This window comes from Physella acuta, unplaced genomic scaffold (genome assembly GCF_028476545.2).
Source record: "Physella acuta isolate Inbredline_101_S28 unplaced genomic scaffold, ASM2847654v3 ptg000357l, whole genome shotgun sequence".
Lineage (NCBI taxonomy): Eukaryota > Metazoa > Mollusca > Gastropoda > Physidae > Physella > Physella acuta.
Genome location: NW_026731876.1, coordinates 1053483 through 1197661, shown reverse-complemented (window position 1 = coordinate 1197661; position 144179 = coordinate 1053483). Strand labels below are relative to the sequence as shown.

Genomic DNA, 144179 nt, shown 5'->3' with positions numbered 1-144179 from the left:
ACTAACTCCCTCTGAATAAATTCAATACCAGAAGAGTTTGGTGCCTCCTCACAGTTTTTTTTCCCATCTGAGTTGCTAAGCTTGGAAGTTTTTTCTTCATTAGGTTGTATGTTTTTTTCTGCACACTGAAAAGAACATCAGTGAGTGTAAAGTAATCACAACTGATTATAGTCCATAGTTTTAGGAAAAATGAAATGTTTATAATTTTACTGCAGTTATTTGTGCATTAGGCCATCTACAGGTCTCACCAGGTAAACCAACCTTTTTCTCACCAGGTAAACCAACCTTTTTCTCACCAGGTAAACCAACCTTTTTCTCACCAGGTAAACCAACCTTTTTCTCACCAGGTAAACCAACCTTTTTCTCACCAGGTAAACCAACCTTTTTCTCACCAGGTAAACCAACCAGGTAAACCAACCTTTTTCTCACCAGGTAAACCAACCTTTTTCTCACCAGGTAAACCAACCAGGTAAACCAACCTTTTTCTCACCAGGTAAACCAACCAGGTAAACCAACCTTTTTCTCACCAGGTAAACCAACCAGGTAAACCAACCTTTTTCTCACCAGGTAAACCAACCTTTGTCTCACCATGTGAAACCAACCTCTTTCTCACCAGGTAAACCAACCTTTTTCTCACCAGGTAAACCAACCTTTTTCTCACCAGGTAAACCAACCAGGTAAACCAACCTTTTTCTCACCAGGTAAACCAACCTTTTTCTCAAAGTACTGCTGTGTGTAACTTTTGAATAGCTTAATAATTTCCATCCCCGCAGGTTTATTCCACCTGAGCTTAGAGAGACTGATCAGGAAGCCTTTGTCCCCAGGACTTAGAACCAGCTTCCCATGATCCAGAGGAATCAACTTGTATGGCATCATGGTCAGCAGTTTCTGAAATTTCAAACAGTCGAGTCATGAAAAAAACCCCGAGAAAATAGTGATAGGGAAATGTTTGACACTGACATTAAAACAATTTTTAAAATATTAAAACATGACACATTACATTGGTAACACTTGTATAGGGGTATACAGTCTTTTACTTGTGAAACTTACTGGATCCAGACTTTTGGACTAGTTGTAGAGATTATAATTTTAAGTATTGCATTTGCATTATAAAGTTATATGATAGATGTATAACCAATCAGTTGAGTTATACCAACCATTTAATTGTGCTCAGGTAAGTCGAGTTTTCTTTTTAGACCTAATGATTGATAGAGCTGATGAAGTCAAGTTCATGTTTCTAGACCCCGGCATATGTATAACTTGGGTGGGCAGGTTACAAGCAGGGCTGCAGGGAAGTTCTATAGTCTCCAGTTCAGGATGATATCCAAACTTGAGACCTTTGGGTTAGCACCCAACCACGACATCCCATAATTGTGCCATTTAATTGGATGAAAGTATGCACTAAATTTAATTGTACTAAGGTGGGCACTGTGTACTTAGGTTCTCACCATTTGTGGGTCAGCATGGTGGGTGGAAGAGCTAATGATTGCTAACCTGAAATTTGAAAACTTCTCAGTTTGGACCCCAGGCAGATGAAGAGCTAATGATTGCTAACCTGAAATTTGAAAACTTCTCAGTTTGGACCCCAGGCAGATGAAGAGCTAATGATTGCTAACCTGAAATTTGAAAACTTCTCAGTTTGGACCCCAAGCAGATCAGCCTAGGGACAACAGCTAATCCAGAAGAGAAAAATCAAACAGGAGTGGAGCCCCTAAGGCAGTAGGATGACCAAGTCTGGTTTCCTTACAGCATCTCCTGTGACACAACTGACGCCAAGCTGTGTAGGTAAAGCTGAATATATTGGCAACATCTCACTTGCTACCTAGGCACAATCATCCTATTGTTTATCAGACCATGGAGACATTTATAGATTTTATATGTGCTATTGGTATGAGGTATTTCACTGTACTGAGGTATGCACTATTGTTACACTCTACTGAGGAATGCACTATTGTTACACTCTACTGAGGAATGCACTATTGTACTGAGGTATGCACTATTGTTACACTCTACTGAGGTATGCACTATTGTACTGAGGTATGCACTATTGTTACACTCTACTGAGGTATGCACTATTGTTACACTCTACTGAGGTATGCACTTTTGTTACACACTACTGAGGTATGCTCTATTTTACTGAGGTATGCACTATTGTACTGAGGTATGCACTATTGTTACACTCTACTGGGGTATGCACTATTGTTACACTCTACTGAGGTATGCACTATTGTTACAACTCTACTGAGGTTTGCACTATTGTACTGAGGTATGCACTGTTGTTACATTGCACTGAGGTCAGCGCTATATCATTGAGGTATGTAGGCCATCTATTGAATTGTAATTGTGCTGAGGTAAGCACTAGTAATATACATAGGTTTGCACCTTTGCAATGTAGTGACATGTGGACTACTCAACTGATGTACCCACTTCTCAATTCCTTACCCTCTTGTCAAGTTTTGTTTTCCCTGTCAATAAACGAACTTGAGCAGTGAGTTTATTGTAGTAAGATTTATTTTCTCTTGTTGGTTCCCTTTCTGCTTTTTTCCTTGCCTCCCTACGCCTTTGAACAGTTTCCTCTAGCTCAGGACTCCAGAAAGGACTTACATGCCTTCCACCTGAACTTGACATAGCCGTGTTTTGCTTATTAAATTTAAAAACAAATGATAAAATAAAACAAATTAACTGTCCCTTTTTAATCAGTAAACCAAAACAACAGGTTTCTATGGAAACATTCAATCAAGTTCTAGTAAACAGTGCTGGATTGCTAAGCATAAGTCTGGAGTAGGACTCCCGTATTTAAGTCCTTATGACACCAAGGAATCCACCCAGCTCCGATGAACTGATGAAGTTCATGGAGTAATGGCTACTGGACATAGAACTGACCACACCATCACTTTATGTGCTCTGGTCATTGATACACTTAAACTCTACTTAATCAGCCTTCAGAAAATGTAACTTCACTTTTTGCCATTAGTGCCTTCCTTATAGACCATTCCTACTCCTTCCACAATGATTTTACTGCAACCAATTATTCCAAAGCAAAATCTATTGATAACAACATAATTAAACATCAAATTTAAGGCGCTAACTGATTTAGGTAATGAAATAATTTTGGTGTAGGTCTATCATATTGCTGTGATTGTAGAACCAGGTGATAGGTATATATAATTTAAATTTATAAATAAATATTCATAGCCGATAGGTAAATGCACTAGATGATATTCTTAAAATTATTTTCCTTATTTTAATTCAAGGCTTTTATTTAGCTTGCTCAGTATGTGTGTGAGCATGTGGCTCTCCAAATCTTGGAATCTTAATAATTTAACTTTCAGTTACTTTAACCCACTTCCCATGTCAAATTTAAGCTGAAATTTTGCACAGCGGTAGATCTTGGATGACAATACATGATTACATGCCTACCCCTGTCAGCCAAAAGTAGGAACAGACATGCCTACCCCTGTCAGCCAAAAGTAGGAACAGACATGCCTACCCCTGTCAGCCAAAAGTAGGAACAGACATGCCTACCCCTGTCAGCCAAAAGTAGGAACAGACATGCCTACCCCTGTCAGCCAAAAGTAGGAACAGACATGCCTACCCCTGTCAGCCAAAAGTAGGAACAGTCATGACTAAAAAGAGGAATTGAAGCCAAAAGAGGAACATACTAGATTTCTAGATCTAGTTATCTATACATATAATTCTCTTCTTGGAGACGCTAGAAAACACCAAGCTGTAAGCGCGCTCCCTACCACCCCACCCTTAAATGGTCTAGTGAGCTGTGGTTCACGCTAAATGTTTACAAACGTAGAGACGGCTATTAGGGGCAGATAATTTAGTTTGAAACGATTTTAAACTTAGGGGAGGTAACTAAAAGGAGGCTGCTTTCACGGGGGGGGGGAGGGGGGTGTAGGGTAGGGGTTGAGGGAAAGGATGGTGGGGGTAGTTGGTAGTAGTAGTATTGTCCTTAACGAGTAACGACCTACTGATTAGTTAGTAGATTACTTAGGTAAAACTCCATTTTAGCGTATTTTATTCCCCGCTTGACGTTCACCTACAGTTCAGCGTATTTTATTATAAACACAACCGAAACACACAAAAACGTTAGGAAAACACCGATCTACTTATTTTTTTTTTATGAATGCGATTTTTTATTAGAAAAGGTAAAAAAACATTAAAAAGCATTAGAACTGTTCCAATTAAATATCGTGTGACGTGTGATCTAAAACAAAGTCAGTCTCTTTGTTTTTTATTCATTTTTATTTATTTGTTAAAACAAAAATACAATACAAATAAATGAATAGTGTTTTCCTAATGTTTTGGTGTGTTTCGGTTATTATAATAAAATACGCTCAGCTGGAGGTAAACAAGCAGCGGAGAAATAAATTCCGCTAAAATGGAGTTTTACCGATTACTTACTACTAAGTTACTACTTACTACTGATGATTACTGATACTGACTGATAGTTGATACTGAATACTGATACTACTGATAGTGATAGTCACAATGATAGTGTTTTAAAGCTACACTACATTAGTACATACATAACATACTACATCAAGAATCTAGATCTATGCATTTCCAGCTTTATTTGACTGGAGAAATATAATAGATCTAGATTCTAGTTCTAGATCTAGATCCTAGATCTAGATCTAGTCTTAATAATTAATATTAGACTCTGCTGCACTGTACCTTTAACTTCTGCAAGATCTGTTGAGTAGTTTAATAACCGCAACGTATCAAAACATACAGCAAAAATACACTTGAAAATAAAAAAAAAAAAAAAACCTTTATACTTTATAAGTTTAAAGCATCAAGCTTTTAAATGCACTGAAAATAAGAAAATAAAACTAAGAAAGCAAATAAGTTTTATTTTCCGGTAATCCCTTAGTTTAGCGTCGGTTATTATTCCGGAATCGTATAGCAGTAAAAAACAGTGAAACAATAACAAAGTCTGTCACACACTTCCGGAATTCACCGGAAGTACCGTAAACCATACTTTATTTGGCGTCTTCTTTTATTTTTAAACAGAATGTTTAAAATTTGGATAGATTTATTTTTGTAATCATTTTTACATTTTGTAATCATTTTTACTATTTTCGTAATCTAGATTTTTTTACTTGGCCTAGCAGCTAGATATCTAGCTAGATCTAGATTTAATTAATTAATGGTCGCAAATCCGCTGCAAGCCAAAAACATTAAATTATTACATTTGATACATTATTTATATTTATATATGTTTTTATTTTTAGATCTACTAATTTAAATCTACTATTATATTTATTCTTGTTTCCTTTTGTCGATTAAACTTAAAAAATTAAAACATTAATTTACTACAATCGACTTTCAATTTATTTATATTTCAATGGTCAAATAAACCATGGTTTACCGTAACTCTAATTACCGAAACTCAACAAACATTACCCGATAATTTCCGACGCTAAACTAAGGGATTACCTTATTTTCCTATTTTCAGTAAATTAATAAGCGTGTTGCTATAAAGTTTATTTTTATATTTGTTTAATTTTCTACTTTTTAGTGATTCCTTATTGATGAAGTCGACACAACTAAAAATATTAGCTTTAAAACACCATCAGTACCTGCCCTATGAAAGTAGCCGTCCGTGATCACAATTTACAGACAACAGCAAGCTGATCTACGGATAGTTCTTATTCTTGTTACCTCCACTTAGTTTCAAATCGTTTAAAAACTTTATTATCTGCCCCCAAATTTCCTTCACTAGATCGACCGGCTTTACGATTGTAAACATTCTAGAGAACCAGAGCTCACCACTCTGCTAGGGTGATCGCGTCTAGCTAGCAATGTTATCTACCTATCGTCTATCTATCTACATATATTCTCTACGTCGACCAACCACGTGGAACACCACCACCACGCACGCACATCGACTCTCTAACAGAGATTCTTCCAGGCATCTCTTCGGGGGGCTTAGCCCCCCCCCCCCCCCCCACGAATTTTTTTACCGCCGCCCCCCCCCCCCCCGAACGAAATGAAATTTATATAATTTATATAGAAAATATATACATTTAACAGTGTCCGCCGCTCCCCACCCCCGAAGAAAGTCTACCGCCACCCCCCCCCCCCGAAAATTTCAAGTGCCCCCCCCCCGGAGAAAAAAGTCTGGAAGAAACACTGGTCTCTAACCCTCCTCCCGCTCTCCTGGCATGCGCAACAAACAATATCGCTATCACCCCCCCCCCCCCCCCCCCCAAGGGAGGGTGAGGATAATCGTTCTCCACGAGCTACTGATAGTGTTTTAAAGCAGAATATTTTCAGTCGCAGCATTGCTAGAGTCAAATTCACGAATTATTAATTACTCGGCTCGTAATAATACATCGAGCTATTTAATTATTATCTCCCCTTAGTTTAGAAACCATTTAATTAAATTTAAATTTTTTTTAAAAGATAGACATGTATTGTCATCCAAGTGTAACATATCTAGAAAGTTTGAACGAAATCGCTGCATTAGAAGTGGGTCAAAAGTGAGTTAAAAGATTTGCCACCAAACCACAAACAAATAAACAGACGTTGCGAACTAAATACAAGCTTGTAAAAAGGTAAATGATAGCGTAACATTATTTTTAAAAAAAATAAATAGATTGATTGACGACCTTAGTGTGCGGCAATCAAGAAGCTCATAGGAACTTATACGAACATTCGACACCGATATTTACAAAACTGCTAATTTAAAAAAGCTGTCAATTGTGTTCAATGAGAGGTAAATTGGATACAAACATCTAACCTTCTTCTTCTTCTCTTCTTCTTCGATCTTAATTTTAGTGTTGAAATTGATCGCCTCCAACACAATTAAGTATACCTGTCAACTTGTTATGCGCCATTGAGGCCATTAACTCCGATTTCAGCCTGCTTTTCTTTTTTTAATTTGTTTCCATAGCCTTTGTCCAACCAAGAACAAACTACAAGGCAGCAGTTGTTTGATTTTGGAGTTGTCTCTCCTAGAAGAGTGGTTATACCCAGCTAACGAGCCTCATCTGCCCGAGGGTTTGAACTCGAGACATTTCGGTTAAGCATCCACGAGCTTTACCGACTCGACCAAGCCGATCCCTTAACATCGAACCAATATGTACTCATTTTAGCATGATTATTTGTTGCCCCCGCCCACTACCACGACTCACACACTAACAAAGCACAAAGAGGCGAGACCCATCCGCTAGGCCTACGTCAGCAGTATTAAATATATGACTGTTTACTTTAGGCCTGTAGAAGTTTCTGACCATCGACCTAGCCGGGTACCAGACGGTGGGAGAAAGTTCGCGTCTGGTGGTGGGGGAAGTAAAGCCTGATGGTGAATAAGCGACAAACATGTAGTGTTTCAAACCAACATCTTCGTGAGACTGATTCAGTCCACAATTTGCCATTTAGTTGGAGTTCTCTACGTGGAGACCTCCCTGGCTAATGGGAGTCCAACTCCTGAGCCGGTATATCCGTGTCACGATAGTTATTCAAGAGTGTTGGCACTTGTTTGGTCAAACTAGGCCCAACTAAAACAGTAAGCACGGTATAAGCGTAAAAAAACACACCTCCATCCTCTTAGATGTCATTCATTTATGAGGCCCACAAAAAATGGATTTCCATAGGCGTCCATTTAAAGAACGCCATCCCTGGCCTGTACACCCGATATTAACGTTCACTAAAAGTAAAAGCCTATAAGTGTTTTTAAAAGTTTAAATCATACAGTGTTCACACCAGATTAATGTAATTTATGTTTCAGACTTTGACCGCTGTTTGTGTTTTTAAAATCAACCCAATCTATTGTTATAAGCAAAAGCTGTCCGGGCTGGTATTTATACTAAAGTGTATGCTCGAGTTTGATATTTTGATAAAAAAAATTGAAATAAACTTGTGATTCCAATATTAAAACATTGGCTGTTATAGTAAAAAAAACACAACAAAAAACCCAAAAATTTCAATTCAAAGGGAAATTTACTATGATTGAAAAAGGAAATTTGGGGGCCCCCTAAAAATCGGGGGTCCCTGGCTGCAGCCCCCTCAGCACCCCCCTTAATCCGCCACTGCCCATAGGCCTAACTTAGATGGGTCTAAGTCAGTCTCTAGGGATCAACTGAGGTGGAACTATTTAAAAAGCAACAAGGAAATGAAAACAAGATTTGACACGATGAAATAATTTTCCAATTCAGGGGAGAGAAAACTAAATTGGTAAACCGCTGATCCTATCAGCCAGAACAAAACTCAAAACGTGCGAGACTCATAAAATTTTTGTGGCTGAAATGTCGTATAAACTATAAAAATACAGAATTTGGCCTAATACGAATCTGTAGGTTTCACACGAAGTGGATAGAAGTTTGTGAATGATCTGTCTGTGTCTAACTAAAACCTAACAACACCCGTTTCAATTTTCGTACTTACCTCCCGTGTGTCGCGAGCAAGTAGGCGTGACGTCTGTGTTGTTGTGTGTAAACACATGACCTTCCATCAAGGAAGTATTTCACTCAGTCGCCGACTAACAAACGCTCAACCTCCTTACCAATGTACACATTGTGTTTTATCTACTAACATTCTGATTTGTGTGTTTGGGACCGTGTTTCTACCGCTAACAAAAATTACAAGCAGGCTGAGGTTTGAAACGAGGCAGTAGTCTAGTGAGAGTTGTGCGTCCTGTAGCCTAGTGTAGCCTAGTGTAGCCTAGTGTAGGTACCTGTTGACACTAATGGCAGACTCGAGCGGTTCGAGAAATTCCTGTCGGGAGTCGACGATGTACGCTCACCCCGAAATGGAAGGGTTCCTGGAGAAAAAAGGCACAGGGGTAAGTCAAGGTTTGGTTTGATGGACGATTGTCTCATACAGACACTAAAAGCCCTGGTTTAACGTCACTTTGTCTAATTTATTTATAGTTATATAACTTTTAGGTATACGGCTAATCAAGATTGTTAATTACATTACTATAACTGTTAATTAAAAAGTTTGAATGATTAGCATAACCTCGTGTTCTAGCTAGTCCATTGAATAATGGATCACTATCGAAGTATTTTGAAGTGGGTTCAGTGTGTCGGTATAGTGTCGCTAGACGCATGGCATACAAACGTAAGTAGGTCAACGTGCGTGTTTACACCTTGTCAGGTAAGATAAGTGTCACCCCGGAGCACGTCCAATACCCCCCCCCCCTACAGGAGTACGTCCACTGCCCCCCCCACTCCCCACGGAGCACGTCCACTGCCCCCCCCTACAGGAGCACGTCCACTGCCCCCCCCCCCTACAGGAGCACGTCCACTGCCCCCCCCCTACAGGAGCACGTCCACTGCCCCCCCCCACGGAGCACGTCCACTGCCCCCCCTACAGGAGCACGTCCACTGCCCCCCCCCACGGAGCACGTCCACTGCCCCCCCCTACAGGAGCACGTCCACTGCCCCCCCTACAGGAGCACGTCCACTGCCCCCCCTACAGGAGCACGTCCACTGCCCCCCCCCCCACGGAGCACGTCCACTGCCCCCCCCTACAGGAGCACGTCCACTGCCCCCCCCTACAGGAGCACGTCCACTGCCCCCCCCCCCCCCCCCCTACAGGAGCACGTCCACTGCCCCCCCCTACAGGAGCACGTCCACTGCCCCCCCCCCCCACGGAGCACGTCCACTGCCCCCCCCCCCCTACAGGAGCACGTCCACTGCCCCCCCTACAGGAGCACGTCCACTGCCCCCCCCCCCCCACGGAGCACGTCCACTGCCCCCCCCCTACAGGAGCACGTCCACTGCCCCCCCCTACAGGAGCACGTCCACTGCCCCCCCTACAGGAGCACGTCCACTGCCCCCCCCCACGGAGCACGTCCACTGCCCCCCCCCTACAGGAGCACGTCCACTGCCCCCCCCCCTACAGGAGCACGTCCACTGCCCCCCCCCTACAGGAGCACGTCCACTGCCACCCCCCATACAGGAGCACGTCCACTGCCACCCCCCCCTACAGGAGCACGTCCACTGCCCCCCCCCTACAGGAGCACGTCCACTGCCCCCCCCCCCCCACGGAGCACGTCCACTGCCCCCCCCCCCCTACAGGAGCACGTCCACTGCCCCCCCCTACAGGAGCACGTCCACTGCCCCCCCCCCCCCCCCACGGAGCACGTCCACTGCCCCCCCCCCTACAGGAGCACGTCCACTGCCCCCCCCCCTACAGGAGCACGTCCACTGCCCCCCCCTACAGGAGCACGTCCACTGCCCCCCCCCTACAGGAGTACGTCCACTGCCCCCCCCTACAGGAGCACGTCCACTGCCCCCCCCCCCCCCCCCGCACTGGAGCACGTCCACTGCCCCCTTCTATTATTTCTCTAACCAATTAGTTCACTGACCAATTTGTCAACTGACCTATTTTTTAGCTGACCAGCACCCAAACTTACCTAGCCAGTAGCCAAACTTACCCAGCCAATAACCTTACCTAGCCAGTAGCCAAACTTACCTAGCCAGTAGCCAAACTTACCTAGTCAGTAGCCAAACTTACCTATCCAGTAGCCAAACTTACCTAGTCAGTAGCCAAACTTACCTATCCAGTAGCCAAACTTACCTAGCCAGTAGCCAAACTTACCTAGCCAGTAGCCAAACTTACCTAGCCAGTACCCAAACTTACCTAGCCAGTAGCCAAACTTACCTAGCCAGTAGCCAAACTTACCTAGCCAGTAGCCAAACTTACCTAGCCAGTAGCCAAACTTACCTAACCAGTAGCCAAACTTACCTAGCCAGTAGCCAAACTTACCTAGCCAGTAGCCAAACTTACCTAGCCAGTAGCCAAACTTACCTAGCCAGTAGCCAAACTTACCTAGCCAGTAGCCAAACTTACCTAGCCAGTAGCCAAACTTACCTAGCCAGTAGCCAAACTTACATAGCCGACCCATACTTTGGCGGTAGGTAGGTACAGGTGTATAAATCACAGCTTATATCTCTGTATGTATAGGGGGGGGGATGACTTAAAACTGCGGAAATGTTTTATGACTCTCAAACTACTCGGTATGAATATGTAAAACGTGCAAGTACCTGATAAAAACTAGCTTTGATTTAAAATACAGTTTCTACGACATATCCAAGACATTGCTCGTGTCGTTTTGTTTTTAGTTTAGTTTTTGTTTAACCACAGTGTGAGTTCATGTATTAGCTCAATTTCTTGGTCACTATAGCCCTACTATAGCCCTGTTGGTTGTTGTAGTCCTTCTATAGCCCTGTTGGTCACTGTAGCCCTTCTAAAGCCCTGTTGGTCACTGTAGCCCTTCTATAGCCCTGTTGGTTGTTGTAGTCCTTCTATAGCCCTGTTGGTCACTGTAGCCCTTCTAAAGCCCTGTTGGCCACTGTAGCCCTACTATAGCCATGTTGGTTGTTGTAGCCCTTCTATAGCCCTGTTGGTTGTTGTAGCCCTTCTATAGCCCTGTTGGTTGTTGTAGCTCTTCTAAAGCCCTGTTGGCCACTGTAGCCCTACTATAGCCCTGTTGGTTGTTGTAGCCCTTCTATAGCCCTGTTGGTTGTTGTAGCCCTTCTATAGCCCTGTTGGTCACTGTAGCCCTTCTATAGCCCTGTTGATTGTTGTAGCCCTTCTAAAGCCCTGTTGGTCACTGTAGCCCTTCTAAAGCCCTGTTGGTCACTGTAGCCCTTCTAAAGCCCTGTTGGTCACTGTAGCCCTTCTAAAGCCCTGTTGGTCACTGTAGCCCTTCTAAAGCATTGTTGGTCAATGTAGCCCTTCTAAAGCCCTGTTGGTCACTGTAGCCCTTCTATACCCCTGTTGGTCAATGTAGCCCTACTATAGTATAGCCCTGTTGGTTGTTGTAGCCCTACTATAGCCCTGTTGGTTGTTGTAGCCCTTCTATACCCCTGTTGGTTGTTGTAGCCTTTCTATAGCCCTATTGATTGTTGTAGCCCTTCTATAGCCCTGTTGGTTGTTGTAACCCTTCTAAAGCCCTGTTGGCCACTGTAGCCCTACTATAGCCCTGTTGGTTGTTGTAGTCCTTCTATAGCCCTGTTGGCCACTGTAGCCCTTCTATAGCCCTGTTGATTGTTGTAGCTCTTCTAAAGCCCTGTTGGTCAATGTAGCCCTTCTAAAGCCCTGTTGGCCACTGTAGCCCTACTATAGCCCTGTTGATTGTTGTAGCCCTTCTATAGCCCTGTTGATTGTTGTAGCTCTTCTAAAGCCCTGTTGGTCAATGTAGCCCTTCTAAAGCCCTGTTGGTCAATGTAGCCCTTCTAAAGCCCTGTTGGCCACTGTAGCCCTACTATAGCCCTGTTGATTGTTGTAGCCCTACTATAGCCCCGTTGGCCACTGTAGCCCTTCTATAGCCCTGTTGATTGTTGTAGCCCTTCTATAGCCCTGTTGGTTGTTGTAGCCCTTCTAAAGCCCTGTTGGTCACTGTAGCCCTTCTATAGCCCTGTTGGTTGTTGTAGCCCTTCTATAGCCCTGTTGGCCACTGTAGCCCTTCTATAGACCTGTTGATAACTTTTCTGTTCCCTTTACACATGTTTGTAGGATCAGGTTTCTCCAGCTGAAATTATGCATGACGTCATGTTTTGTCAAATGGGACTATGGGATTCCCGCAGGCCCACGAGGTCAATCTTTGGAAGTTCCTTGCTTCTAAATATAGAGTTGTAAACAATAGTGTTTCGTCACTCTGTCGTGTTTGTGCCAAAAACAATTGGAGGAAATCCCTTGTTTCTAAATATGGAGACTGTCTTTAAGACCCTCACTGTCCTGCATTCATGGTGGGGGGGGGGGGGGGAGATTGCCGGTGGTAATGGATGTAACATATGGCGACGCCCTCGCCCCACCCCCAGGTGTGACCTCGCCCCACCCCTAGTTGTCCCATTGTGACTTTTTTTCTGGGGTGGGGGGGTTTACAAGAGGCAAATCCACCATGAACACAATACAATAGACCGCAGCAGGCGGAAGATTTTAGGAGTTGTTACAGCAGACGGCAGTCAGTGGGGTTCTACCAGGTTTTTACCTCCTGCATCGGTTCATCGCAGAACCTGATTAGGCTAAAGGTAATCAGGTCATTTTTGGCTGGTTCGATTTGGCTAAAGGTAATCAGGTCATTTTTGGCTGGTTAGTAGTCTGGCGCTCTTCATTAAACCATTTCGTTACACTACCTAGCTGTGTTCCCACACTACCTAGCTGTGTACCCACACTACCTAGCTGTGTACCCACACTACCTAGCTGTGTACCCACACTACTTAGCTGTGTTCCCACACTACCTAGCTGTGTACCCACACTACTTAGCTGTGTACCCACACTACCTAGCTGTGTACCCACACTACCTAGCTGTGTACCCAAACTACTTAGCTGTGTACCCACACTACCTAGCTGTGTACCCACACTACCCAGCTGTGTACCCACACTACCCAGCTGTGTACCCACACTACCTAGCTGTGTACCCACACTACTTAGCTGTGTACCCACACTACTTAGCTGTGTACCCACACTACTTAGCTGTGTACCCACACTACTTAGCTGTGTACCCACACTACCTAGCTGTGTACCCACACTACTTAGCTGTGTTCCCACACTACTTAGCTTGTGTTCCCACACTACTTAGCTGTGTACCCACACTACCTAGCTGTGTACCCACACTACTTAGCTGTGTACCCACACTACTTAGCTGTGTTCCCACACTACCTAGCTGTGTTCCCACACTACCTAGCTGTGTTCCCACACTACCTAGCCGTGTACCCGCCATCCTAATATAGAAAAGCGCATGCGCTTCTGTCTCTCTGTACACGTGACATAATTTTTTTTTTCGTTCTTGTCACAACTATTAAGACTTTTCCGCTTGCATAATTAAAAATGTAGTTCTACACACAACACATTTCCTCCATCAGTTACATGTTATTGTGACACATTTCCTCCATCTGTTACAGGTTATTGTGACACATTTCCTCCATCTGTTACTGGTTATTGTGACACATTTCCTAAATCTGTTACAGGTTATTGTGACACATTTCCTCCATCTGTTACATGTTATTGTGACACATTTCCTCCATCTGTTACATGTTATTGTGACACATTTCCTCCATCTGTTACAGGTTATTATACGTAAGACAAAGACCTTTTGTTCCCTGCAAGGCAGCACCCTCTACCTAAAGAAGGTTGGTTCACTATTTTTTCTCTATTTGATGTTGGTTCAAAAAAAAATACTTTTTCCCAGAGGATGTTGGTTCAAAAACATTACTTTTTCTCTATTGGATGTTGATTCAAAAACATTACTTTTTTCTATTGGATGTTGGTTCAAAAACATTACTTTTTTCTATAGAAGTTTGGTTCAATTACACTATTACATTTTGCTTAAATAAATTGATTTAAAAGCATTATTACGTTTGCCTGAAGAGGTTTTGTTTAAAAGCATATTATTTTCCCCTAAATAAATTCAATTTAAAATTATTATTACTATCTGCCCGAAGCAGTGTTTCTTGCAGACTTTTTTCTCCAGGGGAGGTGTGGCCCTTGATATTTTGGGGAGGGGTGGACTTAATTACCCATGCGGATACTGTTAAAAGTATATATTTTCTATAAAAATTTCCATTTAGTTTGGGGGGGGGGGGGCAAAGAGATTCCTGGAAGAAACACTGGCCTAAAAAACTTCAATAGCATTATTACTCTCTGCCTAAAGATTGTAGGAAAAAAAGTCACAGGAAAAAAAAACACAGGAAAAAAAAACACAGAAAAAAAGTCACAGGAAAAAAAGTCACAGGAAAAAAAGTCACAAATATATATTTGCATGATATTTGTTAATACTTTTATGTATTAAATATTTAGAGAGTGCAAATTAACTTAGGATTAATTAAATGTAATGTAATGTGTGTAGGCTGTATACGCATATGAATTTTTATAATTCATCTAAAAATATTTATTATGAAGTATGTAGATTGTAATTATTTTAAACTTAAGATTAGTAGCATTTAATAGAATTCTCCAAAGTCCACGTTTTTCATCGTGTTTTTTTTTAAATACCAATATTAAATTACCGTGAAATGGTAAGTTCATCTGACTTGCTGCCCTCAACTCATCGCAACAATAGTTATGATTAGTTCAACCACCTTTACTGCCCACATTTATCACGCTCATTACATAACAAAACTTAGGATCAAAACAGAAAGCCGACAAGGTTCAAAGGCTGTCCTTGACGCATAACGTCAACAACACAAAATATGTTCGGACAAAGCCTACTGATGAGAGGCCGACCAATGAATAGCCTACGGCAAAATGTGCCTAAATTTCTTTTATAATTAACTTTTCTACCGCGTATTTAACTAAATACGTAACAAATTTGAGATTGTTGTGTTAATTATCTTAGAGTATTTTTACTTACTATTGTTATAAATCATAAGTCTTTTAACGTCTATAAATAATTTATACTATAAAAAATACAACCCACAACAATAAACATACACAATTTTACAACTCTTAACAAATTAATAAAAAGATTTCTAAAAAGATTTTTGTGACTTTTTTTCTGTGACTTTATTTCTGTGACTTTTTTCCGATAAAATTTTTCCTTTGTGACTTTTTTTCTGTGACTTTTTTTCCTAGCAAAAACTGTGACTTTTTTTCTGTGTTTTTTTTTCCTGTGACTTTTTTTCCGTTTACCTGCCTAAAAGGTTAGTTGAGTGATTCCATGGCTTTACATTTTTCAACACATTTCATCTTCAGTTAGTTCTAGTCAGGTGAGCTTTCATTCAAAATAGTCAGGATTTTAAAGTCAGGATTTTATAGTCAGGATTTTATAGTCAGGATTTTATAGTCAGGATTTTATAGTCAGGATTTTATAGTCAGGATTTTATAGTCAGGATTTTATAGTCAGGATTTTATAGTCAGGATTTTAAAGTCAGGATTTTATAGTCAGGATTCTTGTTGTTGGTCACAGTTTTCAGATTTTCTCAGCTATACTCAGCTGTCTTATTTTACCATGTGTGTCTAGACTCAGCTGTCTTATTTTACCATGTGTGTCTAGACTCAGCTGTCTTATTTTACCATTTGTGTGTGTGTGTGTGTCTAGACTCAGCTGTCTTATTTTACCATGTGTGTCTAGACTCAGTTGTCTTATTTTACCATGTGTGTCTAGATTCAGCTGTCTTATTTTACCATTTGTGTGTGTGTGTGTCTAGACTCAGCTGTCTTATTTTACCATGTGTGTCTAGACTCAGCTGTCTTATTTTACCATGTTGTCTTATTTTACCATGTGTATGTCTAGAGTCTAGACTCAGCTGTCTTATTTTACCATTTGTGTGTGTGTGTGTCTAGACTCAGCTGTCTTATTTTACCATTTGTGTGTGTGTGTGTGTGTGTGTCTAGACTCAAGGCGTCATGGACACACTTGATGTCAGCGACGCCCATCAGGTCAAGAAAATCAACTCTGACTCCACTGGTACCAGCTTTGAGATCATCATCAAAAAAAAGTCTCATATTTTTGTAAGTAGACAATCTCTTAAAAAAAACCCTGCTTATTTTACTTTCAATTAAGATTTGTTTGTTTAGATTTGTTACTCAAGATTTGTTTGTTTAGATTTGTCACTCAAATTTTGTTTGTTTAGATTTGTCACTCAAATTTTGTTTGTTTAGATTTGTCACTCAAAGTTTGTTTGTTTAGATTTGTTCATCCAGTGAAGAGTGCAGTTCGTGGGTCAAAGCGTTACACACAGCCATGGCTTTCAAGGATTCTGGGTAAGTCTAAACAACAAATGATTTCAATGGTGTTCATTATGTAAGTTACGTTTTTTTCTAACTCCATTAGTTTTAATTAGTTTTACCTAGCCTGTATAAGTATTCTAATCAGTTGTAGATAGCATGTATCAGATATTCCTAAGCTGGATCTGCACCTTCTCTTCATCCTTCCCCCTTCACAAACCAGTCAATGAATCTACAAACATTTTCAGTTTGTACTTTTGCTTTTGTTAAAATAGAAGTTGACATACAAGACATGATCAACCTATTTGTTTCTTTTCATAGCGTTCGCAGTTCAACTTTTTATACAACTGACCTGAGCGAGGATGAAAATGGCAACGAGGGTCGAGACTGCGTCTACACAACAATCTCAGACGAACAGTCCAAGGCTACAGAAGATCAGACTGAGGCTCCATACAAGGTGTCAGACTACGCAGATCCAATTGATGCTCAACCCTCAACTCCACGCACAGATCCAGTATACTATGACATCCAGGATAGCATCAAGGTCACCAGCTCTGACAAGGTCGCCTGTCCTGAAGAGCAGCCAGCCCTGCCTGACCAAGTGTATGAAGATGTGGTCACCTACCGCTCCTCTAGGGTCAGTGACTTTAGGGTCAATGAACTTGAGTCTTCTAGCAATGGCTACTCAGTGGTCACCAAGCAGAAAGATGAGAGCAAGGCTCACACTGAAGGCTCCTCAGTGGCGCCACCTGCCAGCACAATACAAGTGGCAGACGACAGCATCTACTCTGATGCATCCACAGAAGCACCTGTTTGTTCTGTGTCAGCACCTGCTTCTAGCTTGGCACATGCTTCTGCCACATCACCACCTGCCTCTACCAGGTCAGCACCTGCTTCTGCTTGCTCACCACCTGGTTCTGCCAAGTCACCACCTGCCTCTGCTCTGCCACCACCTGCATCTCCCAGAGCACCACAAACTTCTGCGAGGTCACCACCAGGGCCTGCCATGCCAGCACCTGCCACAGCCAGGTCACCACCTTCAATCAGGTCACCACCTGCTGTCACTCTCACTGGCCCTTCAGAGTCACTCCAATCCCAGCCACCAAATGGGCTGGACCACAACGAGGGGGATCCATTTTCTATTTTAGTAGCCGCCCTTAACGAGACTGAGTACCAAATACCAGAGTTGATCCATCCCTTGTGTGATCAGGACAGAAAGCCACTGGATGATTTAAAAACATTTTTGGCCACCAACAAGAGCGTGTGTCGCGTCTCCTGCTCTACACCATCCACCACAGAGGACCCCATCAGCCAACTCAAAGCTGTGCTTGCTGCAGTCAGTGCTAGAAGCTGAACACTAGACCAACTGACTTTTGTAGGCTTGCACCAACTGACTTTTGTAGGCTTGCACCAACTGACTTTTGGAGGCTTACACTGACTTTTGTAGGCTTACACCAACTGACTTTTGTAGGCTTGCACCAACTGACTTTTGTAGGCTTGCACCAACTGACTTTTGTAGGCTTGCAACGACTGACTTTTGGAGGCTTGCACTGACTTTTGGAGGCTTGCAACAACTGACTTTTGTAGGCTTGCACCAACTGACTTTTGTAGGCTTGCACCAACTGACTTTTGTAGGCTTGCACTGACTTTTGGAGGCTTGCAACAACTGACTTTTGTAGGCTTGCACCAACTGACTTTTGTAGGCTTGCACCAACTGACTTTTGGAGGCTTGCACCAACTGACTTTTGTAGGCTTGCAACAACTGACTTTTGTAGGCTTGCACCAACTGACTTTTGTAGGCTTGCACCAACTGACCTTTGTAGGCTTGTACCAACTGACTTTTGTAGGCTTGCAACGACTGACTTTTGGAGGCTTGCACTGACTTTTGGAGGCTTGCAACAACTGACTTTTGTAGGCTTGCACCAACTGACTTTTGTAGGCTTGCACCAACTGACTTTTGTAGGCTTGCACCAACTGACTTTTGTAGGCTTGCACCAACTGACTTTTGTAGGCTTGCACTGACTTTTGGAGGCTTGCAACAACTGACTTTTGTAGGCTTGCACCAACTGACTTTTGTAGGCTTGCACCAACTGACTTTTGGAGGCTTGCACCAACTGACTTTTGTAGGCTTGCAACAACTGACTTTTGTAGGCTTGCACCAACTGACTTTTGTAGGCTTGCACCAACTGACTTTTGGAGGCTTGCACTGACTTTTGTAGGCTTGCACCAACTGACTTTTGTAGGCTTGCACCAACTGACTTTTGGAGGCTTGCACCAACTGACTTTTGTAGGCTTGCAACGACTGACTTTTGGAGGCTTGCACCAACTGACTTTTGTAGGCTTGCACCAACTGACTTTTGTAGGCTTGCACCAACTGACTTTTGGAGGCTTGCACCAACTGACTTTTGTAGGCTTACACCAACCGACTTTTGGAGGCTTGCACCAACTGACTTTAGTAGGCTTACACCAACTGACTTTTGTAGGCTTGCACTGACTTTTGTAGGCTTGCAACAACTGACTTTTGTAGGCTTGCACCGACTTTTGTAGGCTTGCACCGACTTTTGTAGGCTTACACCAACTGACTTTTGTAGGCTTGCACCAACTGACTTTTGTAGGCTTGCACCAACTGACTTTTGTAGGCTTGCAACAACTGACTTTGTAGGCTTGCAACAACTGACTTTTGTAGGCTTGCACCATCTGACTTTTGTAGGCTTGCACCAACTGACTTTTGGAGGCTTGCACCAACTGACTTTTGTAGGCTTGCACCAACTGACTTTTGTAAGCTTGCAACAACTGACTTTTGTAGGCTTGCACTGACTTTTGGAGGCTTGCACCAACTGACTTTTGTAGGCTTGCACCAACTGACTTTTGTAGGCTTGCACCAACTGACTTTTGTAGGCTTGCACCAACTGACTTTTGTAGGCTTGCACCAACTGACTTTTGTAGGCTTGCACCAACTGACTTTTGGAGGCTTACAACAACTGACTTTTGTAGGCTTACACCAACTGACTTTTGTAGGCTTGCACTGACTTTTGTAGGCTTGCACCAACTGACTTTTGTAGGCTTGCATCAACTGACTTTTGGAGGCTTGCACCAACTGACTTTTGGAGGCTTGCACCAACTGACTTTTGGAGGCTTGCACCAACTGACTTTTGGAGGCTTGCACCAACTGACTTTTGTAGGCTTGCAATGACTTTTGTAGGCTTGCACCAACTGACTTTTGGAGGCTTGCACCAACTGACTTTTGTAGGCTTGCAATGACTTTTGTAGGCTTACACCAACTGACTTTTGTAGGCTTGCACCAACTGACTTTTGTAGGCTTGCACTGACTTTTGTAGGCTTGCACCAACTGACTTTTGGAGGCTTACAACAACTGACTTTTGTAGGCTTACACCAACTGACTTTTGTAGGCTTGCATCAACTGACTTTTGTAGGTTTGCACCAACTGACTTTTGTAGGCTTGCACCAACTGACTTTTGTAGGCTTACACCAACTGACTTTTGTAGGCTTACACCAACTGACTTTTGTAGGCTTACACCAACTGACTTTTGTAGGCTTACACCAACTGACTTTTGTAGGCTTACACTAACTGACTTTTGGAGGCTTGCACCAACTGACTTGGAGACCTGCCCCAAATGCTGGTTACTGCCTCTTTTAAAATCATGTGGTCAATCATGTGGTCAATCGTGTGGTCAATCATGTGGTCAATCATGTGGTCAATCATGTGGTCAATCATGTGGTCAATCATGTGGTCAATCATGTGGTCATTACTTCTGATAATTTAATTTTACACCTCTTTTTAAATTGATGAAACAAATTATATCAACTAAATTAGTTCTCAATGTTGAAATCTATATTTACTTAATAAATAATTTCAACTTCAACTTGTTTTTTTTAAAATCGGTACATGAGAGTCTGTTGTGGTGAGTTGTCTAGACATACCGTAAATTAAACCAAATACAACTAGACATACACTAAATTACACCAAATACAACTAGACATACCCTAAATTAAACCAAATACAACTAGACATACACTAAATTACACCAAATACAACTAGACATACACTTAATTAAACCAAATACAACTAGACATACACTAAATTACACCAAATACAACTAGACATACACTAAATTACACCAAATACAACTAGACATACACTAAATTACACCAAATACAACTAGACATACACTAAATTAAACCAAATACAACTAGACATACACTAAATTACACCAAATACAACTAGACATACACTTAATTAAACCAAATACAACTAGACATACACTAAATTACACCAAATACAACTAAATTACACCAGTAACAACTAGACATACACTAAATTACACCAGTAACAACTAGACATACACTAAATCAGAGGCGTAGCGACCCTTCCCGGCGCCCGGGGACAAACTTACAATTTGGCGCCCCCCTCGGGAGTAAATTTTCAATTTGCACCCCCCCTCAACTTTTCGATTTGCATACCCTCCCCCTCAAACTTTCAATTTGCACCTCCCCCCCTCAAACTGCAAAAATGCAGCTAAATTGACATTTTAATTTGTTTTTACAACCCATTTTGGCGCCCCCTAAGGTCGGCGCCCGGGGACATGTGTCCCCCCCCCCTGCCCCCCCCCATCGCTATGCCTCTGCACTAAATTACACCAATTACAACTAGCCACACACTAATACACCAAATACAACTAGACATACACTTAATTACACCAAATACAACTAGACATACACTAAATTACACCAAATACAACTAGACATACACTAAATTACACCAAATACAACTAGACATACACTAAATTACACCAAATACAACTAGCCATACACTGTTACACCAAATACAACTAGACATACACTTAATTACACCAAATACAACTAGACATACACTAAATTACACCAAATACAACTAGACATACACTAAATTACACCAAATACAACTAGCCATACACTGTTACACCAAATACAACTAGACATACACTAAATTACACCAAATACAACTAGACATACACTAAATTACACCAAATACAACTAGACATACACTAAATTACACCAAATACAACTAGACAAACAGTAACTTTAATTCTCCTGCAAAGAATGGCCTGCATGTCAACCTTAAGGTTTCTTGTAGGCCTTGATTTTCTCCAATATCCAGGGCAGGAAGTAGGTGACCTTACTGTAGACACCAGGCTCACCCTTTAAGGCACAGCCACGACCCCAGGACGACAGGCCAATCAACATGACAATACCTGGACAAGAAGTGGTCAACATGACAATAGCTGGACAAGAAGTGGTCAACATGACAATATCTGGACACGGTCAACATGACAATAGCTGGACAAGAAGTGGTCAACATGACAATATCTGGACAAGAAGTGGTCAATATGACAATACCTGGACAAGACGTGGTCAACATGACAATACCTTGACAAGAAGTGGTCAACATGACAATATCTGGACAAGAAGTGGTCAATATGACAATAGCTGGACAAGACGTGGTCAACATGACAATAGCTGGACAAGAAGTGGTCAACATGACAATAGCTGGACAAGAAGTGGTCAACATGACAATACATGGACAAGACGTGGTCAACATGACAATACCTGGACAAGAAGTGGTCAACATGACAATAGCTGGACAAGAAGTGGTCAACATGACAATTTCTGGACAAGAAGTGGTCAACATGACAATATCTGGACAAGAAGTGGTCAACATGACAATATTTGGACAAGAAGTGGTCAACATGACAATACCTGGACAAGAAGTGGTCAACATGACAATAGCTGGACAAGAAGTGGTCAACATTACAATAGCTGGACAAGAAGTGGTCAACATGACAATATCTGCACAAGAAGTGGTCAACATGACAATATCTGGAGAAGAAGTGGTCAACATGACAATAGCTGTATAAGGTCAACATGACAATAGCTGGACAAGAAGTGGTCAACATGACAATAGCTGGACAAGGTCAACATGACAATACCTGGACAAGAAGTAGTCAACATGATAATATCTGGACAAGTAGTGGTCAACATGATAATAGCTGGACAAGAAGTGGTCAACATGACAATACCTGGACAAGAAGTGGTCAACATGACAATAGCTGGACAAGAAGTGGTCAACATGATAATAGCTGGACAAGAAGTGGTCAACATGACAATATCTGGACAAGAAGTGGTCAACATGACAATAGCTGGACAAGGTCAACATGACAATACCTGGACAAGACGTGGTCAACATGACAATACCTTGACAAGAAGTGGTCAACATGACAATATCTGGAAAAGAAGTGGTCAATATGACAATAGCTGAACAAGAAGTGGTCAACATGACAATACCTGGACAAGATGTGGTCAACATGAGAATAGTTGAACAAGAAGTTGTCAACATGACAATACTTGGACAAGGTCAACATGACAATAGCTGGACAAAAAGAGGTCAACAGAACAATACCTGGACAAGAAGTGGTCAACATGACAATACCTGGACAAAAAGTGGTCAACATGACAATAGCTGGACAAAAAGGGGTCAACATGACAATATCTGGACAAGAAGTGGTCAACATGACAATAGCTGGATAAGAAGTGGTCAACATGACAAAAGCTGGACAAGAAGTGGTCAACATGACAACATCTGGACAAGAAGTGGTCAACATGACAATAGCTGGACAAGAAGTGGTCAACATGACAATATCTGGACAAGAAGTGGTCAACATGACAATATCTGTACAAGAAGTGGTCAACATGACAATAGCTGTACAAGGTCAACATGACAATAGCTGGACAAGAAGTGGTCAACATGACAATATCTGGACAAGGTCAACATGACAAAACTGGACACGAAGTGGTCAACATGACAATAGCTGGACAAGAAGTGGTCAACATGACAATATCTGGACAAGAAGTGGTCAACATGACAATAGCTGGACAAGGTCAACATGACAATACCTGGACAAGAAGTGGTCAACATGATAATATCTGGACAAGTAGTGGTTAACATGATAAAAGCTGGACAAGAAGTGGTCAACATGACTATACCTGGACAAGAAGTGGTCAACATGACAATAGCTGGACAATAAGTGGTCAAAATGATAATAGCTGGACAAGAAGTGGTCAACATGACAATATCTGGACAAGATGTGGTCAACATGAGAATAGTTGAACAAGAAGTTGTCAACATGACAATACTTGGACAAGACGTGGTAAACATGACAATACCTTGACAAGAAGTGGTCAACATGACAATATCTGGACAAGAAGTGGTCAATATGACAATAGCTGGACAAGAAGTGGTCAACATGACAATAGCTGGACAAAAAGTGGTCAACATGACAATATCTGGACAAGAAGTGGTCAACATGATAATAGCTGGACAAGAAGTGGTCAACATGACAATAGCTGGACAAGAAGTGGTCAACATGACAATATCTGGAAAAGAAGTGGTCAACATGACAATAGCTGGACAAGAAGTGGTCAACATGACAATATCTGGACAAGAAGTGGTCAACATGACAATATCTGGACAAGAAGTGGTCAACATGACAATAGCTGTACAAGGTCAACATGACAATAGCTGGACAAGAAGTGGTCAACATGACAATAGCTGGACAAGGTCAGCATGACAATAGCTGGACAAGAAGTGGTCAATATGACAAAACTGGACAAGAAGTGGTCAACATGATAATAGCTGGACAAGAAGTGGTCAACATGACAATAGCTGGACAAGGTCAGCATGACAATAGCTGGACAAGAAGTGGTCAACATGACAAAACTGGACAAGAAGTGGTCAACATGATAATAGCTGGACAAGAAGTGGTCAACGTGCAATAGCTGGACAAGAAGTGGTCAACATGACAATAGCTGGACAAGGTCAACATGACAATAGCTGAACAAGAAGTGGTCAACATGACAATATATGGACAAGAAGTGGTCAACAGGATAATAGCTGAACAAGGTCAACATGACAATAGCTGGACAAGAAGTGGTCAACATGACAATAGCTGGACAAGAAGTGGTCAACATGACAATAGGTGGACAAGAAGTGGTCTACATGACAATAGCTGGTCAAGGTCAACATGACAATATCTGGACAAGAAGTGGTCAACATGACAATAGCTGGACAAGGTCAGCATGACAATAGCTGGACAAGAAGTGGTCAACATGACATTATCTGGACAAGAAGTGATCATTATGACAATACCTGGACAAGAAGTGGTAAACATGACAATATCTGGACAAGAAGTGGTCAACATGACAACAGCTGGATAAGTAGTGGTCAATTTGACAATAGCTGGACAAGGTCAACATGACAATAGCTGGACAAGGTCAACATGACAATAGCTGGACAAGAAGTGGTCAACATGACAATAGCTGGACAAGGTCAACATGACAATACCTAGACAAGAAGTGGTCAACATGACAATAGCTGGACAAGGTCAGCATGACAAAACCTGGACAAGAAGTGGTCAACATGACAAAACTGGACAAGAAGTGGTCAACATGATAATAGCTGGACAAGAAGTGGTCAACATGACAATAGCTGGACAAGGTCAGCATGACAATAGCTGGACAAGAAGTGGTCAACATGACAAAACTGGACAAGAAGTGGTCAACATGATAATAGCTGGACAAGAAGTGGTCAACGTGACAATAGCTGGACAAGAAGTGGTCAACATGATAATAGCTGGACAAGAAGTGGTCAACATGACAATACCTGGACAAGAAGTGGTCAACATGACAATAGCTGGACAAGAAGTGGTCAACATGATAATAGCTGAACAAGAAGTGGTCAACATGATAATAGCTGGACAAGGTCAACATGACAATAGCTGAACAAGAAGTGGTCAACATGACAATATATGGACAAGAAGTGGTCAACAGGATAATAGCTGGACAAGGTCAACATGACAATAGCTGGACAAGAAGTGGTCAACATGACAATAGCTGGACAAGAAGTGGTCAACATGACAATAGCTGGACAAGAAGTGGTCAACATGACAATAGCTGGTCAAGGTCAACATGACAATATCTGGACAAGAAGTGGTCAACATGACAATAGCTGGACAAGGTCAGCATGACAATAGCTGGACAAGAAGTGGTCAACATGACATTATCTGGACAAGAAGTGGTCATTATGACAATACCTGGACAAGAAGTGGTAAACATGACAATATCTGGACAAGAAGTGGTCAACATGACAACAGCTGGATAAGTAGTGGTCAATTTGACAATAGCTGGACAAGGTCAACATGACAATAGCTGGACAAGGTCAACATGACAATAGCTGGACAAGAAGTGGTCAACATGACATTATCTGGACAAGAAGTGGTCATCATGACAATACCTGAACAAGAAGTGGTCAACATGACAATAGCTGGACAAGGTCAACATGACAATAGCTGGACAAGAAGTCGTCAACATGACAATAGCTGTACAAGGTCAACATGACAATACCTGGACAAGAAGTGGTCAACATGACAATAGCTGGACAAGCCGTGGTCAACATGACAATACCTGGACAAGAAGTGGTCAACATGACAATAGATGGACAAGTTTAGCATGACAATACCTGGACAAGAAGTGGTCAACATGACATTATCTGGACAAGAAGTGGTCATCTTGACAATACCTAGACAAGAAGTGGTCAACATGACAATAGCTGGACTAGGTCAGCATGACTATAGCTGGACAAGAAGTGGTCAACATGACAATAGCTGGACAAGAAGTGGTCAACATGACAATAGCTGGACTAGGTCAGCATGACTATAGCTGGACAAGAAGTGGTCAACATGACAATAGTTGGACAAGAAGTGGTCAACATGACAATATCTGGACAAGAAGTGGTCAACATGACAATAGCTGGACAAGAAGTGGTCAACATGACAATAGCTGGACTAGGTCAGCATGACTATAGCTGGACAAGAAGTGGTCAACATGACAATAGTTGACAAGAAGTGGTCAACATGACAATATCTGGACAGAAGTGGTCAACATGACAATAGCTGGACAAGGTCAGCATGACAATACCTGGACAAGAAGTGGTCAACATGACAATAGCTGGACAAGACGTGGTCAACATGACAATACCTGGACAAGAAGTGGTCAACATGACAATAGCTGGACAAGAAGTGGTCAACATGACAATACCTGGACAAGACGTGGTCAACATGACAATACCTGGACAAGAAGTGGTCAACATGACAATAGCTAGACAAGAAGTGGTCAACATGACAATTTCTGGACAAGAAGTGGTCAACATGACAATATCTGGACAAGAAGTGGTCAACATGACAATATCTGGACAAGAAGTGGTCAACATGACAATACCTGGACAAGAAGTGGTCAACATGACAATAGCTGGACAAGAAGTGGTCAACATTACAATAGCTGGACAAGAAGTGGTCAACATGACAATAGCTGGACAAGAAGTGGTCAACATGACAATTTCTGGACAAGAAGTGGTCAACATGACAATATCTGGACAAAAAGTGGTCAAAATGACAATAGCTGGACAATGTCAACATGACAATAGCTGGACAAGAAGTGGTCAACATGACAATAGCTGGACAAGTAGTGGTCAACATGACAATACCTGGACAAGGTCAACATGACAATAGCTGGACAAGAAGTGGTCAACATGACAATAACTTGACAAGAAGTGGTCAACATGACAATACCTGGACAAGAAGTGGTCAACATGACAATACCTGGACAAGAAGTGGTCAACATGACAATATCTGGACAAGAAGTGGTCAACATGACAATACCTGGACAAGAAGTGGTCAACATGACAATATCTGGACAAGAAGTGGTCAACATGACATTAACTGGACAAGAAGTGGTCAACATTCAATCGACACAAAATATACCCTTAAACATTGCAGGCATTGCCATGGCCTAGACATATAATTCTTTTCTGCATGAGCTGAAGTTGACAGGTCAAATGAATCAAAGACCTATCATTTCAAGATGACAACCACAAGACCTACCTTTGTTTTCACAAACTAAAGGTCCACCACTATCGCCACCACAAGCGTCGATGCCACCGCGCAAGTCACCTGCGCATGTCATCCTTGAAGTTAGCTTCATTGGGTACTTCCCTTGTTTCAGAATCTTTTGGCAACTCGCGTCGTCCATAAGAGGAACCACTGCCTCCTGTTGATGCTTTGGATACGTTACTTTCGTATTTTTGCCATCATCTAGTGTAATATTAGCACTCATTAAATATAAACATACAATTGAATGGAGGAATAAAAGAATGAATCGATACTAAATTTTACCGAAATATGTATTGGCCCCCATCCCTGAGATGTAGCACCTCTGTCCGGGCGTGTATTTCTGATTGACGTTTGGTAGACACACAGGTGACACGTAGGTGTTGAACTGGAATCCACGTCCGTCTACTGGCTTCACGCGGACAAGTGCAAAGTCGTAGTCGAAAGCTGTAGATACAGTTTTAGATGTAAGCTACAATTACAATGTCAAAAGCAGAGTTGTAGCGACGCATTCCGGTGCCCGCGGCAAATTATCAAACTTCCGCGCCCCCCTTTCCTGGTATAAAATATATTTATTCTCGTTGGCAAAAAGCGAATAGGTTGGGGAAGTTGGCGCTTCAGTAATTTCTTTTAAACCCTTTCCCTTGTCACGTCTTTTTAAAGTTCTTTTTAAACAGAAGCGTAGCGATCTATTCCGGCAGACTATCAATTTTTCGCCCACTCCTCCCATTTCTATTTATAATTTTATGCTATCTCTGTTAAAGCGCCTCCGCCCCGCGTTGGAAAGGGTTGTGAGTTGTGACACTTCTTACCAATTACTATCCCGTAACATTTTCTATTTCGGTACCATAAAATTGATATAGAAAACAGTTAACTCAGTGTGTAAAACCTTGTAGTCGTTTATTTTCGTAATTTTGACTCTTTATAATTTTAAAATTTTAAATGAATTTTCTACGCTTTTTGGCAGCGCTCTCTCCTAGCTACGCCACTGCCTTTAAACCCTTTCCTTTAAAAGCGGGGGTCTCGTCCTAAATATTAGTAGGCCTATAGGTATCCAATGGATAACTAAGTGACCCACGCTTTTCTTTATAGTTATTTAAATAGTAGTGTATTATTATATATTTTAAGAAAATAATTTGTTTTCTACCTTTTAGTGCTTTATTACATACAATTTTATTATTAAAACGTTTTTTTAAATTAATTTTCTTTCAATTTCTTTTAAACCATTTTCCTTAAATTTCATGTCCTTTTACTTTCTCGTATACGGAGTATAGAGGAAGTATTGTAATCGTGCAAAAAAACCGAATTCGAGATTTTCAGACGTTTTACACCTCCCTGAGTCGGAAAAAGTTGGGCACATTTGTCTGTATGTGTGTATGCCTGTGAACACGATAACTTGAGTACCATTACAGCTAGGTTGATGAAATTTCATATATATGTATAATATCAAATTTGTAATTCTGTATCAACTTTTCAGCAATTTCCGGTAATCGGAAATTGAGCTTATTCTACTTTTAATTATTTAAAAAGCCTATAACTTGAGTACTGTTTCTGACAGATGGATGAAATTTAACTTATAAGTAAAAGGTCCGATTCTGTCTTCTGTCAAATTTTGAGTAATTTCCGTGTAATAATATATAGTATATTTCTACTTTCTCGTATACAGATTATAGAGGAAGTATTGTATTTGTGCACACAAATCACATACAATTTTGACAGTTTTCACCGTTTTACATCTAACTACTTAATATTTTACGGAGTATAGGGGACTTATTTTATTCTGGCAAAAATTCTTAATCCAGAATTATCAAATTTTCAACGTTTTACGCGCAATTGACTCGGAAAAACTGGGCCTTGCAATTCCGTCCGTGTGTGTATAAGTATGTATGTCTGTGAAAACGATAACTTGAGTACCGTTACAGATAGGTTGATGGAATTTCATATATAAGTATAATATGAAATTTGTAGTTCTGTATTAACTTTTCAGCAAGTTCCGGTAACTGGAAATTGAGCATATTATACTTACCGATTTCTCAAAAAAAAAAAAAAAAAAAAAAAAAAACCATATGAATTTATAAAGTACTAATAATATGCACTATTATACACACTTGATTTGCAGTTCTTTGTTCTACCATATTCTATTCTATTTTAAAAAGTATAAGTAATTAAAAATTGATTAAAACATGTCTATATTCTGAGTTGCCATCGCCGTAGTCTTATGTTCGTGGATCCCATGTGTCTGGTAATACTTGTAGCATCAACATTTGGCCAACTTCACCTTCCTGTCTGAACTTCTATCTCCAAGGTCACTTACCTGTCATTACCAAATCTATACAGCCAGTTACTAATGCTGTAGACAGCCAGTTACTAATGCTGTAGACAGCCAGTTACTAATGCTGTAGACAGCCAGTTACTAATGCTGTAGACAGCCAGTTACTAATGCTGTAGACAGCCAGTTACTAATGCTGTAGACAGCCAGTTACTAATGCTGTAGACAGCCAGTTACTAATGCTGTAGACAGCCAGTTACTAATGCTGTAGACAGCCAGTTACTAATGCTGTAGACAGCCAGTTACTAATGCTGTAGACAGCCAGTTAATAATGCTGTAGACAGCCAGTTACTAATGCTGTAGACAGCCAGTTAATAATGCTGTAGACAGCCAGTTACTAATGCTGTAGACAGCCAGTTACTAATGCTGTAGACAGCCAGTTACTAATGCTGTAGACAGTTACTAATGCTGTAGACAGCCAGTTACTAATGCTGTAGACAGCCAGTTAATAATGCTGTAGACAGCCAGTTACTAATGCTGTAGACAGCCAGTTACTAATGCTGTAGACAGTTACTAATGCTGTAGACAGCTAGTTACTAATGCTGTAGACAGCCAGTTACTAATGCTGTAGACAGTTACTAATGCTGTAGACAGCCAGTTACTAATGCTGTAGACAGCCAGTTACTAATGCTGTAGACAGCCAGTTACTAATGCTGTAGACAGCCAGTTACTAATGCTGTAGACAGTTACTAATGCTGTAGACAGCCAGTTACTAATGCTGTAGACAGCCAGTTACTAATGCTGTAGACAGCCAGTTACTAATGCTGTAGACAGCCAGTTACTAATGCTGTAGACAGCCAGTTACTAATGCTGTAGACAGCCAGTTACTAATGCTGTAGACAGCCAGTTAATAATGCTGTAGACAGCCAGTTACTAATGCTGTAGACAGCCAGTTAATAATGCTGTAGACAGCCAGTTACTAATGCTGTAGACAGCCAGTTACTAATGCTGTAGACAGCCAGTTACTAATGCTGTAGACAGTTACTAATGCTGTAGACAGCCAGTTACTAATGCTGTAGACAGCCAGTTAATAATGCTGTAGACAGCCAGTTACTAATGCTGTAGACAGCCAGTTACTAATGCTGTAGACAGTTACTAATGCTGTAGACAGCTAGTTACTAATGCTGTAGACAGCCAGTTACTAATGCTGTAGACAGTTACTAATGCTGTAGACAGCCAGTTACTAATGCTGTAGACAGCCAGTTACTAATGCTGTAGACAGCCAGTTACTAATGCTGTAGACAGCCAGTTACTAATGCTGTAGACAGTTACTAATGCTGTAGACAGCCAGTTACTAATGCTGTAGACAGCCAGTTACTAATGCTGTAGACAGCCAGTTACTAATGCTGTAGACAGCCAGTTACTAATGCTGTAGACAGCCAGTTACTAATGCTGTAGACAGCCAGTTACTAATGCTGTAGACAGCCAGTTACTAATGCTGTAGACAGCCAGTTACTAATGCTGTAGCCAGTTACTAATGCTGTAGACAGCCAGTTACTTATGCTGTAGACAGCCAGTTATTAGTGCTGTACTTACTGCTGTAAGTCTCGTGGACAAAAGTTTTTTCAACGAGGAAATTTTTTTCACCCTCGTCTGTCTTCTCAAAATCATGGTCGCCGACTACAACCTTGTATGTTGCTTTTTCACTGAAAGTAATGGATCATTTAAATCGATGATTGACATGAAAGTATTTGACCATTTAAAACTTTGCTTGACATGAAAGTATTTGATCATTTAAAACTTTGATTGACATAAAAGTAATGGATCATTTAAAACTTTGCTTGACATGAAAGTATTTGATCATTTAAAACTTTGATTGACATAAAGGTAATGGATCATTTAAAACTTTGCTTGACATGAAAGTATTTGATCATTTAAAACTTTGATTGACATAAAAGTAATGGATCATTTAAAACTTTGCTTGACATGAAAGTATTTGATCATTTAAAACTTTGATTGACATAAAAGTAATGGATCATTTAAAACTTTGCTTGACATGAAAGTATTTGATCATTTAAAACTGTGATTGACATAAAAGTAATGGATCATTTAAAACTTTGATTGACCCGTAAGGATGTTGTCAACAGTGGCGTGTGTGTGTGTCGGGGGGGGGGGGGGTAAATCACCATCCACAATTTAGGTAAGACACCTGCTGCCCTCTACTCCACGGGGAGTGACAAGGATTAAGAAAAGAGTAAGACACCATTTGAGGTAGAGAGTTGACATTGGACAGTACAATCATTTTACTGCGTGCTGATAATCTTTTATTCGTCTAGCCAATCATTTGATTTCGAATTGATTGTATCAGGGACTAACCCATGCATTGCGATCTGTAAATGCAGTTCATACAGTACACCGTTTCGTATTTTATTTTCAATATTAGAATTCTCCCGTTTCGTGTTACCCCCACCCCTATTATGACCTAACCCACCCCCAGGTGTTACCTACTCCACCCCTGTTTTTACCTACCCCACCCCTGTTTTTACCTACCCCACCCCTGTTGTTACCTACCCCACCCCTGGTGCTACCTACACCACCCCTGGTGCTACCTACCCCACCCCTGGTGCTACCTACCCCACCCCCTGGTGCTACCTACCCCACCCCTGGTGCTACCTACCCCACCCCTGGTGCTACCTACCCCACCCCCTGGTGCTACCTACCCCACCCAGGTGTTACCTACCCCACCCCTGGTGCTACCTACACCACCCCTGGTGCTACCTACACCACCCCTGGTGCTACCTACCCCACCCCTGGTGCTACCTACCCCACCCCTGGTGCTACCTACCCCACCCCTGTTGTTACCTACTCCACCCCTGTTGTTACCTACTCCACCCCTGTTGTTACCTACCCCACCCCTGGTGCTACCTACTCCACCCCTGTTGTTACCTACTCCACCCCTGTTGTTACCTACCCCACCCCTGGTGCTACCTACTCCACCCCTGTTGTTACCTACTCCACCCCTGTTGTTACCTACTCCACCCCTGGTGTTACCTACTCCACCCCTGGTGTTACCTACTCCACCCCTGTTGTTACCTACTCCACCCCTGTTGTTACCTACTCCACCCCTGTTGTTACCTACTCCACCCCTGGTGTTACCTACTCCACCCCTGTTGTTACCTACTCCACCCCTGTTGTTACCTACTCCACCCCTGTTTTTACCTACTCCACCCCTGTTGTTACCTACCCCACCCCTGGTGCTACCTACTCCACCCCTGTTGTTACCTACTCCACCCCTGTTGTTACCTACTCCACCCCTGGTGTTACCTACTCCACCCCTGTTGTTACCTACTCCACCCCTGGTGTTACCTACTCCACCCCTGTTGTTACCTACTCCACCCCTGTTGTTACCTACTCCACCCCTGTTGTTACCTACTCCACCCCTGTTGTTACCTACTCCACCCCTGTTGTTACCTACTCCACCCCTGTTGTTACCTACTCCACCCCTGTTTTTACCTACCCCACCCCTGGTGTTACCTACCCCACCCCTGTTTTTACCTACCCCACCCCTGTTTTTACCTACCCCACCCCAGGTGTTACCTACCCCACCCCTGGTGTTACCTACTCCACCCCTGGTGCTACCTACCCCACCCCTGTTGTTACCTACCCCACCCCTGGTGCTACCTACCCCACCCCTGGTGTTACCTACCCCACCCCTGGTGCTACCTACTCCACCCCTGTTGTTACCTACTCCACCCCTTGTTGTTACCTACTCCACCCCTGTTGTTACCTACCCCACCCCTGGTGCTACCTACCCCACCCCTGGGGTTACCTACCCCACCCCTGGTGCTACCTACCCCACCCCTGGGGTTACCTACCCCACCCCTGGTGCTACCTACCCCACCCCTGGTGCTACCTACACCACCCCTGGTGCTACCTACCCCACCCAGGTGTTACCTACCCCACCCCTGGGGTTACCTACTCCACCCCTGGTGCTACCTACCCCACCCCTGGGGTTACCTACTCCACCCCTGGTGCTACCTACCCCACCCCTGGTGCTACCTACCCCACCCCTGGGGTTACCTACTCCACCCCTGGTGCTACCTACCCCACCCCTGGTGCTACCTACCCCACCCCCGTTGTTACCTACCCCACCCCTGGTGCTACCTACCCCACCCCTGTTTTTACCTACCCCACCCCTGGTGCTACCTACCCCACCCCTGGTGTTACCTACCCCACCCCCTGTTTTTACCTACCCCACCCCAGGTGCTACCTACCCCACCCCTGTTGTTACCTACCCCACCCCTGGTGTTACCTACCCCACCCCCTGTTTTTACCTACCCCACCCCTGTTTTTACCTACCCCACCCCTGTTGTTACCTACCCCACCCCTGGTGCTACCTACCCCACCCCTGGTGCTACCTACCCCACCCCTGTTTTTACCTACACCACCCCTGGTGCTACCTACCCCACCCAGGTGTTACCTACACCACCCCTGGTGCTACCTACCCCACCCCTGGTGTTACCTACCCCACCCCTGTTGTTACCTACCCCACCCCTGTTTTTACCTACCCCACCCCTGGTGCTACCTACCCCACCCCTTGTTGTTACCTACCCCACCCCTGGTGCTACCTACCCCACCCCTGGTGCTACCTACACCACCCCTGGTGCTACCTACCCCACCCAGGTGTTACCTACCCCACCCCTGGTGCTACCTACCCCACCCCTGGTGCTACCTACCCCACCCCTGGTGCTACCTACCCCACCCCTGGTGCTACCTACCCCACCCCTGGTGCTACCTACCCCACCCCTGGTGCTACCTACCCCACCCCTGGTGCTACCTACACCACCCCTGTTTTTACCTACACCACCCCTGGTGCTACCTACCCCACCCCTGGGGTTACCTACTCCACCCCCTGTTGTTACCTACCCCACCCCTGGTGCTACCTACCCCACCCCTGGGGTTACCTACTCCACCCCCTGTTGTTACCTACCCCACCCCTGGTGCTACATACCCCACCCCTGTTTTTACCTACCCCACCCAGGTGTTACCTACCCCACCCCTGTTGTTACCTACACCACCCCGATGTTAACCCACCCCTGCTATTACCCCACCTTCTGGCTCCCCCCACCCCCGCATCCTTCTCGCTAGAGATGACATACTTCGCTAGCTGATGTATGTTACTATATCCATGTACATCGACATTGTGTTCTAGATCATATTTCTAAATTGGCTGATGTATAGTACTATATCCATGTACATCGACATTGTGTTCTAGATCATATCTCTAAATTGGCTGATGTATGTTACTATATCCATGTACATCGACATTGTGTTCTAGATCATATCTCTAAATTGGCTGATGTATCGTACTATATCCATGTACATCGACATTGTGTTCTAGATCATATCTCTAAATTGGCTGATGTATAGTACTATATCCATGTACATCGACATTGTGTTCTAGATCATATCTCTAAATTGGCTTATGTATAGTACTATATCCATGTACATCGACATTATGTTCTAGATCATATCTCTAAATTGGCTGATGTATAGTACTATATCCATGTACATCGACATTGTGTTCTAGATCATATCTCTAAATTGGCTGATGTATGGTACTATATACATGTACATCGACATTGTGTTCTAGATCATATCTCTAAATTGGCTGATGTATAGTACTATATCCATGTACATCGACATTGTGTTCTAGATCATATCTCTAAATTGGCTGATGTATGGTACTATATACATGTACATCGACATTGTGTTCTAGATCATATCTCTAAATTGGCAGATGTATGGTACTATATCCATGTACATCGACATTTTGTTCTAGATCATCTCTAAATTGGCTGATGTATGGTACTATATCCATGTACATCGACATTGTGTTCTAGATCATATCTCTAAATTGGCTGATGTATGGTACTATATCCATGTACATCGACATTGTGTTCTAGATCATATCTCTAAATTGGCTGATGTATGGTACTATATCCATGTACATCGACATTGTGTTCTAGATCATATCTCTAAATTGGCTGATGTATAGTACTATATCCATGTACATCGACATTGTGTTCTAGATCATATCTCTAAATTGGCTGATGTATGGTACTATATCCATGTACATCGACATTGTGTACTAGATCATATCTCTAAATTGGCTGATGTATGGTACTATATACATGTACATCGACATTGTGTTCTAGATCATATCTCTAAATTGGCTGATGTATGGTACTATATCCATGCACATCAACATTGTGTTCTAGATCATATTTCTAAATTGGCTGATGTATGGTACTATATCCATGTACATCGACATTGTGTTCTAGATCATATTTCTAAATTGGCTGATGTATGGTACTATATCCATGTACATCGACATTGTGTTCTAGATCTTATATCTAAATTGGCTGATGTATGGTACTATATCCATGTACATCGACATTGTGTTCTAGATCATATCTCTAAATTGCCCAGGTCGTGATAATGCTTAACTGGGAGGACATAGGTGGGAGCGGGGGGGGGGGGGGGGGGGGGGGTGGGGTGAGGCGGATAGAATAAGTGGTTAACACGGAAGTAAAAATCAGTGGACAAAAAGAGGGTCATGTATGCACTTTGAGAAATTTGAAATGAAATATGCTCTAACTCTAGGCAAAAATTTAAATGCGCTAATAAAATGTACCAACTCTATACAATGATGAAATGTACCAACTCTAGACAATGATGAAATGTACCAACTCTATACAGTGATGAAATGTACCAACTCTATACAATGATGAAATGCACCAACTCTATACAATTATGAAATGTACTCACTCTATACAATGATGAAATGTACCAACTCTATACAATGATGAAATGTACCAACTCTAGACAATGATGAAATGTACTCACTCTATACAATGATGAAATGTACCAACTCTATACAATGATGAAATGTACCAACTCTAGACAATGATGAAATGTACCAACTCTATACAATGATGAAATGTACCAACTCTATACAATGATGAAATGTACTCACTCTATACAATGATGAAATGTACTCACTCTATACAATGATGAAATGTACTCACTCTATACAATGATGAAATGTACTCACTCTATACAATGATGAAATGTACCAACTCTAGACAATGATGAAATGTACTCACTCTATACAATGATGAAATGTACCAACTCTATACAATGATGAAATGTACCAACTCTAGACAATGATGAAATGTACTCACTCTATACAATGATGAAATGTACCAACTCTATACAATGATGAAATGTACTCACTCTATACAATGATGAAATGTACCAACTCTAGACAATGATGAAATGTACCAACTCTATACAATGATGAAATGTACCAACTCTATACAATGATGAAATGTACTCACTCTATACAATGATGAAATGTACCAACTCTAGACAATGATGAAATGTACCAACTCTATACAATGATGAAATGTACTCACTCTATACAATGATGAAATGTACCAACTCTATACAATGATGAAATGTACCAACTCTAGACAATGATGAAATGTACTCACTCTATACAATGATGAAATGTACCAACTCTAGACAATGATGAAATGTACCAACTCTATACAATGATGAAATGTACCAACTCTAGACAATGATGAAATGTACTCACTCTATACAATGATGAAATGTACTCACTCTATACAATTGTGAGCGGCTGGAGTGTATTTTTATTATTTGTAACTTAGAAGGCGAATGTATCGTTTCGTTTCATGTCGTAAATTGTTCGTATTTTTTTGTCGTGTAGTCCCGTATTATGGCGCCGCTGTCTCACTGTTTATGTCCCTGGTTATAGCTAGTTTATATATATTTCGTTTATATTGTTGTCATTGTTTATATTAAGTGTCCCACTCTGACTATCTACCTAGAAGGTGTACCGGTGACTGCTGTTATAGACAGTGGCTCCCAGGTTAGCACAGTCACAGAAACATTTTTCAACTGCAGCCTAAAAAACATTGTGCTAGAAACAGGCACCCACCTATCCCTGAGAGCAGCAAATGGGTTGGCCATCCCATACAATGGCTATTTTATTACTGACATTGAAGTCAACAAAGAAAAACTTTGTGACAAGGGGTTCCTGGTCATCAGAGACCCAGTAGGCGGCCCAGCTCCACCTTGCCTGCTGGGCATGAACATTCTCCAAGACCTGACCACATTGGCCCATCTGGTCAAGCCACCTGCTGCGACACCGAAGGTATGGCGAGAGGGCAAAGCCCTCAGCCCCCGCGAGAGAACTCTGGTGCCTGCCAAGAGCATATCAACCATTCGAGCGACGGGAGGAGACCCCAGAATGGTGGATGACATGCTGGTACAGCCATTGGAACAGCCATTTCACCCGGACCTGCTCGTGGTGCCAGGCCTAACTTCCTGCCATGAGGGATTCTTCTCGGTACAGGTGGCTAACCTGTCTGAGGAGCCCGTCTACATCTCCAGTAGGACCTGTCTAGCAACAATCCACCCGTTCGAGCTGGTCCCCCCAAACCTGCAGTTCAGGGTCAACTCTCTGGCTGCTGAGGTGGTCATAGACTCATCCCTGTCCAGCGAGACCCACGATTCCATGCCAGAGCCCTCGTTTTCCAGCATGATGGCAGAAACCCTAGACCCACCACAGCGGGCGGCTCTGGAGAAATTACTCCAGGAATTCACAGACGTTTTTGCTTGGACAGACGACCAGTTGGGTTTCACGGACAAAATTAAACACAGCATCCCACTAACCAGTGACATACCAGTAGCGCTACCCTACCGCCGGCTTCCGCCTACAGAGTTCGCTGCGGTTAAAGAACACATTGAAAGGTTGACTACCAGGGGCATTATCCAACCCAGCACCAGCCCTTATGCAGCTCCAATGGTCATCGTGAAGAAAAAGAATGGCGAGATCCGGTTATGCTGCGATTACAGGAGGCTGAATGGCATAACCCGGAAGGATGCGTTCCCGCTGCCCCGAATCGATGAAACGTTGGATGCCCTGGCGGGGTCAACCTTCTTCTCCACGCTGGACTTAGCCAGTGGCTACCACCAGGTTGCCATGGCTGAAGAAGACCAAGAAAAGACTGCCTTCGTTACTCCCTTTGGTCTGTACCAGTGGACCAGAATGCCATTTGGCCTATGTGGCGCCGTCCAGACTTTTTCCAGATTAATGCAGGGGGTAATGAGTGAGCACATCATGAGAATCATGCTGGCCTATCTGGATGACATCCTAATATATGCCCCAGACTTCACCTCACACCTGGCCAACCTGCGCACAATACTCGCACGACTGAGAGATATCGGTCTCAAACTTAACCCTGAGAAATGTGTGTTTGGGGCGGAGAGCGTGCACTACCTGGGACATGTGGTGTCCAAGGATGGTGTGAAGACTGACCCAGGGAAAATTACAGCCATCAGCGAGTGGCAGCCCCCAAGGACCCTAAAAGAACTCCGTTCTTTCTTGGGCCTTGCCAGCTACTACCGAAGATTTGTTAAAGGTTTTGCCAACATAGCACAGCCCCTTCACCAAGTGGTCACCAATACTCATGAACAATTCGGCAAGCGAAACAAACGGCAGGACATAACCAACCTGTGGGGCCCAGAACAACAGTCAGCCTTTAACCGGCTTAAGACGGCCTTGACCACCACGCCTGTTCTGGGTTACCCTGACTTTACCCTACCCTTTATTCTAGAGACAGATGCCAGCAGCTACGGTTTGGGTGCAGTCCTAAGCCAGAAACAAGCGGATGGGGTGAAGGTAATAGCCTTCGCCAGCCGGTCACTCCGAGTAAATGAAAAAAACATGAAAAACTATAGTGCCCTCAAGTTAGAACTTTTGGCTTTGAAGTGGGCCATGGCCGAAAAATTCAGAGGGTATTTGCTGGGCAGCAAGACATTGGTACTGACAGACAACAATCCGCTTAGCTACATTAAATCATCTAAGACTGGTGCAACTGAGCACCGCTGGATTGCTGACCTAGATGTCTTCGACTTCGAAGTAAAATACAGGTCCGGCAAATCCAATGCCAATGCGGATGCCCTGTCCAGGTTTCCTGTGGACAAGCCTGCAGCCAGAGATCCAGAAGTCCAGTACTCCGGAGTGTACCAGGTCACCACACGGGTCCCACCAGAGGTGGCAATATCAACACCTCAACCTGTCCCTCTGGAGGCCCACTGCAATTTCCTGTCTTCGGCCTTACCGGCCGATGTGAAGAATGCCCAACAGGTAGACTCAACCATCCAGGAGATCCTACCCTTCCTGACGCCCGGCCACAGATTACATTCCTCGACTTTATCACTCCCAGCCCAGATTCTCCTGAGACAAAAGTCGAGACTCAGGTTGAAGGACGGTATCCTACAGCGCACAGTGAAACTGCCAGGTCAAGGGGAAATCGCACAATGCGTTATCCCCAATCAACTACGACCAGAGGTACTCCGTCTAAGTCACAACGACAACGGCCACCAAGGACCAGACCGCTGCCTTCAGCTGTTACGGCAACGATGCTACTGGCCGGGGATGGAGGCAGATATACGCCAGTACTGCCAGGCATGTGACCGCTGCCAGCACGCGAAAATGACCAGTCTGAAGGTGCACCAGCCTAAAGGTCATCTTTTGGCCACCATGCCCCTAGAGGTTGTGGCAGTCGACTTCACCCTGATGGACAAAGCGGCAGACGGTACGGAGGATGTATTGATTCTCACCGATGTTTTCACCAAGTGGACAGTTGCTGTTCCGACGAAGGACCAGACTGCCAAAACCGTGGCGAAGGCCCTGGTGCAGAACTGGATAGTTCACTACGGTGTCCCCAGGCGACTACACTCGGACCAGGGCAAATGCTTTGGGGCAGCCGTAATACACGAACTGTGCGACCATTATGGGATACAGAGGTCCCGAACAACAGCATACCACCCCCAAGGAAACGGCCAAGCAGAGAGGTTCAACCGGACCCTACACGATCTGCTTCGGACCCTACCTGTTGACAAGAAGAAGGACTGGCCTCGGTACCTGACCGAGCTGGTCTTCCTGTACAATACAACCCCGCACTCGTCAACAGGTTTCTCCCCGTTCCAGCTGTTGTTTGGGCGGGAGGCAGCCATCCCCTTGGACCTATTTTTAAATCAAGCCCCTCCGGCAAACAGTGGTGGTGCTGGAGATTACCTCCAGGGCCACCTAACACGACTGGCCAGCCTGCACAAACTAGCCCAGGAGAGGCTGCAAATAGAGGCCACCAAGAGGGACAGACAGGCCAATAACAGGCCAGCCGCTGAACTGGCCATAGGCGACCTGGTCCTGTTAAGGCAGCACCCCCTGGGCAGGCACAAAATGGCGGATCTGTACGGCCCGACAGTTTACGTCGTGGTCGAAGTACCTCCGATCACCGGCGGGTGTTACGCCATTAAAAAGAAAGATGGCCCTTCTGGCACCCGCCGGGTGGCCAGCACCCAGATCAGGAGATATGTGCCTCCCCGGGCTCAACCACCCTCCCCAAGGCCGGTCAAAGTGATACCGCCGGCTACTCCAGGCTACAGCCACATAATTTATAAGGTCCAATTGCCGGGGACCAGAGCAGCCGGTAACCCCACAGTACCTGACATACCTCTGCGTAGGTCGGTCAGGGAGCGCAGAGTCCCTAGTAGGCTAGACTTGTGATTGTGCCCTGTGGGCTGATTTTTTTGACAATGTTTTTTTGTAAAATTTATGATCGTGCCCTGTGGGCTGATTTTTTTGCAAGTTCTTTTGCAAAGTTTTGTTTTTTGTAACATGTATGATTATGCCCTGTGGGCTGATTTTTTTGCAAGTTCTTCCTGCAAAGTTTTTTGTAACAATTATGATTATGCCCTGTGGGCTGTTTTTTTCAAGTTTGTTAGCTTGCGGTGACCGCAAGCTTTAGGGGGCGTGTATGTGAGCGGCTGGAGTGTATTTTTATTATTTGTAACTTAGAAGGCGAATGTATCGTTTCGTTTCATGTCGTAAATTGTTCGTATTTTTTTGTCGTGTAGTCCCGTATTATGGCGCCGCTGTCTCACTGTTTATGTCCCTGGTTATAGCTAGTTTATATATATTTCGTTTATATTGTTGTCATTGTTTATATTAAGTGTCTTTTTATAATATTCTGTTGCATGTTTCGTCGTGTTTGGTTTGTTATCCGTGAATTAGGGACTATTTGTTTACGTGTAGTTTGTGAGGTGTGTGGAAGCCGGTTTCCGGCTTGTTCAACTCTGTCTTTGTTGTGGAAGCTATGGTGAAGAGGGCAGGCAGTCTCTCTGGTCATCGGGTGAAAAGAATAGCATATTCGCACCATCCAGCCTTATTTATTTTGTGTTTGTGTTCGTCGTAGTCCTGGTAAGAGAGATCTAAGTTTATTTCTTCGCTATGTCTATTTATTTTGCTATGCTGTTTATTTTAGTTACTGGCCATAAGTTTTTTTGTGGTTGTCTTCTGACCGCCATTGTGGTCAGGCCAGGTGGACTCAGTTTCTGAGTTTTTATTATGTTATAGTTATTTTATTACTTTGTTGTATCTCTTGGGCTTGTGTGGAGCCAAGGATACTGCTTATTTATACTTGGCCCACAGTTATGGTTTACTCCTGGCTGTTGGGTTAAGTGGTATACGTATTCTATTGATTGTATCCCTTGGGCTGGTGTTAAGCCAGGGATAGAGGTAATTTTAGACTTGACCCGCAGCTATGGTTTACTCCTGGCTGTCGGGTTAAGTAATACGCACATTTTATTGATTGTATCCCTTGGGCTGGTGTTAAGCCAGGGATATAGGTATTTTTAGACTTGACCCGCAGCTACGGTTTACTCCTGGCTGTTGGGTTAAGTAGTAGAGTTGTTACCTGACCCACAGTCACGGTTCATTCCGGACTGTCGGGTTTGGTTATAATATTGTTATCTTTATAGGGACCTTTCGCTTCCTGTGGTGATCATGTTGATCCCCAGGAGAGTGTTCGGTTCGTTCTAGTCACTGTGAAGGTACACTTGTTTTTAATAGATTTTATTTTACTTAGCCTTTTGTTAGGCTGGTAACTGTGTTGAGCTAGTAGTTTGAGCTCAGTGTCCTGGCAGTGTTCCGGTTAATTGTTAAAGTATATTCTGTGTGAACTACCTGCAGGCGGTGGAGATGTCATCCAGCCAGCCTGTGGTTAATGCTTTGTATATAACTTTTTTTGTAAAGTAATTAATTTATTTGTTTTCCTTTTTCTAGGACGTAGTCCGAAATTGGGTGTTGTGGTTGATGTAAAAAGTTTGTTTCGTTTGGTTCTGTTTTGTGTCAGTTTATATCTATTCTTTTTTTATAACTTTTGGTTCCATGCAATAAATTTTATTAACTGTAAAAGTTTTTGTTTTATTTTAGTAGCTTATTATTTAGACTAAGGTTAGGGTTAAACCACTGTGGGTTCTACCACGGTTGCACTGACCGGACAGATTAGTTAGTTAAGCCTAGAAGGGTAGATTTTAAGGTATCCCCCCCTAGCAGGGCTTACACAATGATGAAATGTACCAACTCTATACAATGATGAAATGTACCAACTCTAGACAATGATGAAATGTACCAACTCTATACAATGATGAAATGTACCAACTCTATACAATGATGAAATGTACCAACTCTATACAATGATGAAATGTACTCACTCTATACAATGATGAAATGTACCAACTCTAGACAATGACAAAATGTACCAACTCTATACAATGATGAAATGTACCAACTCTATACAATGATGAAATGTACCAACTCTATACAATGATGAAATGTACCAACTCTATACAATGATGAAATGTACCAACTCTAGACAATGATGAAATGTACTCACTCTATACAATGTGCACCCGTGACGAACCAGTACTCGTCTATAATGGCGCCCCCGCAGTGTCGGACGTAGCGGTCCCCTGTCGTCTTTTTCCACATGCCGACCTGCCAGGGGTGGGAGCCGTAGACAGCGGTGTGACCCCCAATGACCCGGTCACCTTCTCTAGGGTCAGGGGCAGGGAACAGGTCGGACGTATTGGCCACACATGCCAGCTTCTGGTCTGGTGTACACAGCAATGGTGAGACACAACCACACGGACATAGACACAACCACACGGCCAGACACAACCACACAGCCATAGACACAACCACTCGGACATAGACACAACCACACAAAAATAGACACAACCACACAGCCATAGACACAACCACACAGCCATAGACACAACCACACGGACATAGACACAACCACACAGCCATAGACACAACCACTCGGACATAGACACAACCACACAAAAATAGACACAACCACACAGCCATAGATATAGCCACCAAGCCATAGACACAACCACACAGCCATAGATATAACCACCAAGCCATAGACACAACCACACCGCCAGACACAACCACACAGCCATAGAGACAAACCCTTCAGTAAATCCTCTATTAATAAAGGTTTTTCTGACTTCAGTTTTTTCTTTTTTTCACTGACGTCACTTTGTCTCGTAGAAAACATATGGGCCCTAAATATATATATATATATATATATATATATATATATATATATATATATATATATATATATATATATATATATATATATATATATATATACATATACATATACATATAGTAAAATTAAGCCAAAATTCTTATCGACTAATTAACTTAAATACATCTTCGGCGCTAACTGGTCGGCCAGATATGCAAGTGGCAAGTACTCTTAGCCAATGTCCCAAGCTTAAAATCGACAGTGTGTTTCTTACAATAACTGAGTGAAGTGGGATTTGATGTGATGGCGTTTAATTATTCTGGCAGTCTTTTGATTGTGAGTAATGGTGTATGCTTTCAAACATTTCTCTGTGGCTTAAATCTTAGACCGTTGCTACTAAAGTCCTCGTTATTCTAAGATATAAAGGTTATATTTAGCTCAGATTATAGTTAATTTACAAATATATCTTGTTTGGCCATTTTTTGCAGCTATAGGCCTACTCATTTTATAGCCTACTTAAAAGTGCTTTATCTATGTATTAATTATTTGTGTGTGTGCTTAAAATAAGCAATATATGGCAGGTGGCGATGACAGCTACTGTTAACACCAACCAAACTCGCATCACCTGCTCTCTCACGGCCCTCGAGAGTTTCAAATATTAAACAAGCTTGAATTGTAAACACAGTGTTTTTGGTTCAAGAAGTTTCAACAAAAGGGGAATTACTTTCGTTTCTTAGGGTCAAACTTTGGGGCCTCCATTTTCCGAACTTAAATAAAAATCGACCATGTACCTTTTGATCAGGTTGCCATGTGTCCGGCCGGTGAGGCTGTTGTCATCGTTTGATGGCTGTTAGGATTTTAAAAGTGTGCACTTTTTGACATTACTGATGTCCTTATTAAGGCTATTGATGTCAAGGTCACAGACCTGTCAATGTTTGTCTTAAATAACTTATGTCACAGATTGCATCCGTATAACTTATGTCACAAATGGCATCCGTATAACTTATGTCACAAATGGCATCCGTATGTTATTGCTCTGGTCTTGTCATAGTCGTAAATTAAATTCATATGATAAGAAAGATGACACGCATATAATAAACTTTACACGCGCATATAATAAACTTTACACACGCATACAATAAACTTTACACACGCATACAATAAACTCTATTCACGCATACAATAAACACGCATAACAAGACATTTACAGGCAAATGACAAGAAACTTGTAACTTAACAGGTCCATGAGACATACGAGACGTGTCTAGTAAAGAAGATGACTGTTGTAGATTTGAAGTCAATACAGATATTGAAGTCAGATGACTGTCGTAGATTTGAAGTCATATAGATAGTGGAGTCGTTGAAGCGAAACGTTGGGGCTAAATGGAGCAAACTATTTTTACCTGTTGTACGTCTGCCAGGGAGCTGGTCACGACACAGCTGCCGAACAGGAAAAGAACTGCTCCCGAAATTCCCATTCTGTCTGAGTGCTATGGGCTGCTCGGATCTTACTTATATGTTGGGGCTAGAGAGGGTCCGCCTTCTGGGCGGGGCTTGATGCAGCCACACCCCTACACCATACAAAACAACATATGGATTTTGTTTTGTTAAGTCAGTAAATTCCCAGTTAATTATCTAGCATTAATAGATTGAAATCGATTTACAAAACACCAGGTCGATGCACCACCAGTCGATGGAGGACAATGCCCTAAACGTTTCGTGCATGTTTTGTCCTAAAGTTTTTCTCACAGCTGCAATCCTTATCTTTATAATTGAATCAACAGCGAAGATGTCACATCTTGTGATAGATCAAGGTGTTGACCCCGTCAAACAAATGATTGAAAGTCTGGGTCATCTCATTGTTAAAACAGTAGTCAAACACCAATATACAAAGTCGTCACCCCTCCCCTGATCAATATAAGTTATGGTATCACCCCTCCCTAACCAACGTTATGTATGGTATCACCCCCCCCCTTAGGCAACGTTATGTATGGTATCATCCCCCCCCTCTATTTAATGTTAGGCATGGTATCACCCCCCCCACCCCCTCTAGTCAATGTATGGTATCACCCGCCTCCCTCTAGTCAATGTATGGTATCACCCCCCCCCCCCCCACCCCCTCTAGTCAATGTATGGTATCACCCGCCTCCCTCTAGTCAATGTATGGTATCACCCCCCCCCACCCCCTCTAGTCAATGTATGGTATCACCCCCCCCCCACCCCCTCTAGTCAATGTATGGTATCACCCCCCCACCCCCTCTAGTCAATGTATGGTATCACCCGCCTCCCTCTAGTCAATGTATGGTATCACCCCCCCCCCCACCCCCTCTAGTCAATGTATGGTATCACCCCCCCCCCCCCCCACCCCCTCTAGTCAATGTATGGTATCACCCCCCCCCACCCCCTCTAGTCAATGTATGGTATCACCCCCCCCCCCACCCCCTCTAGTCAATGTATGGTATCACCCCCCCCACCCCCTCTAGTCAATGTATGGTATCACCCCCCCCCCCACCCCCTCTAGTCAATGTATGGTATCACCCCCCTCTAGTCAATGTATGGTATCACCCCCCCCCACCCCCTCTAGTCAATGTATGGTATCATCCCCCCCCCCTCCTCTAGTCAATGCAGGGAATTTTTCGGTGCGAAAGTTCTGAGTTGGCATACTCCCAACAATACTTTCGCTATTTTTAGATATCGCGAGATTCGTCCTTTTTACTTTCTCGTAGACAGAGTATATAGAAGTATTGTATTCACGCTCCCCCTCTGGCCATTTTTAGCAAAGTGGCGCCTTTTTGGAAACTTTTTAAACTCAAAGTTTTAAACATTGATATTTGTTAAAAAATTATCTTTGGTCGGCACATTCGAAACGTAAATCTCTGTGAATATTGTTTTTGCAATTACCAGTAAAAAGGTGTGTGAGCAATACAGTGATCTAGCCCACACCTTATCATTATGTTAAAAAAATTATCTTTTAAAGAACACAAAAAGTCAGTAGCTAATTAAATAAACCGGGGGTGATCTCCCCTAAACTTTCTCGAATATTTTTATATAAAATAACAGGGGATGGGAACTCGGGCTATAGACATGATTTTTAATCCGGTTTTTTTCCGGTTATCGGAAATCGCTCAAAAGTTGATACGGATCTACGATTTTGATAAAATGCTTATATATGAAATTTCATCAACCTAGCTGTAACGGTACTCAAGTTATCGTGTTTACACACACACAGACAGACAGACACACAGACAGACACACAGACATACGGACAAGATTGCAAAATGATGTTTTTCCGTATCAGTGTTTTTTTTGCACGATTACAAGACTTTCTCCATACTTCGTATATACGAGAAAGTAAAAAGTTCAAGATCTGAAATGTAAGACCGATAATTTAGTTATAAGTAGGCTATTATTCCGAATGTTTTACTACTACATTGAAAAGCTGGCTTTTATACCGAATCGGATGTAAAAAAAACCTTTCATTAGGCTGTAGTACTTTAGCATTTATCATGACAATATATTTAATTCTGATTGTAGACATAATATTTTTGTAAAAACGAGTAGTGTTAAGCTACTTTATTAGATTCTAAAGTAATTATTGATTTGTTTCGATAGTTATAATAAAATGTGTAGACATATACATATTTATTTTAAGATATTGATTATTTCCCCTTTTCGCTAGTCTTAATAGATGTCCCAGGAATTATTATGTAATTTTTTTTACAAGCATTACGAAACAGATTTTGCCGCGTTCATTGTTTTTGGTTGTAGTGTTTATATATATATATATATATATATATATATATATATATATATATATATATATATATATATATATATATATATATATATATATATATATATCTATATATATATTTGTTTAGGGTGATACCATTTTTTTTGTTTCGTCGGCCTATATTGTGTGCTTTTTTTATTTCTTCAGAGTGCAAATTTAAATTTATTTTACATCATATTGAAGCAATAACATACAGCTAATATATATATATATATATATATATATATATATATATATATATATATATATATATATATATATATATATATATATATATATATATATATATACTTATATAGAAGATATTACACATTCGGCGCCTTTTTATTGCTATTTCCGCTCCCCCTACACCGAAAACGTGGATACGCCTCTGATTTAGTTATATATATATATATATATATATATATATATATATATATATATATATATATATATATATATATATATATATATATATATATATATATGTAGTATCAAATTTGTTGTTTTGTATCATCTTTTCAGCGATTTCCGGAAACCGGAAGTGGAACTTATTCTACTTTTGATTTTTCAAAAGCCTATAGCTTGAGTACTGTTTCAGATAGAAGAAATTTCAAATATAAGTAAAAGATCGAATTCTCTGTTATCTGTACAATTTTGAGTAATTTCCGTTTCTCAAAAAAAAAAAAAACGCACATGAATTTAGAAAGTAGGGCCTACTAATATTCCGTACTATTGTACACACATTGTTTGCTGTTAACTTGGTTAACTTAATTTCCTATTACATTCTATTCTATTTTAAAAAGTTTAAGCAATTAAAAAGTTATTTAAAATAATGTCTATATCCCGAGCAGCCATCTCCGTTTGCCATATAAGAATATTCGAGAAAGATTAGGGGAGATCACTCCCGCTTTATTTCTTTCAGATTAGCCAGTTTAAGTATTTAATTAATGTTAAGTTTTGTAAGTTTAGTTAGCTTGTTTAGTTAGCTTGTTTAGTTAGCTTGTTTAGTTAGCTTGTTTCGTTAGCTTGTTTCGTTAGCTTGTTTAGTTAGCTTGTTTCGTTAGCTTGTTTCGTTAGCTTGTTTCGTTAGCTTGTTTCGTTAGCTTGTTTCGTTAGCTTGTTTCGTTAGCTTGTATAGTTAGCTTGTTTAGTTAGCTTGTTTAGTTAGCTTGCTTCGTTAGGTCTAGCTATTAGTTGCGATTAGTTTTAGTTCATTGTTTGCAAGTGGCTTCATGTTTAGTTTTCTAAAGATTTTATATATTCATTTCAATGATCACAAGATCTTCCTCAGTCACAAAGTTATAGACACCTTCTCTTGGCTCAGGTGGCAAGTTCGCAGTGCACGTAAACTAGGCTTCGTATGGCGACTTTTGAAATCCCAAATGAAAAGAAGGTTTATCATAAATTGAATGCTTTTGAGACTCTCAGCCCCATGACTTAATTCATGGGTCTACATCCATGTCATCACCATGTTCTGACTTGATTCAATGGTCTACATCAGGGGTCTCAAAACTTTTCAGTCCGAGGGCCGCATTAACTATCAAATTTCAGTTCGGGGGCCAGTTTCTTCCAGGCATGTCTTTGATTTTTCTGGGCAAAGTTCCTCAGCCATCACCAACAAACGTTTTTTCCGTGGACAAAAAGATCTCCGCGGGCCGGATGATAGGACGTCGCGGGCCGCATCTGGCCCGCGGGCCGTAGTTTGGAGACCCCTGGTCTACATCCATGTCATCACCATGTTCTGACTTGATTCGTTGGTCTACATCCATGTCATCGCCATGTTCTGACTTGATTCGTTGGTCTACATCCATGTCATCGCCATGTTCTGACTTGATTCATTGGTCTACATCCATGTCATCGCTATGTTCTGAACCTCTTGACTGTGGCTATGCCGTGGTTGAAGTTTAGGCCACATGTTCTTTAGTTCAGAAAAAAATGGATTCACACATTCTCTTCCATTATCCGATTGAAGCACACTTGGAGCACCAATGGCCGTGAAGATGACAAGCAGCTGGTTAGCAACTTCGTCTCTTTTCATGTTCAAAGCTTGCAATAATAGGAGCTTGGGTTACTTTGCACATCTGGTATCCAGGGTATAACTATTTCAATTTTAGATGTTTGGAAGCAAGACCTTTCTTGGGATTAGATATCTTTGTCTGACTTGCATAAAAAATTAAAACACCATTATACACTAGCCTACATCGCACATTGGCCAGGACAACGCGGCCAGTGCGAGCATTGGCCGGCAAATGTAAGGAATACGCTGTCAATGTTAAGCTCTTCGGACATCGGCCAAACGAGCCGCATTGACCGGCACTCGAGTTACCAGATTACACTTCTTCATTACACATTTGGCTATTACATATCTTGCCATTACACAATTGGCCATTATACATTTGGCCATTACACATTTGGCCATTACACATTTGGCCATTACACAATTGGCCATTACACATTTGGCCATTACACAATTGGCCTATACATACTTGTCAAGTACACACATTAAACTGAATGGTAACATGAGATTTCTGCATACATTTTAATTCTAACGAGCGGTCTCTGACAGATTCAAATACTTTACATCTCGCAATCTGGCTTCACGTTTATCATTGTATGTTTTTAAAATCTGTGGGTTGAATATTTTTTAAAAATATCTGTGGGTGGTGAATGATTTCAAAAATATATGTGCGTGCTCTATACTTTAAAAACATCTATGTGCGTGCTGTATACTTTAAAAACATCTATGTGCGTGCTGTATACTTTAAAAACATCTATGTGCGTGCTGTATACTTTATATACATCAGCTTGCTGTAAGCTTCTCTTAACTATACTTGGTGTCGTATAAATTGATCGTGTCCCACATCCAGGGCAGGAAATAGGTAATCTTGACGTAGATGCCAGGCTCACCCTTGTGGGCGCAGCCTCGGCCCCAGGACGACAGGCCCATCAACATGACAATACCTGGACAAGAAGAGGTCAACATGAGAATAGCTGGACAAGAAGTGGTCAACATGACAATATCTGGACAAGAAGTGGTCAACATGACAATACCTAGACAAGAAGTGGTCAACATGACAATACCTAGACAAGAAGTGGTCAACATGACAATAGCTGGACAAGAAGTGGTCAACATGACAATACCTGGACAAGAAGTGGTCAACATGACAATACCTGGACAAGAAGTGGTCAACATGACATTACCTGGACAAGGTCAACATGACAATATCTGGACAAGGTCAATATAACAGTTAAATGTATATGAATGTATGTTGCGAGTGTGTGTCTTAAAAAGGCGAGATAAAAATATAAAAATATAGTGTGGGTGTGCGCATGCGTGAAAGGAAAGGAAGCGAGAGGTAGAGAGGGCGCGAACAACATGGCGATGTCTGGGAGTGAATGCGATGCTCTTATGAACCAATAAAATTATGTAAATTCCAGGAACAAGGGTTGATTTTTGTTTTGAGTGTGTGCCATGAAATAGGTAGGAGAAAAGCCTGTGACATTTTGGTGTCAGAAGTGAGCGGTGCTCCGCACCATAAACGAAAGAATTAGATTAGATCTAGTACTGTTGACATTTTTAGTAACGGAATATAACTTTTCTTAGACCATTAAGATGGAGGACTATGCCAAATTCATTGAGTTGGCTGATTTGTTAGGATACACTGGTGCAGAAAAAGCTAAATGGGTTGAAGAGAAGATAGCTGATGCAATTGAAAGGGAAGACAGAGCTTTAGAGAGGGAATTAGCTAAAGCTAAAATAGAGGCTGATAAGGAACTAGCTAAAATAGAGGCTGATAAGGAACTAGATCTAGCTAAAATAGAGGCTGAGAAGGAAAAAGTTAAAATGGAGGCTGAGAAGGAAAAGGTTAAAATGGAGGCTGAGAAGGAAAAAGTTAAAATAGAGGCCGAAGACAAAGAAAAACAGAGGCGACATGAGTTAGAATTAGCCAAAATTAAAAGTAACCAATCTCAAGACAGCAATGTTAACAAAACGGACAATTGGAAGCCTAAATTCCGAGCATTTAAATCACAGGAAGAAAGTGTGGAAACTTACTTAATACACTTTGAGCAAACATGTAAGAGTTTTAATTATTCATCTGCTGGGAAGGCACAGGCTTTATTGACTAATTTGACAGGAGAGACTATTGCCATAATAGCAAGTATGTCTGAGGCTGAAAAAGAAGACTATGACCTAGTAAAAGAAAGATTGATGAAACATTCTGGAAAGACAGAAGACTATTACAGGAAGACTAAACGAGATGCTAGAATTAACAACACTGGTGACATAAACCAGATCATTTTTGATATTCGCAAATACATGAATAAAAGGCTAGAATTGGCAGAAATAGATTTAAAGAATCCTGAGGCAATTATTGAACTTAACCTGATAGATCATGTTTTAAAAAATGCAACAGATAATTTATTCACTTTTTTGAGTGAAAGAAAAGTTAGGACACAGAAACAATTAATAGAGCACCTTACTATTTATAAGGATGCACATCCAGGGGCTATTTTGGACAAAAGAGAGCAGGGAGAGATTTCAGCAGCAGTCTACAGTAGAGACTCTGGCAGGGTTCAAAGAAGGTATGTCAACAACAATAGGAATAGAAGTAACAGTGCACCTACCAGATGGAAACCAGACAGATATAAATATAGCAGAAGCACAGAGTGTTACAACTGTGGGAAAACAGGCCATGTAAAGTCTGAGTGTTTCAGCTTACAAAATAGAGATACATATCTCAGCAATAATGACAGAGGAGGCTATGCACCTAATAATAATTACAGAAATCAAAGTAATTATTACAGACAAGGACAGTATAGTGGACAAAGTAGAAATGAATTCCACAATCAAAGTAGACGGCCAAGAATGAGACCAGACAACAGGGGAGAAAATATGAATAGTAGAAATAATAATCAAGAGACATCAGCAGGGGTAGAAGGGTCAGAGACAGTGGCATCTGTTACACAAAGCAATACAACACTGAAGATGTTCCCAGCTATAGTAAACAACACCAGAGTAATGTGTCTGAGAGATTCAGGTTGCACATGCATTATTGTTAAGAAAAGTCTTGTAAGACCAGAACAGTACATTCCTGGCATAATAAAAATGACATATGCCAACAAGAAATTTAAGGATGAGCGTGAGATAGCAGTAGTTGATATAGATTCTGCTTGGCTGAAAGGTAAATATAAAGTGGCGGTCATGGAAGAACCAATAGCAGATATGATTATTGGGAATGTAAAGGAGGTGAAAGAAAGTAATGAGGAAGATATAGATAGATGGGCAAGTCAAATTGGAGCAGCAGTTGAGACAAGAACACATAGAGACACTAAAAGAACTCCTAGAAAGAATAAGGAAAGAAACTGCATGTGGGAGTACATACAGTAGAATTCTTAGGATTTAAGGTTGGAAATAAAGAAATTAGACCTACTGAAGGAAATAGGGACAAAATATTAAATATCAAAACTCCTAGTACAAGGATTTTACTTTCATGCTTTAATATATAACATCAGTTATCATGCATATATAACCTGGTTTAGTGGATGTAACAATATAATTTTTAACCACTTTAGTTGTATCACCAACCTCAGCAGTTTAAAAAAAAATTTCATTGATTAGCACTACACATTCCTTTTTTGGCTAACAAAATCTGTCACTTTTTATGTTGTGTGCATTGGTACTTAAGCATCGGTGATATAAAGTATAGCTACCACCACTGAGGACTACTAACATACATTATTTTACATGTTATTGCCTTTAAAAGAATTGTAAGGTAGAAAACCATTTAAATTAAAGCATGGAGTTTGTAATCAAAATTTTTTAACACATGTTTAGTTTGTTATTGGGCCTTGTATTTTGTTAACTGATGTTTATGAACATAACAGTTGTGTATTTCTTTTACATTTTATATGGTAATGCTAATGGATCTTATTGTTGTTTAAAGTTGTATTCAACTAACAGAGCTTAACTATGTGTTTGGAATTTTGACTTGGTAAATATTGCTTTCATAAGGAAAATGGATTTGTCTAGGAAAATTATGTCAAGGAAAGCTAACCTGTAAAGGGACAGCACAATACACTAGCTGATTGAAGATGAAAAAAACAAACATGGAACTGACTAAAGAAAATAATGACCTGAGACATATCAGCCAATCCTTATAAGGAAATTTTGAATAATGTAGTATGTGATGTGTACTTCCAGAGAACATTAATATTTTAAAAATGTGAGCAATACCTGGACAAGAAGTGGTCAACATGACAATATCTGGACAAGAAGTGGTCAACATGACAATTGCTGGACAAGAAGTGGTCAATATGATAATATCTGGACAAGAAGTGGTCAATATGACAATACCTGGACAAGAAGTGGTCAACATGACAATCTGCTGGACAAGAAGTGGTCAACATGACAATAGCTGGACAATAAGTGGTCAACATGACAATAGCTGGACAAGGTCAACATGACAATATCTGGACAAGATGTGGTCAACATGACAATAGCTGGACAAGAAGTGGTCAACATGACAATAGCTGGACAAGGTCAACATGACAATATCTGGACAAGATGTGGTCAACATGACAATACCTGGACAAGATGTGGTCAACATGACAATTGCTGGACAAGAAGTGGTCAACATGACAATAGCTGGACAAGAAGTGGTCAACATGACAATAGCTGGACAAGGTCAGCATGACAATATCTGGACAAGAAGTGGTCAACATGACAATTGCTGGACAAGAAGTGGTCAACATGAGAATAGCTGGACAAGAAGTGGTCAACATGACAATATCTGGACAAGAAGTGGTCAACATGACAATACCTGGACAAGGTCAGCATGACAATAGCTGGACAAGAAGTGGTCAACATGAGAATAGCTGGACAAGAAGTGGTCAACATGACAATATCTGGACAAGAAGTGGTCAACATGACAATACCTAGACAAGAAGTGGTCAACATGACAATAGCTGGACAAGAAGTGATCAACATGACAATATCTGGACAAGTAGTGGTCAACATGACAATACCCGGACAAGAAGTGGTCAACATGACAATACCTGGACTAGAAGTGGTCAATATGACAATAGCTGGACAAGAAGTGGTCAACATGACAATATCTGGACAAGAAATGGTCAACATGACAATAGCTGGACAAGAAGTGGTCAACATGACAATACCTGGACAAGGTCAACATGACAATACCTGGACAAGAAGTGGTCAACATGACAATAGCTGGACAAGAAGTGGTCAACATGACAATACGTGGACAAGAAGAGGTCAACATTCAATTAGTTAAGATACTTATTAAAACAATTTCGCCTGTGCATATAATTCTTTTCTGTATGGGCAAAATAATGAGCTGACGTGGACAGGTCACTAGAATCAAAGACCTATTATTGAAAGATGACAACCACAAGACCTACCTTTGTTTTCACAAACTAAAGGTCCACCACTATCACCCACACACGCATCGATATCACCGCGCAGGTCACCTGCGCATGTCATCCTTGAAGTTAACTTCATTGGGTGATTTCCTCGTTTGAGAATCTCTTGGCATTTTTTATTGTCTAATAGAGGAACCACTGCCTCCTGTTGGTACCACGGGAACGTTGTGACGGGACTGCTACCTGCCTCTGTTTAACAATTACATCTATTTAAACAATCTGTTTTACAATTACATCTATTTAAACAATCTGTTTAACAATTACATCTATTTAAACAATCTGTTTAACAATTACATCTTTTTAAACAATCTGTTTAACAATTACATCTATTTAAACAATCTGTTTAAGGGGATATGCTCAGAAAAAAATCACCAAAATCATTTTTTTTCGTCGTAATTTGTTTCTAACAGCCTTTAAAACAGTGACTAGAATTTTTTTTTTAAAATTCTCCCTTGACCCATGCATTGAGTTAATTTGCCGAATGAAAAACAAGATTTTCCTAAAATTTTACCGAAATATGTATTGGCCCCCATCCCTGAGATGTAGCACCTCTGTCCGGGCGTGTATTTCTGAGTGACGTTTGGTAGACATACAGGTGACACGTATTTGTTGAACTGGAATCCACGTCCGTCTACTGGCATCACGCGGACAAGTGCAAAGTCGTAATCAAAGTCTGTTGATAAAGTTAGACAAAGTCGTAGTCAAAGTCTGTTGATAAAGTAGGACAAAGTTGTAGGCAAAGTCTGTTGATAAAGTAGGACAAAGTTGTAGGCAAAGTCTGTTGATAAAGTAGGACAAAGTTGTAGGCAAAGTCTGTTGATAAAGTAGGATAAAGTTGTAGGCAAAGTCTGTTGATAAAGTAGGATAAAGTCGTAGTCAAAGTCTGTTGATAAAGTTGAATGAAATCGGAGTCAACGGCTTGAGTGACTGATACGTAACACATGAATGTGTTGGTAAAAATCCCCTCCAACAATTCCTTTAAGAACGAAAAAAAAAATATTGGGAGAAAGTTCATGTCTGTGGACACAGCCTTACTTCATATACTAGGACAATGTTAGTCAACGTAGCAGGGGCGGAACTACAGTGCCGTCAGACCCCGCAATGCGGGAAGGGGGGGGGGGGGGTCGTTTAGGGGGTCCACAGCCGCCCATAATCATTTTTTTTTAAGTTAAAATTAATTTTCTTGCATTTTTGACCTGATGGTTGTTTTGAAAAAAGAATACTGTAGCTGCGGTTGGAGTATCTTTATTCTATAGACACCATCCCACGCTCTTGTATATTCTTTTTCCTACAATTACAATCAAACACACGCTGTTGTCTGCAAAATTCTTTTGAAAAAACATCAATTGCGCGAGAGGCCGCTAGATATTAAGACGGCTTTTTGAGACCATCCCAAATTTGGTACTGATGGATAAAAGCAAATCGGTGCTTTGTTGTTCCTTTTAAGTTCCTTTCTCAGACCTCCCCTCCCGCTCTTAGCCTTACGAGAAGCGAATAGATAGCGCCTCAACAACTAAGCTGGCTCGTATCGGTGGTAGTGTAGACAAACTAGCGCTCCAACAACAAAGCTGGCTCGAATCGGTGGTAGTGTTGACAAACTAGCGCCTCAACAACTAAGCTGGCTCGTATCGGTGGTAGTGTAGACAAACTAGCGCTCCAACAACAAAGCTGGCTCGAATCGGTGGTAGTGTTGACAAACTAGCGCTCCAACAACAAAGCTGGCTCGAATCGGTGGTAGTGTTGACAAACTAGCGCTTCAACAGCTAAGCTGGCTCGTATCGGTGGTAGTGTAGACAAACTAGCGCTCCAACAACTAATATCCAAGAAATAAAGTGCCGACATTGTTTACATTTAATAACCACTGTTCCAGAAAACAAGGCAAACGTCTCAAATAAATACACGAATGATAGCGTGATATATATATATATATATATATATATATATATATATATATATATATATATATATATATATATATATATATATATATATATATTAGTTTCGTCACTGGCACCTTGATAGTGGTTTTGTAAATAACAATCAGATAACAGATATAATACAGTAGTGATATTATATAGTAACTAAGACATGCTGTTACGTAAAAATTAAAAAAAAAAGTATACACAGGAGCTGTAGTGTGAAAGTGAAAGATAGGCAAACGTTCAAACCACTTCCATAAATTATTTCCCTTTTTCAAATAGCCTAATAGGGCCGCTCATAAGCTCCTTTTAATAGATTTGTAATAATCAAATTAAAAACCAATTATTTTATTTTTAAGTAAGTACTAAAGAATGGTATAGTATAATAATGAAATGTAGTTAAAATTAATAATATAAATACAAAAATAAACATAAAAATAAACATAACCATTACTTATAGAAAGCTTCATGATTTATACACTTTTGACAGACTTATTGATTAGAAGTATTAAGTCAAACTTATAATAAAACAGATTTTCAAAACAGACCAATGCACTCACATACATGACACACATGACATGTTGTTGTGATTAGATTTAATTGAATTTTTTTTTTCAAACCCCGATCAGGCCAGAAATGAGTATCCTATGTTCGTATTGTGTGTATATATATATATATATATATATATATATATATATATATATATATATATATATATATATATATATATATATATATATATATATATATATATATATATATATATATATATATATATATATATATATATATATATATATATACATATATGGGGGCCCAAAAAAAATGTTGCTGGGTGGCCCATTTTTTCTAGTTCCGCCACAGCGACGTAGACTGTCTGAGTGACTGACTGTCTGGGCGACTGACTGTCTGGATTACTGTCTGGGTGACTAAGTGGTTGAGGTTGACTGTCTGAGTGACTGACTGTCTGTGTGACTGTCTGTGTGACTGTCTGGGTGACTAAGTGATTGACTGTCTGAGTGACTGACTTTCTGTGTGACTGTCTGGGTGACTAAGTGATTGACTGTCTGAGTGACTGGGTGTGAAGTCGATCGAACGACAGTTTCATTGAATGATTTACTTGCTGATCGTAGATTAATATCAGTGATTGATACTTACTTCCGAAATCTTGGTGTGCAAAAGCTCTCTCTATTTCAAATGTGGATTCCGCCTTGTCTTTCTTATCATAATCGTGGTCACCGACCACAATTTTAAAGCTTGAGTTTTTGCTGAAAACATTGGCTCAAATTTAAACATTTAAACATTGAAAGAGATTAGTCTGTATAAGCTTGTGATTAGGTCCTGAAAGAGATTTGTCCAGGGGCGGATTCGGTGGAAAGGGGGGGGGGGGGGCTGAATGGGCAGCAGTCAGTGGCCCCCGATTTTTCTCTAACAAAATAGTAAATTTCTCTTTACACCGCAATTGTTGGTTGTACTATAAAAGAAATTTCTCTTTACACCGCAATTGTTGGTTTTACTATAAAAGAAATTTCTCTTTACACCGCAATTGTTGGTTGTACTATAAAAGAAATTTCTCTTTACACCGCAATTGTTGGTTGTACTATAAAAGAAATTTCTCTTTACACCGCAATTGTTGGTTGTACTATAAAAGAAATTTCTCTTTACACCGCAATTGTTGGTTGTACTATAAAAGAAATTTCTCTTTACACCGCAATTGTTGGTTGTACTATAAAAGAAATTTCTCTTTACACCGCAATTGTTGGTTGTACTATAAAAGAAATTTCTCTTTACACCGCAATTGTTGGTTGTACTATAAAAGAAATTTCTCTTTACACCGCAATTGTTGGTTGTACTATAAAAGAAATTTCTCTTTACACCGCAATTGTTGGTTGTACTATAAAAGAAATTTCTCTTTACACCGCAATTGTTGGTTGTACTATAAAAGAAATTTCTCTTTACACCGCAATTGTTGGTTGTACTATAAAAGAAATTTCTCTTTACACCGCAATTGTTGGTTGTACTATAAAAGAAATTTCTCTTTACACCGCAATTGTTGGTTGTACTATAAAAGAAATTTCTCTTTACACCGCAATTGTTGGTTGTACTATAAAAGAAATTTCTCTTTACACCGCAATTGTTGGTTGTACTATAAAAGAAATTTCTCTTTACACCGCAATTGTTGGTTGTACTATAAAAGAAATTTCTCTTTACACCGCAATTGTTGGTTGTACTATAAAAGAAATTTCTCTTTACACCGCAATTGTTGGTTGTACTATAAAAGAAATTTCTCTTTACACCGCAATTGTTGGTTGTACTATAAAAGAAATTTCTCTTTACACCGCAATTGTTGGTTGTACTATAAAAGAAATTTCTCTTTACACCGCAATTGTTGGTTGTACTATAAAAGAAATTTCTCTTTACACCGCAATTGTTGGTTGTACTATAAAAGAAATTTCTCTTTACACCGCAATTGTTGGTTGTACTATAAAAGAAATTTCTCTTTACACCGCAATTGTTGGTTGTACTATAAAAGAAATTTCTCTTTACACCGCAATTGTTGGTTGTACTATAAAAGAAATTTCTCTTTACACCGCAATTGTTGGTTGTACTATAAAAGAAATTTCTCTTTACACCGCAATTGTTGGTTGTACTATAAAAGAAATTTCTCTTTACACCGCAATTGTTGGTTGTACTATAAAAGAAATTTCTCTTTACACCGCAATTGTTGGTTGTACTATAAAAGAAATTTCTCTTTACACCGCAATTGTTGGTTGTACTATAAAAGAAATTTCTCTTTACACCGCAATTGTTGGTTGTACTATAAAAGAAATTTCTCTTTACACCGCAATTGTTGGTTGTACTATAAAAGAAATTTCTCTTTACACCGCAATTGTTGGTTGTACTATAAAAGAAATTTCTCTTTTCACCGCAATTGTTGGTTGTACTATAAAAGAAATTTCTCTTTACACCGCAATTGTTGGTTGTACTATAAAAGAAATTTCTCTTTACACCGCAATTGTTGGTTGTACTATAAAAGAAATTTCTCTTTACACCGCAATTGTTGGTTGTACTATAAAAGAAATTTCTCTTTACACCGCAATTGTTGGTTGTACTATAAAAGAAATTTCTCTTTACACCGCAATTGTTGGTTGTACTATAAAAGAAATTTCTCTTTACACCGCAATTGTTGGTTGTACTATAAAAGAAATTTCTCTTTACACCGCAATTGTTGGTTGTACTATAAAAGAAATTTCTCTTTACACCGCAATTGTTGGTTGTACTATAAAAGAAATTTCTCTTTACACCGCAATTGTTGGTTGTACTATAAAAGAAATTTCTCTTTACACCGCAATTGTTGGTTGTACTATAAAAGAAATTTCTCTTTACACCGCAATTGTTGGTTGTACTATAAAAGAAATTTCTCTTTACACCGCAATTGTTGGTTGTACTATAAAAGAAATTTCTCTTTACACCGCAATTGTTGGTTGTACTATAAAAGAAATTTCTCTTTACACCGCAATTGTTGGTTGTACTATAAAAGAAATTTCTCTTTACACCGCAATTGTTGGTTGTACTATAAAAGAAATTTCTCTTTACACCGCAATTGTTGGTTGTACTATAAAAGAAATTTCTCTTTACACCGCAATTGTTGGTTGTACTATAAAAGAAATTTCTCTTTACACCGCAATTGTTGGTTGTACTATAAAAGAAATTTCTCTTTACACCGCAATTGTTGGTTGTACTATAAAAGAAATTTCTCTTTACACCGCAATTGTTGGTTGTACTATAAAAGAAATTTCTCTTTACACCGCAATTGTTGGTTGTACTATAAAAGAAATTTCTCTTTACACCGCAATTGTTGGTTGTACTATAAAAGAAATTTCTCTTTACACCGCAATTGTTGGTTGTACTATAAAAGAAATTTCTCTTTACACCGCAATTGTTGGTTTTACTATAAAAGAAATTTCTCTTTACACCGCAATTGTTGGTTTTACTATAAAAGAAATTTCTCTTTACACCGCAATTGTTGGTTTTACTATAAAAGAAATTTCTCTTTACACCGCAATTGTTGGTTGTACTATAAAAGAAATTTCTCTTTACACCGCAATTGTTGGTTTTACTATAAAAGAAATTTCTCTTTACACCGCAATTGTTGGTTGTACTATAAAAGAAATTTCTCTTTACACCGCAATTGTTGGTTGTACTATAAAAGAAATTTCTCTTTACACCGCAATTGTTGGTTGTACTATAAAAGAAATTTCTCTTTACACCGCAATTGTTGGTTGTACTATAAAAGAAATTTCTCTTTACACCGCAATTGTTGGTTGTACTATAAAAGAAATTTCTCTTTACACCGCAATTGTTGGTTGTACTATAAAAGAAATTTCTCTTTACACCGCAATTGTTGGTTTTACTATAAAAGAAATTTCTCTTTACACCGCAATTGTTGGTTGTACTATAAAAGAAATTTCTCTTTACACCGCAATTGTTGGTTGTACTATAAAAGCCACTGTTTTATGTTTGAATCACAAGCTTATTTCAATTTTTGTTTCAAGATATCAAACTCGTGCAAACAATGCTGTCATCACCTCCTACCGGTTAGACAAGCAGCATTATAGGTTAACCCATGCAATCAATGAAAAAATGCCTGAACTTCTTTGCTCACCGGCTACATTACTAAGAAAGGAAGTGAAACATGCTTTACATTTTTACTTTCTCGTATATACGAAGTATAGAGAAAGTCTTGTAATCGTGCAAAAATAATTTGAGATTTTTACAAATCTCGATGTTTTACACCTCACTGATACGGAAAAACATAATTTTGCAATATTGTCCGTATGTCTGTGTGTGTGTGTAAACACGATAACTTGAGTACCGTTACAGCTAGGTTGGTGAAATTTCATATATAAGTAGTTTATCAAAATCGTAGATCCGTATCAATTTTTGAGCGATTTCCGATAACCGGAAGTGGTACTTTTTCTACTTTGAATTTTTCAAAAGCCTATAACTTAAGTACTATTTCAGATAGATAAATGTAATTTCACATGTAAGTAAAAGATCTAATTTTCTACTTTCTGTCAAATTTTGAGTAATTTCCGTTGACCGGAAGTACTAATTTACGCTATTTCCGATTTCTCAAAAAAACGCATGTAAATTTATAAAGTACTAATAATATTGCGCACTATTATGCACATTTCATTTGGCGTTCACTTGGCGTGCAATTCTTTTTTCAATGAGATTCTATTCTATTTTAAAAACTTTAAGTATTTAAAATGGAGTTCCATCCCCTGTTGTTTTATATAAGAATATTCGAGAAAGTTTAGGGGAGATCACTCCCGGTTTATTACTTTCTCGTATACGATTCACAAATCGCGATGTTTTACACCTGCCTTAGTCGGAAAAACATAGTTTTGCAATTTTGTCCATATGTCTATGTATGTGTGTCTGTGTATGTATGTGAACACCATAACTTGAGTACCGTTACAGCTAGGTTGATGAAATTTCAGATAAGAATTGCATCAAATTTGTAGTTCTGTATTATTTAATCGGCGATTTCCGGTAACCGGACGTGGCCCATATTCTACTTTTGCTTTTTCAAAAGTCTTTAACTGGAATACTGTTTCATACAGATCAACGAAATTTCACATATAAGTAAAATATTTTTTGTTTTCTAGGAAATTTTGAGTATTTCCGTTGACCGAAACTAGTACTTTATGCTATTTCCGATTTCTAAAAAAACCTAATGAATTTATTTTTAAATTGATTCCTTTATCTTTTGTCTGTCATCGTCGGAAAATTGCGAGCAAAATTTCGAAAACTTCTACCGAACTGAGTTATTTAAACTTTCCACGTCGGTCAAGACTTGAAGACAATGTATTTTTACATAAAATGTTACTTAATTAGATGATAAATTAACTCTTTGAAAATAAAAATAAAATGTTTTATTTATAAAGTACTAATGTTCCGCACTGTTATACACACATCGTTAGCAATTCTTTTAAGTATTTAAAATTGATTACAAATCTTGTGTTACATAAGAATATTCGAGAACGTTTAGGAGAGTTCACTACCTCTTTATGAATTGGCACAAAAGTGATCAAGCTAGAGTAAGGTATACTAAAACTCAGATTTTAACATGTGTGTAGATTCATTGAGGGTTATTTCACTTTGTAGCAAAATTGATACAATATGAAACGAAAGGTTAAAAATAATCAGGATTTTAAAGGCACTGTTGTTGTAATATTTTGAGTGCAACAGGGGCATCCTTGATCTGTACTCCTCACGAAATGGATTTTGTTGTGGAATATTATCCTCCTGTACGTTTCGCCATTTTAGCCTAATATCTTTTACGAGCCGACCCGCTGCGTATCATACGCCGCTATTTAGTTGTTTTTTTTTTCTACTTTTCAGTAATTTATAATTTGTGAATTCGACAGTACCAATGCTGCCACTGAAAATATTTGCTTAAAAACACTAAACCCCCTTCCCCCCCCACGTGAAAGCAGCCTCCTCTTAGTTACCTCCTCTAAGTTTAAAATCGTTTCAAACTAAATTATCTGCCCCTAATAGCCGTCACCAAACCCGTCTCTATGATTGTAACATGTAAACAGAGTGAACACCGCTCACCAGATCATGTGGGGGTGGGGGTGGTATTGATAGAGAGGAAGAGGGGACTGCAAAGGCGCGCTTGCAGCTTGTTTTCTAACTGATCCCAGAAGAGAATTATATATATATAGATTTTCATAAAACAATACGGCAATGCTTGTGTATCGGTAAACGATTAGACAGCATCTCGCTCAACTAATTGACCTTTTGCTAATCAACGTGCTAGATCTAGTATTTTAATATTAATTAACTAGCTGACTCGCGCCGTAAGCATACGCCGCTATTTAGTTGTTTTATTTTCCACTTCGACACTACCAATGTTGCAAATGAAAATATTTTGCTTTAAAGCACTATCATTAGCTCGTGAAGGACGACTATCCTCACCCTCCCTCCCCGCATGCCCCCTTGAAAGCAGCTGTCAGAGACTACAGTTTACAGTCGAAATGGGAAAAAATCAAACAGAACTTTTTATTATTTCCCCTTTGTTTAAAATCGTTTAAAAACTTAATTATCTGCCCCTAATAGCCGTCACTGATTTGACCCAGCTTTACGATTGTAAAACTTCGAGGTGAACCATAGCTCACCAGACTGGTGGGGTGAGGTGGTAGCGATATGCTTAGAGAGCGGGGTAGGAACGGCTTAGCGTTACGTGGTGGTGTCTCGCATGGTCCCCACGTAGAAAATTATATATATATATATATATATATATATATATATATATATATATATATATATATATATATATATATATATATATATAGAGAGAGAGAGAGAGAGAGAGAGAGAGATTATTCAAAGTTGTTCCACGTAGGTTGGTTTGAGGTAATCTTTTTTTCTTTTATATTCTATTGTTCACAGAAAAGTCATTTTTCACACGAAAGAAAACAAACACAATGCAAAGCAACACACAAACCCACAGCGCTCACAGTATAGCCCATCGCGCAAAATCTAACCCTGCCCGGGCGCCGGCGGACGCGCCTGATTCAATTTAGTGAACGACTATAAAAACCCCAGCTTGTCCGCAAACCGAAAGATAAAAGTAAACATACGGGACATTTAGGAGTGGCTTCTAAACTGTTATTGATTAATAATAATTAGTGAACAGTACGTTCACTGTATAAAAAAGTCAGTATTTAAAATATCCGTGTTTACCTACAATATTGTTCTTTATCAATCCATGCTAATTATATTATTCCAACAAATAATTTACTTCACGTTATGCGAAAGTGTAAAAACTGTAGCAACTATACAATAAATTTAACCCTTTGAGCCCGCCGGGCCGGTAAACCGGCTTCAACATTAGGCATATATGTCCGAAAAGCCGATTTTCCGGCCCGATGATCTAGCGTCATATTCCTAGCGGTCGGTATACTGTCTAATTAAATATAATTAGCGGAAGACTGACTAAAACTTCGCATATGTCTTTTTAGTGCGGGATTAAGATTCTAAAATTAGATTTTAGGAAAAGTGAAAGTGTTTACATTTCGTAGCAATGCCGCCGAAACGAAAAACTGAGCCACAGCCATCGACTTCAGCACATAAAGTTGGTGCAAAAGATGAAGCAAAAGATCGAAATATCAATAAAAGAAGTAGAATGACTTCATCTCAGACAATACAACTACTTATTGATTCTGATGAAGAAGATAATATTGCTGATCTAAATTGTGATGATAGTGACGTTGAATTTGAGACTGAATACAGTGACATTGAAATTGACAATGACAATGAAAACTGTTCAAGTACGTTCTGATGCACGTGGTGCCAAGGACAAAGACTTGTCGAAACTAAAAAAAACAACTGTTAAATGGTGCAAAACATGCGAAATTTTTCTTTGCACCGGGTCCGGCAGTGATAACTGCTTTGAAAGTTATCACACAAAAGTGGACTTCTGGCGATAAACTAGTATGGCCAGGTATCAATAATAACAAAACAATTACTAAATGTAAATTGGTTTCTTCTATGTTCTATCAAAACAATAATTATGTGTTCGTTTTATATACATTGTTCTGTTCATATATTGTAAAAAAAATAAAGAATTTCAGAATCGTTCTGCATGGTTGTTTGATCCTGAGTCTTGATACCAAATGTGGCTTGATTATCTCAAACAGTTCAAAAGTTATAGGCAAAGTTAGAAGTAGATAAGTGAAAATTGGTTTGGCCCTGGGAGCTCAGGAAATAGGAGAAATTAGGCCAGGGAGGCCAGGGCTCAAAGGGTTAAGTCGTTATATAAACAAACTCTACTTACTTACTGAAAATAATACAATGCGATGCAATTTTTAAAGCACTGCATGATTCGATGTTTACTTTTATATTTTAGATACTGAAAGAGCCGCATGATATAAAAGCTAACCGTATTTGTCTACCTAAATCCCCATGATCACATAGTTGAAATAATGAGTTATAACAGTGAGTTAGTCATTATGAACAGTAGGTGATTCAGAGCAGTAGGCCTGCAGGAGAAATTGAATACTCACTCAATGCAATGTGCGGCCGTGAGAAACCAATACTCGCTTATAATGGCACCCCCACAGTGTCGGGCGTAGCGGTCCCCACCCACATGTTTCCACATGCCGACCTGCCAGGGGTGGGAGCCGTACTTACTGATGGTCCCGCCAACCACTCTATGAATAGCCAAGTCACGTCGGAATAGCATGGACGCATTGGCCACACACGCACGTGTTTGATCTGTCAGGAAATGTTGGATGCTACAATTATGGTACAAAATGTTGGATGCAACAATTATGGTACAAAATGTTGGATGCAACAATTATGGTACAAAATGTTGGATGCAACAATTATGGTACAAAATGTTGGATGCAACAATTATGGTACAAAATGTTGGATGCAACAATTATGGTACAAAATGTTGGATGCTACAATCATGGTACAAAATGTTGGATGCAACAGTTATGGTACAAACTGTTAGATGCAACAATTATGGTACAAAATGTTGGATGCTACAATCATGCTACAAAATGTTACATGCAAACACTCAGCTTCAACGTCTATAAAGATGGGTCATAGTTGACTTGGCCCTACACTCTATCGTTACAATTGTCACACATACACACACACACATACATACACACACACACAGACACACACACACACACACACATATATATACATATATATATATATATATATATATATATATATATATATATATATATATATATATATATATATGTAACTAGGGTAGTTACCATACTATTGATAAGAACGCATTACAGTCTGTCAACTTTGACATGACCAAGGCCAAACTGGGCTGACGCAACAGTGCAGGTGGTCTAATAATCGGACTGTACGACAGAGCTGCGCAATTAATATTCTGATGCAACGATTAGAATCGATTACGAATACGATTACGAATACGATTACGAATACGAGGAGATAAAATAGGAAGGCGACAGTTGAGAACCGGGCAGTATCAAGTAGGAGACTGAACTGTGTAGACGTGTGGTTAGTTGTGAGGATAGGAATTATGGACACGTGCATTCTGTTATGTGAGGACTAGTGAGGACAGTGGGGGTCAGTTGGTTCATTGTATTCTTGTGGAACATTGATGCATTTTTATGTGGAGCATTTCTATTGATTCATGTAATAAAGAGATCAATGTAAACCTGCATTTCCGAGTATCTATATTGTGGTCGATGTTGTGTGCTGGTCAAAGGTAGCACGAGTAAATACACTCGGTAACACTTGGCTCTGTCAGCAGTGAAATCGGTAACATTTGGCACTACAAGCAAATAGACTCGGTAACATATATATATATATATATATATATATATATATATATATATATATATATATATATATATATATATATATATATATATGGCCGTACTTGCCAGGCCCTCCACTGGCAATTGAGGTAAAAGATATTTGCAAAAGACCGTGACTTATGTGCGCGTTACACAGCATATACCCTGCGCTCCCCGGTGTTTGGGAATTTATAAAAAATGTATTAAACGGTCAATATATAAATGGATCGTTTGTGAAAATATAATCACAAACACAAACGCAAACATAAGCATTAAAGCAAACTTAAACATAAACGCAATCTTAGACGGAAACATAAACCATGAAATAAACGCAAACATAAGCATACACGCAAACACAAACACAATCTTAAACACATAGGCCTACCTAAACGCACACATAAACGCAAACACAAATAATAATGCAAAAAATAAATGCAAACACTAACATAAACATAAACATAAACACAAACTTATAAAAAAAATTAAACAAACTTAAACGCGAAAGTAAACACAAACTTAAACGCAAACATAGACTTCAACAATAACGCAAACGGAAACATAAACGGAAACAACGCAAACGCAATTATAAACGAAAACATAAACACAAACATTAACGCGCAGAAAAAAAAGCAAACCTAAGCTAGCTGAGATAATCTAGCTGAGATAATCTAGCTGAAATAATCTAACTGAGATAATATAGCTGCTTCAGCGTTTAACAAAACCAACCTTTTTTCAAGTATTTCATAGATTTCAGCTTCGGTTTCTCTACTTTGGTAATTTTTTGTTCACGTATCAAAGGCTTGATAAGATACACGACTCGGTTTACATCGCTTGCACTGCTTTTTTCCCACGTTTTCTTTAACTTGCTTTCGCGTCCGGTTCTCCAATCAAATCTTGCGATCGAAATTTCTGGAACTTTCCAGTTAGCTAGCGCGCTGAAATTTTCAGGGAAGCTTTGTTTTGGATGACAATAGAATATTCAATTGTTATTATTACTAAATTGATCCATGGAAACATTTTATTGAGCATTTTAGACCGCTATATAATTGTAGTAAACGTGGGGAAAAGGGGACATAACCCAGTAACTGTAATTTGATGAAAACGAGGTTCGGTACTTTCCCTCTTTTTACTGAGTAGTGTTCACGCGGTGGTAACAACTGGTGGCCAGTATGGGGGAGACGATATGGTCGAGTGGTTGGGTACACGATTGCTATCCCACTCGACACGGGTTCAAATCTATGTGTTCTAGTCAGTAACGTATTCACACAACGTGTTTTTTACGAGTTGTCTTTTTACGAGTTGTCTTCGTTTACCCCAAAAAAAGTGAAAAGATAAAATCGATAGCAAGATTTTAATGCAAACAAACAGACAAAGACTAAAAAGTAGAAAATAATAATCATTAAAAAAGTTTAAAAAAAAAACACGTTTTCTGATTGAACTAAAAAGTAGAAAATAAATACTATACATCACAATAATGCAAGCGATCACTCTACTATAAGCGATCAAAAACGTGGGGCGCCGTGATTTTCTTACAGTTTCTAATACTGTTGACTCTCTACAAGCTCCCTAATAAAAGTCAATAGTATTATCTAATCAATAGTAATATAACTTTTACTTCGGCGCCCCACGTTTTTCATCGCTTATAGTAGAGTGATCGCTTGCATTATTGTGATGTATAGTATTTATTTTCTACTTTTTAGTTCAATCAGAAAACGTGGCTTTTTAAAAACTTTTTTAATGATTATTATTGGTGCTGGGGGGTACGGGGGGTACTGGCGGTATATTGACCTGATCGTCAGACTCAACCTCTCCTTCGGCTCTGGCGGATTGAACGATACTGGGGTCTGCGAGTGTGCCGTCGTTGGAGGCGCTGGCAGGATCGCTGACTTGGTGCTTGATGGTTTTTTTAAATAGAAGACAAACATTGAGTTAAAAACTAGATCTGTCTTAATCAGTCTGTTCAAATGCTTGTATTGAACCGGTGTATACTTGAAAAAATAAAACCGTTCAGTTTTGGCCACTAATTGGCACGGTGACAGGACAAATGATCTCAGACAAATTATCTCAGACAAAATATCTCACTGACAAATGATCTCAGGACAAATGATCTCAGGACAAATGATCTCAAGGACAAATGATCTCACGGACAAAAGATACCAGGAAAAAAGATACCAGGACAAAATATATCAGGACAAATGATACCACGGACAATTGATCTCAGACAAAACTCACACCTAAATTTTAATAGTGTATTGGGTGACTTTAGTTGATCTGAACAATTTTTATTAACTGTTGTATGGTTTTGTTTAATATGTTTAATATTGTTTATAGGCCCATATGATAATTGTAAGAAATGTTTGCCGTATAAATTTATCATATTGCACTTTTAAATTGTATATTGCATTTTAAAATTAGGATTATTACTATAGAAGATTAAAGAAATTGTTCGATAGACAGCGAAGGCGGGCTTGCCAAACATGAGACAATCCAACCATGTCAGGTGAACGAAACTAGAGGATGAAATAACAATAGAGAAACACCTTCGTATCAAGGTGGCAGCCCACTTTGATGGTAGAGACATGCCTTAAGGGAAAGACATCCGCCCTCCATGAACAATACAACTAATAGCTAAATTCAATAGTTATGCGTCGATCACACCTTAGTGATCAGGTGACAAATGCTTATTTAAGACAAACAGCGGTCATCGCGGAGTTAGAACATGTCGAGCAAGAGTTCACACAATACATGATCACATAGTATTGGAGAGGTGTGATCATAACGATGTACTGTCAGCAAAGAAACATAAACGTTATGTTTGTGTCGATCATGCAATAAAAACAATAATTTTACGTTACGAACCTAGAGACCCATTAACATTTTTGAAAGATATTTCGCATGTTTTAAACATTATTGTTGTATAGCTTCCGTTATTTTGTTTTATACATTATCATTTATCATACCTTTCAGGCTAAAAGAGAAAGTTTGTTTTAATTTTTATTTTTTTCAAATCAAAGGCCATTACAAAGATTAAGTTAAATAAATCTTTTGATGGTTTGTTAAGTTTAACAAATTCATTTTATTCACAATTATTATGCGTAAAGAAAGTAAATAAAACCATATTGACAGTCAATTTTAAAAAAAAGTTCAAATAAACTAAAATCATTGTACATACTATCAACATTTTGCTGTGAGATATTTTGTCTGAGATATTTTGTCTGAGATCATTTGTCCATGATATCATTTGTCCTGATATATTTTGTCCTGGTATCTTTTGTCCTTGAGATCATTTGTCCTTGAGATCATTTGTCCTGAGATCATTTGTCCTGAGATCATTTGTCCGTGAGATATTTTGTCTGAGATATTTTGTCTGAGATCATTTGTCCTGAGATCATTTGTCATGGAACCATTGGCACTAATCAAAGGATGTGATTAACTACTAATCCAATGCTCAAGCAAAAGTTATAATACGTGTGTTATGGAGGTCATTAACCCTCATATTTTGACTCGTTTATTTGACATAATCTATACCTATAAACTCCTTTAACTTGTCAATATTATGTATAAATAAATTAATAAATAAATTAATTAATTAATTGAATGAATGAATTATATATATATATATATATATATATATATATATATATATATATATATATATATATATATATATATATATATATATATATATATATACTAATTAAAGGATGCATACTATTCGAGATATTATTCATTCGATCGCCTCTGAAGTTGTTGATAATACTTGTGAGGAGTTTTTGTTTGCGGGGGAAAAAAAATTTGCAGGACGGCGCCCCGGTAGACGTCTTGGGCTCCCCCGTGAGCACTATGGCCCTTACATTCGTTTTAAAGAGTGCGACACGCTTTGGATGTGATAGGCTACTGTAATAGTTCACTAACTCGAATCGAGTGCAAAAAATAAAGCGCCTGATTTGCTTACATTTAAATAACTCAGTTCTAGAAAACAAGGTCTTGCGTCTAAAAATGCACGATTGGTGAAATTTCACTTTAAGTATTGAGTAAGCTTTTCTTTTTAGACAGCAGCAAAGTGCGGGGACGGGGTCGCTAGTTATAAGTAAATCTGCCGAGTGTAGTTTACTGTTGAGTTGGGTTTAAAAATCACGACCACTGCCATGCATGTTTATACAGTGTTCATACAGTTTTGTTTGAAAGAACTCATTAGAATTAAAGTTTTAAAATAGCGTACCTTATGGTGGAGCTTCTTGACAGTCCAGCATTGCCGTCTGTGGCGTTAGACCAACTGCTCGCAGCCTAAGGAAGTGAGGAGGGGGGGGGGGGGTCCCGTGGGTGGGTAGAGATGACAAAAATATCATCGGAATAAAACATTTTATCAGAAATAAACATTACGTTTTGCAAAATATAACCAGAGTAAGATTGTTTGGGTCGGTAATGCTCATGGCTGCTAAAACGAAACGTCCCGAGTTCGAACCCGCGCGAAGAAGAGGCCCTATGGCTTGGGACAACCATCCAGTAGAGAAATATTTAAAAAATCAAACATGTAATAGATTGAAATAATTGTGAGGTCAAGGGAACTCACTCTCTGTATTAGTATTATATTTATATTGTTATCTTGAGTGATGTCCCTTACATGTTGTTATCTATATATAGTGGTCTCTGGCCACTTGCTCTCTCTCTTCCTCTCTTTGCAACATGGCGTCTGTACATAATAAAGACTGTTAACAACCAACGCGGCTTCTCGTCAGTCATTACAATCCACGTCATTTGGCGACGAAGGATAAACATCTACTAGAAAGAGCACCTACTTACGCAAAAAAGAGGTTTGCTAGAGCTTATTAGCTAATTATTTCTAGAATTATGGCGCTGTATGGCCAAATAAAAGAATTTGATGCGAATGATGAAATCATTCAAGATTACCTAGAGAGGTTAAGCTTTTACCTAGAAGCAAACAACGTGACGATAGAAGCCAAAAAGAGAGCTGTTTTGTTAACAGTCATAGGGCCTCAACAATTTAGGCTACTAAAGGACTTATGCGCACCAGCTAGTCCAGATACCAAGAGCTTTAACGAGCTGAGCAAATTGCTAACAGACCACCATGCGCCTACCCCATCAAAGTTTTTATGTAGAGCTAGATTTGACAGTAGGACTCGTCAACCAAACGAGTCAATAACAGAATATGTTGCTGCTTTACGTCATTTAAGTAGATTTTGTGAATTCGGCGATACGCTGTCTGACAGACTATGTGAAAAGTTTGTGACAGGTGTAAACAGCCCTGATATTCAAAGAAAGTTGCTGCTCGAGTCAGATCTAAAATTGGAAAAAGCAATACAACTTGCAACTTCATACCAGCAGTCATCAGATGCGGCGAAATCTCTAACGCCTTCAGGGATCCATGCAGTAAACAGCAGGTTAGTCAATAAACACCAACCCCATCAGAGCATTTCAACTTATGCTAAACAGCCTGCTCGTTCAAATCCTAGATCTAAATCTAGTAATAATTATCAAAAATGTCATCGATGCAAAGGTCCCCATGCATCTCATCGGTGCAAGTTCAAGTCTGCAACTTGTTATAAGTGCGGTAAGCAAGGTCACATTGCCAAGGCCTGCTTTGCAAAGTCTTCGTCTGTTGCTAAATCTAGCCAGTCAAGACAGTACCGCAATCAAAAGCAGCACTATGTTAACTCTCACCAAGACTACCTAACCCAACCAATGAACCACTCTACCAGTGAAAATGCTCAAACTGATTCGCAGCCGGATTTCAACCTGTTGTCTGTGAAATCAATAAGTCATGCTCCCATCAATGTACAAGTTAATATCAACGGTAAGAGCATCAGCTTCCAACTTGACACTGGAGCATCTCTAACAGTCATAACAAAGAAAGAGTTTGACGCTGTCACAGGAGGATCAGTGCCTCTACAGCCATGTCACAAGTGTCTAACAACATACACTGGTGACAATGTTCCGGTAATAGGAGAGTGTATGGTTCATGTAAGTTATAATGGTCAAAGTGTTAAACTTCCTCTTCTTGTGGTTGAAGGAAATGGACCGCCATTACTAGGTAGGAACTGGTTAAGTGATCTTAAGTTAAATTGGGAGAGTATTTGTTCATTGAAGAATGTAAAAGAATCTAGTCTTACCTCACTAGATAAAGTAATATCTGAAAATAAATGTGTTTTTGGTAACTCTGGATTACTAAATGATAGAACAGTGAAGTTAAGCATTAAAGATACAAATCCAAGATACTGCAAAGCTAGAGTTCCACCTTATGCAATGAGGAATAAAATTGAAAATGAGCTAAGTAGATTGGAATCTAATGGCATCATAAAGAAGGTAGACTATTCCGATTGGGCGACACCCATTGTGCCAGTGTTAAAGAAGGATGGTTCTATAAGAATTTGTGGAGATTATAAAACCACACTGAATAAGCAAATAGAGCTAAATAGGTACCCTATACCTAACATTGAGGAAATTTCTTTGAATTTGGCAGGAGGAGACAAATTCACTGAATTAGACTTTAGTCATGCTTACACTCAACTAGAACTGCATCCAGATTCAAAAGTCTATACGACAATAAACACACATAAAGGACTCTACCAATATGAAAGACTATGTTTTGGCATATCATCTAGCCCTGGAATTTTCCAAGCTGTCATGGACAGTATTTTTAAGGACATTCCAAATGTTTGTGTGTACTTTGACAATGTGTACATAACTGGTAAGAATGACACTGAACATCTTAAAACACTAGATAAAGTCTTGAAAATTGTTGGTGAAAAAGGTTTAAAGATAAACAAAGATAAATGTCAATTCATGCTGACAGAAATTAGTTTTCTTGGTTATATATTAAGCAAACAAGGCATCAGACCTCAACCTGAGAAAACAAAAGCCATTAAAGAAGCACCCAAACCTGAAAATACCCAACAACTAAGAGCTTTTTTGGGCTTGATAAATTACTATGCAAGGTTCATGGGAAATCTGTCTGGTAAACTATCACCACTGTACAAGCTGCTACAGAAAAATGCAACTTGGCACTGGGGTAAACAACAAGAAGCTGCTTTTAACACAGCAAAAGAGGCTTTGTCTGCTGACACCTTACTAACTCACTATGACCCAGGGAAAAGACTTATATTAACATGTGATGCTTCACCAGATGGTGTAGGAGCAGTCTTGTCCCACATGGATGAGAAGGGTGACAGACCCATTGCTTTTGCCAGTAGATCTTTGAATCAGGCTGAGAAAAATTATTCTCAGTTAGATAGGGAAGGCTTAGGCATCATTTTTGGTGTTAAGAAATTTCATAAGTTTCTGTTTGGTAGGAAGTTCACCATCTTTACAGATCATAAACCATTGCTAGGTTTATTTGGAGAAAACAAAACCCTACCTGAGCATGCCTCACCAAGAATTCAAAGATGGGCTATCACACTAACTGCATACAATTATGAATTGAAATACAAACCTGGATCTGAGAATAGTGCAGATAGTCTTAGTAGATTACCTTTAAAAAACCAAAGCCTGAGCTATATACCAGAAGATGTTTTTGTTCTCTTCACTATCATGGATAACTCCAATATAAATGTGAATGATATTAAGAGAGAAACACAAAAAGATGAGTGCTTAATAAAAGTATATGAGTACTGTAAGAATGGTTGGCCTGAAGAGTCAGTGAATGAGGACTTAAAGCCATATAAAATAAGAAAAACAGAGTTAAGTCTAGAAGATGGATGTATACTATGGGGGTCAAGAGTAATTATCCCCAAAATGTTACAAAAAGAAGTTTTAAGAACTTTACATGATACTCATCTTGGTTCTTCCAAAATGAAGAGTCTAGCAAGATCATGGTTCTGGTGGCCACATATGGATGCTGATATTGAAAAATATGTAAAACTTTGTTCAAGCTGTGCACAACATTCAAATCAACCAGCTACAGCACCTTTGCAAAACTGGGACTGGCCAATTGAACCATGGAAACGTATACATATAGATTTCGCAGGACCTTTCATGAACACAATCACTGCAAATGATACCATTATAGAACTTAAGGAAATATTTTCAACTCATGGATTACCAGAGCAAATTGTTTCAGATAATGGGCCTAGTTTCACAGCTCATGAGTTTAAACTGTTTTGTGTGGCAAATGGTATTGAGCATATAACCACATCCCCCTATCATCCTGCTGGGAATGGTTTAGCTGAAAGAGCGGTAGGCATATTCAAAACCGCTATGGTAAAAATGAATACCGGTAACAAGTTTTCTCTTAGAGAAAGAGTAAACAGGTTCTTAACCAAATACCGCACAACTCCTCATATAACAACAGGTGTTGCACCATGTGAATTGCTATGTGGTAGGAAAATTAAAACTCATCTTGACCTACTACATCCAACTGTTCAAAGGTCTGTTTCCCAACATCAACATACACAAAAAGTAAATCATGACAAATCATCCATTGAAAGAGAATTTGCAGTTAATGATAATGTGTATCTAAGAAATTATGGGAGAAAGGAAAAATGGATTCCAGGTCAAATTGTTCAAAGTACAGGACCTGTGTCTTATAAAGTAAAAACAAATGATGGACTTATTGTCCGTAGACATGCAGACCAGTTAAAAATAACTTGTGCAGATAATAAGTGTGAATCTGTCAATCCCACCAAGTCTGATCAGTTCACACCAACTCAGTTGTTCCACAACCAAGTTCTGTTGATATGAGTGAATCAAGTTGTCTAGAGTCAGAAAATGTAAATTCTGGAGTTAATGATTTAAATCCTAGACCTCCTGAGATAGAGAATCCAGATGGTCAGAATCTTGAGTCACCAAATCAGAAGCCACTGAGAAGGTCAAGCAGGACAATCAAAGTCCCAAATAAGTTAGACCTATGATTCTAAAGGTCAAAAAGACTTTGACATTATTGTTTTGTATTTTGATTATGTTGTGGCATATTGTGCATTGTTTGTAAGGATGTAATCTACCATAATGTTCATGTTACAATATAATTGGTGATTTTAGGATACTATCAATTGTTCTATTGAGAGATGTGTTATTGTGTTCTAAGGGTAAAGGGATGTAATAGATTGAAATAATTGTGAGGTCAAGGGAACTCACTCTCTGTATTAGTATTATATTTATATTGTTATCTTGAGTGATGTCCCTTACATGTTGTTATCTATATATAGTGGTCTCTGGCCACTTGCTCTCTCTCTTCCTCTCTTTGCAACATGGCGTCTGTACATAATAAAGACTGTTAACAACCAACGCGGCTTCTCGTCAGTCATTACAATCCACTTCAAAACAAATGCTCTTGGTATTTGTTTTTGTATGGACAAAGGCAATGGAAGCAAATTTTTAAAACGAAAAGTTTTGAAACTTAAAAACAAAGCCAGCAGAGTTTCTTTCATGCATATATTAGGGGTGGGGGTGGGGGCAGTGCCCTCGTCCGGAGCGCAGCCTTATATAATTAAACCACACAGAAAGTGTCGATTACACTCAGTGGCGTAGCCAGGATCGTCTCATGGGGAGGGGGGGGTCAAATTTTTGGGGAAAAAATATACTAACTGTACGTCATTGCTTCGCTATGATGTAAAATAAATTAAAATTAGTACTCTGAAGAAATTAAAAAAAAAAACACACAATGTAGGTCGACAAAACAAAACAATTTAATACTTTAAAAAAATATACAAACAATACCACCAAAAACAACCAACGCAACACAATTTGTTTTGTAATCCTTATTTGACATAATTAAACTAGGGGAAATAATCACTCTCTTAATATATCTATGTATATTTCTACAAATTTCATTGTAAATGTCAAAACAGATCAATAATAATTATTACTTCAATATGTAATGAAGTAGCTTAACACTATTCGTTTTTACAAAAATATGTTGTCTACAATCAATCAGAATTAAATATATTGTTATCATAAATGCTAAAATATTACAGCATAATGAAAGTTTTTCAAATCCGAGTTGGTATAAATAAAACATTTCATTCCACAAGAAAATAGAAATCTAATAGGTGGAGCAATCTGTATATAAGAGTACACATATATAAATTACTGGTCATGCGGTTCCGATAATTCATTTTTTAAAATTAGCTACTGTTTTTTTGTGTTCTAAAAGATCATTTTTTGTAACATAATGATAACGTATGGGTTGATCACTGTATTGTTCACACACCTTTTTACTGGTAATTGCAAAAACAATATTTACAGAATTTTACCTGTTTCAAAAGCTATGATTCTGGCTGCATTGTACTTTGGTACCTCATTAAGCGTTTTCCCAAATGTACTTAACAGATCAGTTCGGGGTAGGATGGGGGAGGGGTTGGTTCAACTTCATTCACCATTGTCCAGCTACTTTAGGCGTGACATTAATGTCGCTCTATACAATTGTGGTGGTGAGGTGGGGGGGGGGGGGTGGGATTTACCAACTCAAGGTGAACATAGAGTCAGTTTTTAGATGACTGTTCTAAACATACATATACAATTATACCTGTATACTGCTTCAGAAATAGATTTTAATAAGTAACAGTGGTATTATGACTGTAACTTTTTTTTTTACAGAGAGGTCCTTGGGGGGGGGGGGGCTGTAAGTGGTCGAGTCAGTGGTCAAGTCAGTGGTCAAGTCAGTAAAGAAATGGACTTTTACCTCCGGCGGTGAAGGAAGGGAGTCGGCGATGACGACACAGTTAGCAAGCATGTAAACAATGGCGCTGGTTCTGACCATTGTGACACGTGTTAGAAATCTGGAGCTTCCCGCTTTTATACGAATGCCAAAGCTGTTAGCCAGAGAATCTGTTAGCCAGAGAATCTGTTTGCCAGAGAAACTGTTAGTCAGAGAATCTGTTAGCCAGAGAATCTGTTTGTCTCGAGACGTTCGGCCTCCAGGGCTGTGCTCACACAAGCCACGCCCAACGAATTAGACGTTAGTGTATTAGCTTGGGTTGATTGGGTAAGACGGTGTATTAGCTTGGGTTGATTGGGTTAGACGGTGTATTAGCTTGGGTTGATTGGGTTAAGTAGCCGGACAAGTAGAATCACGAGATTTATGATAAGTATATTGACGTTCAATTTAACAAGAACTAAGGTAATAACAGATCTCCCCGCAGGTGGTGGACATTATAAGACTGGGGGCCCTTACGCTGTTTTTTGGGGGTAATTAATGTGGCAATCACCTATCTATCTATCTATCTATCTATCTATCTATCTATCTATCTATCTATCTATCTATCTATCTATCTATCTATCTATCTATCTATCTATCTATCTATCTATCTATCTATCTATCTATCTATCTATCTATCTGTCTGTCTGTCTGTCTGCCTGCCTGCCTGTCTACCTACCTACCTACCTACCTACCTACCTACCTACCTACCTACCTACCTACCTACCTACCTACCTACCTACCTACCTACCTACCTACCTACATACCTATCTATCTATCTATCTATCTATCTATCTATCTATCTATCTATCTATCTATCTATCTATCTATCTATCTATCTATCTATCTATCTATCTATCTATCTATCTATCTATCTATCTATCTATCTATCTATCTATCTATCTATCTATCTATCTATCTATCTATCTATCTATCTATCTATCTATCTATCTATCTATCTATCTATCTATCTATCTATCTATCTATCTATCTATCTATCTATCTATCTATCTATCTATCTATCTATCTGTCATGTGGATCAAGTTGCTGTCGTGCTCTCCATAGTGGCGTGATGTTCCAGGAACGCCATCAACCTACTGTTGATGTTTTTGTTTTGTAAACAGTCCGCGGAGTCCTATCTTTTAATGGCCCACTAGGATGACGGGCTATAGGGCTGGTAAGTAGGTCAATAAACAGTTCTATGGCTCATGCAGGTTTTATTGAGCCGTAGGGCTGGTTGGTGACCTACTTACCAGACCCAAAAACACCATAATATAATCGTTAAGTATGTAATTTATTCTGATAGTGGCATGAAAATGTGCAGCAGAAAAACATCAGTCCAATTTCATTCTAAAAATTCATGGGTATAACCAAATAACTTCCCCTAGAACATGGATATAAACAGATCATCTCAGTAGAACATGGATATAAACATATAACCTCCATAGAACATGTATATAAACGGATAACCTCCATAGAACATGGATATAAACAGATAAAAGTGGATGTGTTGGTTACAAGTGGATGTGTTGGTTACAAGTGGATGTGTTGGTTAAAACACAATGATTAAATTATACCCAGCTTGCCTTAAGCCGTAGCTAATGAGATTGTAAATAGAGATCTTTCTTCCCTCATTAAATTTAAATTATGTTACTAGCCTCTTTGGAAAATGTTAGATGGGAAATTGTGAAATCTTGATTAACTTAACTTGAACTTGCGGATATTGCAAGCCGTCTGTAATGGTCCTTTGTCCAGGTCTCGCTGTGCCTGAAATTGTCCTTAGGATGTGACTCTCTTCTTAAGGAATAGTTGTATATTAACAATATCTGAAGCAATATCTAAAGCAACATCTGAAGCAACATCTGAAGCAACATCTGAAGCAACACCTGAAGCAACACCTGAAGCAACACCTGAAGCAACACCTGAAGCAACATCTGAAGCAACATCTCAACATCTGAAGCAACATCTGAAGCAACATCTGAAGCAACACCTGAAGCAACACCTGAAGCAACACCTGAAGCAACACCTGAAGCAACACCTGAAGCAACATCTGAAGCAACATCTGAAGCAACACCTGAAGCAACACCTGAAGCAACACCTGAAGCAACACCTGAAGCAACATCTGAAGCAACATCTGAAGCAACATCTGAAGCAACATCTGAAACGACATCTGAAGCAACATCTGAAGCAACATATTGTACCACGAGCAGCTTGTTTCCCAACTTCGAAGAAAAGGCCCAAAGATGTAGACTTGTAGTTTGCTCTTGGTTGAACAAAGGATATGGGAGCAAATCCAAAAAGAAAAGCAGGCTGAAATCGGAGTCAATGGCCTCAATGGCGCATAACCAGTTGACACGTATCCTTAATTGTGATGGAGGCGTGGTCGAGTCGGTAAAAGCTCACGGTTGATACATTCGAAAAAAGTTCAAACCCTCTGGTGAATAAGGCTCGATCCCTAAAAATTAAGAACGAAGAAGAAGATTGCAATCTATAAAATAAGTGCCCTGTCAAAACGGCCCGGGACAAATCGGCCCCGTCAAAATGGCCCCGTTAATATGACCCCGTCAAATCGACCCTCGACAAAACGACCCCGTCAAAATAGCCCCGCCAAAAGGGCCCCGAAATATTGGCTCCCGTCAAATGGGCTCCTGTCAAACTGACTCGCGACATATAGGCTCCCGACAAATGGGCTGCCGACATTTAGGCTACCGAAAAATGGACTCCCGACATATTGGCTCCCGACAAATAGGCCCAGGACATATTGGCTCCAGACAAAGCGGCTCACGACATATTGGCTTCCAACATAAGGGCTCACGACATATTGGCTACCGACAAAAGGGCTCACGACATATTGGCTTCCGACAAAATGACTCCCGACATATTGGCTCCAGACAAATTAATCGTAATACCACTTTTGGCATAAAAACAACCATTTTGTCCTACATCCACTACCACTAACCTTTTTTAAATGCTTGCATGAAATAGTTTTTCATGAACCAACATCAATTCACAAACAAATCTAGCCCTTAACAGCTACATTCCACCAATTCTAAAAGTGTGATAATGTTTAATTTACAGCATAAAAGATCTGTTGCTTAAAAGCGAGCACAGAAGTGTAGATTGTAGATGTGTGATAAACAAGATGTTTACAGGATAACATTTTATTTTGATACCCTACAAGCAAACTGGAGGTACGGAACAGCATATAACCGACTCATTTAAGGAAGTCATGGATAGATGACCCTTAAATTAAAACATACTATTTCTTATAATAGATAAACTATTCTAAAAATAAGGCAGACCGAACTAGAGATGCATTAGTTGTATTACTTAAGAGTGTTGGATAAGCTAACTCTAAAGAATATTGATGAAGTGGTCCCACTGACAGGTGTCATAATCAATGTGACCGTTTTTTCGGAAGACTTAGTCCCTACGAAAACACTATTGTCAGTGGTCCTTTTGTCGTGAGCCAAAATGTAGCATCTTTTATGAACAACCGACCGACGCCTAATTAGACTTTATACCATCAAATCTAGCCACATCAACAGTAGTGAATTTATATATTGTATTATGCCTAAATATTATGCCCATCTACTCTTTAGGGCCGTCTAGGGTTTTTAAAATGTACACACCAGTGTTCAGGAAGCGATTCTCCCAGTTTGAAAATCGCTATCGTAACGTGTATTTTTTTCAACAATTTAAAAATAAAGAAACTCTTTTGTGCATTTTGTTCAGCACTTCTTCATTTATTTTGGCATGGTGTGTTATTTACTTTTGTTTTCGGTTTTTGGCGACTAGACTAACCCTTTGATTAACCATGTTTTAACATTGTACTTTCTAAGAAAATAATGAAGTTTAGCGACATAATAGGCGATATTTCAAAAGGTGTTAAAGAAATCACATCCAATTTATTATCAGAAGCTAGCAATTCTCAACCCCAAATAGTCATGTCTGAGTTGGAAAGTACAATTAGTAGGAACCAATTAATAGCCAAAGTTGTATCAACCGTCATAGGAGTTGCAGCATCTTTTTCACTAACTTACCTAGGAATCAAATGGTTGACTGATGCAATGGACCCTACTAAAAAGGAGAAAAAACTAGCACAAGCAGAGGTGACTAAGATTTAAAAATTAAAATTGATTAGTGAAAGCTGTTGCCTTACTAGACCAGTGAGTGACAGTTCCTAGTACTAGTTTGTAGTTACTAGTAGTAGTTAGATCTAGTAGTTACTAGTTAGGCCTAGTACAGGGGTCGGTAACCTTTTGAGACAAAAGAGCCAAAAGTTACAAATTACAACATTATCCGGTTTTTAAAGAGCCACTAACATTTTTATGAATTTTATGCCAATAGTATAGGCCTATTTGTTTAGGATTATATATATATATAAATACGAAGTGACTACGCGTCTCGCTAAGCGTGGCCCCTAAAGAATATAGTAGTATTTCTCGCTAACTTGGAGGCGTGGTCGGTTGCTAACAACAATATGGCGCCTGGACCGGACGTTTGATTTCCGGCGATTTTTCTGCCAAATTCCAGAGACCTTCAACTAATTACATTTAAAAATGTTTACCACGCGCAAAATGGCGGTATTTCCGTGTCATAACAACAAACCATAGGTGGCAGGGTTAGATATGCCAGAAAAGCATTTTAAAATTTGGTTTGGAGAACGGAGGCTAAATTCAAAAGTTGGTTTCATTAAAATTAATAGAATTTTAAAAATATCAACAGTATAGGTACAGAAATGAGCGAGAACGTAAAGCACTATTAGTTTTATCAGTCTATGAAAAAAGAAATCAAATATTGTGAGCTGTTTTTTTATAAGACCGGCGTCCGTATCACAACCAATTTATTTTTATTTTTTAAAAACCACGTGACCGCTATTTGATGATTACTAGTGAGGAACTCTGGGTGCATGGCCACTTAAAAAGTCTAACCTGATGTGTGGTTTTCTTTACCTTCAAGGGTTAGAAGAGTTGTCATGGAGAGATGTGTTGGACATGGCAGTGATTGACAATAAATATTAAATTAAGTAATTTAGTTTAAAACGAACTAAAAACTCCAAAGTTAGTGCCTAATGGATTAAATATGGATGTCTATTATTCAGTGGTCATGTTTAAATTGATAATTGCGTAAATTCTAGATTTAGTGAGAAAAACTAGAATATAGATCTACTACGCGTCTCGCAGGTTTGATTTGCCATCTTGCAATTGAAAATGCTTATTTTTGACATCTCTTTCACATCCACTGTGGTTGAGTCAACAGTGTGCCAGCTGTAGTCTGAAGTTCATAGACCCGGAGTTCAGAGTTCGAACCCGGGGTTAACTCTTTTTTTTTTTACATTTTTTTTCCTATTGAAAATATGACGTAGACTATGATTCTTTTTTTTTTTAATAAAATTTCCAAACATCGTCACTGGCGTGATTGCTTGCCTTACATTTACCATCCAGTGAGTGGAAAATCCCACCACGGCCCACGGTCGGCGAGGTCACTGAGTTCAGCAGGCCTAAAGCATACGTCATAGACGTTCACTCGAGATCGTCTGTCTTCACTTCTTTCTTCCTCCAACCCCCCTCCCCCCTCAAGCAAATTGAATTTTTTTAAAGGATAAATAATATAGACTTAGATCTACTACTATCACGCATGCTTGGCCTAAAGGTTAAAGGACAGTTTGATTTAGCTAGGTTGCTGCTAGGTCTAGGACTATCATCTGACCCATCTGACCTCACAAACTTTCCTTGACACTACACTGTACTGTTTTTTTTTACAAGTACTAGACTCTTAGGTGTTGAAATAATGTAGAGATCTAAATACACTTAAACTCGATCTAGATCTATGTCAACATTAAATTGTTACCACGAAAAAAAAAATCGGGCAGTCCTGATATCTGTTTTTTTTTTTAGATCGTGTGCCACCTAAGGTAAAGATTAAGCGTAACGCGAAGCGAACTGCGCAAAGGCGGCCTTACGCGTAACGCGGAGCGAACCGCGCAAATGCGGCCTATATATATATCAGGGATGTGACTTTTCCGAATTTTAGCGGAAATCCGATTTTTCCGTTTCAGTTGCGATTTTCCTCCGCTGATTTAATTTCCGCCGAATTTTTCCGCCGACTTTCAATTTTTGTCGATTTTTTTACGAAGTCTTAAAAATTAGGAAAAAAAACGGAAATGTCTTCTACCGAAAGGGCCGACATGCTCATTCCACTTATTCGTATTTAAATTTAAATGTACTGTACTGTACTATACTTAATTTAAACGGACACTCGAATATGCGCATTTCTTTTCGATTGGTCGATTGCGCTAGGTCTGTCGGTGCTAGATCAAGATTAAATGTAGATTAAGATTCGGAATTTCGGCGGACTTACGAATTTTTCAAAGCACAATTTTTTAGTCCAAATTTTCCGCTGATATATTTAGTTAACTATTTATCAAAAACACGGGAATAGGTAATCTAAAATAATGCAGTTATTCAAATGAAAAAAAAATGAAACTTAAATCTCTTAAGCATGGTGATCTAGCTATTTGGTATAGCCTAATATATCTAACGGTATTTTAACCCGCCTAAATCTACAGGTTCTCTCTGATTCTATTTTATTTCGCAATCTCAAATTAATATTGAAATCCTTGCAAAAGGTGACTATGAGGACTAGACTAACCCGCCCCACCTCGTAGTAACGGTGGCTCCTGTGACCTCACCTTGACCCCATGTACGTGTTCGGTACTGCTTGTGAAAAAAAAATGACGTCACAGTCAATTTCAAATAGCTGTTCCTGCAATGCGTATGCTTCGTAGGCCTACATGTTAAAAAAAATACTGAACTCAACGTGAATAAGACCGTGTCTTGTTTGTGGAAGAAAAAATACGTACAGACTGTTTTTAAATTTTTAATAAGGGGTCTTCCATAAATAACGTCACACTAGTAAGATAGTGTAACGTCATATTTTTGTATTTTAAAAAGTAATGTTAGAAACAACTGCATTTTAGCCACTATTACGCGTTTTGGAAAACTGTTGTAAAACATAATAGAGATTGAATAAAATACCCTATGTTGGTCTACCTCAGTCAATATTTTAGAAAAAAATCGATGTTTAAAAAATAAATTCAATTCGAGGAGGGGGGGGGGGGGAGCATTTGTTGGCTGAGGTGTGACGTCATTATATGGGGGAGGGGGAGTCTGGCTTTTGTAGGAGAGAGGGGAGGTAAATATCGTCAAAAAACGTGGATGACCCCTAACAATTTACAGCTATTCCAAAAAAAACAACAACATAAATATCAATGTGGCTTGGCTATCAAAATGATTAACTTTGGTACACACGTCAGACCCTTTCTAATTTTAGCTAACCTGGTCCATTTCATTTTTCCATCACATGAACCTAAAACTTTCAAATCATAACTAATCTAAATCTATGCTCTTTACAGTTAAAGACAAATATTTTTACCAATCCAATCTTTAAAAGAATATAAGGCATTAGGCCCCCTATTTAAAATTGAAAACAGGAGTACATCTAGAATCTACACTAGATTAGTACAGTTTAAATTAGCTTAATGGTAAAATAAAACTTAATTGCTACTTTTGTTACATTGTAAGTTTAAAAAGTTGTTTATAAGGTAAACATTAAATTGCAATTAGACAAGACTTTCAACGTTATTTTAGAGTAACATAAACTTCTTGTATTTAAAATATTAACTTCATTAAACAATTAATTAGTACAGTAACAGTACTATTAAGCTGTTTAACTGTGGTATGAAGCTGCTTAACTGCGATAAAAAGTAGATAAAACATATTGAGTTATTATCCAAAGAAAATTTCCTAATTTTTTCTCCTGGTCTGGTCACATCCCTGATATATATATATATATATATATATATATATATATATATATATATATAAATATATATAGGCCTATATATATATACTAGGCATGCTGCCCAGCTTCGCTTAGGCTTTCGAAAACATTGAGAATTTGAATGCTTAATTAATTCGCCCGAGGGTCGGTCTACGACCTCAAGAGATATGAAGAGGTTCCTCCGTGGACATTTTTTTTCGATTTATAGCTCATATAAGGCGCCGGTCAGTCGAGGTCAGTTTTGACCCCCTCATCGTAGACTTTTCGGCCAACCGGCCCTCGTGTTCTGTCGCCCCAAGGCAAGATCCTGCCAAATTTGAAGCGCCTGCGGCGCCGGGAAGTGCCCTATCGGACACCCGACAACTTTGCTTTATATATTATAGAGATTAGCAAATTGCATAGATAAACAAAGATTTCAATAAAGTAATTAAGGCCTGAAATACTTTAGTATAGAAATGTATTGTTTGAATAGATTCTAGATCTAGGTAGGGTCTACATCTGTGTAAGTCTAGTTTCTCCGTAGATCTAGATCATCTAGATCTAGAATCCTAATAGAATTTTTTTTTAAGTTTAGCCCGAGCAAAATAAAAAAAAAAAATAGATTAACTAAGTTGACTTGGTGCGTCTCGAACCCACACCACCTGCGTGAGTTTAAGTACACTATCATCTCCGCTATATAGGCACCTTAGAAAACATGGAGAATAAAAGACGTATTTTAAAATCTTAACATACGCGAATATGCCTATTCTTTCAAATTAATTTTTTTATCCCAAATTAGCCAGTTCCAAACAAAGACTTTGTATAAAATAATTATGTCTTGAAATAGTTTAGTCCTAATATAGAAATTTATTTTTGGAATAGATTCTAGAGAAGTTAGAGTCTAAATCTAGATCTAGATCTTAGCGTCTACGTCTCGATCTAGATCTAGTTATTGCGTAGATTTGTAGATTTAGATCTAGTCTAGATCTAGAATCTCTAGATCTAGAATCCAAATAAATAAAATAAATTTTATGAGTTAAGGCCGGAAAAAATTGTATTGTATACATTTCATAGTGTACGTAGATCTAAATCAAATTTGAATGAAATAGTTCATTTCTTTTTATTCAAAACACAGCAGATGACGTCATTAGTTAATGTATAAGCAATAGTGACGTCACAGTTTTATGCGTTCTTTTTCACATGTATTAATGCTTTTCCGGTTGCATAAATAATACTGTTTCTCTACATTCGAATACGCCTTTATTTTTTATTTTTCTTCTTTAAATAAAATTGTGGTTATACATTTAAAACATCTAACATATTATTTTCAACAAAAGTCCGTAAAAAGTTCTCCATATATCGCTGCCGATTCTGACGTGATGTCCGGCGAAAATTTTTTGCGGACAGAGAGAGAGAGAGAGAGAGAGAGAGAGAGATGTGCGAACGTGGGGATTTATATATTAGGATATATATAGGCCTATATATATATATAGGCCTATATATATATATATATATAGGCCTATATATATATATATATATATATATATATATATATATATATATATATATATATATATATATATATATATATATATATATATATACAATCCTAAACAAATATATTATATATGTAATTTAAAAAAATAGCTTTGAATATATGAAATAATTTCATTTGAATTTGTGTTGAGATGATCTACTAACTAAACAGAAACTATGTAAGTCAGAGTACTTGCATTTGTTTTGAATTGCTCAAATCTCTCAGTGAAAACATCCTTCATTTTGTTTTTATTAATGCTGAAGTCATTGAATAGTAGCATTTTTTCAGATTTTTCGTAATTTTGTAATTTACCGCTCATTATGTATTCAACAAAAAAGTATTTTTTTTTCGAAACAAACCACCTCTTCAAGCAAGACATAGTCCGGGTTTTCCTTTCAGTTTTAAACTAATCATTAGCTGGTTTAGTTTCTTTGTGATATCCACTATGAAGTTGAACATTTCAATTCGGAATGGACAATGTAATAGGAAGTACATTGAGATAGGGAGTAACTAAATTTTATAATATAATAGTGAATGTTTATTGTTTATATCTATTGTTATATCGTTTATTACCGAGTGTTGCAGACTAATATTTTTATGAGTTTTGAAAATAAAATAAAATAATTATTAATATTTGTGCATGGAGCTGAAGAGCCGCAACTGGATACCAAAAGAGCTGCATGCCGCTCGAGGTTGCCGACCCCTGGCCTAGTAGATTCTAGTCTAGATCTAGATTTAGTCCAGTTACTAGTAGAATCTAAGTCTAGATTTTGATTTAGGCCCTACTAATACTGCTAAATAGGCCTAAATATTAAATAATTAATAGTTTTTAGTTAGGGCCTTGCCTTTTGGTAATCTATCGTTTTAGATTTTAGGTGCGTAAAATGATAAATCGGCAGAGGCTAGATCTAGTTTTTAGTAGTTAGTAATGTGCGAAAAAGTTGCCTCATTTGTTAAGGCTTTAAAGTTTAATTTTAATAGAACTACAATTACTACATTACTATATTATTGGGTTATCTATCGTTTTAGGTACGTAAAATCGCCCGCGACTAGTAATGTGAAAAACAGGTGACTCCTAAAATTTTAATAATCATTTCACAATTTGATGATGATTTATGTTTTGAAAAAAAAACAAAAATGTTTCCTTGTTTCATTTAGGCGTATGTACCTGTTTTTAAACAATTAAATTAAAACTTTTGAGTAATAAATGAAGACTAGCGATGGTTTCATCGGATGCAACCATGCTCATTTACTATAGTAGCCATCTTGTTTAAGTTTTATTTTGTTAAACTTATAGCGGGAGATTCAGGAAAAGCCACTCTATTTAACAAATGGCTGTTGTTTATATAGCAAATCTTGCTAGCAAACACTGCTGTTTAAAGTTAATTTCTGGCCTATATTAATATATTTAGCCATTGATTAAGGTTTATTATTAAGTTATCTATAATATTTGACACAAATATTTCACAATATACTTCTATTAAAGCCTTGACAATGGAGGTAACTTTTTCACACATTACTAGCCGCTGCCGACTTTACGTACAAAGCGATAGATTACCCTATATTGTGATATATGTGTGTCTAATATTAGATCTATAATAGCCTAACTGAATAATAAACCAAAATCAATGGCTAATAAGTAGGCCTAAAGTATAATAGTATATCAATATAGGCCAGAAATTAACTTTAATCGAAGGCCTACCTAAAACGATAGAGGTAATCTATCATTTTAGGACACTAATGATGGTTAGGTAGGTGAGTAAAATTGACCACGGCTATTTGGTTTAAAGTTTAATAGTAATACAATACAAGTATATTGTGATATATTTGCGTAAAATATAATAGATTACTGAATAATACACCAAAATCATAGATATATCAATAGAGGCCAGAAATTAACTTTAAACAGCAGTGTTTGTGAGCAAGATTTGCTATATAATGTCCATAAACAGCATCCATCTGTAAATTAGAGTGGTTTCCCCTGACTTTCTTCTAAATATAATTTTACCAAAAAAAAACTTAAACAAGATGGCTGCTAACTGTTAAGGTAAATGAGCTTGGTTGCATCTGATAAAAACATCACCAGTCTTTATTTATTACTGATAAGTTTTAATACAATTGTATAACAACAGGTACATGAGTGAAACTTAGAAACATTTTTGAACTTTCAAAGCATAAATCCTCATAAAAATGTGAAATAATTAGTAAAATTTAATGAGTCACCTTTCAAGAAGTAAAGCATTATTATAACCTAGATTTGCTATTAAAAATTTGGATTCTGAAAAACAACGAATTAAATAGAGAAAATTGTATCAGACGCTGGGAACGTCGTTACTGTATGGCAGTATGGTACACTGAATACTTGGCATACTGCATAGCATGTTTTTTATAGTGTAGGCTAATTTAAAATTAAAAGTAATCAAGTAATGTAAAGATTGTTGTGAAGGTAAAACAAAATTTTCATTGTTAGGTCCTATTCAATATAATATATTGCTTAGAGAACTTCATAAGACTTATGCCTATAGTATTTATTAGCTGTATACTTTTTATTTAGGCTATATTTAAATTTTAATAGGTCTAAGGCCTAAAGGCTTCGTAAAGTCTACTCAAATTAAGTAAACTTTAGATTTAAATTAGAAAAGATAGGCATAAGTTAGCCCCATTTTGGCCTTAACTCCTAATTAAAATTAAATCAAAGTAACTACTCGGAAGAAGTTTCTGCCCTACAGCGCTAGTCTGGCTGGCAGAAGATAAAAGAACGCAATGAATTTAATAGATTTGCAATTTGGCTCAAATTAAATACTATTAATAGCATTGGGCTCAAATTATCCTTTTTTAGCTTTACAATGGGATCAATTTTCCATTTTAGTCTCATTCTTCTGATAAAACTATTAAAACTATCTGTACAGTGTGTTTGAGCTGTTGTGCTTCAGATTCATAGTATTAACCCTTAATCTACTGGCGGTACTTATACGTACCACTTTAATTAAGTGCTTGTATTATTTTTAATTTAATACGAATTTTAAAAATTATTAATGTAATTAATAGTATTATCACCCCTGAGTCACCGGTTGTTGGAGGGATTGATGCTTTTTTTAAATTTCTGGTGTGGCGCCATTTTCAATGTCTTGCTGTATCGGTAGTTCACAATTGTTCTGTACAGTTCTCACACACATTCCTCATTTCCCTGTGGTTTCCCTTATTTTTCAAGTTTTCAACCCCAAATATTTTTTATTGGCACATTCAATAGTCAGGCAAATGTGTTTAACCTCTAGTTATACATTTTGAATCAAATTGTCTTTGTATTAGATCGATGTTTACAAGTGGACTTACAAGTACCATCAGGGCACACTGTAATTTTTTTAGGATTTCTAGGAAATGGCAGATTTTTTTATATGAAGTGACATAAATACTATTTTGATAATTAATTATCGAAATGTACTCAAAAAATGATATTTCCACATTCATGAGAAGGGTAGCATATGGTTTACATAAGAAATATTGTAATTACATGTTGATTTCTAGTAGTAAAATAATAAGAAGAATAAGGGTAGCAGTTGCAGGCTCATTTACTAGGTTTAGTATACTTCATTTGTATACCAATATCTAGTTCTAGTAGTAAGATTTAATTTGTTAGTTATATTTACTGCAATTAACTGTCTTGCCTACAATAACTCTCATTTACTAGTAATAGTCCATACTTCTGCATATAATATAGATCTATATGGTAGATTTTAATCAGTAAACATAAAACAGTAGGCCTCTACGGCTATCCTGTTTTATACATATTTTTTATTCTTTGGAAAAAATGTCCTACATTCCTGATGGTACTTTTAAGTACCAATATATGTTTGGGCCATTAAAGATTTTTGAAATGAAATTTCCTTCGACATATGCTTTAATTTAAGTATGCCAAAAGCAATATGATAACACATTGTTTAAGACAAAATTTCATTTAGAACCTAATTCCGTAAATAAAGGGTTAAGTTATAGTAGATATCTAGTTAAGAGATCTAGTCTATAAGTGAAGTAAAAAAACATTTAAAAAAAAATATTTTAATAGCCTACTTAAATCAACTACCCAAGTATTAATCAAGTTAATCCCTGTCCCATTAAGACAACACATAGGCCTAAACAACAAATATTTAGAATACAAGAAAATCCAGGTCATTGTAGTGCTATGTGCATCTTCTTCCGGCTAGAATCTGCCTAATTAAATTTAGTAGATTTAATTAGGCCTAGTTTATTTCAAGAAAGATGTTTTTGTTTACAAGATCAAGTTTTAGTGGTTGTATTGGTTGTTGTAGGCTAGGCTCATTTAAAAAATTGTTTGTACCTTTTCTAAACCCATCCCAAGGTCTTAAACTCTTAACACAAGTCTAGTCTATGGCTAAGTGAAGTGGGCAGTCCAGGAGTCCATTTCTCTTTTGTCTGTAGACATAGACACACATAGTCTATGTCCTCCTCTGTTCCTCCCTGAACTTTGGATCTTGTCAAATATTAAAAAAGTAAAGTAAAGTTTCCCTTCAAACCAAACCATTGTATATAAGGAATTACTAAAGGCAAAGTCTTGGGCCCAAGGTCAAGTACACACAACAATGCTAATGATCTTAAAAAGAACAGGGATTGTCCTGAGGCCTAATTTAAACTGAAATTAGGTTCAAATTGCTAGGAAGATTTAGAAGTTACATTTTGATGATCATAACCTTTTTTGTTCGTTGCCGAACAGCCTTTAGTCTGGTAGTGATCATGTGACTTCTAAATATAGATTATTTTGAATTTCCTTTTTATTGGCTGATTTCACCAACTTATCTACTGTTAGCTGTTTAATGAATGAATGCTTTTCTCAAAGCAATCTCAGCTAAAAATGGCATGGGTGTTAGGTGTTACTCTCAAAGTGAAAACTTTTTGTCAATGTTTAATTTTAAAATATTTACACAAGTTTAATGGTGCCAATTTCTACATTTTACCTCCATTATCAAAAAAGCAAGTTTTCCTGATATACACACCTCAGCTATTTAAAGCTTTTTATATTACATGAAAAACAGCTTGGATAATTAATTGGTTTGTTTGCAGTGCATAGAAAAACTTGTTAGGGAGATATTTATGAGTAATTTATTTTTTGTAACTAGAGAATTGAAGACAATTATGACTTTTCTAATTACAGGCACAGAAAATGTTGTCCAAGCTTGGGGTTCAAAATGTTGGCAAGGTAAAATTTATTGACTCTATAGCCACAATCTACCTGTTAACTAGTTCTTTCTGGCCAGGTAAAATTTATTGACTCAATAGCCACAATCTACTTGTTAACTAGTTCTTTCTGGCCAGGTAAAATTTATTGACTCAATAGCCACAATCTACCTGTTAACTAGTTCTTTCTGGCCAGGTAAAATTTATTGACTCAATAGCCACAATCTACCTGTTAACTAGTTCTTTCTGGCCAGGTAAAATTTATTGACTCAATAGCCACAATCTACCTTTTAACTAGTTCTTTCTAGCAAGGTAAAATTTATTGACTCAATAGCCACAATCTACCTTTTAACTAGTTCTTTCTGGCCAGGTAAAATTTATTGACTCAATAGCCACAATCTACCTTTTAACTAGTTCTTTCTGGCCAGGTAAAATTTATTGACTCAATAGCCACAATCTACCTTTTAACTAGTTCTTTCTAGCAAGGTAAAATTTATTGACTCAATAGCCACAATCTACCTTTTAACTAGTTCTTTCTGGCCAGGTAAAATTTATGGACTCAATAGCCACAATCTACCTGTTAACTAGTTCTTTCTGGCCAGGTAAAATTTATTGACTCAATAGCCACAATCTACCTGTTAACTAGTTCTTTCTGGCCAGGTAAAATTTATTGACTCAATAGCCACAATCTACCTGTTAACTAGTTCTTTCTGGCAAGGTAAAATTTATTGACTCAATAGCCACAATCTACCTGTTAACTAGTTCTTTCTGGCCAGGTAAAATGTATTGACTCAATAGTCACAATCTACCTGTTAACTAGTTCTTTCTGGCAAGGTAAAATTTATTGACTCAATAGCCACAATCTACCTGTTAACTAGTTCTTTCTGGCAAGGTAAAATTTATTGACTCAATAGCCTTAATCTACCTGTTAACTAGTTCTTTCTGGCAAGGTAAAATTTATTGACTCAATAGCCACAATCTACCTGTTAACTAGTTCTTTCTGGCAAGGTAAAATTTATTGACTCAATAGCCACAATCTACCTGTTAACTAGTTCTTTCTGGCAAGGTAAAATTTATTGACTCAATAGCCACAATCTACCTTTTAACTAGTTCTACCCCTGGCCTATAGTTGTCCCCACCCCCTCATCTCACAAATGATGTCCCCACCCCTTCATCTAACAAATGATGTCCCCACCCCTTCATCTAACAAATGATGTTCCCACCCCCAGCTAACAAATGATGTTCCCATCCCCAGCTAAAACAAATGATGTTCCCACCCCATCTAACAAATGATGTCCCCACCCCATCTAACAAATGATGTTCCCACCCCCAGCTAAAACAAATGATGTTCCCACCCCCAGCTAAAACAAATGATGTTCCCACCCCCAGCTAACAAATGATGTTCCCACCCCCAGCTAAAACAAATGATGTTCCCATCCCCAGCTAAAACAAATGATGTTCCCACCCCCAGCTAACACATGATGTTCCCACCCCCAGCTAATATTTGATGTTCCCACCCCCAGCTAACACATGATGTTCCCATCCCCAGCTAACACATGATGTTCCCATCCCCAGCTAACACATGATGTTCCCATCCCCAGCTAACACATGATGTTCCCATCCCCAGCTAACACATGATGTTCCCACCCCCAGCTAACACATGATGTTCCCATCCCCAGCTAACACATGATGTTCCCATCCCCAGCTAACACATGATGTTCCCACCCCCAGCTAACACATGATGTTCCCATCCCCAGCTAACACATGATGTTCCCATCCCCAGCTAACACATGATGTTCCCACCCCCAGCTAACAAATGATGTCCCCACCCCCAGCTAACACATGATGTTCCCACCCCCAGCTAACAAATGATGTTCCCACCCCCAGCTAACAAATGATGTTCCCACCCCCAGCTAACAAATGATGTCCCCACCCCATCTCACAAATGATGTTCCCACCCCCAGCTAACACATGATGTTCCCATCCCCAGCTAACACATGATGTTCCCATCCCCAGCTAACACATGATGTTCCCATCCCCAGCTAACACATGATGTTCCCATCCCCAGCTAACACATGATGTTCCCACCCCCAGCTAACACATGATGTTCCCATCCCCAGCTAACACATGATGTTCCCATCCCCAGCTAACACATGATGTTCCCATCCCCAGCTAACACATGATGTTCCCACCCCCAGCTAACAAATGATGTCCCCACCCCCAGCTAACACATGATGTTCCCACCCCCAGCTAACAAATGATGTTCCCACCCCCAGCTAACAAATGATGTTCCCACCCCCAGCTAACAAATGATGTCCCCACCCCATCTCACAAATGATGTTCCCATCCCCAGCTAACAAATGATGTCCCCACCCCCAGCTAACACATGATGTTCCCATCCCCAGCTAACAAATGATGTTCCCACCCCCAGCTAAAACAAATGATGTTCCCACCCCCAGCTAAAACAAATGATGTTCCCACCCCATCTAACAAATGATGTCCCCACCCCATCTCACAAATGATGTTCCCACCCCATCTAACAAATGATGTCCCCACCCCATCTAACAAATGATGTTCCCACCCCCAGCTAAAACAAATGATGTTCCCACCCCCAGCTAAAACAAATGATGTTCCCACCCCATCTAACAAATGATGTCCCCACCCCATCTAACAAATGATGTTCCCATCCCCAGCTAAAACAAATGATGTTCCCACCCCATCTAACAAATGATGTCCCCACCCCATCTAACAAATGATGTCCCCACCCCATCTAACAAATGATGTTCCCACCCCATCTAACAAATGATGTTCCCACCCCATCTAACAAATGATGTCCCCACCCCATCTAACAAATGATGTTCCCATCCCCAGCTAAAACAAATGATGTTCCCACCCCATCTAACAAATGATGTCCCCACCCCATCTAACAAATGATGTCCCCACCCCATCTAACAAATGATGTTCCCACCCCATCTAACAAATGATGTTCCCACCCCATCTAACAAATGATGTTCCCACCCCAGCTAACACATGATGTTCCCATCCCCAGCTAACACATGATGTTCCCATCCCCAGCTAACACATGATGTTCCCATCCCCAGCTAACACATGATGTTCCCATCCCCATCTAACACATGATGTTCCCATCCCCAGCTAACACATGATGTTCCCATCCCCAGCTAACACATGATGTTCCCATCCCCAGCTAACACATGATGTTCCCATCCCCAGCTAACACATGATGTTCCCATCCCCAGCTAACACATGATGTTCCCATCCCCAGCTAACACATGATGTTCCCATCCCCAGCTAACACATGATGTTCCCATCCCCAGCTAACACATGATGTTCCCATCCCCAGCTAACAGACTATGAGTTGTGTGTGGCAGCCAACTTGCTTGACCCCAGGGTTATGGACATCACATGGGACAGCATTGGGGGGTTGGACAGTACGATAGAAGAAATACAGGAGACTGTCATCTTGCCGTTTAAAAGAGCTGATTTGTTTAGAAACTCTAGTCTACTTCAGCCACCTAAAGGTAGGACATGGGACATACTCATATGGTCTACTTCAGCCACCTAGGGCATGGGACATACACTTATGGTCTACATACACATTTATGTATCTATTCCCACACACCACCACCACTTGGAGTGAATTATTCCTTTGGGAAATGCCTGTCATTCAATTTATCTACATGAAATAGTGTGTCTGGACAATCCATGTTCCAGTCATAATTTGTTATTTTAGAATGTTGTAAGACTTGCTAACCCTGACCTTGCTAACCTTGACCTTTGCTGCAGGTATTCTGTTGTATGGCCCCCCAGGCTGTGGGAAGACCATGATAGCTAAAGCAACAGCCAAGGCAGCAGGTAATCTCAAGCCATCTATCAGCTCCTTACCATCACAAGCCATCTATCAGCTCCTTACCATCACAAGCCATCTATCAGCTCCTTACCATCACAAGCCATCTATCAGCTCCTTACAATCACAAGCCATCTATCAGCTCCTTACCATCACAAGCCATCTATCAGCTCCTTACCATTACAGGTCATCTATCAGCTCCTTACCATCACAAGCCATCTAGTTGCATAATTAGTTGCAGACAATAACGTAAACTGAATTAGCTGTTATGAACCTTACGACTTATGAATGTTTTGATTGTTAATATAGTATAGCCCACAAGCACAGACTGTAATACTTGTACAACTTTTCCAATACAAAAACTGTTTGGTAAGGGGATATATAATAACCAGTGTTGAAAGGTTTTTATAAGCTCAATGTATTGTAAAGGTGACCAATGCTTTAACCATTATAGTTATAAAAACATTTATTTTTAATTAATTAAAAATAATACTTTATTTACACTTTTTACTTTCTCGTATATACGAAGTATAGAGAAAGTATTGTAATCGTGCAAAAAAAAAATCTAGATTTTTTACAAATCTCGACGTTTTACATCTCACTGATACGGAAAAACATAATTTTGCAATCTTGTCCGTATGTCTGTGTGTCTGTCTGTGTGTGTGTAAACATGATAACTTGAGTACCGTTACAGCTAGGTTGATGAAATTTCATATATCTTGTACAACCCACTACTGATATGTTAGGTCAGAATTCCACAAACACCTATTCACTAGATAATTACAGGGTACACAGTAGGGATGGACAGTAGGTGACACGTTCAAAGGAGACTGACCGCTCTGACAGGACAATAGTAGTCTTTATACTGACCAGTAGCCAGGGTTGTTAGCGCCAGGGGGGATAATTTGTTAGGTCACATGTTCTGAGCTCATTGTCCCGTGGGAACAGCTAGGGGGTTAAGACAGGGGTATAAATACAGGCAGGTTAGTTAGTCTCTCTCTCTCTCTCGCACAAGCGCTCCCGACGTTAGCGGTTAGGGGAAGCCTCGCTCAGCAGAACAGGCATTCAGCACATTAATAAACAGCATAAACTAAGAAGGTCTCCTGTTCCGTTGATTACTTCACTGTAGCTGACTCGGGTAGAATAATTAAATACCCCTAGACAACGACGGCCTTATTGGCTAGTGCCCGAGCCAGTGTCAGCAACGTATTCGGCCGGCGACTAAGCAACCGGACGGCAACATCGTAGTCCTGGTCTGCAACATCTGGGGACTCGTCCTATCGGACATAAGGGCCTCTCACAAGATCGAAGCTTCCCGCATGATATTTTTCCTGCACAAGTTGTCGCTATTGCAACTGTTCCTGTAAGAAGCTGTTCCTGTAAGAAGCTGTACCAGTAAGAAGCTGTTCCTGTAAGAAGCTGTTCCTGTAAGAAGCTGTACCAGTAAGAAGCTGTTCCTGTAAGAAGCTGTTCCTGTAAGAAGCTGTTCCTGTAAGAAGCTGTTCCTGTAAGAAGCTGTACCAGTAAGAAGCTGTTCCTGTAAGAAGCTGTACCAGTAAGAAGCTGTTCCTGTAAGAAGCTGTTCCTGTAAGAAGCTGTTCCTGTAAGAAGCTGTACCAGTAAGAAGCTGTTCCAGTAAGAAGCTGTTCCTGCAAGAACTGTTACTGCCCTCGTATCAAGCTATCCTGTACGAAACTGTTCTGGTACCAGCTGCTCCTGTATCGGATGTTCCTGTAAACTAAACTGTACTGTGCAACGAGCTCCCGTAACAACCGTTCCCGCAAGACGCTATCCGTGTTAGAAGCTGTTCCTGCAACAGACGTCCGTAAACAACGTTCCCATACGAAGTGTTCCTTGGCCAGAGTCTAGCAAGTCACGAAGTGAGCCGTGTGAAGACTACGCTGATGTCCACCGAACTCATCGTTGATGTCCTTTAGTCTACCAACCCAGAAGCCAAGTGTATTTTGTGTGTGAGCGTGTGAAGGTGCAGCAGCCTGCTGATATATTGGACCAGCACTCCTGACCTACAATCACACTCTGGGGTAAGTGCCTTTTGTATCAGCCCTCGTGCGGTGCTCTCGGCAAGCAACTTACTCTGGTTTTCTTCTACCATTGGGGTTAGATATACCCGCGTGAAATTCTCTATAGTCGTAGAGGTTAAGTAAACTTCCTGAGTTGCCATTACTGGGGTTTCTAGGTAGGCTAGTTGGGAATTTTTCGTTAACATAAAGCATACACGGCAGTCTCGGCGTAAGCGTCACAAACAGTTGTTACCTGCTAGCGTTGTAGTGGGCGTAACCTTAACCGCTGTAGTTACAATAGGTCGTACATTTGAATAAGACGTGTCAGACGTACACCCCCGCTGGTCACGCTACACGGACCGCAATTAACCCTTCCGCCTAGTTGCGTGCCTGGGCTTTCACTGACCACTACTTGACATTGTTCGTCTTTCATTTCGACCAATAGAAACTACCCGACACGCCCACCGTGACTGTGACAATGAGCGGTGAAGATAAATTGTCGCTTGGCTATTACTTGGCATTGGGTCAGAAGTATAAAATTTGCCAAGGGAGTAAACTATTAGAGTGGGCTGAAAATAAACTAGCAGAAGCAGAAGAAAAACATAGAGAGGAAACAAAACTAAAGATAGAGTTAGCCGAACGAGAGGCTAAGAGAGATTTAGAAAAACTGAGAATAGAATCAGAAGAAATGGTTAAATTAAAAACCCTCGAACTGGAGCAACAAAGTTTGTGTAACCAACGGGTAGTTGAACAAACAAAATCATATGTCCCACGTCTCAAGCTGATTGGTTTAAAAAGTAACGGTGGTCCAATGGACATGGAAGTAGTGATAGATATTTTTGAAAGAGAAGCTAGAGAGGTAGGGTTAGATCATAGATATTGGTGCCATGAGTTCAGGAAAGTCCTGTTAGACAGAGGCTGTGATGCCTGGTTAACTGAGCTAGGAGCAGAAGAAGACTACACCAAATTAAAACGAGAAGTTCTGAAACATTTTGGGCTGACAGAGTCAGGCTACAGCAATAGGTTTAACTCATCCAAACCCAACTCTGAGGACAAACCAGGAAGCTACATTAGGAGAACTAGACATTATTTGAAGAGATGGGTCGAACTAAGCGGGATAGAGAAAACTTATGACGGTCTGTTTGATCTGATTCTTAAAGATAAAATCTTAAGGACAGTAAGTGAAGATATCAGACAACACATTCTAGTACATAACCCTAGGACTGTTGACGAGGTGGAGAAACAGTGTGACAACTATTTCGCTATATTTCCGACGAAACAGCTAGGCGACTCACCAGATGCACCGACAGAGCTTATAGCTACCATAGCAGAATCAATGCAATCAGTCTTAAAAGATGACCGACGTCTTAGTAGATCAAATTCACCGCACTTCAGACACAGCTATAGACACAACACACATAGCTCGAAATCACCGCAATACAGACACCATCCTAGGGACAACTCTGGTCCTCGTCGATCACAATTCACAAAACATAGACAGAATTCTGACTCAGACAGTGATAGTTATGTCCAGTCACCGGGTCCATCTCGACAAACTACTCGGACTTATAACAACTCGCCTCGACCACAAACTAAATGTTTTTCATGCGGCTTAAGGGGCCATATAGCAGCTGATTGTAATGTTGATACCGAACGGACACAACGACAGGGGCGTAATAAATCACCTAAGGTGGATAAGAGCAGAAACAAACAGAAGAAGGTCAGTTTTAGAAACAAAGAAAGATGACTAGTCCCCGAGTTTAGTGGAGAGTGCGAAGATTGTGAACAGTGTATCAACCAAATGAAATTTACCTTGCCAATAGGGAACATAGTTAGCGATCAGTGGGAAAAACGTTTTAAGGGAAAACTACCTATCGTCTCTGGAAAATTAGACAATCAGACAGTTACTGTTTTGCGCGACACAGGCTCTGTAGTCATAGCGTGTAGAAAACAGTTAGTGGACAGAAGTAGGTGGAATCGTGGTAGGATGACGATTAAGACAGCCAACGGTGACAGCAAGAGAGTGCCTAGAGCGTTGGTGAGCATTGAAACTCCTTATCTTACTGGAGAGTTTCTAGCCGTCCTTTTAGATGACCCCCCTGCAGACCTTATAGTCGGCAATGTAGGGGGAGCCAAGCCTCCATCTAACGAAGACCTTGGTATTATCGCTGCTGTAGAAACAAGAGGGCAAGCCAGAAATAAGAACAAACTAGATGGGAAACAAACTTATAACATCCTAGGCAAAACTGTATCGGCTGAAGAATTTAGGAAACAACAGTCCAACGATGATACCCTCAAAAATTGGTGGAAGTCTGCAAAAAAGGGCGATAAGAAGTACACAATTGTAGACGGCTTGTTGTTCAAAGCCGTCGGACACATTAGAGGGGAAGATCAAATTCGTTTAGTCATTCCATCAGCACTTAGAGATACTGTGTTAAAACTAGGCCACGACACCCCCATGGCCGGCCACATGGGGTTGGCTAGAACAAAAGCCCGGATCTTCTCAGAGTTTAGATGGCCAGGCGCAGCTGGAGACATAAGAAAGTACTGCTACAGTTGTGACACATGCCAGAAAGGCAAGAAGAACATCGGCAATAAAGCGCCGCTAGGTAAATCACAAGTGGTTGGACAACCATTTGACAAGTTAGCCATTGATATTGTAGGACCTTTAAAGCTTACAAAGAAGAGAAATGGGTTTATCCTAACGGCTATAGATCTATGTACAAGATGGCCTGAAGCGGTACCTCTCAAAAGTATAACTGCATCTGAGGTTCAAGATGCTCTGGTCTCAATTTTTACTAGAATGGGATTCCCTGAAGTTATCTTGTCAGATAATGGGTCCCGAATTACGTCAGAAATTTTCAACAAGGTTTCGAAGCTGCTAGGTATTAAACTGGTGCATTCATCAGCGTACCATGCCATGTCAAATGGGGCAGTTGAAAGATGGAATGGTACTTTCAAGGAAATGCTGAGAAAAATCACAGCAGATAGACAGGAAGACTGGGACGAATTTATACCGGCAGCTCTGTTCGCCTATAGGGAAGTCCCAAATGAAATCACTGGCTATTCACCCTTCGAACTCATGTTCGGTAGAAAAGTTAGGGGACCTATGAACATACTTAAGTCCATTTTTACAGGCGAAGGAACTAGAGACTGTAAGACTGGGTTAGCATACGACCACCTACTTGACTTAAAACAAAAATTACAGTCTGCGTGTAGGTACGCCACGAGAATTACAGAAATGAGTAAAGAAAAATACAAAGAGTATTATGACAAAACCGTCAAACGTAGAACTAGGATTTGAGCAGGTAAGTTTCCTTGGTCATATAGGGGGAAGTGGAGTAATGGCACCTCAGAAAAGTCTACATTTATCCCCAACTTTAGCAATCTTAAGGGTGTATTGACTAATCTTTTGGCGGGGGATAAACCAGAGAGAGTTGCTTGGACAGAGGAGTGCAACAGGGCTCTTGGGCTGATACAGGAGCACTTAAACTCAGAGCCTGTCCTTGTCCTGCCCGATATTACCCAACCGTTCATACTCAGGACGGACGCCTCAGCACGCGGCATCGGCGCAGTGCTACTGCAGGCTAAAGAGGGGGTGCTGCGGCCCGTCAAATATGTCAGCAGGAAGTTGCTACCGCGTGAGACGAGGTACTCAACAATTGAGAGGGAATGTTTGGCCATTATCTGGGCAGTGGGGAAGTTAGCACTGTACTTAAACAACGTACACTTTACACTCCAAACGGACCAACGAGCTTTGAAGTATTTAAATAACTGTAGTTACAGCAACTCTAGATTAACTCGATGGTCTCTATTGTTACAAGAATTTAAGTTTACTATAGAGCATATACCAGGAAAAGATAATATAGTAGCGGACATGCTATCAAGGGAATAGAGAGAATGAGTACTAGGGGGTGGATTTTGAAAGCGTGAGTGCTAGACTCGCTATGTGTTATCACTAATAGCAATAGAAACAAAAAGCATGCAAGCACACTTGAAATTTTATAATTGTTCTACTTGGCTCCAAAAAGTTAAATTTTGCGTGAATGAGTGGGTGCATGAGCTATTGAACGTTGGTTGCAACATATATATATATAGACTATATATTTCTTTTTTTTTTTAAATTTTTCATCAAATGTGCTAATTGCTGTTGTAGATTATGTTTTAAGCTTTGCTTGTTTTGTTTGTTTTCTTTAATATTTTTTTCCTATATATGCATTATATATTATTATGTATATTGTAATGTATGTATACACATTTTAGTTATATGTATATATCATCTGCTGGGCGAAGGCAAAAGTTAAAATAGTAGTTTAGTATCTAGTTTTAGGCAAATAGTGCAAAGCCCAATTTGCTCTGGGTATGGGGGAGTATGTTAGGTCAGAATTCCACAAACACCTATTCACTAGATAATTACAGGGTACACAGTAGGGATGGACAGTAGGTGACACGTTCAAAGGAGACTGACCGCTCTGACAGGACAATAGTAGTCTTTATACTGACCAGTAGCCAGGGTTGTTAGCGCCAGGGGGGATAATTTGTTAGGTCACATGTTCTGAGCTCATTGTCCCGTGGGAACAGCTAGGGGGTTAAGACAGGGGTATAAATACAGGCAGGTTAGTTAGTCTCTCTCTCTCTCTCGCACAAGCGCTCCCGACGTTAGCGGTTAGGGGAAGCCTCGCTCAGCAGAACAGGCATTCAGCACATTAATAAACAGCATAAACTAAGAAGGTCTCCTGTTCCGTTGATTACTTCACTGTAGCTGACTCGGGTAGAATAATTAAATACCCCTAGACAACGACGGCCTTATTGGCTAGTGCCCGAGCCAGTGTCAGCAACGTATTCGGCCGGCGACTAAGCAACCGGACGGCAACATCGTAGTCCTGGTCTGCAACATGATATAATATCACCATACAAATCTTGTACAACCCACTACTGATATAATATCACCACCTTTAAGATACTAACATAAAATGCTTTTCACAACCCCTGCTGAATGTATTTTAACCTGTGGTTTCAACAATCAACAGGTGCACGTTTTATCAACTTGCAAGTATCAACTCTGGTGGACAAGTGGTATGGAGAGTCTCAGAAGAGAGCAGAGGCCGTCTTCTCTTTGGTTAGTTCTTGACCTGTGGCTAGTTGTTGCTAGACAACTTTTTGGTGGAACATGTGTCCCTTGTTTAGTTTGGTAGCACAATGTAACATAATCCAGTGTAGTTGTTACCAATGTTTGTGTCACATGTTTTGTTTGGTAGCACAATGTAACATAATCCAGCGTAGTTGTTACCAATGTTTGTCACATGTTTGGTTTGGTAGCACAATGTAACATAATCCAGTGTAGTTGTAACCAATGTTTGTGTCACATGTTTGGTTTGGTAGCACAATGTAACATAATCCAGCGTAGTTGTAACCAATGTTTGTGTCACATGTTTGGTTTGGTAGCACAATGTAACATAATCCAGCGTAGTTGTTACCAATGTTTGTGTCACATGTTTGGTTTGGTAGCACAATGTAACATAATCCAGTGTAGTTGTAACCAATGTTTGTGTCACATGTTTGGTTTGGTAGCACAATGTAACATAATCCAGTGCAGTTGTAACCAATGTTTGTGTCACATGTTTGGTTTGGTAGCACAATGTAACATAATCCAGTGTAGTTATAACCAATGTTTGTGTCACACAATGTAGCCTGTGGGACTAGACTAAAGCTGTCTTTGTGTCTGTGTCACTGTTAGAGGATGTGTGGAGGGGGGAGGGGGGTGAGATTGTGTCAATACCAGCATCAAAATTGACTGGGAAAGCCAAAAGTTACTATTCATGTTTAAAACTCTATGTGATACTTGCTTACTTCCCTTTCCTCCATCCAGGCTATCAAACTTCAACCAACAATAATCTTCATTGATGAAATTGGTAGGTTCTGTTTGTTTTTTACCCTTATTAAGTTGTTAATTTTTTTTTTTTAGTTACCCTTGTTAAATTAATAGGTTTTTTTTTAGCTTACCCTTTTAAATGGACACCAGCAAGTTGACAAGAATCCTTCTATCATAATGCTGACATGGATAAAAAAATTTTTTTATATATTTTTACTTCATAGTGGCCATAAAAATAATAATAGCTACAAACTTGAGCCTAAAAATAATTATTTAATATTTTTTAGAAGCAATGTTATAAAAGTTGCAAATCCAGAGAACTTGAAAATATTTTTTTAAATTTAAGGCTACATTTCTATTTATAATAAAAGTTTTTAAATAACATAATGTTATTTTAAACCACAAGACTTAGTTCTGTTATTTTTGCTTTACATTTTGTATAATAAAATTTCTGCTAGCCTATCGAATAGCAGGATGTCACCATTACCACGTTAAACCAAACTGCTTTTGCCTTTTTTTAAAATAGTGTTTAATTACCAAAATACTAAAACGTCAAATACATCCACTCTTTTTTATTGTCCAAAAAAAACCTAACATTCAGGATTTTATATTGACTTTAATTACCCTGTGCATGATTTTAAAATATTTAAAGGGCCTCTTGAATAACTTATAGGCTATTCTCGGTTGTGTCCATTGGTAGGTCTTAGTTTTTTAGTTTTACGCTTGTTAAATTGGTAGGTCTTTGTTTTTTAGTTTTACGCTTGTTAAATTGGTAGGTCTTTGTTTTTTAGTTTTACGCTTGTTAAATTGGTAGGTCTTAGTTTTTAGTTTTACCCTTGTTAAATTGGTAGGTCTTTGTTTTTTAGTTTTACGCTTGTTAAATTGGTAGGTCTTTGTTTTTTAGTTTTACGCTTGTTAAATTGGTAGGTCTTTGTTTTTTAGTTTTACGCTTGTTAAATTGGTAGGTCTTAGTTTTTAGTTTTACGCTTGTTAAATTGGTAGGTCTTAGTTTTTAGTTTTACGCTTGTTAAATTGGTAGGTCTTTGTTTTTAGTTTTACGCTTGTTAAATTGGTAGGTCTTAGTTTTTAGTTTTACCCTTGTTAAATTGGTAGGTCTTTGTTTTTAGTTTTACGCTTGTTAAATTGGTAGGTCTTAGTTTTTAGTTTTACCCTTGTTAAATTGGTAGGTCTTAGTTTTTAGTTTTACCCTTGTTAAATTGGTAGGTCTTTGTTTTTTAGTTTTACCCTTGTTAAATTGGTAGGTCTTTGTTTTTAGTTTTACGCTTGTTAAATTGGTAGGTCTTAGTTTTTAGTTTTACCCTTGTTAAATTGGTAGGTCTTAGTTTTTAGTTTTACCCTTGTTAAATTGGTAGGTCTTAGTTTTTAGTTTTACCCTTGTTAAATTGGTAGGTCTTTGTTTTTAGTTTTACGCTTGTTAAATTGGTAGGTCTTTGTTTTTAGTTTTACCCTTGTTAAATTGGTAGGTCTTAGTTTTTAGTTTTACCCTTGTTAAATTGGTAGGTCTTAGTTTTTAGTTTTACCCTTGTTAAATTAGTAGGTCTTAGTTTTTAGTTTTACCCTTGTTAAATTGGTAGGTCTTACTTTTTAGTTTTACCCTTGTTAAATCGGTAGGTCTTAGTTTTTAGTTTTACCCTTGTTAAATTGGTAGGTCTTAGTTTTTAGTTTTACCCTTGTTAAATTGGTAGGTCTTAGTTTTTAGTTTTACCCTTGTTAAATTGGTAGGTCTTAGTTTTTAGTTTTACCCTTGTTAAATTGGTAGGTCTTAGTTTTTAGTTTTACCCTTGTTAAATTGGTAGGTCTTAGTTTTTAGTTTTACCCTTGTTAAATTGGTAGGTCTTAGTTTTTAGTTTTACCCTTGTTAAATTGGTAGGTCTTAGTTTTTAGTTTTACCCTTGTTAAATTGGTAGGTCTTAGTTTTTAGTTTTACCCTTGTTAAATTGGTAGGTCTTTGTTTTTTAGTTTTACCCTTGTTAAATTGGTAGGTCTTTGTTTTTAGTTTTACCCTTGTTAAATTGGTAGGTCTTTGTTTTTAGTTTTACCCTTGTTAAATTGGTAGGTCTTTGTTTTTTAGTTTTGGTGTGCTGGCTCACCTTATGGTTGTGCTGACTCACCTTGTTGTTGTGCTGACTGACTCACCTTATGGTTGTGCTGACTCACCTTGTGGTTGTGCTGACTGACTCACCTTATGGTTGTGCTGACTCACCTTATGGTTGTGCTGACTCACCTTGTTGTTGTGCTGACTCACCTTGTGGTTGTGCTGACTCACCTTATGGTTGTGCTGACTGACTCACCTTATGGTTGTGCTGACTCACCTTATGGTTGTGCTGACTGACTCACCTTATGGTTGTGCTGACTCACCTTATAGTTGTGCTGACTGACTCACCTTATGGTTGTGCTGACTCACCTTATGGTTGTACTGACTCACCTTGTTGTTGTGCTGACTCACCTTGTGGTTGTGCTGACTCACCTTATGGTTGTACTGACTCACCTTGTTGTTGTGCTGACTCACCTTGTGGTTGTGCTGACTCACCTTATGGTTGTGCTGACTCACCTTATGGTTGTGCTGACTGACTCACCTTATGGTTGTGCTGACTGACTCACCTTATGGTTGTGCTGACTGACTCACCTTATGGTTGTGCTGACTGACTCACCTTATGGTTGTGCTGACTGACTCACCTTATGGTTGTGCTGACTGACTCACCTTGTGGTTGTGCTGACTGACTCACCTTGTGGTTGTGCTGACTGACTCACCTTATGGTTGTGCTGACTGACTCACCTTATAGTTGTGCTGACTGACTCACCTTATGGTTGTGCTGACTGACTCACCTTATGGTTGTGCTGACTGACTCACCTTATGGTTGTGCTGACTGACTCACCGTATGGTTGTGCTGACTCACCTTATGGTTGTGCTGACTCACCTTATGGTTGTGCTGACTGACTCACCTTATGGTTGTGCTGACTCACCTTATGGTTGTGCTGACTGACTCACCTTATGGTTGTGCTGACTCACCTTATGGTTGTGCTGACTGACTCACCTTATGGTTGTGCTGACTGACTCACCTTGTGGTTGTGCTGACTCACCTTGTGGTTGTGCTGACTGACTCACCTTATGGTTGTGCTGACTGACTCACCTTATGGTTGTGCTGACTGACTCACCTTATGGTTGTGCTGACTCACCTTATGGTTGTGCTTACTGACTCACCTTGTGGTTGTGCTGACTGACTCACCTTATGGTTGTGCTGACTCACCTTATGGTTGTGCTGACTGACTCACCTTATGGTTGTGCTGACTCACCTTATGGTTGTGCTGACTCACCTTATGGTTGTGCTGACTGACTCACCTTATGGTTGTGCTGACTGACTCACCTTATGGTTGTGCTGACTCACCTTATGGTTGTGCTGACTGACTCACCTTATGGTTGTGCTGACTGACTCACCTTATGGTTGTGCTGACTGACTCACCTTATGGTTGTGCTGACTCACCTTATGGTTGTGCTGACTGACACCTTATGGTTGTGCTGACTCACCTTATGGTTGTGCTGACTGACTCACCTTATGGTTGTGCTGACTGACTCACCTTATGGTTGTGCTGACTGACTCACCTTGTGGTTGTGCTGACTGACTCACCTTATGGTTGTGCTGACTCACCTTATGGTTGTGCTGACTGACTCACCTTATGGTTGTGCTGACTGACTCACCTTATGGTTGTGCTGACTGACTCACCTTATGGTTGTGCTGACTCACCTTATGGTTGTGCTGACTGACTCACCTTATGGTTGTGCTGACTCACCTTATGGTTGTGCTGACTGACTCACCTTATGGTTGTGCTGACTCACCTTATGGTTGTGCTGACTGACTCACCTTATGGTTGTGCTGACTGACTCACCTTATGGTTGTGCTGACTGACTCACCTTATGGTTGTGCTGACTCACCTTATGGTTGTGCTGACTGACTCACCTTATGGTTGTGCTGACTCACCTTATGGTTGTGCTGACTCACCTTATGGTTGTGCTGACTGACTCACCTTATGGTTGTGCTGACTGACTCACCTTATGGTTGTGCTGACTGACTCACCTTATGGTTGTGCTGACTGACTCACCTTATGGTTGTGCTGACTCACCTTATGGTTGTGCTGACTGACTCACCTTATGGTTGTGCTGACTGACTCACCTTATGGTTGTGCTGACTGACTCACCTTATGGTTGTGCTGACTCACCTTATGGTTGTGCTGACTGACTCACCTTATGGTTGTGCTGACTCACCTTATGGTTGTGCTGACTGACTCACCTTATGGTTGTGCTGACTGACTCACCTTATGGTTGTGCTGACTGACTCACCTTATGGTTGTGCTGACTCACCTTATGGTTGTGCTGACTGACTCACCTTATGGTTGTGCTGACTCACCTTATGGTTGTGCTGACTGACTCACCTTATGGTTGTGCTCCCCAGATTCCTTCCTGAGGTCCAGGTCCTCCACTGACCATGAAGCCACGGCCATGATGAAGACCCAGTTCATGAGTCTGTGGGATGGACTGACCACTGATCCCACTGTCCGCGTTATGGTCATGGGCGCCACCAACAGGCCACAGGATGTTGATGCTGCCATTCTACGCCGTATGCCCAGTCAGTTCTACGTTGGTATGCCAGTAAGTTATGTCACTATTATGTTAGTTAAGTTCTGTCACTATTATGTTTAAGTAAGTAAGTAAGATCAGTGAGTTAAATGCAGGTGTAAGTTTAATTGTATTGTTAGTGTAGAAATGGATTAACATGCGTGTTTGTCTTTCTGTTGTGTATGCTTATTGTGTAAGCTCAATGTGTACTCTCATTTTGTACTCTTATCGTTTACTCTTATTGTGTATGCTTATTGTGTCACATGTTTGGTTTGGTAGCACAATGTAACATAATCAAGCTCTTATTCTACAGAACAAGGATCAGAGAGAGGCTATACTAGAGCTAATATTAGAACATGAGGAGGTAACTTTTGATTGATTGTACTTATAAACTGAATTAATTGCACATTTTCTAAAAAAAAAATTCCTTCCATACACCTGTCTGTCTGTACCATACACCTGTCTGTACCATACACCTGTCTGTACCATACACCTGTCTGTACCATACACCTGTCTGTACCACACACCTGTCTGTACCATACACCTGTCTGTCTGTACCATACACCTGTCTGTACCACACACCTGTCTGTACCATACACCTGTCTGTCTGTACCACACACCTGTCTGTACCATACACCTGTCTGTCTATACCACACACCTGTCTGTACCATACACCTGTCTGTACCATACACCTGTCTGTCTGTACCATACACCTGTCTGTCTGTACCATACACCTGTCTGTCTGTACCACACACCTGTCTGTACCACACACCTGTCTGTACCATACACCTGTCTGTCTGTACCATACACCTGTCTGTCTGTACCATACACCTGTCTGTACCATACACCTGTCTGTCTGTACCATACACCTGTCTGTCTGTACCATACACCTGTCTGTCTGTACCATACACCTGTCTGTACCATACACCTGTCTGTCTGTACCATACACCTGTCTGTACCATACACCTGTCTGTCTGTACCATACACCTGTCTGTCTGTACCATACACCTGTCTGTACCATACACCTGTCTGTACCATACACCTGTCTGTCTGTACCATACACCTGTCTGTACCATACACCTGTCTGTCTGTACCATTCACCTGTCTGTACCATACACCTGTCTGTACCACACACCTGTCTGTACCATACACCTGTCTGTACCATACACCTGTCTGTCTGTACCATACACCTGTCTGTCTGTACCATACACCTGTCTGTACCATACACCTGTCTGTCTGTACCATACACCTGTCTGTACCACACACCTGTCTGTACCATACACCTGTCTGTACCACACACCTGTCTGTACCATACACCTGTCTGTACCATACACCTGTCTGTACCATACACCTGTCTGTCTGTACCATACACCTGTCTGTACCATACACCTGTCTGTACCATACACCTGTCTGTACCATACACCTGTCTGTACCATACACTTGTCTGTACCATACACCTGTCTGTCTGTACCATACACCTGTCTGTCTGTACCATACACCTGTCTGTACCATACACCAGTCTGTCTGTACCATACACCTGTCTGTACCATACACCTGTCTGTACCATACACCTGTCTGTACCATACACCTGTCTGTACCATACACTTGTCTGTACCATACACCTGTCTGTCTGTACCATACACCTGCCTGTCTGTACCATACACCTGTCTGTACCATACACCTGTCTGTACCATACACCTGTCTGTACCATACACCTGTCTGTCTGTACCACACACCTGTCTGTACCACACACCTGTCTGTACCTGTGTCACCTGTCTAACCCCCTGACCACTTTCAGACAGAAGATTTGAACTTCAGCCAATTGAGTCAGCTCTCAGAGGGCTTGTCAGGCAGTGATCTCAGGGAGGCATGTCGTGCTGCAGCAGTTTCTGTTGTCCACGAGTTTGTTCAGAGTAGCACACGGTCAGTCCTTTTTACAAGCTTTTATTTAACTCACTTCCTCTGTCTGTCTGTCTGTCTGTCTATCTGTCTAGAGCGAAACGCCGGAGCGAAAATTCTGACAGTTCTACTTGACCGATACGATTCAAAGTTGGCACATGGGTCAAGACATGAAGGCCATGCAATCTGAAATTAAATTTGACTTAATTGGATGCCTAATTAATTTTTTATAAATTAATTAATATTTGGACCGAATTAGTAGGGATGTCTATCCAACCACACCACACGCGTCATCACGTTCAATAGCTGCGCAATCAGGTTCAATGGCTGCGCCATCACGTTCAGTAGGCGCGCAATGGTTTTTAGTCATGTAACTCTATTGTAAATAAAACATGTAAAGTACTCAAAAAAAATTCATAAAAAAACGTTTTAATAACAAGCTTTTAAGTACTAATGCACTAAAAAGTAGAAAATAAATTATACACTACTATTAAATAACTATAAAGAAAAGCGTGGGTCACTTTAGTATCTATTGGATACCTTTACTAATGTTAAGGAAGACACCCACGCTTTTCTTTATAGTTATTTAATAGTAGTGTATAATTTATTTTCTACTTTTTAGTGCATTAGTACTTAAAAGCTTGTTATTAAAACGTTTTTTTATGAATTTTTTTTACTTTGGATTCTTTCAATTTAAAATAAATCTTTAAATAATCCTATTTAAAAACGTAGACTGTCCATAATTTGTAGAAAAGCCTGACTAGTCTCTGCTAGTCAGTCCTGAGTACTCTTGAAGTATCTGTGAAAGCTTGTACCGAGAGGTGTCAAATCTTAGGGCTTTGTATATGACACAAGGTGTGCGATTACATTAATTTAAAGTGTTTAATAATAAAGAGTAAACAACAAATAGAGCACAGAAAAATAGAAACAAAGCTAATGACATCTTTTATATCTGAGAGTAAGGGCCTTGTATTAGTGCAAGATTAAAAATCTTTTGTTAATTTTAAAAAGATTAATTAAACCACCTGCCCCTACCCCCACCACCTGTTGTCCCCCCACCTGTCCCCCCCACCACCTGTCCCCCCCACCTCCCCCCAAACCTACCCCCTACAAACTGCCCCCCCCTAACCTACCCCCACCACATGCCCTCCCCCCAACCTACCCTCTACAACCTGCCCCCCCCCCCTAACCTACCCCCACCACCTGCCCCCCCCCCCAACCTACCCTCTACAACCTGCCCCCCCCCTAACCTACCCCCACCACCTGCCCCCCCCCAACCTACCCTCTACAACCTGCCCCCCCCCTAACCTACCCCCACCACCTGCCCCCCCCCCCCCAACCTACCCTCTACAACCTGCCCCCCCCCCCTAACCTACCCCCACCACCTGCCCCCCCCTAACCTACCCCCACCACATGCCCTCCCCCCCCCAACCTACCCTCTACAACCTGCCCCCCCTAACCTACCCCCACCACATGCCCTCCCCTCAACCTACCCTCTACAACCTGCCCCCCCCCCCTAACCTACCCCCACCACCTGCCCCCCCCCAACCTACCCTCTACAACCTGCCCCCCCCCCTAACCTACCCCCACCACATGCCCTCCCCCCCAACCTACCCTCTACAACCTGCCCCCCCTAACCTACCCCCACCACATGCCCTCCCCTCAACCTACCCTCTACAACCTGCCCCCCCCCCCTAACCTACCCCCACCACATGCCCTCCCCCCCAACCTACCCTCTACAACCTGCCCCCCCCCCTAACCTACCCCCACCACATGCCCCCCCCCCCAACCTACCCTCTACAACCTGCCCCCCCCTAACCTACCCCCACCACATGCCCTCCCCCCCAACCTACCCTCTACAACCTGCCCCCCCCCCTAACCTACCCCCACCACATGCCCCCCCCCCCCCGACCTAACCTCTACAAACTGCCCCCCTAACCTACCCCCACCACATGCCCCCCCCCCGACCTAACCTCTACAAACTGCCCCCCTAACCTACCCCCACCACATGCCCCCCCCCCCCCCGACCTAACCTCTACAACCTGCCCCACCAACATACCCCCCCCCTGCCCCACTTAATTGACCCAACTGATTTGTCTCCCCCAGGGATGGTGGTGACGCCAGTGAACTGCGCAAGATGAACATGTCTGATCTCCAGACAGCCATTCACAAAGTTAAAAACAGCAAAAGTTTATCTGGCCACTTGTTACAGGCACCCCCACCTCTAGACTAGCATCATGTAGGCACCAAGATGGGGTGTAGGCAATATGTAGGGGTGTAGGCTGTATGTTGGGGGGATGTAGGCTGTATGTTGGGGGGGGGGTGTGAGGTTGCTGAAGAAGGGAGTGAACCCAACATTGCCAGTTTGTCTCTAGACAACTGAGACACGTTATCAATTGGTCCACACATAAAAACTGTTGGGTTGCCAAATGTGTCTGTTGTGACTGAGTTAGTTTAGAGCTGTAGATAACAAGCTGTAGTAGGTCATTACCTGTTGTATGTGTGGGTCCATCGGCTGATGATAGTCCAAGTGTGTTGATGCTGTAAGTCCTGGTGTGTTGATGCTGTAAGTCCTGGTGTGTTGATGTTGTAAGTCCTGGTGTGTTGATGCTGTAAGTCCTGGTGTGTTGATGCTGTAAGTCCTGGTGTGTTGATGCTGTAAGTCCTGGTGTGTTGATGCTGTAAGTCCTGGTGTGTTGATGCTGTAAGTCCTGGTGTGTTGATGCTGTAAGTCCTGGTGTGTTGATGCTGTAAGTCCTGGTGTGTTGATGCTGTAAGTCCTGGTGTGTTGATGTGTACAAAATGGCATAGTTTGTTCTTGTTTTATTTTTTGGTGTTGGTAACTAGCTGTGCTTGGAATAGAATTTTATGTTATGGCCATCTATAAATAAATGACCTTGTGATGAGTATGACCTTTGAACTAAAAAATAGTGTACAAATATCCGACTCTGTGATGTTCTACAAAATGTGAGTTGTAAATAAAATTTTTGCACCATAAGCAAGTCTTTTTCTTGTGTGTGCTGGGTAACTTAGTCATTCTTTCTGTATTACACAGTCATCAGGGCTCAACAGGTGCTCACTAGGTCTCTAGCTGTGCTCACTAGGTCTCTAGCTGTGCTCACTAGGTCTCTAGCTGTGCTCACTAGGTCTCTAGCTGTGCTCACTAGGTCTATAGCTGTGCTCACTCTCTAGCTGTGCTCACTAGGTCTCTAGCTGTGCTCACTATGGCTCTAGCTGTGCTAGTTTAATAATCGTTGATTTCTCTTGTCAGTCACCATGTAAGTGGGTGTTTGGCCAGGCTTTAGGATAGCAGGATTGGACATTGGGTAGTTTGGTCAGACGATCAGTTCCCACTAGCCCTGGCTCGGAACTCGTCACTTCTGGCTTGGCAAGTATCTGCGCTTAAGTTGTACTGCCATCACATACCACCATCATCCACCATCATCCACCCATCACAACACATACCACCATCATCCACCCATCATCCACCCATCACAACACATACCACCACCATCCACCCATCACAACACATACCACCACCATCCACCCATCACAACACATACCACCACCATCCACCCATCACAACACATACCACCACCATCCACCCATCACAACACATACCACCACCATCCACCCATCACAACACATACCACCATCATCCACCCATCACAACACATACCACCACCATCCACCCATCACAACACATACCACCATCATCCACCCATCACAACACATACCACCATCATCCACCCATCACAACACATACCACCACCATCCACCCATCACAACACATACCACCATCATCCACCCATCACAACACATACCACCATCATCCACCCATCACAACACATACCACCATCATCCACCCATCACAACACATACCACCACCATCCACCCATCACAACACATACCACCATCATCCACCCATCACAACACATACCACCATCATCCACCCATCACAACACATACCACCATCATCCACCCATCACAACACATACCACCATCATCCACCCATCACAACACATACCACCATCATCCACCATCATCCACCCATCACAACACATACCACGATCATCCACCCATCACAACACATACCACCATCATCCACCCATCACAACACATACCACCATCCACCTATTATCCGCTACGACTGGCCGGGTAAGGAGATACACCCTCGCTAAACAGGACTAAAGATTTCCTGGATAAAGGGCCCTGACTCAAACAATAACAACAGCTGAGCTTTACGAGTGATCTCCCCCGGGCCCCGCCCATCTCCTCCAGCCATGTTTGCTGACTGTTGTACAAGCCTGATGGTAGGAAATGAGGCGTTTGGGGGAAACGTTCGCTGGCCGGAAGTCTATTCAGTCTCTAAGGTGGCCAGATCAATAGCTGGGGTAGGTGTTTCATGACGTTTGTGGCCAACTAATGACACGTTTGTGGCCAACTACCAAGTGTACTTAAATTATTGGCCAGATCAATGGCCGGGGTAGGTGTTTAATGACGTTTGTGGCCAACTAATGACACGTTTGTGGCCAACTACCAAGTGTACTTAAATTATTGGCCAGGTCAATAGCTGGGGTAGGTGTTTAATGACACGTTTCTGGCCAACTACCAAGTGTACTTAAATTATTGGCCTTTAACGTCTGCACCAGTCTTTGATCTTGTGGAAGAGAGGGGGTTGCACCAGCCTTTGATCTTGTGGAAGAGAGGGGGTTACACCAGCCTTTGATCTTGTGGAAGAGAGGGGGTTACACCAGCCTTTGATCGTGTGGAAGAGAGGGGGTTACACCAGCCTTTGATCGTGTGGAAGAGAGGGGGTTACACCAGCCTTTGATCGTGTGGAAGAGAGGGGGTTACACCAGCCTTTGATCGTGTGGAAGAGAGGGGGTTACACCAGCCTTTGATCGTGTGGAAGAGAGGGGGTTGCACCAGCCTTTGATCGTGTGGAAGAGAGGGGGTTACACCAGCCTTTGATCGTGTGGAAGAGAGGGGGTTACACCAGCCTTTGATCGTGTGGAAGAGAGGGGGTTACACCAGCCTTTGATCGTGTGGAAGAGAGGGGGTTACACCAGCCTTTGATCGTGTGGAAGAGAGGGGGTTACACCAGCCTTTGATCGTGTGGAAGAGAGGGGGTTACACCAGCCTTTGATCGTGTGGAAGAGAGGGGGTTGCACCAGCCTTTGATCGTGTGGAAGAGAGGGGGTTACACCAGCCTTTGATCGTGTGGAAGAGAGGGGGTTACACCAGCCTTTGATCGTGTGGAAGAGAGGGGGTTGCACCAGCCTTTGATCTTGTGGAAGAGAGGGGGTTACACCAGCCTTTGATCGTGTGGAAGAGAGGGGGTTACACCAGCCTTTGATCGTGTGGAAGAGAGGGGGTTGCACCAGCCTTTGATCTTGTGGAAGAGAGCGGGTTGCACCAGCCTTTGATCTTGTGGAAGAGAGGGGGTTACACCAGCCTTTGATCGTGTGGAAGAGAGGGGGTTACACCAGCCTTTGATCTTGTGGAAGAGAGGGGGTTACACCAGCCTTTGATCGTGTGGAAGAGAGGGGGTTGCACCAGCCTTTGATCTTGTGGAAGAGAGGGGGTTGCACCAGCCTTTGATCTTGTGGAAGAGAGGGGGTTACACCAGCTTTTGATCGTGTGGAAGAGAGGGGGTTGCACCAGCCTTTGATCTTGTGGAAGAGAGCGGGTTGCACCAGCCTTTGATCTTGTGGAAGAGAGGGGGTTACACCAGCCTTTGATCGTGTGGAAGAGAGGGGGTTACACCAGCCTTTGATCTTGTGGAAGAGAGGGGGTTGCACCAGCCTTTGATCTTGTGGAAGAGAGGGGGTTACACCAGCCTTTGATCGTGTGGAAGAGAGGGGGTTGCACCAGCCTTTGATCTTGTGGAAGAGAGGGGGTTACACCAGCCTTTGATCGTGTGGAAGAGAGGGGGTTGCACCAGCCTTTGATCTTGTGGAAGAGAGGGGGTTGCACCAGCCTCTGATCTTGTGGAAGAGAGGGGGTTGCACCAGCCTTTGATCTTGTGGAAGAGAGGGGGTTGCACCAGCCTTTGATCTTGTGGAAGAGAGGGGGTTGCACCAGCCTTTGATCTTGTGGAAGAGAGCGGGTTGCACCAGCCTTTGATCTTGTGGAAGAGAGCGGGTTGCACCAGCCTTTGATCTTGTGGAAGAGAGGGGGTTGCACCAGCCTTTGATCTTGTGGAAGAGAGCGGGTTGCACCAGCCTTTGATCTTGTGGAAGAGAGCGGGTTGCACCAGGCTTTGATCTTGTGGAAGAGAGTGGGTTGCACCAGCCTTTGATCTTGTGGAAGAGAGGGGGTTGCACCAGCCTTTGATCTTGTGGAAGAGAGGGGGTTGCACCAGCCTTTGATCTTGTGGAAGAGAGGGGGTTGCACCAGCCTTTGATCTTGTGGAAGAGAGCGGGTTGCACCAGCCTTTGATCTTGTGGAAGAGAGCGGGTTGCACCAGGCTTTGATCTTGTGGAAGAGAGTGGGTTGCTCCAGCCTTTGATCTTGTGGAAGAGAGCGGGTTGCACCAGCCTTTGATCTTGTGGAAGAGAGGGGGTTGCACCAGCCTTTGATCGTGTGGAAGAGAGCGGGTTGCACCAGCCTTTGATCTTGTGGAAGAGAGGGGGTGCCCCTCACCTGTTTCCCCAGGACTCGAGTTGTTCTATTATTGGCTCGAGAGGTGTCGACACTGATGAAAGTGAGTACTGCTCGATAGAGCTCTTCACTGGGCGAGCAGCAGGCACGCTGCTGGATGCCAAAAGTTTAAAGATTTGTCCACATTCCGAAATATCGGTCCACATTCCGAAAAATCCGTCTCGAGTGGACGGGCAGAGTGAATTCATTGTCTCAGTGGTACTTGGTGCTGCCGGACCTGGTCCCAGGTCTGGTGGGGAGGGGGGGGGGAGACTCATTGTAGGGTAGTTACAGTGGGGGGGAGGGGGAGACTCATTGTAGGGTAGTTACAGTGGGGGAGGGGGAGGGGGGAGACTCATTGTAGGGTAGTTACAGTGGGGGAGGGGTGAGACTCATTGTAGGGTAGTTACAGTGGGGGGGGGGGGGAGACTCATTGTAGGGTAGTTACAGTGGGGGAGGGGTGAGACTCATTGTAGGGTAGTTACAGTGGGGGGGGGAGACTCATTGTAGGGTAGTTACAGTGGGGGAGGGAGACTCATTGTATGGTAGTTACAGTGGGGGGGGGGGGGGGAGACTCATTGTAGGGTAGTTATAGTGGGGGGGGGGGAGACTCATTGTAGGGTAGTTACAGTGGGGGAGGGGTGAGACTCATTGTAGGGTAGTTACAATGGGGGGGGGAGACTCATTGTAGGGTAGTTACAGTGGGGGGGGGGGAGACTCATTGTAGGGTAGTTACAGTGGGGGGGGGAGACTCATTGTAGGGTAGTTATAGTGGGGGGGGGGGAGACTCATTGTAGGGTAGTTACAGTGGGGGGGGGAGACTCATTGTAGGGTAGTTACAGTGGGGGGGGGGAGGGGGGGAGACTCATTGTAGGGTAGTTACAGTGGGGGGGGGAGACTCATTGTAGGGTAGTTACAGTGGGGGGGGGGGGGGAGGGGGGGAGACTCATTGTAGGGTAGTTACAGTGGGGGGGGGAGGGGGGGAGACTCATTGTAGGGTAGTTACAGTGTAGTTACAGTGGGGGGGGAGACTCATTGTAGGGTAGTTACAGTGGGGGGGGGAGACTCATTGTAGGGTAGCTACAGTGGGGGAGGGGGGGGGGGAGACTCATATAGGGTAGTTACAGTGGGGGTGGGGGGGGGGGGAGACTCATTGTAGGGTAGTTACAGTGGGGGGGGGGGGAGGGGGGGAGACTCATTGTAGGGTAGTTACAGTGGGGGGGGATAACTCATTGTACGGTAGTTACAGTGGGTATGTAAGGGTAAAATAATTGAACGTCTTACCAAGCCACTGGTTATGTAATGTATGTGTGGCAAGAAATGACGTCAGTGCCCTACAAGACGAATGGGTTTATTTCCCGCCTTTTTTTCAAATTTGTGTTTGCCAACTGGTGTTGCAGGCTGTTTGCTGTGTCCGCCATTTGCATGTCACGTGTGTTGTTCTCCGCCAATCAAAGACTTCTACCCAATCACGTGACATTAATTAATTTTTATTACCGGTTGGATGTTAAAAAATACATGACCTTCATGACCTAATTAACAAATGTAATCAGCTTCAAAGTTTGGCAGGAAATAATTAAGATCAATCCTAAACTTTAACTGCAGGTTGACTTGCCAAATTAAACCCATTTCAACAGATCTAGACTCAGTAGGTCGTCATTGAATTTGTTTGGATGTGTTTGAATGTGTTTGAATGTGTTTGGATGTGTTTGTATGTGTTTGAATGTGTTTGAATGTGTTTGAATGTGTTTGGATGTGTTTGTATGTGTTTGAATGTGTTTGGATGTGTTTGAATGTGTTTGGATGTGTTTAAATGTGTTTGGATGTGTTTGAATGTGTTTGAATGTGTTTGAACTTGTTTGAACTTGTTTGAATTTGTTTGGAGAAGTTTGAACCCCCAGAAGTCGGGGTTGGCGAGTACCAAAGAAAATTCACTCTACATTATAGATCTAGTAACCGCGGTATGAAAACATAACATTCATAGCTATATGATCATATTATTTTTTTAAAGACCATCTGTGAAGTGTGTTACTGTAACTATGTGCAGTGCGAACTTGGCCCGTTTTCCCTCCCCTCTAGTCCCCACCTTCTTGGCCCCACCCTAAAGTAAGTTTTATCTCCCCTATATTGCCCGTGTTATGTGGGTCTTATCTCCCCTGTATGCCCGTGTTATGTGGGTCTTATCTCCCCTATATGCCCGTGTTATGTGGGTCTTATCTCCCCTGTATGCCCGTGTTATGTGGGTCTTATCTCCCCTGTATGCCCGTGTTATGTGGGTCTTATCTCCCCTGTATGCCCGTGTTATGTGGGTCTTATCTCCCCTATATGCCCGTGTTATATTTGTCTTATCTCCCCTATATGCCCGTGTTCTGTATGTCTTATCTCCCCTATATGCCCGTGTTATGTGGGTCTTATCTCCCCTGTATGCCCGTGTTATGTGGGTCTTATCTCCCCTATATGCCCGTGTTATATTGGTCTTATCTCCCCTATATGCCCGTGTTATATTTGTCTTATCTCCCCTATATGCCCGTGTTCGGTATGTCTTATCTCCCCTATATGCCCGTGTTCTGTATGTCTTATCTCCCCTATATGCCCGTGTTATGTGGGTCTTATCTCCCCTGTATGCCCGTGTTATGTGGGTCTTATCTCCCCTATATGCCCGTGTTATATTGGTCTTATCTCCCCTATATGCCCGTGTTATATTTGTCTTATCTCCCCTATATGCCCGTGTTCGGTATGTCTTATCTCCCCTATATGCCCGTGTTATATTGGTCTTATCTCCCCTATATGCCCGTGTTCTGTATGTCTTATCTCCCCTATATGCCCGTGTTATGTGGGTCATTTGTTGAGTAGTTCGCCTACTGTATTTGATGAAACGCTTTTAACTGAGATATTTTCAAATGATCTTTTTACTAAGATCTTTACTCTGAGATTTCCTTATTCACCAGTTAGTAGATCCTCTAACTCACCAAATCACCAGCCCCCTCCCCCCTCCCCCTCCCCTTCCCTCGACTCCCCGTAAATTATGGCCAGATCTGGCGATTTGATTAGTGACGCCGTTAACAGATCCGTCCGCCATTGGTCACGTGGCTACCCACGCCACCAAAACGAGGCAGTTTCCAGCGTCCCGCGGCTCGAGTTATCTGCCCCTGATCGCCACCATCTGGCCAAGTGACAGGGGGAGGCGACCGAGGCTAGCCTGGTCCGTTATGACGGCTAAACGGGTGGACTGACCGCCCTGACAGCTCCGTTGGTCGCAGACTCCGGTGATTAAACTTAATTCATTCAAGCAATCATTTCCCCCCATCAAACTCAATTGAAAAGTACCTTCGTTTTAGTAGGCTCGCAAACATGGTACCACCACACTGGTATGTCTACTTGTACAGGTTTGTGTACTGGTGTGGGTTTGTGTACAGGTTTGTGTACTGGTGTGGGTTTGTGTACAGGTTTGTGTACAGGTTTGTGTACTGGTGTGGGTTTGTGTACAGGTTTGTGTACTGGTGTGGGTTTGTGTACAGGTTTGTGTACTGGTGTGGGTTTGTGTACAGGTTTGTGTACTGGTGTGGGTTTGTGTACAGGTTTGTGTACTGGTGTGGGTTTGTGTACTGGTTTGTGTACTGGTGTGGGTTTGTGTACAGGTTTGTGTACTGGTGTGGGTTTGTGTACAGGTTTGTGTACTGGTGTGGGTTTGTGTAGAGGTTTGTGTACTGGTGTGGGTTTGTGTACAGGTTTGTGTACAGGTTTGTGTACTGGTGTGGGTTTGTGTACTGGTTTGTGTACTGGTGTGGGTTTGTGTACAGGTTTGTGTACTGGTGTGGGTTTGTGTACAGGTTTGTGTACTGGTTTGTGTACTGGTGTGGGTTTGTGTACAGGTTTGTGTACTGGTGTGGGTTTGTGTACAGGTGTGGGTTTGTGTACAGGTGTGGGTTTGTGTACAGGTTTGTGTACTGGTGTGGGTTTGTGTACAGGTGTGGGTTTGTGTACAGGTGTGGGTTTGTGTACAGGTTTGTGTACTGGTTTGTGTACTGGTGTGGGTTTGTGTACAGGTTTGTGTACTGGTGTGGGTTTGTGTACAGGTTTGTGTACTGGTGTGGGTTTGTGTACAGGTGTGGGTTTGTGTACAGGTGTGGGTTTGTGTACAGGTTTGTGTACTGGTTTGTGTACTGGTGTGGGTTTGTGTACAGGTTTGTGTACTGGTGTGGGTTTGTGTACAGGTGTGGGTTTGTGTACAGGTGTGGGTTTGTGTACAGGTTTGTGTACTGGTGTGGGTTTGTGTACAGGTGTGGGTTTGTGTACAGGTGTGGGTTTGTGTACAGGTTTGTGTACTGGTTTGTGTACTGGTGTGGGTTTGTGTACAGGTTTGTGTACAGGTGTGGGTTTGTGTACAGGTTTGTGTACTGGTTTGTGTACTGGTGTGGGTTTGTGTACTGGTTTGTGTACTGGTGTGGGTTTGTGTACAGGTTTGTGTACTGGTGTGGGTTTGTGTACTGGTGTGGGTTTGTGTACAGGTGTGGGTTTGTGTACAGGTTTGTGTACTGGTGTGGGTTTGTGTACAGGTGTGGGTTTGTGTACAGGTGTGGGTTTGTGTACAGGTTTGTGTACTGGTTTGTGTACTGGTGTGGGTTTGTGTACAGGTTTGTGTACAGGTGTGGGTTTGTGTACAGGTTTGTGTACTGGTTTGTGTACTGGTGTGGGTTTGTGTACTGGTTTGTGTACTGGTGTGGGTTTGTGTACAGGTTTGTGTACTGGTGTGGGTTTGTGTACAGGTTTGTGTACTGGTGTGGGTTTGTGTACAGGTTTGTAAATGTGTTTGAGTCTGTGTATATGCTATTGTGCCTGCATAGCGGCAGCAACAGACTTCAGCCTGCTTTTCTTTCTGGATTTGCTTCCATAGCCCTTGTCCAACCAAGAACAAACTACAGTGCAGCAGTTGTTTGATTTGCTTCCATAGCCCTTGTCCAACCAAGAACAAACTACAAGGCAGCAGTTGTTTGATTTGCTTCCATAGCCCTTGTCCAACCAAGAACAAACTACAAGGCAGCAGTTGTTTGATTTGCTTCCATAGCCCTTGTCCAACCAAGAACAAACTACAGTGCAGCAGTTGTTTGATTTGCTTCCATAGCCCTTGTCCAACCAAGAACAAACTACAAGGCAGCAGTTGTTTGATTTGCTTCCATAGCCCTTGTCCAACCAAGAACAAACTACAAGGCAGCAGTTGTTTGTTTTGCTTCCATAGCCCTTGTCCAACCAAGAACAAACTACAAGGCAGCAGTTGTTTGATTTGCTTCCATAGCCCTTGTCCAACCAAGAACAAACTACAAGGCAGCAGTTGTTTGATTGGCTTCCAAAGCCCTTGTCCAACCAAGAACAAACTACAAGGCAGCAGTTGTTTGATTTGCTTCCATAGCCCTTGTCCAACCAAGAACAAACTACAAGGCGGCAGTTGTTTGATTTGCTTCCATAGCCCTTGTCCAACCAAGAACAAACTACAAGGCAGCAGTTGTTTGATTTGCTTCCATAGCCCTTGTCCAACCAAGAACAAACTACAAGGCAGCAGTTGTTTGATTTGCTTCCATAGCCCTTGTCCAACCAAGAACAAACTACAAGGCAGCAGTTGTTTGATTTGCTTCCATAGCCCTTGTCCAACCAAGAACAAACTACAAGGCAGCAGTTGTTTGATTTGCTTCCATAGCCCTTGTCCAACCAAGAACAAACTACAAGGCAGCAGTTGTTTGATTTGCTTCCATAGCCCTTGTCCAACCAAGAACAAACTACAGTGCAGCAGTTGTTTGATTTGCTTCCATAGCCCTTGTCCAACCAAGAACAAACTACAAGGCAGCAGTTGTTTGATTTGCTTCCATAGCCCTTGTCCAACCAAGAACAAACTACAAGGCAGCAGTTGTTTGATTTGCTTCCATAGCCCTTGTCCAACCAAGAACAAACTACAAGGCAGCAGTTGTTTGATTTGCTTCCATAGCCCTTGTCCAACCAAGAACAAACTACAAGGCAGCAGTTGTTTGATTTGCTTCCATAGCCCTTGTCCAACCAAGAACAAACTACAGTGCAGCAGTTGTTTGATTTGCTTACATAGCCCTTGTCCAACCAAGAACAAACTACAAGGCAGCAGTTGTTTGATTTGCTTCCATAGCCCTTGTCCAACCAAGAACAAACTACAAGGCAGCAGTTGTTTGATTTGCTTCCATAGCCCTTGTCCAACCAAGAGCAAACTACAGTGCAGCAGTTGTTTGATTTGCTTCCATAGCCCTTGTCCAACCAAGAACAAACTACAAGGCAGCAGTTGTTTGATTTGCTTCCATAGCCCTTGTCCAACCAAGAACAAACTACAAGGCAGCAGTTGTTTGATTTGCTTCCATAGCCCTTGTCCAACCAAGAACAAACTACAAGGCAGCAGTTGTTTGATTTGCTTCCATAGCCCTTGTCCAACCAAGAACAAACTACAAGGCAGCAGTTGTTTGATTTGCTTCCATAGCCCTTGTCCAACCAAGAACAAACTACAAGGCAGCAGTTGTTTGATTTGCTTCCATAGCCCTTGTCCAACCAAGAACAAACTACAGTGCAGCAGTTGTTTGATTTGCTTACATAGCCCTTGTCCAACCAAGAACAAACTACAAGGCAGCAGTTGTTTGATTTGCTTCCATAGCCCTTGTCCAACCAAGAACAAACTACAAGGCAGCAGTTGTTTGATTTGCTTCCATAGCCCTTGTCCAACCAAGAACAAACTACAGTGCAGCAGTTGTTTGATTTGCTTCCATAGCCCTTGTCCAACCAAGAACAAACTACAAGGCAGCAGTTGTTTGATTTGCTTCCATAGCCCTTGTCCAACCAAGAACAAACTACAAGGCAGCAGTTGTTTGATTTGCTTCCATAGCCCTTGTCCAACCAAGAACAAACTACAAGGCAGCAGTTGTTTGATTTGCTTCCATAGCCCTTGTCCAACCAAGAACAAACTACAAGGCAGCAGTTGTTTGATTTGCTTCCATAGCCCTTGTCCAACCAAGAACAAACTACAAGGCAGCATTTGTTTGATTTGCTTCCATAGCCCTTGTCCAACCAAGAACAAACTACAAGGCAGCAGTTGTTTGATTTGCTTCCATAGCCCTTGTCCAACCAAGAACAAACTACAAGGCAGCAGTTGTTTGATTTGCTTCCATAGCCCTTGTCCAACCAAGAACAAACTACAAGGCGGCAGTTGTTTGATTTGCTTCCATAGCCCTTGTCCAACCAAGAACAAACTACAAGGCAGCAGTTGTTTGATTTGCTTCCATAGCCCTTGTCCAACCAAGAACAAACTACAGTGCAGCAGTTGTTTGATTTGCTTCCATAGCCCTTGTCCAACCAAGAACAAACTACAAGGCAGCAGTTGTTTGATTTGCTTCCATAGCCCTTGTCCAACCAAGAACAAACTACAAGGCAGCAGTTGTTTGATTTGCTTCCATAGCCCTTGTCCAACCAAGAACAAACTACAAGGCAGCAGTTGTTTGATTTGCTTCCATAGCCCTTGTCCAACCAAGAACAAACTACAAGGCAGCAGTTGTTTGATTTGCTTCCATAGCCCTTGTCCAACCAAGAACAAACTACAGTGCAGCAGTTGTTTGATTTGCTTACATAGCCCTTGTCCAACCAAGAACAAACTACAAGGCAGCAGTTGTTTGATTTGCTTCCATAGCCCTTGTCCAACCAAGAACAAACTACAAGGCAGCAGTTGTTTGATTTGCTTCCATAGCCCTTGTCCAACCAAGAACAAACTACAAGGCAGCAGTTGTTTGATTTGCTTCCATAGCCCTTGTCCAACCAAGAACAAACTACAAGGCAGCAGTTGTTTGATTTGCTTCCATAGCCCTTGTCCAACCAAGAACAAACTACAGCCGTTGTTTGATGTAGGAGTTGTCTCTTTTACATAAGGTTGCTGTCACCGAACTCGGGACTTCTGGGCATTAGCGTAGCGAGGGGGGGGGGGGACATACGTCCGCTGGCGCCGACCTTAAGGGGCGCCAAAATGGGTTGGAAAAATAAATTAAGAGGTTGAGGGGGGTGCAAATTGAAAGTTTGAGGAGGGTGCAAATCGAAAGTTTGAGGGGGGGGGGGTGTGCAAATCCGGGCGCCGGGAAGGGTCACTACGCCTCTGCTTCTGGGTTAAACAACCTTAATCTTAACCGACCCGACCACATCGACTGTTGAGCATCAAATGAACAAGACACATTTTATTTGTAGATGGTAATCAGACGAGGAGTCATGCAGAATGAGAAAACATATTTTATTATACTAGACGAGTAAAAATGCTTTCAATTTTTTTACTTTCTCGTACACGAAGTATTGTAATCGTGAAAAAAAAAATCGAGATTTTTACAAATCTCGACGTTTTACACCTCCCTGAGTAGGAAAAGCATAGTTTTGCGATTTTGTCCGTATGTCTGTGTGTGTATGTGTGTCTGTGTGTGTATGCATGTCTGTAAACACGATAATAACTTGAGTACCGTTACAGCTAGGTTGATAAAATTTCATATATAAGTATTATATCAAATTTGTAGTTCTGTATCAACTTCTTGCGATTTCCGGTAACCGAAAGTTAAACTTACTCTACTTTCAATTTTTAAAAATCCTATAACTTGAGTACTATTTCAGATAGATAAATGAAATTGTACATGTATATAAAAGATCTAATTATCTGCCTTCTGTTAAATTTTGAATAATTTCCGTTGACCGGAAGTAGTAATTTACTATATTTCCGAGTTTAAGTATTTTATAAACCGGGAGTTTATTATATTTTTAAAAATTATTTTATATTTAATAAAAATTGTTGTATTTTCTTCTTTTTAGTGCATTTATAAAAGCTTGTAAAATTATAAACGTTTTTATGCATTTTTTTTTGCACGATTACAAGACTTTTTGTATACTTTGTATCTATATAGATCTACGAGAAAGTAAAAATGGATTAAAAAATAAACCGGGAGTGATCTCCCCTAAACTTTCTCGAATACTCTTATATAACACTGCGGGAGGGGGAGGGGGGGGGGGGGGTGGCAACTCTGGATATAGACATGATTTTTAATCAATTTTCAAATTCTTGAACTTTTTAAATCATGTGACTGATGTGGGGGTGTCTCCATCACGTGACTGATGTGAGGGTATAAGAACCACGTGACTGATGTGGGGGTGTCTCCATCACGTGACTGATGTGGGGGTGTCTCCATCACGTGACTGATGTGGGGGTGTCTCCATCACGTGACTGATGTGGGGGTATAAGAACCACGTGACTGATGTGGGGGTGTCTCCATCACGTGACTGATGTGGGGGGTGTCTCCATCACGTGACTGATGTGGGGGTGTCTCCACCACGTGACTGATGTGAGGGTCTCCATCACGTGACTGATGTGGGGGTGTCTCCATCACGTGACTGATGTGGGGGTGTCTCCATCACGTGACTGATGTGGGGGTGTCTCCATCACGTGACTGATGTGGGGGTGTCTCCATCACGTGACTGATGTGGGGGTGTCTCCATCACGTGACTGATGTGAGGGTGTCTCCATCACGTGACTGATGTGGGGGTGTCTCCATCACGTGACTGATGTGAGGGTCTCCATCACGTGACTGATGTGGGGGTATCTCCATCACGTGACTGATGTGGGGGTATAAGAACCACGTGACTGATGTGAGGTTGTCTCCATCACGTGACTGATGTGGGGGTATAAGAACCACGTGACTGATGTGGGGGTGTCTCCATCACGTGACTGATGTGGGGGGTGTCTCCATCACGTGACTGATGTGGGGGTGTCTCCACCACGTGACTGATGTGAGGGTCTCCATCACGTGACTGATGTGGGGGTGTCTCCATCACGTGACTGATGTGGGGGTGTCTCCATCACGTGACTGATGTGGGGGTGTCTCCATCACGTGACTGATGTGGGGGTGTCTCCATCACGTGACTGATGTGAGGGTCTCCATCACGTGACTGATGTGGGGGTGTCTCCATCACGTGACTGATGTGGGGGTATAAGAACCACGTGACTGATGTGAGGGTGTCTCCATCACGTGACTGATGTGGGGGTGTCTCCATCACGTGACTGATGTGGGGGTGTCTCCATCACGTGACTGATGTGAGGGTCTCCATCACGTGACTGATGTGGGGGTGTCTCCATCACGTGACTGATGTGGGGGTATAAGAACCACGTGACTGATGTGAGGTTGTCTCCATCACGTGACTGATGTGGGGGTGTCTCCATCACGTGACTGATGTGGGGGTGTCTCAATCACGTGACTGATGTGGGGGTGTCTCCATCACGTGACTGATGTGGGGGTGTCTCCATCACGTGACTGATGTAGGGGTGTCTCCATCACGTGACTGATGTGGGGGTGTCTCCATCACGTGACTGATGTGGGGGTGTCTCCATCACGTGACTGATGTGGGGGTGTCTCCATCACGTGACTGATGTGAGGGTGTCTCCATCACGTGACTGATGTGGGGGTGTCTCCATCACGTGACTGATGTGAGGGTCTCCATCACGTGACTGATGTGGGGGTGTCTCCATCACGTGACTGATGTGGGGGTATAAGAACCACGTGACTGATGTGAGGGTGTCTCCATCACGTGACTGATGTGGGGATGTCTCCATCACGTGACTGATGTGAGGGTGTCTCCATCACGTGACTGATGTGAGGGTGTCTCCATCACTCGACTGATGTGAGGGTGTCTCCATCACGTGACTGATGTGAGGGTATAATAACCACGTGACATGGTCAACTTTGTATAAAATCAGTTTCAAATGTCACCAGGGTACAGCTCTGAGCTATCGAAAAGTCGTTTAGTGCCCTACAGTGTTTCAACCATTTGACCCCCCCCCCCCGCTGCTCATCCGTTTTTTTACAAGCAACAGTGGGGTGGGGGGGGGGGGGTTGGAGACAGAAACAAATCTCTATGAACCTCAGCCGCTTACAACGAACGATAACTCTGCCTGACTTTGTTTATCCAAATTCTATCGATTATCTTCTCCTTTTCTCGACGTGTGAAGTGTGTCCATCTTAGCTCTCGCATTATCACCCTGGTTAATCAACCCAGCAATTCTCAATTAACAGGCCGACTTAAAAACCAAATCCCGACACAATGAATCCAGCAATGCTAGATTAACAGTCTGTCTAAAATACCGTGTGTTTACGTGTGTTTTTGTCGCGTGTATACGTGTATTTGTCACGTGTGTATGTGTATTTGTCGCGTGTCTGTATGTTTGTATTTATCACGTGTGTGAGTCCATCAAATTTCATAAATCTGATAATTCGGCGCCACCCATTAAACGATTGTAATGATCTATTCTGGAGGCTAACTGACCTACTATTATCTACTCTGGATGCTAACTGACCTACTATGATCTACTCTGGTGGCTAACTGACCTACTATGATCTACTCTGGTGGCTAACTGACCTACTATGATCTACTCTGGTGGCTAACTGACCTACTATGATCTATAATCGAGGCTAACTGACCTACTATGATCTATAATCGAGGCTAACTGACCTACTATGATCTATAATCGAGGCTAACTGACCTACTATGATTTACTATCTTTAAAATGTATTGATTTCTCTCGACTCCAGCAGACAAAGATCTGCCCATCTGCTGGTAGAAAGGTTCATTGAATTTCTCAACTCCAAAATCTACTTAGTTTCTGCTTTATAGGGTGTTGTGGGAGGGCGGGGGTAGGGTTTGTTGGGGTTAAGATTCTTGTTTTTTGTTTTTTTGGGGGAGGGGGGTGGGGAAGGGATGGTGTGGCCGGAAAAACTATTGTGGTGTGGGGTGGGTTTAAGTTTAACACGATTGTTGAGGTGGATGATGGGGGGTGGGGGGGGGGGGGGGGAGGGGGAATCACGATTCACATGTTTTGGAATGGATCATGATTGTTGGGGGCAGGGGGGGATCACTCATAATCGCTGGGCTGGGATTACAAGTTTCTTTTGTGGAGGTATAAAGTAATGCCAGTGGAGGTATAAAGTAATGCCAGTGGAGGTATAAAGTAATGGCAGTGGAGGTATAAAGTAATGCCAGTGGAGGTATAAAGTAATGCCAGTGGAGGTATAAAGTAATGCCAGTGGAGGTATAAAGTAATGGCAGTGGAGGTATAAAGTAATGCCAGTGGAGGTATAAAGTAATGGCAGTGGAGGTATAAAGTAATGCCAGTGGAGGTATAAAGTAATGCCAGTGGAGGTATAAAGTAATGCCAGTGAAGGTATAAAGTAATGCCAATGGAGGTATAAAGTAATGCCAGTGGAGGTATAAAGTAATGCCAGTGCACCAGGACAGAGGACATTTTAAAATGAGGCGAAGACGGTTATCACGTGACAGCGCCGAGCCAAAGTGTGACAGCCTGTTCATGACGTCATACAATGACGCCGGTCGATGCTTACACTCTTGTTACCTGCCCCTGGCCTATGTTCGAACCCATAGACCACGCCATTTTAAAATGATAGAAGCTAGAGCTAAACTGTTGTTAGCTAGTCTAAACTAGCTTCATTTAAATGTTGTGAACTTGTCTAAGTTATCTAGAGCTAAAATGTTTTAAGCTTGTCTAAATTAGCTGGAGCTAAAGTGTATGAGCTTGTCTTAATTAACTAAAAGTTTGAGTTGAGCACCATCAACAGCTGTAAAAAGAACGAATCTGCCCCCCCCTCCCTCCCCCTCCCCCCACCCCAGCGACTATTTTAGCCCTGATCGGAGATCGATGAAATATAAATTGTCTCAAGTTGATGCTGGTAATGTGACGTCACGTACCGGAAGTCCGCCATTGATGTCCTTCTACTGTCGGCCCGGGGGGAGCACGCACCCAGCCCCATGGGACCCCTCAGATTTTCTAAATACAAACACGTTATTCCTATCCCCTATTTCAACCAACGCCTCCATAAATAGATCAGATGTCAAGACGTGTCATTAGATGTGTCATGTATGACAGCCCACAAGTGACAGCAGGAAGAAGACAGTTCGTTGAGCTCAGAAAAAGTTCAATCTATTTTTACTTCCTCCTACACGGAATACAGAGGAACTATTGTAGTCGTGCAAGAAATGGTTTTACACTTCCCTGATTCGAAAAAAATGGTATCGCAATTTAATCTGTTTGTCAGTGTGTAACACAGTACTTGAGTACTGGTTCAGTTAGGCTGAGGACATTTTCAATATTATATCAAACTTGTAGTTCTGTTTCAACTTTTGATCGATTTTCGGTAACCGGAAGTGGTACTTTGCTTCCGCTTTCTGGCGGTTTAGAATTGTGTAGAAACACCATCAGCATCTGTACACTCTCCTCACCACAGGGTTCAAGAGGAGAGTTTCTTAACATACCGTAGACAAGAAAATAAAAAATCAGATCATTGTTTTTTTCAAGATTGCAAGTAGCAAATAATTTTATTCGTGTGTCGTCACAATAAGAGAGAGCGAATCACAACCTTAACAAACCATTTGTTTTTAAATACTGGGTATCGCTATTTTAATTGTAAAAAACACTTTCCAACTTTATATATATATATATATATATATATATATATATATATATATATATATATATATATATATATATATATATATCAGGGGCGTAGCGAGGGGGGGGGGGCGGGGGGTGCGGACCGCACCGGGTGACACCATTTACGGGGGTGACACCAAGGCTAAAAATAGCAAAATATATAGAGAAAAACTTGAGGGGGGGTGCAAATCGAAAGTTTGAGGGGGGGGGGGTGCAAATAAAAAACTGGAGGGAGGGGTGCAAATCGAAAGTTTGAGGGGGGGGGGGTGTGCAAATCAAAAACTTGAGGGGGGGGGTGCAAATTGAAAACTTGAAAGTTTGTCCCCGGGAAGGGTCGCTACGCCTCTGGGGTGTGACACCATTAAGTGCCGCACCGGGTGACACCCGACCTCGCTACGCCACTGATATATATATATATATATATATATATATATATATATATATATATATATATATATATATATATATATATATATATATATATATATATATATATATATAACGAATGGTCTCAGGGCAAATGATCTCGCGGACGAAAGATATCAGGAGAAATGGACTTAACCTCAGAGAAAATACCTCACGGCAAAATATGTAGGCCTATAGTATTTGGGATAGTTTATGTAGGCCTATAGTATTTGGGATAGTTTATGTAGGCCTATAGTATTTGGGATAGTTTATGTAGGCCTATAGTATTTGGGATAGTTGATTCGCTTTAAACATTTTTTTATTGAATGCCATATCATATGAATTTTATTTACCTTTTAACACATTCTTATTGTGAGAAATACATCAATGAATTCAATTGGAATAAACTGCACCACCGTTGGTCACCTACCTGAGGGTATTGGAATAAACCCTTCACAGGTAAACTTTGGGGCTGATTACCTTGTGGAAACACCTTCTCATTTTTTCCACACACACACTTTCACCTGCCACATGACCACAACGGTTCCTCTGTTGAAGCTATTAAACACCTGTCTCTCCTGTCTGGCACAGATCACCCCCCCCCTCACGCACTTTTCGGAACTTTTCCTTCGGTCTTACAACTGTCCTAGTCACATAACAGCACGTAATTTTTTATTTTCTGGTCGGCCAAGACCCCTGTATGGGGGTCGCTAGACAGCCAAGACCCCTAGACGGCGGGGGTCACTAGACAGCCAAGACCCCTAGATGAGGGTCACTATACAGCCAAGACCCTTAGACGGCAGGGGTCACTAGACCTAGACAGCCAAGACCCCTATACGGCGGGGGTCACTAGACAGTCAAGACCCCTAGATGAGGGTCACTATACAGCCAAGACCCTTAGACGGCAGGGGTCACTAGACCTAGACAGCCAAGACCCCTAGATGGGGGGTCACTATACAGCCAAGACCTATAGACTTCGGGGGTCACTATACAGCCAAGACCCCTAGATGGGGGTCACTATACAGCCAAGACCCCTAGATGGGGGTCACTAGAAAGCCAATAACCCTAGACGGGGGTCACTTACTTCTTAAGACATCCCTAAGCCCCACTTTGTATTCCTCCTGACTAAAGCAGCACGGGACTACTTGAGGAGTTCACCTCTAACCCACTCGAGTTGTCTGTTAACCCTTACGGCGCCACTCGAGTTTGTGAGCAGCTCCGCTGTTTTACAAATTTCTCTGTCAGAGGGTCAAGGGTTAGTGTCGCGCTCCAGACGCGTTGATTGGTTAATTAGATCCTCAGACTTCTGACAGACTCATCTTTTATGTGCAGACAAAATGTCGGGAATGTGAACACACACCCCCCTAGTGTGTACATTATACGTTGGCTAAATGTGTACATTATACGTTGGCTAAATGTGTACATTATACGTTGGCTAGATGTGTACATTATACGTTGGCTAAATGTGTACATTATACGTTGTCTAAATGTGTACATTATACGTTGGCTAAATGTGTACATTATACGTTGGCTAGATGTGTACATTATACGTTGGCTAAATGTGTACATTATACGTTGGCTAAATGTGTACATTATACGTTGGCTAAATGTGTACATTATACGTTGGCTAAATGTGTACATTATACGTTGGCTAGATGTGTACATTATACGTTGGTCTATGTGTACATTATATGTTGGCTAACTGTGTACCTTATACTTTGCCTATGTCTACATTATACGTTGGCTTAATGTGTACCTTATACAACACTGCCCTCACTACAACACTGCCCTCACAACAACACTGCCCCCACTACAACACTGCCCCCACTACAACACTGCCCTCACTACAACACTGCCCCCACTACAACACTGCCCTCACTACAACACTACCACACTGCCCTCACTACAACACTGCCCCCACTACAACACTACAACACTGCCCCCACTACAACACTACAACACTACCCCCACTACAACACTGCCCCCACTACAACACTGCCCCCACTACAACACTGCCCCCACTACAACACTACCCCCACTACAACACTACCCTCACTACAACACTGCCCCCACTACAACACTGCCCCCACTACAACACTACAACACTACCCCCACTACAACACTGCCCCCACTACAACACTGCCCCCACTACAACACTACAACACTGCCCCCACTACAACACTACAACACTACCCCCACTACAACACTGCCCCCACTACAACACTACCCCCACTACAACACTGCCCCCACTACAACACTACCCCCACTACAACACTACCCTCACTACAACACTGCCCCCACTACCACACTGCCCCCACTACAACACTGCCCCCACTACAACACTGCCCCCCCACTACAACACTGCCCCCACTACAACACTGCCCCCACTACAACACTGCCCCCCACTACAACACTGCCCCCCACTACAACACTGCCCCCACTACAACACTACCCCCACTACAACACTGCCCCCACTACAACACTGCCCCCACTACAACACTGCCCCCCACTACAACACTGCCCCCCACTACAACACTGCCCCCACTACAACACTACCCCCACTACAACACTGCCCCCACTACAACACTGCCCTCGCAACAAAACTATCCTCTGTACCGAACTGTTATCTAGATTTTCCCATTATTTTCAATAAATTTCATTTTTATCCGATGGTTTAAAGCAAAATCAATAAAAGGACGATATAATTGATGATATCGATTGATTTATTGAACCAATCACTGAGATCTTAGGCAATCTCTTCTATTTGATTGACAAATATTTTAATCAATTTTATAGTCAATTACCATTATACGTAAATAAAGTAACTTAATTAACACACTAGTAGATACAAATATAAATTAATTAATACATAAATCAATAAGAAATTTAATTAAGGTGACAGTTAATTAACATGCCAATAAATTAAAAGTAAACATGTCTAAAAATGACTGCATCAATTAAGATATCCGTTAATTAACACGTCTGTTAATTAACTTATATGTTAACTAACATGTATGTTAATTAACATCATTTTATGAACATATCAGCTCATTAACCTAATTGAACAGGAGGCGTGGAGGCCAACATAAAATACGTGTCATTCGCTCCTGTGACGTCATAGTTACCTAAAGACAGCAAAAACTTGCAGCAGTGGCTGAATTATCAGCTTCAAATGTGTAAATTATCAGCTTCAAAAGTCTGATGTTCTGCATCAAATGTCGTATAATGGGACCATCAGTTATTGAGACCATCAGTTATTGAGACCAACGGTTATTGGAGCCATCGGTTATTGGGACCATCGGTTATTGGGACCATCGATTATTGGGGCCCTCGGTTATTGGGACCATCGGTTATTGGGACGATCGGTTATTGGGGCCATCGGTTATTGGGGCCATCGGTTATTGGGACCATCGGTTATTGGGACCATCGGTTATTGGGGCCATCGGTTATTGGGGCCATCGGTTATTGGGACCATCGGTTATTGGGACCATCGGTTATTGGGACCATCGGTTATTGGGACCATCGGTTATTGAGACCATCGGTTATTGGGACCATCGGTTATTGGGGCCATCGGTTATTGGGACCATCGGTTATTGGGGCCATCGGTTATTGGGACCATCGGTTATTGGGACCATCGGTTATTGGGACCATCGGTTATTGGGACCATCGGTTATTGAATTGGGACCATCGGTTATTGGGGCCATCGGTTATTGGGACCATAGGTTATTGGGACCATAGGTTATTGGGGCCATCGGTTATTGGGACCATCGGTTATTGGGACCATCGGTTATTGGGACCATCGGTTATTGGGACCATCGGTTATTGAATTGGGACCATCGGTTATTGGGGCCATCGGTTATTGGGACCATAGGTTATTGGGACCATCGGTTATTGGGACCATCGGTTATTGGGACCATCGGTGATTGGACCTGTCGATCTGATCAGACGACGTCAATGCGCAGGCTCACGACAGTAGACCATTGAGCCAAAAATAATCGCGTTCAGATGTGGCTAGAGTAACCAGTCTATCTCACTGTGTACATGTAACCAGTCTATCTCACTGTGTACATGTAACCAGTCTATCTCACTGTGTACATGTAACCAGTCTATCTCACTGTGTACATGTAACCAGTCTATCTCACTGTGTACATGTAACCAGTCTATCTCACTGTGTACATGTAACCAGTCTATCTCACTGTGTACATGTAACCAGTCTATCTCACTGTGTACATGTAACCAGTCTATCTCACTGTGTACATGTAACCAGTCTATCTCACTGTGTACATGTAACCAGTCTATCTCACTGTGTACATGTAACCAGTCTATCTCACTGTGTACATGTAACCAGTCTATCCCCATCTCACTGTGTACATGTAACCAGTCTATCTCACTGTGTACATGTAACCAGTCTATCCCCATCTCACTGTGTACATGTAACCAGTCTATCTCACTGTGTACATGTAACCAGTCTATCTCTATCTCACTGTGTACATGTAACCAGTCTATCTCCATCTCACTGTGTACATGTAACCAGTCTATCTCACTGTGTACATGTAACCAGTCTATCCCCATCTCACTGTGTACATGTAACCAGTCTATCTCACTGTGTACATGTAACCGGTCTATCCTCATCTCACTGTGTACATGTAACCAGTCTATCTCCATCTCACTGTGTACATGTAACCAGTCTATCTCACTGTGTACATGTAACCAGTCTATCACCATCTCACTGTGTACATGTAACCAGTCTATCCCCATCTCACTGTGTACATGTAACCAGTCTATCTCACTGTGTACATGTAACCAGTCTATCTCACTGTGTACATGTAACCAGTCTATCCCCATCTCACTGTGTACATGTAACCGGTCTATCTCACTGTGTACATGTAACCAGTCTATCTCACTGTGTACATGTAACCAGTCTATCCCCATCTCACTGTGTACATGTAACCAGTCTATCTCACTGTGTACATGTAACCAGTCTATCTCTATCTCACTGTGTACATGTAACCAGTCTATCTCACTGTGTACATGTAACCAGTCTATCTCACTGTGTACATGTAACCAGTCTATCTCACTGTGTACATGTAACCAGTCTATCTCACTGTGTACATGTAACCAGTCTATCCCCATCTCACTGTGTACATGTAACCAGTCTATCTCACTGTGTACATGTAACCAGTCTATCTCACTGTGTACATGTAACCAGTCTATCCCCATCTCACTGTGTACATGTAACCAGTCTATCTCACTGTGTACATGTAACCAGTCTATCTCTATCTCACTGTGTACATGTAACCAGTCTATCTCCATCTCACTGTGTACATGTAACCAGTCTATCTCACTGTGTACATGTAACCAGTCTATCCCCATCTCACTGTGTACATGTAACCAGTCTATCTCACTGTGTACATGTAACCAGTCTATCTCACTGTGTACATGTAACCAGTCTATCTCACTGTGTACATGTAACCAGTCTATCTCACTGTGTACATGTAACCAGTCTATCTCACTGTGTACATGTAACCAGTCTATCTCACTGTGTACATGTAACCAGTCTATCCCCATCTCACTGTGTACATGTAACCAGTCTATCCCCATCTCACTGTGTACATGTAACCAGTCTATCTCACTGTGTACATGTAACCAGTCTATCTCACTGTGTACATGTAACCAGTCTATCTCACTGTGTACATGTAACCAGTCTATCTCACTGTGTACATGTAACCAGTCTATCTCACTGTGTACATGTAACCAGTCTATCTCACTGTGTACATGTAACCAGTCTATCCCCATCTCACTGTGTACATGTAACCAGTCTATCTCACTGTGTACATGTAACCAGTCTATCTCTATCTCACTGTGTACATGTAACCAGTCTATCTCCATCTCACTGTGTACATGTAACCAGTCTATCTCACTGTGTACATGTAACCAGTCTATCCCCATCTCACTGTGTACATGTAACCAGTCTATCTCACTGTGTACATGTAACCAGTCTATCTCACTGTGTACATGTAACCAGTCTATCTCACTGTGTACATGTAACCAGTCTATCTCACTGTGTACATGTAACCAGTCTATCTCACTGTGTACATGTAACCAGTCTATCTCACTGTGTACATGTAACCAGTCTATCTCACTGTGTACATGTAACCAGTCTATCCCCATCTCACTGTGTACATGTAACCAGTCTATCCCCATCTCACTGTGTACATGTAACCAGTCTATCTCACTGTGTACATGTAACCAGTCTATCTCACTGTGTACATGTAACCAGTCTATCCCCATCTCACTGTGTACATGTAACCAGTCTATCTCACTGTGTACATGTAACCGGTCTATCTCACTGTGTACATGTAACCAGTCTATCTCTATCTCACTGTGTACATGTAACCAGTCTATCTCACTGTGTACATGTAACCAGTCTATCCCCATCTCACTGTGTACATGTAACCAGTCTATCCCCATCTCACTGTGTACATGTAACCAGTCTATCCCCATCTCACTGTGTACATGTAACCAGTCTATCTCACTGTGTACATGTAACCAGTCTATCTCACTGTGTACATGTAACCATTCTATCTCCATCTCACTGTGTACATGTAACCATTCTATCACCATCTCACTGTGTACATGTAACCAGTCTATCACCATCTCACTGATGAAATACGGATGGCTTAAGGATACGTAAGGGTAAGGATTAGGGCTAGGTTTTTGGTTAGGATTAGGATTAGAGTTTGGGTTAGATCTAGATATAGTGTTAGAGTTAGGGTTAGATTTAGATCTAAATATAGGGTTAGAGTTAGATACATGTTTAGAGTTGGCCTTAGGATTGAGGTCAAGGTTAGGATAGAGGTAAAGGTTCTACTTGCTGGACAAAATACCGGACATTGAACTTTTACTAAAACCTAAGAGTGATTGATCACAAACCTCCCCATTGATCACAAACCTCCCCACTAATCACAAACCTACCAGTGATCACAAACCTCCCATTGATCACAAACCTCCCCACTAATCACAAACCTACCAGTGATCACAAACCTCCCATTGATCACAAACCTCCCCACTAATCACAAACCTCCCATTGATCACAAACCTCCCCACTAATCACAAACCTACCAGTGATCACAAACCTCCCCGCTGTGTGAATTATTTAAACGGCGTCCTCTGATTTACGAGGTAGACGGCGCACGTAACACTGCTAATGACGTCACAATCTGGGCGACACCAAACGAAGCACAAAGCAGAAACTTCACCCATCCGGAGCCAACAACCGACGTAATAGTTTCGTAGTTTTCCCCCGCCATCAGCAGGCTTACATTTAACTGCTCTTCTTTTAAAAACCTGGCAACATTTTTTACTTGGCTAATAGAACTCTCTTATTGTGGCAGAGAGGAGGCTGATTGCCCGTATTTATGACAGAAAAGCGGGCCATTTTTAACGAGTTCAAAAAATTTTTATTAGCTGTGCGCAAGTAGGCAGCCATTTCTACTCAGTTGTAGGCCGTTTTAGTGATGGCTCGCGTCAAACGCCGGAGGAATGAAAGACTGTGTCTATTCGCCCGGCCCAGTTTTCCTGCCGTCAGCTCGTCTAGAGTTACGTGTTTCTCGCTGGCAATAAAGCGGCGTGTAGCATTTTTTAAGTGTTTACAAGCTGGCAACTAGTAGCCTTTAACAATCGCAGTTATCTGTCCTTCGTTTAGCACAAAATTGCCCGCGAGATCTGGCAGCCTTGGCTCCGGAAGTGGGAGAACGGGAGGAAGATGGCGGCGTCTCATCAAAGTCCACGTGTTCGTTATTGGTTTTAGGGAGATATTGTTTTCTTGGCCGAGATTTTCTGATTAACGGATGGTTGTTTAGATTAACAGATTATCGATGGGTGTTATGACGTCATGATTATTTTGACGACCATGACAATCTTGAGTTGGTGGTCCAGTGGTCCAGTGTTAGAGCCTGACGATCTTGAGTTGGTGGTCCAGTGGTCCAGTGTTAGAGCCTGACAATCTTGAGTTGGTGGTCCTGTGGTCCAGTGGTCCAGTGTTAGAGCCTGACGATCTTGAGTTGGTGGTCCTGTGGTCCAGTGGTCCAGTGTTAGAGCCTGACGATCTTGAGTTGGTGGTCCAGTGGTCCAGTGTTAGAGCCTGACGATCTTGAGTTGGTGGTCCAGTGGTCCAGTGTTAGAGCCTGACGATCTTGAGTTGGTGGTCCAGTGGTCCAGTGTTAGAGCCTGACGATCTTGAGTTGGTGGTCCAGTGGTCCAGTGTTAGAGGCTGACACTTGAGTTGGTGGTCCAGTGGTCCAGTGTTAGAGCCTGACGATCTTGAGTTGGTGGTCCTGTGGTCCAGTGGTCCAGTGTTGGAGCCTGACGATCTTGAGTTGGTGGTCCAGTGGTCCAGTGTTAGAGTCTGACACTTGAGTTGGTGGTCCAGTGGTCCAGTGTTAGAGCCTGACGATCTTGAGTTGGTGGTCCAGTGTTAGAGCCTGACAATCTTGAGTTGGTGGTCCAGTGTTAGAGCCTGACAATCTTGAGTTGGTGGTCCAGTGGTCTAGTGGTAGAGCCGGACAATCAATGCTCCCTAGAACAACAAACAGAAAACATTCAATGATTGCTCCCTAGAATAACAAACAAAATTTTCAATGATTGCTCCCTCACCTCAAACAGCTTGTGACAGGAAGGATTAGTTATATTTTTTTTTTAAATCGTGGCGGCATGTCTGAATGGCAGAGATTAGGCCGGTTGCCGGATTTTTTCCGGTTGATGGTTGGAATGGCGTGAAAGAGAAAGAAATAAACAGTTTACTTACGGCGTATGAGCGATATGTTCTATGTTTTGGGGTGTGTATAGCCACCTTCTTCTTCTTTGTTCTTAATTGTGTGTTGGACGAGATTTCTTTCAATATGATGGACACAACCGAGAATAGGCTCAAAATTTCTTTCTCGAAAGGCCCATTAAATATTTTAAAATTATGTACGGCGCTATTCAAATAAATATCGTTATAAAAATCTGACTGATTGTTGATGGACTTTTTTTAATTTTAAAAACTTTTTCGGGAAAGTTTTGAGATCAAATTACTATTAAGTGGGGTTTTCAGAATATCGATCACAGAGTACCCGTATAGCTAATCAATGTTTGTCTTAGGAAAATGAAACTTCAGGTTACAACTTAGGCTTGATGAAATTAAATAGAAATGTAGCCTTAAACTAGAACAATTACTTTTGGAGTTCTCTGGATTTGCAACTTTTATAACATTGATTCTAAAAATATTAAATTTCTGAATTATTTTAGGCTAAAGTGTTGTTTTTAACGGCTGCTTTGGTAGAAATTCTTTTTAAAACATTTTATAAACAGTAACGATGAAAGGATTCTCGCCAACTCGGTTATGTCCATTAGTACGTGTCGACTTGTCTGACATTTAAGGCGTGTACTATCCGTCTTCTGTTCCTGGATTTTCTGATGTATGTATACATACAGGCTATGATGTAGCCTGTATGTAGCCACTGTGATGTAGCCTGTATGTAGCCACTATGATGTAGCCTGTATGTAGCCACTGTGATGTAGCCTGTATGTAGCCACTATGATGTACCCTGTCGGTAGCTACTATGATGTAGCCACTATGATTTTGCCACTATGATTAGCCTGTATATAGCCACTATGATGTAGCCTGTAGGTAGCCACTATGATTAGTCTGTAGGTAGCCACTATGATGTACCCTGTATGTAGCCACTATGATGTAGCCTGTAGGTAGCCACTATGATTAGCCTGTATATAGCCACTATGATGTAGCTTGTAGGTAGCCACTATAATGTAGCCTGTAGGTAGCCACAATGTCGATGATGTAGGTTTCAACACGAACTGAGAATTAAAATCTTTTGCCAAACTGATCCATAATCCCCTGCAAGATGTTATCACTTAAACCCATTGAGACCTTAAGCCTGAGAACACAAGTCACGTGCTGCTTATCGGCGGTCTTTAATCCTCACCCCTACCCACCCATACGCACCCTGCTCACCCCTAACCACCCCTACCCACCCTGCACACCCCTACCCACCCATACCCACCCCTACACACTTCTACACACCTCTATCCACCCCTACCCACCTCTACACACCTCTATCCACCCCTACCCACCTCAACAACCTCTACCCACCCCTACCAACCCCTACCCACCTCTATTCACCCCTAACCACCTCTACCCACCACTACCCTCCTCTACCCACCCCTACCCACCCCTACACACCCTTACCTGACCCTGCCCACCCCTGCCCATACAGTGACCTTAGACTGACCCTAGAATACATTAGACTGACCATAGAATGACCTAAGACTGACCATAGAATGACCTAAGACTGACCATAGAATGACATTAGACTGACCATAAATAACCTTAGACTGACCATAGAATGACCTTAGACTGTCCATAGAATGACATTAGACTGACCTTAGAATGACCTTAGACTGACCATAAATGACATTAGACTGACCATAAATGACCTGACTGACCCTAGAATGACATTAGACTGACCATAGAATGACCTTAGACTGACCATAGGATGACCTTAGACTGACCATAGAATGACCTTAGACTGACCATAGAATGACCTTAGACTGACCTTAGACTGACCATAGAATGACCTTAGACTGACCATAGAATGACCTTAGACTGAAGACTTACCAAACGCATGTCCTGACAGCTAATGAAAGCAATTAATTTATTGGCCCACGTCACGGCTACAGGCCTAATTGGCGGAAATTTATTGAAATGTTACGCCCCCCCCCCCCCATCCTGTATCCTACCGACTTTCGCCTCGTGTGTGGGGTGTGGGGAGGGGCGGTGTAAGGGGAGGGGCCGACCAGCGAATTAATAAAGAAGATTTATAACCAATGCAATAAGTTAACAAACCAGGCCTCCCCTCCCCATCCGGGGGTCAGAGGTCATGCAGACCCGTAGGTCACAGGTGAGTAAGGTCTCGTAGGTCACAGGTCAGACCACATTGGTGTACATGTGCTACTGCTATCTCAGTGACTAAATGTTGGTGTTTCTCGGTGACTAAATGTTGGTGTATCTCAGTGACTAAATGTTGATGTATCTCATGTTGGTGTATCTCAGTGACTAAATGTTGGTGTATCTCACTGACTAAATGTTGATGTATCTCATGTTGGTGTATCTCAGTGACTAAATGTTGGTGTATCTCAGTGACTAAATGTTGATGTATCTCATGTTGGTGTATCTCAGTGACTAAATGTTGGTGTATCTCAGTGACTAAATGTTGATGTATCTCATGTTGATGTATCTCAGTGACTAAATGTTGGTGTATCTCAGTGACTAAATGTTGGTGTATCTCAGTGACTAAATGTTGATGTATCTCAGTGACTAAATGTTGGTGTATCTCAGTGACTAAATGTTGGTGTATCACAGTGACTAAATGTTGATGTATCTCATGTTGGTGTATCACAGTGACTAAATGTTGATGTATCTCATGTTGGTGTATCTCAGTGACTAAATGTTGGTGTATCTCAGTGACTAAATGTTGGTGTATCTCATGTTGGTGTAAGTAAAGTTTCCCTTTCAAACCTGACGGTCTATGGGTGTATCTCAGTGACTAAATGTTGGTGTATCTCAGTGACTAAATGTTGATGTATCTCAGTGACTAAATGTTGGTGTATCTCAGTGACTAAATGTTGATGTATCTCATGTTGGTGTATCTCAGTGACTAAATGTTGGTGTATCTCAGTGACTAAATGTTGATGTATCTCAGTGACTAAATGTTGATGTATCTCAGTGACTAAATGTTGGTGTATCTCAGTGACTAATTGTTGATGTATCTCAGTGACTAAATGTTGATGTATCTCAGTGACTAAATGTTGGTGTATCTCAGTGACTAAATGTTGGTGTATCTCAGTGACTAAATGTTGATGTATCACAGTGACTAAATGTTGGTGTATCTCAGTGACTAAATGTTGGTGTATCTCATGTTGGTGTATCTCAGTGACTAAATGTTGGTGTATCTCAGTGACTAAATGTTGGTGTATCTCAGTGACTAAATGTTGGTGTATCTCAGTGACTAAATGTTGGTGTATCTCAGTGACTAAATGTTGGTGTGACGACTGTATCTGACGGTTGATGACGTCATTTCACTTTGTTGTTAAAGATTTTAACCAGGCTGCTGTAATCAGCACAATTTATGGGGACAAGTTATCGACGTCATGGGGGGGGGGGGGGG

The 144179-nt window shown here is 41.0% G+C and overlaps 4 protein-coding genes across 6 annotated transcripts in view; 2 read left to right on the top strand and 2 right to left on the bottom strand.

Moving 5' to 3' along the window:
- Positions 1–4732, bottom strand: part of LOC131941329 (uncharacterized) — a 6748-nt gene extending 2016 nt beyond the window's left edge. Inside the window, exons 1-4 of the mRNA XM_059300538.1 lie at positions 4687–4732; positions 2443–2615; positions 712–888; positions 1–125 (exon numbers count right to left, since the gene is read on the bottom strand). The exon at positions 1–125 is cut by the window's left edge and continues 2016 nt beyond it. Coding sequence (XP_059156521.1) covers positions 1–125; positions 712–876 — 290 coding nt within the window. The 5' untranslated portion in view covers positions 877–888; positions 2443–2615; positions 4687–4732. The remainder of the gene's footprint in view (positions 126–711; positions 889–2442; positions 2616–4686) is intronic.
- A 3688-nt stretch (positions 4733–8420) lies between these two features.
- LOC131941327 (proteoglycan 4) lies at positions 8421–20519 on the top strand. The gene is made up of 5 exons (XM_059300537.1): positions 8421–8800; positions 14037–14099; positions 16303–16419; positions 16598–16671; positions 16957–20519. Exons 1-5 carry the CDS (start codon positions 8705–8707, stop codon positions 17987–17989), a joined length of 1383 nt encoding a protein of 460 aa, XP_059156520.1. The 5' UTR covers positions 8421–8704; the 3' UTR covers positions 17990–20519.
- A 30176-nt stretch (positions 20520–50695) lies between these two features.
- LOC131941326 (chymotrypsinogen 2) lies at positions 50696–78755 on the bottom strand. 2 transcript variants are annotated; one of them, XM_059300536.1, is made up of 9 exons: positions 78531–78755; positions 72117–72181; positions 69653–69787; positions 68621–68724; positions 66605–66815; positions 58683–58792; positions 56117–56278; positions 55585–55794; positions 50696–51123 (listed from the first exon to the last, which is right to left on the bottom strand). In XM_059300536.1, exons 1-9 carry the CDS (start codon positions 78606–78608, stop codon positions 50984–50986), a joined length of 1215 nt encoding a protein of 404 aa, XP_059156519.1. In that variant the 5' UTR covers positions 78609–78755; the 3' UTR covers positions 50696–50983. The 2 variants fall into 2 exon arrangements, with proteins under 2 accessions (XP_059156519.1, XP_059156518.1); XM_059300535.1 differs by having other exon boundaries at positions 68621–68829; positions 69683–69787.
- Positions 78756–82318: 3563 nt separating this feature from the next.
- On the top strand, positions 82319–114384 carry LOC131941330 (outer mitochondrial transmembrane helix translocase). 2 transcript variants are annotated; one of them, XM_059300539.1, is made up of 10 exons: positions 82319–82657; positions 93074–93118; positions 96458–96635; positions 96901–96969; positions 104013–104101; positions 104852–104894; positions 109324–109520; positions 109801–109851; positions 111286–111410; positions 113493–114384. In XM_059300539.1, the coding sequence occupies exons 1-10, from the start codon at positions 82394–82396 to the stop codon at positions 113617–113619; spliced, it is 1188 nt and encodes a 395-aa protein (XP_059156522.1). In that variant the 5' UTR covers positions 82319–82393; the 3' UTR covers positions 113620–114384. The 2 variants fall into 2 exon arrangements, with proteins under 2 accessions (XP_059156522.1, XP_059156523.1); XM_059300540.1 differs by lacking the exon at positions 82319–82657 and adding an exon at positions 89953–90038.
- The last annotated feature ends 29795 nt before the right edge of the window (positions 114385–144179 follow it).

What these genes read in the sequence shown, in the direction of transcription:
- LOC131941327 (XM_059300537.1), top strand. Translation starts at nt 8,705, where the DNA reads ATGGCAGACTCGAGCGGTTCGAGAAATTCCTGTCGGGAGTCGACGATG. An exon ending in AAAAAAAGTCTCATATTTTT is followed by an intron (nt 16,420 to 16,597) that starts GTAAGTAGACAA and finishes TTGTTTGTTTAG; the next exon opens with ATTTGTTCATCCAGTGAAGA. An exon ending in ATGGCTTTCAAGGATTCTGG is followed by an intron (nt 16,672 to 16,956) that starts GTAAGTCTAAAC and finishes TTCTTTTCATAG; the next exon opens with CGTTCGCAGTTCAACTTTTT.
- LOC131941326 (XM_059300535.1), bottom strand. Translation starts at nt 78,608, where the DNA reads ATGGTCAGAACCAGCGCCATTGTTTACATGCTTGCTAACTGTGTCGTC. An exon ending in TCAAGAAGCTCCACCATAAG is followed by an intron (nt 69,788 to 72,116) that starts GTACGCTATTTT and finishes AAAACCATCAAG; the next exon opens with CACCAAGTCAGCGATCCTGC. An exon ending in TTTAGTTTGTGAAAACAAAG is followed by an intron (nt 51,124 to 55,584) that starts GTAGGTCTTGTG and finishes CTTCTTGTCCAG; the next exon opens with GTATTGTCATGTTGATGGGC.
- LOC131941330 (XM_059300539.1), top strand. Translation starts at nt 82,394, where the DNA reads ATGAAGTTTAGCGACATAATAGGCGATATTTCAAAAGGTGTTAAAGAA. An exon ending in AAAAACTAGCACAAGCAGAG is followed by an intron (nt 82,658 to 93,073) that starts GTGACTAAGATT and finishes TTCTAATTACAG; the next exon opens with GCACAGAAAATGTTGTCCAA. An exon ending in TAATATTAGAACATGAGGAG is followed by an intron (nt 109,852 to 111,285) that starts GTAACTTTTGAT and finishes GACCACTTTCAG; the next exon opens with ACAGAAGATTTGAACTTCAG.